The sequence below is a fragment of the Hyperolius riggenbachi genome, chromosome 3 (assembly GCF_040937935.1).
Source record: "Hyperolius riggenbachi isolate aHypRig1 chromosome 3, aHypRig1.pri, whole genome shotgun sequence".
Lineage (NCBI taxonomy): Eukaryota > Metazoa > Chordata > Amphibia > Anura > Hyperoliidae > Hyperolius > Hyperolius riggenbachi.
The window spans coordinates 179,752,688-179,896,866 of NC_090648.1; the positions used below are offsets into that span (position 1 = coordinate 179,752,688).

A 144,179-nucleotide genomic window follows, 5' to 3' on the forward strand; every position below is an offset into this window, starting at 1 on the left:
GGGGGCACCCGGTCGAGAACATTGTTGAAAGAGGTTTCCCCAATCTTCCAGTTGGCAGAGAAAAGCCTCAACAGTCTTTCGGCAGTATACATACCGGGCAAGGACAATGTGACAGCAGACTATTTGAGCAGAACAACCCTCGACAACAACGAGTGGGAACTGAATACAGGAATATTTCAGGAAATATGCAATCAATTAGGGAATCCGCTAGTAGATCTGATGGCGACGGGACTCAACCGCAAATGTCACAGATATATATCCAGATACCACTCATCATCAGCAATTGCCACAGACGCCCTGACGACACCCTGGGAATTCAAAACGGCGTATGTCTTTCCGCCAGTACCAATAATTCACCGGTTACTGCTAAGATTGTGTCAGGAGGAGGTGACTCTCATAGCCGTCATACCTTTCTGGCCCAGGAGACCCTGGTTTCCCCTGCTATGGGATCTGAAAACCCAGGATCCTTTACGTATTCCGGTAATCCCGAATCTATTGACACAAGGACCAATTCGTCATCCCAACCCGGGCAGACTAAACCTCACAGTTTGGAAATTGAGAGGAGGAAATTGGAGAAGCTAGGTTGTTCATCTGAAGTAATAAACACCATAATGACAGCAAGGAAACCATCAACGAAGGCAGCATATCAGAGGGTGTGGTCGAAGTTCCAGGGTTTCGCAGCCGTAGATCAGTTTGACCCGACTAAACCGTCGGTGATCCATATTCTGAAGTTCCTGCAAGCTGGTCTGGACAAAGACTTAAGTTACTACACGCTAAAGACACAAATTTCAGCATTATCAGCTCTCTCAGATCAAAGGTGGGCTTTGAATCCTCTTATTATACAGTTTTTGAGGGGTGTAATGAAGAAAAAACCACCAGTAAAATCATTTTTTCCTCAGTGGGACCTACCGCTAGTTCTGAATATGTTGTCAGAGCCTCCTTATGTTCCAACTAGCGAGTGTACACTCCTCCAACTAACATACAAAACTGTATTCTTAGTTGCCATGTCATCAGCAAGAAGGGTATCAGAACTTCAAGCAATAGGCTGCAGGGAACCAAGCATCACTTTCTATCCGGACAGAGTGGTAATACGCCCAATACAACACTTCATTCCGAAAGTGTCCTCTGAATACCACTTCAACCAACAATGGACATTACCAACTTTTTATGATGAGGGCAACCAAAATCCACATCCATTAGATGTAGGAATGGCTCTTAAAACCTACCTCATTAAAACGGCAGATCTACGTAAGACTGACAGACTGTTTATAATCCCGGCCGGTTATAGGTCAGGTCAGCCAGCCACTACAAGGACGATTGCGCAATGGCTGGTAAAAACCATTCAAGGTGCATACAGGGGGAAAGGTCTTGATCCTCCGCAACAAATAACTGCACACTCGACTAGAGGACTAGCAGCATCTTGGGCTGCCTTTAATAAGGTGCCGGCTGACAAAATTTGTCAAGCGGCCAATTGGTCAACAATTCATACTTTTATGAGACATTACAAAGTTGACCCAGCTGCAAATTCATCACTCAATTTTGGTGTTTCTGTATTAAATGTGAAGTAACATTAAATTTTTGTTCAGCATTGCACCTCATCCCTCCCTGTGTTGTTATTCCTAGTTAACTCCCAACCGTGCTGCCATGGAAACATATGAAAAGCTGAAAATTGTATACTTACCTGTCGGTAATTTTCCTTTCCATGTGTGTCAATGGCAGCACGGGGCTCCCTCCCATAGATTCGGTGATTCCGAGTCCAAATTTAAGACTGGAGGGGGGGAGTCTAGGGAGAAATTTATAGGTAGGGTCCTGTGGGGTCAAGTGGGCGGGGACTTTACCCAACCGTGCTGCCATGGACACACATGGAAAGGAAAATTACCGACAGGTAAGTATACAATTTTCAGCTATATTGCACACCCAGCATACACTGCAGGCAAAGAGAGGGAGGGGAAATTAGTGATTAAGCTGCATCAGTGGGCAGAGCTCCAGAACCTGGACTATATTACACACCCTGCATCACTATAGACCAAGGGGGGTGTTAGCTTCAGTGATAATTAGTGCACTAATTATCACTGAAGCTAACACCCCCCTTGGTCTATAGTGATGCAGGGTGTGTAATATAGTCCAGGTTCTGGAGCTCTGCCCACTGATGCAGCTTAATCACTAATTCCCCCTCCCTCTCTTTGCCTGCAGTGTATGCTGGGTGTGCAATATAGTCCAGTTTCTGGAGCTCTGCTCACCATTGCAGTTAAACCATTCAGGTATGAGGTCTGTTTGAAAGCGCTGCCATATCTCCCACTGTGCAGCTCTTTAACCTGACCACTTAATGAAAACGACTTCCTCAACCTGCTAGCTTTAATTTCCATTGCCCCTCCACTGATTACCACCATACTGCTGTTGTGCCAGCAGCCAATCCATTGCCCTCCACTGATTACCACCATACTGCTGTTGTGCCAGCAGCCAATCCATTGCCCTCCACTGATTACCACCATACTGCTGTGCCAGCACCCAATCCATTGACCCTCCACTGATTACCACCATACTGCTGTTGTGCCAGCAGCCAATCCATTGCCCTCCACTGATTACCACCATACTGCTGATGTGGCAGCACCCAATCCATTGCCCCTCCACTGATTACCATCATACTGCTGCTGTGCCAGCACCCAATCCATTGACCCTCCACTGATTACACCATACTGCTGTGCCAGCACCCAATCCATTGACCCTCCACTGATTACCACCATACTGCTGTGTCAGCACCCAATCCATTGCCCCTCCACTGATTACCACCATACTGCTGGGCCAGCACCCAATTCATTGCCCCTCCACTGATTACCACCATACTGCTGTGTCAGCACCCAATCCATTGCCCCTCCACTGATTACCACTATACTGCTGTGCCACAGCCAATCCATTGCCCCTCCACTGATTACCACCATACTGCTGTGTCAGCACCCAATCCATTGCCCCTCCACTGATTACCACCATACTGCTGTGCCACAGCCAATCCATTGCCCCTCCACTGACTACCACCATACTCCTGTGCCAGCACCCAATCCATTGCCCCTCCACTGATTACCACCATACTGCTGATGTGCCAGCACCCAATCCATTGCCCCTCCACTGATTACCACCATACTGCTGTGCCACAGCCAATCCATTGCCCCTCCACTGATTACCACCATACTGCTGTGCCAGCACCCAATCCATTGCCCCTCCACTGATTACCACCATACTGCTGTGCCAGCACCCAATTCATTGCCCCTCCACTGATTACCACCATACTGCTGATGTGCCAGCACCCAATCCATTGCCCCTCCACTGATTACCACCATACTGCTGTGCCACAGCCAATCCATTGCCCCTCCACTGATTACCACCATACTGCTGTGCCAGCACCCAATCCATTGCCCCTCTACTGATTACCACCATACTGCTGTGCCAACACCCAATCCATTGCCCCTCCACTGATTACCACCATACTGCTGTGCCACAGCCAATCCATTGCCCCTCCACTGATTACCACCATACTGCTGCTGTGCCAGCACCCAATCCATTGCCCCTCCACTAATTACCACCATACTGCTGTGCCAGCACCCAATCCATTGCCCCTCCACTGATTACCTCCATACTGCTGTTGTACCAGCAGCCAATCCATTGCCCTCCACTGATTACCACCATACTGCTGTGCCAGCACCCAATCCATTGCCCCTCCACTGAATACCTCCATACTGCTGTTGTGCCAGCAGCCAATCCATTGCCCTCCACTGATTACCACCATACTGCTGTGCCAGCACCCAATCCATTGCCCCTCCACTGATTACCTCCATACTGCTGTGCCAGCACCCAATCCATTGCCCCTCCACTGATTACCACCATACTGCTGTGCCAGCACCCAATCCATTGACCCTCCACTGATTACCACCATACTGCTGATGTGCCAGCACCCAATCCATTGCCCCTCCACTGATTACCATCATACTGCTGCTGTGCCACCACCCAATCCATGGACCCTCCACTGATTACCACCATACTGCTGATGTGCCAGCACCCAATCCATTGCCCCTCCACTGATTACCACCATACTGCTGTGCCAGCACCCAATCCATTAACCCTCCACTGATTACCACCATACTGCTGGGCCAGCACCAAATTCATTGCCCCTCCACTGATTACCACCATACTGCTGTGTCAGCACCCAATCCATTGCCCCTCCACTGATTACCACTATACTGCTGTGCCACAGCCAATCCATTGCCCCTCCACTGATTACCACCATACTCCTGTGCCAGCACCCAATCCATTGCCCCTCCACTGATTACCACCATACTGCTGTGCCAGCACCCAATCCATTGCCCCTCCACTGATTACCACCATACTGCTGTGCCAGCACCCAATCCATTGCCCCTCCACTGATTACCACCATACTGCTGATGTGCCAGCACCCAATCCATTGCCTCTCAACTGATTACCACCATACTGCTGTGCCACAGCCAATCCATCGCCCCTCCACTGATTACCACCATACTGCTGTGCCAGCACCCAATCCATTGCCCCTCCACTGATTACCACCATACTGCTGTGCCAGCACCCAATCCATTGCCCCTCCACTGATTACCACTATACTGCTGTGCCACAGCCAATCCATTGCCCCTCCACTGATTACCACCATACTCCTGTGCCAGCACCCAATCCATTGCCCCTCCACTGATTACCACCATACTGCTGCTGTGCCAGCACCCAATCAATTGCCCCTCCACTGATTACCACCATACTGCTGTGCCACAGCCAATCCATTGCCCCTCCACTGATTACCACCATACTACTGTGCCACAGCCAATCCATTGCCCCTCCACTGATTACCATCATACTGTTGTGCCAGCACCCAATCCATTGCCCCTCCACTGAATACCACCATACTGCTGATGTGCCACAGCCAATCCATTGCCCCTCCACTGATTACCATCATACTGCTGTGCCAGCACCCAATCCATTGCCCCTCCACTGAATACCACCATACTGCTGATGTGCCAGCACCCAATCCATTGCCCCTCCACTGATTACCACCATACTGCTGTGCCACAGTCAATCCATTGCCCCTCCACTGATTACCACCATACTGCTGTGCCAGCACCCAATCCATTGCCCCTCTACTGATTACCACCATACTGCTGTGCCACAGCCAATCCATTGCCCCTCCACTGATTACCACCATACTGCTGTGCCAGCACCCAATCCATTGCCCCTCTACTGATTACCACCATACTGCTGTGCCAACACCCAATCCATTGCCCCTCCACTGATTACCACCATACTGCTGTGCCACAGCCAATCCATTGCCCCTCCACTGATTACCACCATACTGCTGCTGTGCCAGCACCCAATCCATTGCCCCTCCACTGATTACCACCATACTACTGTGCCAGCACCCAATCCATAGCCCCTCCACTGATTACCACCATACTGCTGATGTGCCAGCACCCAATCCATTGCCCCTCCACTGATAACCACCATACTGCTGTGCCACAGCCAATCCATTGCCCCTCCACTGATTACCACCATACTCCTGTGCCAGCACCCAATCCATTGCCCCTCCACTGATTACCACCATACTGCTGATGTGCCAGCACCCAATCCATTGCCCCTCCACTGATTACCACCATACTGCTGTGCCACAGCCAATCCATTGCCCCTCCACTGATTACCACCATACTGCTGTGCCAGCACCCAATCCATTGCCCCTCCACTGATTACCACCATACTGCTGATGTGCCAGCACCCAATCCATTGACCCTCCACTGATTACCACCATACTGCTGATGTGCCAGCACCCAATCCATTGACCCTCCACTGATTACCACCATACTGCTGTGCCACAGCCAATCCATTGCCCCTCCACTGATTACCACCATACTGCTGTGCCAGCACCCAATCCATTACCCCTCCACTGATTACCACCATACTGCTGGGCCAGCACCCAATCCATTGCCCCTCCACTGATTACCACCATACTGCTGATGTGCCAGCACCCAATCCATTACCCCTCCACTGATTACCACCATACTGCTGTGCCACAGCCAATCCATTGCCCCTCCACTGATTACCACCATACTGCTGATGTGCCAGCACCCAATCCATTGCCCCTCCACTAATTACCACCATACTGCTGTGCCAGCACCCAATCCATTGCCCCTCCACTGATTACCACCATACTGCCGTGCCACAGCCAATCCATTGCCCCTCCACTGATTACCACCATACTGCTGCTGTGCCAGCACCTAATTCATTGACGCTCCACTGATTGCCACCATACTGCTGCTGTGCCAGCACCCAATCCATTGCCCCTCCACTGATTACCACCATACTGCTGATGTGCCAGCACCCAATCCATTTCCCATCCACTGATTACCACCGTACTGCTGTGCCACTGCCAATCCATTGCCCTTCCACTGATTACCACCATACTGCTGTGCCAGCACCCAATCCATTGCCCCTCCACTGATTACCACCATACTGCTATGCCAGCACCCAATCCATTGCCCCTCCACTGATTACCACCATACTGCTGTGCCACAGCCAATCCATTGCCCCTCCACTGATTACCACCATACTCCTGTGCCAGCACCCAATCCATTGCCCCTCCACTGATTACCACCATACTGCTGATGTGCCAGCACCCAATCCATTGCCGCTCCACTGATTACCACCATACTGCTGTGCCAGCACCCAATCCATTGCCCCTCCACTGATTACCACCATACTGCTGTGCCAGCACCCAATCCATTGCCCCTCCACTGATTACCACCATACTGCTGATGTGCCAGCACCCAATCCATTGCCCCTCCACTGATTACCACCATACTGCTGATGTGCCAGCACCCAATCCATTGCCCCTCCACTGATTACCACCATACTGCTGCTGTGCCAGCACCCAATCCATTGCCCCTCCACTGATTACCACCATACTGCTGTGCCACAGTCAATCCATTGCCCCTCCACTGATTACCACCATACTGCTGTGCCAGCACCCAATCCATTGCCCCTCTACTGATTACCACCATACTGCTGTGCCACAGCCAATCCATTGCCCCTCCACTGATTACCACCATACTGCTGTGCCAGCACCCAATCCATTGCCCCTCTACTGATTACCACCATACTGCTGTGCCAACACCCAATCCATTGCCCCTCCACTGATTACCACCATACTGCTGTGCCACAGCCAATCCATTGCCCCTCCACTGATTACCACCATACTGCTGCTGTGCCAGCACCCAATCCATTGCCCCTCCACTGATTACCACCATACTACTGTGCCAGCACCCAATCCATAGCCCCTCCACTGATTACCACCATACTGCTGATGTGCCAGCACCCAATCCATTGCCCCTCCACTGATTACCACCATACTGCTGTGCCACAGCCAATCCATTGCCCCTCCACTGATTACCACCATACTCCTGTGCCAGCACCCAATCTATTGCCCCTCCACTGATTACCACCATACTGCTGTGCCAGCACCCAATCCATTGCCCCTCCACTGATTACCACCATACTGCTGTGTCAGCACCCAATCCATTGCCCCTCCACTGATTACCACTATACTGCTGTGCCACAGCCAATCCATTGCCCCTCCACTGATTACCACCATACTCCTGTGCCAGCACCCAATCCATTGCCCCTCCACTGATTACCACCATACTGCTGTGCCAGCACCCAATCCATTGCCCCTCCACTGATTACCACCATACTGCTGTGCCAGCACCCAATCCATTGCCCCTCCACTGATTACCACTATACTGCTGTGCCACAGCCAATCCATTGCCCCTCCACTGATTACCACCATACTCCTGTGCCAGCACCCAATCCATTGCCCCTCCACTGATTACCACCATACTGCTGCTGTGCCAGCACCCAATCAATTGCCCCTCCACTGATTACCACCATACTGCTGTGCCACAGCCAATCCATTGCCCCTCCACTGATTACCACCATACTACTGTGCCACAGCCAATCCATTGCCCCTCCACTGATTACCATCATACTGCTGTGCCAGCACCCAATCCATTGCCCCTCCACTGAATACCACCATACTGCTGATGTGCCACAGCCAATCCATTGCCCCTCCACTGATTACCATCATACTGCTGTGCCAGCACCCAATCCATTGCCCCTCCACTGAATACCACCATACTGCTGATGTGCCAGCACCCAATCCATTGCCCCTCCACTGATTACCACCATACTGCTGTGCCACAGTCAATCCATTGCCCCTCCACTGATTACCACCATACTGCTGTGCCAGCACCCAATCCATTGCCCCTCTACTGATTACCACCATACTGCTGTGCCACAGCCAATCCATTGCCCCTCCACTGATTACCACCATACTGCTGTGCCAGCACCCAATCCATTGCCCCTCTACTGATTACCACCATACTGCTGTGCCAACACCCAATCCATTGCCCCTCCACTGATTACCACCATACTGCTGTGCCACAGCCAATCCATTGCCCCTCCACTGATTACCACCATACTGCTGCTGTGCCAGCACCCAATCCATTGCCTCTCCACTGATTACCACCATACTACTGTGCCAGCACCCAATCCATAGCCCCTCCACTGATTACCACCATACTGCTGATGTGCCAGCACCCAATCCATTGCCCCTCCACTGATTACCACCATACTGCTGTGCCACAGCCAATCCATTGCCCCTCCACTGATTACCACCATACTCCTGTGCCAGCACCCAATCCATTGCCCCTCCACTGATTACCACCATACTGCTGATGTGCCAGCACCCAATCCATTGCCCCTCCACTGATTACCACCATACTGCTGTGCCACAGCCAATCCATTGCCCCTCCACTGATTACCACCATACTGCTGTGCCAGCACCCAATCCATTGCCCCTCCACTGATTACCACCATACTGCTGATGTGCCAGCACCCAATCCATTGACCCTCCACTGATTACCACCATACTGCTGATGTGCCAGCACCCAATCCATTGACCCTCCACTGATTACCACCATACTGCTGTGCCACAGCCAATCCATTGCCCCTCCACTGATTACCACCATACTGCTGTGCCAGCACGTAATCCATTACCCCTCCACTGATTACCACCATACTGCTGTGCCAGCACCCAATCCATTGCCCCTCCACTGATTACCACCATACTGCTGATGTGCCAGCACCCAATCCATTACCCCTCCACTGATTACCACCATACTGCTGTGCCACAGCCAATCCATTGCCCCTCCACTGATTACCACCATACTGCTGATGTGCCAGCACCCAATCCATTGCCCCTCCACTAATTACCACCATACTGCTGTGCCAGCACCCAATCCATTGCCCCTCCACTGATTACCACCATACTGCCGTGCCACAGCCAATCCATTGCCCCTCCACTGATTACCACCATACTGCTGCTGTGCCAGCACCTAATTCATTGACGCTCCACTGATTGCCACCATACTGCTGCTGTGCCAGCACCCAATCCATTGCCCCTCCACTGATTACCACCATACTGCTGATGTGCCAGCACCCAATCCATTTCCCATCCACTGATTACCACCGTACTGCTGTGCCACTGCCAATCCATTGCCCTTCCACTGATTACCACCATACTGCTGTGCCAGCACCCAATCCATTGCCCCTCCACTGATTACCACCATACTGCTATGCCAGCACCCAATCCATTGCCCCTCCACTGATTACCACCATACTGCTGTGCCACAGCCAATCCATTGCCCCTCCACTGATTACCACCATACTCCTGTGCCAGCACCCAATCCATTGCCCCTCCACTGATTACCACCATACTGCTGATGTGCCAGCACCCAATCCATTGCCGCTCCACTGATTACCACCATACTGCTGTGCCAGCACCCAATCCATTGCCCCTCCACTGATTACCACCATACTGCTGTGCCAGCACCCAATCCATTGCCCCTCCACTGATTACCACCATACTGCTGATGTGCCAGCACCCAATCCATTGCCCCTCCACTGATTACCACCATACTGCTGATGTGCCAGCACCCAATCCATTGCCCCTCCACTGATTACCACCATACTGCTGCTGTGCCAGCACCCAATCCATTGCCCCTCCACTGACTACCACCATACTGCTGTGCCAGCACCCAATCCATTGCCCCTCCACTGATCACCACCATACTGCTGTCCTAGCACCCAATCCATTGCCCCTCCACTGATTACCACCATACTGCTGTGCCAACACCCAATCCATTGCCCCTCCACTGATTATCACCATACTGCTGTGTCAGCACCCAATCCATTGCCCTTCCACTGATTGCCACCATACTGCTGTGCCAACACCCAATCCATTGCCCCTCCACTGATTACCACCATTAGGGATGCTCGCTGCATTCCGCGGAATTCTTAATTCCACAATTCCGGCCAGAATTGGGTCAATTCCCATTCTGGCGATCGGAACGGAATTGCTAAACCTTTAAAATGGAATTCCGCAGAAAATTTTCCACCTCCTTCTCCCTTGTGACACCCATGGAAGCAGCGGCTGCGGGCACGCAGGGTATCTCCGCAGCCGCCTCGCTTGCCTGCTCTGGGACTTCTCCCATTCCTCTGGCGTCTAGTATGCCGAGGACAGGGTTGTATACTCTTCTCACCAATGAGCCCTTGTCACTGGTGATGTGCTCTTGTCTAGTATCCACCAGCTCCTCTGGTGAGGTTTAGCCGAACTATTCAGTTACTGTGTACCAATAGTGCCCACCAGCTCCTCTGGTGAGGTCTAGTTAAACTATTCAGTTACTGTTGCACCAAACACTATACACCTTGCTATCCTGCTAGCTATACTTGTATTATTGGTGATTCTGCAGATCACCACATAATCAGGTATAGCGTCTGTATTATCGGTGATTCTGCAGATCACACATAATCAGACGTCTGTGTTGCTACACCAATCGTTACAGAACAGCAGACCAAAATATAATGGAGACACTGTGCAATCGGGTTAAACTTTTGACCACGACCGTTAACGATCTCATCAAGACGGTTAACATACAGCAGACTCAGATTGACCAGCTGGCTGAGACAGTTAACCGTCTTAAAGGTCCTAATGCACAAATGTCCTCCCCTCCAGTTATTGAGCCCAGGATGCCCCCTCCCGAAAGATTCTCGGGGCATCGCTCCGATTTTCAAAATTTCAAACACCGGTGCTTATCATATTTTGAGTTACGGCCAGTATCTTCAGGTACAGAGAGTCAAAGAGTTACATTTATAAAGACCTTATTAACTGGGGATTCCCAGTCTTGGGCCTATAGTCTCCCCGAGGGTAATGAGGCTTTGGCCTCTGTTCAGGATTTTTTCAAAGTGATGGCAGTTATATATGACGATCCCGATTTGGCTACGACATCAGAGAGGAAACTTAAGACCCTCAGACAGGGGCATAACTCTGTAGAAACTTACGCTGCTGAATTTAGAAGGTGGGCGGTGTCAGCCAGATGGGGGCAGTATGCTCTTCTAGATTGTTTTTTGACGGAATTGTCTGATGCTGTAGCCGATTTAATGTTGGGTCACCCTGAGGCTAAGTCCTTGGATGAGGCTATATCCTTGGCAATCAAGATTGATCGGCGAGTTCGCTATCAAAAGCAGACTTGGGGTAAAGTCCCAGGGAGAATTGCTCCTGGTACTTTCTCGACTCCTGTTCCTTCCCATCCTCCTCTGGATGAGCCTATGCAGATTGGACAGGCCAAACTCACTGAGGTGGAAAAGAACAGGAGACGTACTGAGAGACTCAGTCTTTATTGCGCAGAGAAAGGGCATATAGTGTCAAATTGCCCCAGAAAGGCGGAAAACTCTATCGCCTTGGTGTAGATGGAGGTACTACCCTGGGCGATCCAGTCTTACCTCTAAAAAGCAATCATTTACTTCTCCCGTGTTCTATTGCCTGGGAGGGTCAAGTTCATTCCACCCAGGCCTTTATAGACTCGGGTTCCGCAGTTAATGTGATGGTCTATGATTTTGCCGTTAACTTTGGTTTTCCTCTCCTTTCTGTGGGACGCCAGGTGGTGGTTACTGCAATGGATGATTCACCATTGCAGGGGAAACAACCACTCACTCAGACTCCTGTGTTAGTATGTCAGTTAGGAGTGTTGCATAAAGAACAAATACAGTTCCTGATTCTCAAGATGTCCAACTCCACTGTAATTCTGGGTATGCCGTGGCTAAAGAAACACTCCCCTCAGATCGACTGGAGTTCCAGACAGTTATTAAGTTGGTCCTCCTACTGTAGTCATCATTGACTGGAGAAAGTCACTATAGGCGCTACCGAGATTCAAGAGGGGGTGTCTTCTCAGTCCTCTGACACCTCTGATATTGAGACCTGGAGGGATTGGGCATCGGTTCTGAGCCCCTTTCAGCAGGAGGTTCCCGAAGATAAATCAGACGGGGTTCTCTTTGTGCCACTCCAATTCAGATTCAAGATTCTACATGTTTTTCATGCCCATAAGAATGCAGGTCACCCAGGGGTTGCCCGCACGCAGGAGTTGCTAGACAGATGTGTCTGGTGGCCCTCAATTGTTTCTGACTGTAAAGATTTTGTTGGAACCTGTTCTGTCTGTGCCAGGAGTAAGTCATCTAGTCAAGCTCCTGTGGGTACACTACAGTCACTACCGGTGCCTGAGCAGCCATGGACTCACCTGTCCATGGACTTTGTGGGTGAACTGCCCAGATCAGATGGGAAAACAGTCAAATGGGTGGTAGTCGATAGGTTCAGTAAAATGGCCCATTTCGTTCCCTTAGATGGACTCCCCTCTGCACAGGAACTGGCGGAGCTCTTCATTCACCACATTTTCAGATTGCATGGTATTCCTGAGAATGTGGTGTCAGATAGGGAAGTCCAGTTTGTTTCCCAGTTCTGGAGGGCCTTTTGTCATCATCTGGGTATGAATCTATCATTTTCCTCCGGCTACCACCCACAGACTAATGGGCAGACCAAAAGGATTAACCAGTCCTTGGAACAGTTTCTTAGGTGCTACGTGGCAGATGCTCAGCTGGATTGGGTCAAATTTCTACCCTTTGCAGAATTTGCTCATAATAATCTGAAGAGTGCCTCCTCGGGGTTCTCCCCATTTCAGGTTGTAACGGGGAGATCACCTTAATTTTCCCCACTGCCCGTGGTATCATCTCCTTTCCCGGCTTTGGAAGAGTGGCAGGGAACATTGAAAGAGATCTGGGGTATGGTCAAGAGAAATCTTAAGAAAGCCTTTGCGACCCAAAAGAAGCAGGCAGATAAGAGACGATCTGTAGAGTGGGGCTTTGCACCAGGTGATATGGTGTGGGTGTCTACTCGGCATTTAGCTTTAAAGCAGCCCTCTGCAAAACTGGGTCCCAGATTCATAGGCCCATATCCAGGGTCCAAAAGAATCAATGATGTTACTTATGTTGTTTCACTTCCGCCCACTATGAGAGGTGTTAAATCTTTCCATGTGTCCCTCCTGAAGCCTGCTGTGCATGTGGATTCCTCTCCCCCCTGTGGTAATTGATGGGGAACCCGAGTATGAGATAGAGCAGATATTGGATTCGCGGCTGGTGCATAACTCCATTTAGTACTTAGTTCACTGGAGGGGGTATGGCCCGGAGGAGAGTGCCGGGTTGTCGCATGCATGCAGAGGAACTTAGGGAAGAGTTTCATAGGTTGCATCCTGACAGACCAGGTGGACTGTGTCCGGAGTCCACGCCTCAAGGGGGAAGGGTACTGTGACACCCATGGAAGCAGCGGCTGCGAGCACGCAGGGTGTCTCCGCAGCCGCCTCGCTTGCCTGCTCTGGGACTTCTCCCGTTCCTGTGGCGTCTAGTACGCCGAGGACGGGGTTGTCTATTGCTCATAGAGTTGCTGTATCGCGCCGGCACGCACGGAGACAGGAGCTTTATGCGGGGAGGAGGCGCATCAGCTGACCAGCCGGTCGGCTGACGTCAGAGGAGACTCACGGCGCTCCGGATTGGCTGATTGGTGATGGGCGCGGCCGTGGGGTCTCCTCTGCTTCAAAAGCCTTCAGTCTTCACTCGCAAACCTGTCTGCTGTTGCGAATACTCACGTGTTAGCGCTCAGACCTTAGATAGTATCCGGTGTGCTTTGATCTGGGAGGAAACCAGGGATTTCACACAAGACTAGGATTATTGTATATTTGATATTCTGTGTATGACTCTGGCTATCCTCTGACTCTGGTCTTGCAAATCGATTCTGTACTTCTGCCCATCTGACTCTGTTGCTGAACTCTGCCTGACGTCTAACTACTCTCTTGCCTGTCGATTTTGTACTGTACCTGCCTGCCTGTTACTGATCCTAGCCTGTCTGACCACTCTACTCACCAATGAGCCCTTGTCACTGGTGATGTGCTCTTGTCTAATACCCACCAGCTCCTCTGGTGAGGTTTAGCCAAACTATTCAGTTACTGTGTACCAATGGTGCCCACCAGCTCCTCTGGTGAGGTCTAGTGAAACTATTCAGTTACTGTTGCACCAAACACTATACACCTTGCTATCCTGCTAGCTATACTTGTATTATTGGTGATTCTGCAGATCACCACATAATCAGGTATAGCGTCTGTATTATCGGTTATTCTGCAGATCACACATAATCAGACGTCTGTGTTGCTACACCAATCGTTACAACCTTCTTCTCCTTCCAAAAGCCAGCTTATTTACCATGGCTGGGAATTGAACCCAGGCTGGGACATAATGGTACATGCTAGGCTGGCTTCAGCATGTAGTGTGGTTGGTGGTATAGGGGTTAAGTCAGATACCTACCACACACTGAAACTTGGGTTCAATTCCCAGCCACGGTATGTAAGCTGGCTTTTGAAATTCTACAAATCCTTAAGCATGCTACTTTTTGAGAGAGAGAGAGAGAGAGAGAGAGAGAGAGAGAGAGAGAGAGAGAGAGAGAGAGAGAGAGAGAGAGAGAGATATTTACATTTTTACAAATCCGGCGGAGTTTTCATAGCGACGGAATTTAACACTGACGCAATCCGTGATTTTCGGTGTAACGGAATTTGCTGGTTCTGATCATCCCTAACCACCATACTGCTCTGCCACAGCCAATCCATTGCCCCGCCACTGATTACCACCATACTGCTGTGCCACAGCCAATCCATTGCCCCGCCACTGATTACCACCATACTGCTGTGCCACAGCCAATCCTTTGCCCCGCCACTGATTACCACCATACTGCTGTGCCAACACTCAATCTATTGCCCCTCCACTGTTTTACCACCATACTGCTGCTGTGCCAGCACCCAATCCATTGCCCCTCGATTAATTACTACTGTAGGTCTGATGATTATATAGTAGATGAATACCCATGTCCAAACCAACCGCACCATCAACAATTAATCTGGCAGATATTTGTATTCTCCCCTCCTATTTTCATGGGTTTTCTCCAAGTAGTCCAGTTTCCATCCTGGTCCAACACTGTAAGGAATTTTACATTGGTCCTTACATTGGTCCAACACCCAACACTGTAAGGAATTTTTTTTTCTGTAAAGGGTTTCAGGAACGTGTTAGTAGGAAAGGCGTAAGGTAACTAGTAACAGAGTTTTCCTACTCTTTTGGCTGAGAGATGCATCGCCTTTGTGCATTGTCATAGGCGCATCCACTCTCTTGTCTTGTCTGCAGTATTGGTAGATCAGTGTGATGTGGACTACAGGCGGTGCTACAATCCAAACGACAATAGTTCCTTGAGACAGAAATGTGTTCTGAATGGTGTCTATAAATGTATTTCCCCTACGTGTATTATAGCATACAGTGCTGAATAAAGCTAGTGATGCATTTTAATCTCTTGAAGACCATTTACATCCCCCACGTGGTCTTTGTGCTGCTACCCTTTCATTTCTGATTTCCTTCCTCTTCAGCACAGTCATTGTTCAGGGTGGAATAGTTGCTGTTACAACTAATGGGGCACATTCCCAGCTGGAGACCTTCTCAGATATCCCCTACAAATTTGGAGTTAAAAATTACTGGAGTTATAAATTACCCCTTAATTACAATGCAGGTTTATTTTTTGAGCGAAACGGAACATTCTGTTGCAAGATAAGTATAGAGCGAGTCTTGGCACAGACTGCATAGCACTGCAGGTAGCTGGAGCTGTTAGAACAGAACACATATCAATTATAAGAACGCTAAAGACCCGTAAAGAGAGCAAGTCATGGCAGAAGGAAATTGTACTGCCCAATTTTCTTTTCCTTGTGGACAAGATGTTTAAAGGTGGAAACACTATTTTAAACTCATTATTTCATTACAAAGATGGCAGTTGCTTGAAACGATCTGACCAATGAAAGACCTTTTTTTTCCCCTCTCTCTAGCACTGCTACTGTATACACATCCTCAATCACATTCTATGCATTTTCTTATCACTGGCACCAAACTGTGCACTGGGGCAACAATGATGGCAAGTGGCTTAAAGTGTAACTGTACTTTCACTGAAAATGGCTAGAGACATAACCGTTCTCTGCAGGGCTTTTTGGGGATGATGCATGAAGCAGTGGCACTGGCAATGTTGGTGTGTGGGGACAGCGCACTTCAATATTACCGTTGCTACTGCCAGCAGTGTACCGCAGGTTGCACTATCAGCATAGCAATAGTGGGTGCAGAGGTAGCCACCGCATCAGGGCCCTTGGGCCAGAGGGGACCCGAAGGGCCCTCCCTCTTACTACAGTATATGCTCTCTATTGGTCCTGTGCTCATAATAATCACTACTATAGATACTTTGAATAGTTGAAATCATTAACAAACTGATCCCCATCCCCTTCTTGCACCTCTGACACTGTAGTTGCCATTGGCAGGTTTTGGTGCGCCGTACCAATTGTTATGTATAGAGTGCCTGGGGGGCCCCATTGTAAAACTTGCATCGGGGCCCACAGCTCATTAGCTACGCTACTGGGTCCCAGGGTACTTTAGTAACGGGATCATTGGTACATTAATGTGCCTTACTAATTCACATACCATAGCAATGCTTGTGTTACTGGAGTACCACAGGTCACACTAATAGCATAACTAGCTTTACACTGCTGGTGGTGGTAATGGTAACATTGCCATGTGCTCTCTGCCCATGGCAATATTACAGCTGATTCGTGCATTAACCCCTTTGTCATTAAAGCAGATCCGGGATGAAAAACTAACTTTAACAAGTAACTTTTCTATATATCTTAACTAGTTTAGATAGTTTACACAGCAAATATAGCTGCAAACAGCTTCAACAGTTTATGATTTATTTCTGTGATACGATGAGAACATCCATGTTTTGTTTGTCAGATTACACACAGGCAAGCTGATCTGTATCTCCAGCCCTCAGCCTGCAAAAACTTCACTCCCCTCTCCTCCTACCCTCTGCCTCTGAAATCCCTGGCTAGTAACAACCTCCTCCTCCTGCCCAGACTGAACTCCCATAAGCCCTTGCTACATGGGTCTGAGAGTGCCAAGACACTGGAGAAGCTGTAGGTGAGGCTTGTTTAATTTATAGGGCATTAGAGTATTAAAACAAAAAAAAAAGTATTTGGCTTGAGGAATGCCCTATAAATTATATGAAAGGAACACAATTATGCAATAAGTAAAAGTTGATCTTGGATCTACTTTAAAGGGATACTGTAGGGGGGTCGTGGGAAAATGAGCTGAACTTACCCGGGGCTTCTAATGGTCCCCCGCAGACATCCTGTGTTGGCGCAGCCACTCACCGATGCTCCGGCCCCGCCTCCAGTTCACTTCTGGAATTTCTGACTTTAAAGTCAGAAAACCACTGCACCTGCACGCCCGTGTCCTCGCTCCCGCTGATGTCACCAGGAGTGTACTGCGCAGACACAGACCATACTGGGCCTGCGCTGTGCGCTCTTGATGACATCAGCGAGATCGAGGACACGGCAACGCAGGGGCAGTGGTTTTCAGACTTTAAAGTCTGAAATTCCAGAAATGAACCGGAGGCGGGGCCGGAGCATCGGTGAGTGGCTGCGCGGGCACAGGATGTCTGCGGGGGACCGTTAGATGCCCCGGGTAAGTTCAACTCATTTTCCCCTGACCCCCCTACAGTATCCCTTTAGGGCTCTTTTCCACACATGGCTGAACTGCTTGCTTGTTGCTGTTCTGATGCAACTGCACGCAGCCGAATGGCAGCATTTGGTAACACCATGCGTCATGTTTGACACACAGCGGCATTACCCAGCAACAAAAAATCGCTTCATGACGCATCAGAGCATGGCAACCACTATGCTCAGATGCAATTATGTGGGGGGCCACCTGTCCGCCGTCTGTGCCGAGCGCTAGGAAGCACACAGACAGTGGATGGAAGTAGCTGAAAGGCAGTGTATTCATCGCTTGCAGCTACCTGTGGAAACAGATCTTTAATGTTATAAGAAAAATCTTTCCATTTCACTCTGCAGCCAACTATGGCTTTTTTACAAATTGACGGAAGCAGAGCTTACTCTTCTGTGCAAGCCTGGATTTGTACTCTTTGTGCAGCAAGTACAGACTAGAAACTTCGCAACTTGCTGTGTTGCCTATTTTCCATACCTGGACTAATCCAGCAAACCTGGAGTACTCTTGTAGCGCAGTCTCTTTTAGGAACCCAGTGGAATAACTGTGTTTTACATGCTTACATGTAAATACGCGGATATAAGATTTGTGCCATTAATCCATGCAATGTACAAAGCTGCATTAATTCTATGTACAGTAGTTCATTTATAAATGGTTGGCGACTATGTGCACTATAGTGACCACTGACCAGTGTGTACAAAGCATGCGGTGTTGTAAAGGATGTGTGAATATTGTATGGCCATAGATGCTTGCAATACAGAAAACGCTAGGCACCTGAGAGGGCAGTCCTGTGTCCATTACTTTACTTCCTATGATCTAATACACAATGTGACACCTATCTTTAATGATCAAACAGGAATATAAGCTAGTTAGTGTTAATTGCCCAATCCAGTTTTGTGAGACACCAATTATTGTAATTCAAGGTCTGCCAAGGTGCTCTGTAATCGGTGCTATCAGCAGATGCTCCTTGCGATAGCAACATCCTTATCATGAGATGGCCTGGTCTTATATTGTGTGAAACAAATACATAAATCTGCAATTACATATTTTTTTCTGCACTAAAAGCAGAATATGTGCTGGTAGATATAAAAAAACAAAAAAAAAAGAACCTAAACACCTACAGAATAGAAGTGTAATCACTTGTCTGATAGGCAGCAAACATCATTTAAACCATTATTTTCTATAATTTCTCCCATTCTTGGTCACTCTGAGTCTGGCCATACAATGGTCCGTGTGGCCGAAAGATAGATTCCTCTCTGCGGAGATAATGATATAGAGGGATCTATCTAATTAAATCGGAAAAAGCAGCAAAAATCACAACAAAAGCTCTCAGTAATTTTAATTGCTCCAGCCCTTAAAAGGTTCCTTTTGCTCTCCTGCATCTCAGTCTGTCTTTTGCAGTCTGTCCTTGGGAGGATTTTTCCAAGTCTGTCAGGGGTATCAGACTAGGTTCCCACTTATGCTGGACCTCCAAGGGCCAGCGGGAGCAGACAGTGTGTCTGCTCTGATGGTCCATTGTGGTCCGTTTGTTGCCTTGAGCATATGCATTCCCATCATAGGATTTATGGGAGATGCATCTGCTCTCTTGGAAAAATTGCAGAATACCAATGGATCCATTGCATACTGACAAGTGTGAACAAAAATTTGTGTTACGGTTAATTTTTCTATGAGTATATACTGTAAACAAAAATCATACTCTAAAAGGACACATCTGAGCTGTAGTTAAAAAAAATGAAATCTACTTACCCGGGGCTTCCTCCAGCCCCTAGCAGCTGATCTGTCCCACACCGCAGCTCCGCTCTCTGCTGCTGGCTCTCGGACCCTGACGGCGCCTCGGCAGGCTGTCCTCAATTGCGTGAGTGCTGCTGTCAATCAAATCCACGGAGTGTACTGCGTAGAACTACTGCGCCTGCACAGCACACTCTGGCCACGTGGACTTGATTGACATATACGCACGCACAGGTGCAGTAGAGGACGACCTGGCGAGGTCGTTCTCAGCACCAGGAGAAAACGGCTGAGAGTGGAGCTGCTGCCTGGGACAGATCAAAATTTACCATAAATCCTTTTTATTCACCGTATCATTCCTGACAGGAAATTAAGTTGCTGATGGACTTTGGGAGTAATACATTCAAAATGGGAGAGGCAGAGGTGAGGAACATCAGCGGTTATGCGGTGTGGAAGCAATGTTGGATCATTTCAACATCTGCAGCAGTACCCACAAGAGCGCCTGAGTCTGCAGCAGCCTTTATAATGTGCTAACTTCCCCTGCAGCAGTGTAGCATAAATAGATTACCCCACCAGTGGCGGAGCTAAGGAGCTGTGGGCCCTGATGCAAGTTTTACAATGGGGTCCCCAAGCACTCTATACATAACAATTGATGAGGCACACCAAAACCTGCCAATGGCAACTACAGTGTCAGAGGTGCAAGAAGGGGATGGGGAACAGTTTAATGATTACCACTATTCATAGCATCTATAGAAGTGATTATTATGAGCACAGGACCAATAGAGAGCTAATACTGCAGTTGAGGGAAGGCCCCTCTGGCCCAAGGGCCCCAATGCGGTTGCAACCTCTGCAACCCCTATTGCTACGCCCCTGTCCCCCACAGCAAACTCACATTGATGCTCTGCCTTTAGTGTTCTGCAGCCTCCTTTACTAAAGTTACTTGTGCTGTCACTTTTAAAGTGGTATTGTCCTCAAATTTCATGTATAGCCTAAAGCATTAGACACGGCATAAAATGAAGAGCTAAAACTATCTGACTTGTTTTCAAGGGTCAAAACTCATGCTTTATTTCTGGTACATACCATGTAATTTCCTATCACTGATGCTTTATTTCTGGTACATACCATGTAATTTCCTATCAGATTGACTAGTCAAATCGATCATTTCCGATGGGGCCCATCAGGTTTCCTATTGATTTTCTGATCTATTGTGTGTACATCTGATAATTTGTCCTGCAGCCAGAATAACACATTATTTACCGATTCAAACATCTGGCATGATTCTGGGTATAAAGGACTACATGTGCTTGTAACTTGTGACACTGCTGGTGGTTTAGTAAAACTTATTTTTTTTTTTAATACCCATGGTCAGTGTAGTGATTTAATATCTCTCAGAAAAGCATTCCTTTTAAAACTGCTGGTTGTATCCGTGAAAGAAAAATAAAAAAAACGGTAGGTGTTTGGGTGTTGTGACAGTAAGTGCATCAGAAATGTCACTGCTGACTTCAGCAATGGCTCAGATAAATCCACTTTGTTCACAGTTGTCATGGAAACTCTTCTGTGAAGTAAACTCTCTCTATTCACCACTTTCCAGGAATATGGCTGCTCCTTTCTATACTCTATCTCCTGGAAGCAGGTTCTTGGGTCTCTCCACATCTGCACAGCAGGAATGGAATCCCGTGACCTGTTGAAAGAATACTCAGCAAAAGCAGTCACCTTTTTCCACTTGTAAGTATATCTAGCCAACTTTGAGCCTTCATCCTCTTGTCCCCTAACAACAATTCTACCTATGAAAAGTGTGCAACTTACTGCAGCCTTTTCCCCACCTTCCCCTGTGGGTTTTTTAAGTACATATTTATAGGCAGAAGAATTATAAACACTTTGCAGGATAGTGACATTTTACAACATTCTCAACAGCATGGCAATATGGGCAGGCAAATTATATTTGATGTAGATAAATGTAAGGTCATGCACCTTGGATGCTCCATTGTAGAGCAGTATATAAGATAAATGGCTTACAGCTTGGCAATTCAGACTTAGGCTAGGTTTCCACTGCTGCAATTATGGTCAGATTCCCCACCCATGAATTAGGATGTGTTTTGGCAGTCCATTGAAGTCAACATGGAGCATCCAAATTCATGGGTGGGGAAAAATCTGATGGCATGCAGCATAATCTCACGTCATTTGCTCGTATCCCATAGCCTTGCATAGCACAGCTAGAGGGAACCGGCTGAGAGATGCTTCACAGCTCTGTCAGCATTGCATCTCGCAGGACGCATGCCGAGCAAAATGGAAAATTGAGAAGGACTTGGGAATACTGGTTGATAATGATTACCTATATTCAATGCCAAGCAGCAGCAGCTACAGCAAATAAAGTTCTGGGATGCATAAAAGGAGAAATAAAATGATGAGATACTAGTATACTACTCCCTCTGTAGAAATCACGTGTAAGGCCACGTTTCACTAAGAAAGGTTGGACAAACGGGGTTTATTTAGCTTGGAAAAAAGACAGTGAGGGGTGACCTAATTAACATGTATAAATATATCAGCAATACAAAAGCTTGGCAGATAAGCTTTTTGGTCGCATTCACAGTGGGATGTTATTGTCCTGCATTACAGTCATCATAACGCAGGTTGACGCACTGTAATGTTAAGCCTATGTGACATTCACAGTGCGACATTAACGTCACGTTGTAAATGTTGCATTATGGTAACGCACTGCAAGCAGTGCGTTACCTCTAAACCCAGACGTTAAACAGATACAGAGGCACACTTTTCATTGCCTGTATGCTCCACTGTATCTATTGTATGCCATCTATTTAGGAAGGGGTTCTTTTATAGTAAGAGTTAAAATGTAGAATATTTTACCATAGGAAGTAGTTATGACAAATTCTATAGCTGCATTTAAAAGAGGTTTGGATACTTTCTTTGCATTGAAGGACAGCAGCAGCTATAATTACTACAGGTAGTTAATTTCCAGGAAAGTTGATCCAGGGATTTTATCTGACTGCCAACTGGAGTTGGGAAGGAATGTTTTTCCCCATAAAGGTTAATTGGCCCAAGGCTTGTAAAGTTTTTTTTTTTTTTGTTGCCTTCCCCTGGATCAACTGTGATATGTGTGAGTGCAGGAGAGAAAGGTACCTAATGCTTACTTATTTTTTCTGGTTGGACTTGGACATTTTATATTTCAACCAAACTATGTAACTTCCAACTTTGATTGGACCTATGTGCCAGGCTGAAGACTATGATGAACGTATGACTATGGTAGGGATTTGAATATGAGCTCCTTTGAGGGACTGTTAGAGAAATGATAATACATTCTTTAAAGCAGAGTTCCCCAACCCTGTCCTCAAGGCCCACCAACAGTTTAGGTTTTTCAGAAAACCACAAACATGCACAGGTGGGGTAGTTAGTGTCTCAGCAGAGCTGATTAACGACCTCTGTGGATTTCCACAAAACATGCACTGTTGGTGGGCCTTCAGGACAGGGTTGGAGAACACTGCTTTGCAGAAGCTGTCGGTGCTAGGAATAGACAATATACAAGTAATTCCAAGTTCCACCTTGAAAATGGACTAGTGGAATCAAACCTTGGTTTTATCTGAGTGTCCAATCTTCAAGCTGTATAACTTTGCATAACTCAATTATTTGCAGCTCATTGACCATCTCCAGTCAGCATTCTACACAGTCCATAAAACTTTTTTTTTTATTTAAAGGATCAAATTTCAAATGTTGCACTTTAGACAAGCTCACACTGGGGTGTTGTATACCCTCTAAAAACAGGATCACATTTTGTGATACGCAGTATCAAGCATGAAAAGTTTGCTTCACTGCAAGCAGGCCTGGATTTACATCATAGGAGCCTATAGGCACAGATGTCCTGGCACCTTAGACTTCACCCTCTATGAATCTACAAACCCACTCCAAACCCCACCACAAGTGTGCTGGTAGTCCCACTTCTCCCTAACTTCCCGTGCCCGTCCTAGGTAGCTACAGGTATCCCTTAGCATTAGGTAGCCAGAGATACACTCAGTAGTAAGTAGCTAGTGGTGCCACAGACTGAAGGGAGATCTGGTGAGTGGAAAGCCGAGAGCTGGTTGAGTAACCTCTGATTTACACTCATCAGGACCCTGCATAGGAAAGGAGGAAGCCGCCTCTCCATCATCAGGTTTCTGTAGGCACATGCCTTATGGTAAATCCAGCCCTGATTGCAAGTGTAAAGGTGTGCTGTCAGGTGCCAAACTGCATACCACTTGTTATTCCAATTTATCACATCACACTGTGAATAAAGGCATAGAGTTAACAATATATTTTTTTTTTTTTACACTTTATTAATTTTTTTTTCCCCACTCGTGTGTATCCTGGCCTTTGCATCTGTTTAAGAAAAATCGCACACAATCCAAACAGCTGTAAAGTACTTATCTCACAGGGAGAGCCTACAAACTCCAGGCAGATAGTAATTAATATGTTTTTAATAAAAAAAATAAATCTCTGGTGTGTGCGATTTAACTTTTCACCACTAGAAGGCGCTAGAAACTCTCCCTGGTTTACCAGGAAGTTTTTTTTTTTTTACATTCATTCATGTTTTTTCTTATGAATGGATATGGCCCCTGATCAGGGTCATGTCCATTCATCACAGGGACTGCAGTTGGTACGGGGAAGCCTTGCTTTCCTTCCCCAACACGGAAATATTGCCGCTACAGTTAGCTTTGAGCAGCACCTATCTGGACTAGAATACTTGTCCAGATAGGCTTAAGTGGTTAAAGGGGGTTTTGAAGACAATATTGCTGTTTAACAACAATTTTAGAGGTTTGTTTTTGGCTCCTTTTGTTCCTGGTTACCTTGAAAACATCTAGAATTGTGAAATGCTTCATAAAAGGAGGGCCACAGAAGTCAATAGTGACCCTCCAGCACATTGCTCATTCAAGGAGGAGAGTCAGTTATACAGCTGACATGTCTCATGAAATCTTTGTAGGACACTAAACACATCCCAGCATTTTCTTAAAGCATTAATGGTACCGGTTTCAATAATGTATGCCAGGTAATACTTTAAATAAGAGCTGCCTTACATTATTTAATGTTGTCCCAGTTAGCTTGATCATTTCATTGGATTTCCAGGAAAGAGACAGCAGGTTTGAAGTTTTCTTTATTAGTGTTCATGAAATGCTGTGCAGTGTTCCAGTGGACTGCACAAGACCCTGATGACAGCTATCTTTGGCAATGCAGACATTTCACTTGCAGTTATGTTTAATTACACATTCACTGATCAACTTTAAAGCAAATATAAGTTATTAAATCAAAAGAGCAGTGATCCATTATTTATATAAAACCAGCCTGAGGAAAAACTATGGTAAATCCTGGAATTAATGGGGCTTCCTACAGATGAGTGATAATACACATTTCTTTCTACACAGTCCAGCGTCTCTTGGCTTATAAGTCCTGCAGTAAAATGACCTGCTCCTAGTACCTCTCACCATTTATCTCTGCCTACAGAAGCTTTCTAAGCAGATGGAGAGGTCACTGGAGGAGACTCTTGTAGCTTTCACTCAGTATTACATATATTCATCTGCTTAAAGGGGAACTTCAGCCTAAACAAACATACTGTCATCAAGTTACATTAGTTATGTTAATTAAAATAGATAGGTAATAAAATCTCTTACTCGCCCTGTTTTAAAAGAACAGGCAAATGTGTTTGATTCATGGGGGCTGCCATCTTTGTTATGGGGAAGCCATCTTTTTGGTTGAAAGTAGGTGACAGGGAGCATGAGACACAGTTCCAACTGTCCTGTGTCCTGATTACCCCTCCCAGCTGCACACGCTAGGCTTCAAATGTCAAATTCAAAATGTAAAAAAAAAAAAAAAATTGCACCAAAACAGCAGAACAAAAACAACAAAATCAGAAATCCCATCATGCTTTGCACAGCATCAGGGGAAAAAAGCCCGGGCAGTTTTCTTCTGTGCAGCTAAAAATGAGGCTTGTATAAGAGAAACAAAGTTCTGATGCTGTGAAACGGTTAAAGAAACACCAGGCCTTTTCAGTGCTGCTGAGTCAATATTTAGTTCGGAGGTTCACTTTAAGGCTGGTTTAGATGGGCGTCTGAACTGGCAGCCTGGTGCCTTGTTCAAATGCTTTTCTGCAAGCATGCAGAAATGCATCTGGCGTTCTTCACCTGCATGAGGGGAGGGGGGGGGGGGGGCAGGGAGAGAACATGGAAAAATGGCACTTAACAACCCTGGAAGAAACCTGTTGCCTCCAGTATTGCCTCAAACAACGGGAAAAAATAGGGATCTCAACACAGCGTTTGTGCAAATGGTACCAGCAGTGACAGGTACCACAGCCGTAATGTCGTACAAGAGGCTCTGTAAACCAGCCCTGAACTTTAACTTCTATAAAGTTCAAAGCAAACAAATACATATTCATTTTGTATAATAACATTAGAAAGCTGATGAACATAAAAGTCATAGCATCCATACACACTGCATGCAGTTCAACTAAATAATTGAGGCACATGTGTTTTAACAGCAGTGAATAAATAAAGTGCAAGAAAAGGTACAATTAATATTAAATAAACCAAACAATTCATATGTGAAAAAAAGAAGACTGCTGCATGATCAGGGAACATGAGAGTTAAAGGAGAACTGTAGTGAAAGGTATATGGAGGCTACCATATTGATTTCCTTTTAAGCAATACCAGTTACCTGGCTATCCTGCAGATCCTCTGCCTCCAATACTTTTAGCCCTAGACCCTGAACAAGCATGCAGCAGATCTGGTGTTTGACATTTTTGTAAGATCTGACAAGATTAGCTGCATGCTTGTTTCTGGTGTGATTCACACTACTGCAGCCAAATAGATCACCAGGGCTGCCAGGCTGCCAGGCAACTGGTATAGCTTAAAAGGAAATATGTGGCAGCCTCCATATACCTCTCACTACAGTTCTCCTTTAAGTGCATAGTGAAGGAGTACATAACCCAGGATACAAGGTGTGGTTGCAGAAGGGGAACAGAGACTCCCCTACAGACCCCACTTGTATCGCAGGTGTCATCCTGTTTTCTCAAGAGAAGAAGGCCAACCGTGACAGCTGCTCCTCTCCTCTTCAGGAAGCACTTTATTCATTCATGGTTTGATCTAGGCACAAGCACTTTAGCATTGTTTTCAGACCCAGATTTATATACCTTTTGTATATTATTGAACCTGGGTTCATTCATTTATGAATTCTGGGTGATACATTATTGCAGTATACAGATTTCTGGGCGCATTAACTGATTTGTAATTACTAGAATCATGAAAGTAAGTTATAACATGGGGATTTTTACTTTTTGTTTTTTTTATGAATTTAATAATGGTGTTATTGATTCTTGTCGAATGTGATATAATATAAATTGAGTGGTGCTTTTTCTTCATGTGCATCTTTTTTCTAACTATACAACCTGAAAAAAAAAAATCTTTCTTAACCATTACCAGGGTGGGGAAAAAAGCAAAGTGCTTTGGTTAAAACTGGGATTTGTGTGTCTATTCATAGAGGATATATGCTGGTATAAAGAGCTTTATGTGCTACTAGCAATATATTAAAGTGCACTTCAGCAGTATGGTACCCCATAAGGGCCTAGTTTCACCAATGCAGCCCCACTTCAATGAGAAAATGCTCCAGTTTGTATGCAGAGACTGGAGGATATTACAGTGAAAGCCTGCATGGTCACAACAGCCACTGGCAGTGCTCAACTTTATTTTTTTAAACCAAAATTGGGGACTGGGCGGGTAAGGATGTGTAGATGGGTCCTTTTAACATTACATCAATTGCTGTCAATTATAACTGAATGGACAACTGATGTGCAAGGTAATGTCTATGTTTCCCTGTGACTCAGTTCACATTGTATGTATTTTAACTAAAAGGTTTTTTTTTTGATTTTTTTTTTTTTTTTTTTTTACAATGCACTGCTTTGACACATCACTTCTACTTCTCTCTTATTTTACTGAGACTCAATTGAGACTTCTTAAACAATGGAACCAGGAACTGGAAATAACTGTAGCTAATAACCGATACTTTTTACCTGTTGCGTTTTCATTTGCTTTTATATGTATTGGGTCCACAATGGATAAAAAAAAAAAAGTGCATGCAGCAATACATTGTGAAAAATATTTGTTAAAATGCATAGATATAAACTGACCCCTAGGGTAACATGCAAAATTCCTACCTATGCACTGTGCGTCAGTTATCTGTTGCATTGCAAGTCCCTTACCTTACAAGTTGGTTTTCTGTGTACAAATTCACGTACATGTTAAATCCCTCTTCAAAAGCTAAATGCCTCCTAGAGCTACAGCAAATATTATCTGTGTCCAAGTGGACAAAAGAGTAGGAAGAATCCAGGCATCAACCACAGAAGTTGCATTCAGTTCGTCACCTTTATTACATCCTCATCATTCCTGACACAAATTGCAGTGTAAATGGCCTACCAGCCGTTTAATGCATCTATTGTTTGGAGGCACAGCTACCACACCTGGTACCCCACTAACTGCCATGCAATCTAGTGCCGATCTGCTCTTATTTCAATTCAATTATCTGTGTCCAAACTAACTGTCAGTCTGGTTCACTACTTATAATGTACTTATACTGTAAAATGTTATTCTACCTATCCTCTTCTAATATTGTTATAATTACCTGACACATCTTCAGAATCCCTCCATGTGTCCTCCACTGGCTTTCCGGCACATAGCCCCACCCCCTTGCTGAAAAGTGCCACGGCGCTTTCCCTACTCAAGATAGAGAAAGTGCCGAGGACCTTTTTCTGCAAGAAGGTGGTGATATGCATTAGAAGCCAGTGGACATGTGGCTCAAGGAGGCATCCTGAAGACGACGCAGAAGGTATTTATAACTTTATATTAGTAGAGAATAGGCAGAATGTAACATTAACACTAAATTTGCTCTTCAAAGCTCTGCAAATGATTTCTGTACTCGGCACCACTAGCAGCTTGATACTGCAGGAGGAAGGGGGGGGGGGGGGGGGGGGCAGAGGCAATGGTAATGCATAGTTGAGATGATCCTGGCTGCTTATGTATGTGTGGAAAAAAAAAATGCATGTCAGACAGGATACTAAGGTCTGGCTGGTAATTAGGGAATGTCAATGAGATACAAATAATTCTGAGCTCATACACGATTCTGCAAGTTTTGGATGAAAGTTTTTTGCAGCTTGAAAACAAGCCAATCTAATCTCACCAAAGTGAAATAGAATTTGATTGGTCCATTTCAAGCTGTATGAATTTGCATAATCCTGCACCATCAGAATTATTTGCATCTCAATGGTCATCCTTAGTAGATCACCAAAGCCATTAGTTTCCACTAACAGATCATCACGTTAGGTCAATGTAAAAAAAAAACACCATTTTAAGATTACCATACATAAAAATATGACAATCCAACTTTTATTTTATGCTGTTGATCGCTGCTTTCATCACCTAATTACCCAATAGTGGAAACGAAGCTGCTGATCCCATGTGGTGAATAGTGCGTGTGCAACAAAAAAAAAAAAAACCACACCTTCCATTTACTTATACTGGGACTAGGGATTGCCACTTCACCAGTGGCACAGAACGGGCTTGAAACAAACAACCCTGTTCCCCAATGAAACTGGCAGATGTTGGCATTCTTCAGTTTCTAAAGCGGCAAACACTATCCAGCCATATGGAAAGTAGATAACTGGCTTATGGCACCTCAATAAATATGGTTATTGTCACTTTATTCCACACAGTTAAAGCCCTACTTCACCCTACCAGGCCTTTTCTGTTAGAGATGGTAGAGGACTAAGCCATTAATCACACAATCTTTCAGCCTTTCCATAGCGGTTCCTAAAAGTCAGTGACATAACCCAGTGGCCTCTGCACAAAGCATAGAGCTGTCCACACAGTGTTTCTCACTCTGCACAGAGCCATCACCTTACCATGTCCAACCCACCAGCAGAGGAGTCAACTGTGTACACAGGGAAGGACTCTTTCTCAGCTCCTCCCTGACTGCCTCCTATGGGTTGTGAAGGTACAGGGGAGGAGTTTAGACAGCTCATACACTTGGGTTTACAATGCTGAGTTTCTGTGCTAATGTCAGATGCTGTGATTAGCAGACAGGTAAAAAATACATTTTTCATGATATGAAAAAAATTACAGATACTAAACTAAAGCTTTAATGGCAATAGTGCCAATCATGTAATCACACTTTCATAAGTATGGCAATCTGCAGACCACCTGCAATTTTAAGGGCAACTGAAGCAAGAGGGCTATATAGGCTTTCATATTGATTTCCTTTAAAGCAGGTATAGCAAACCGGTCCTACAAGGGTCGAGATCCTCACACATTTTTTTGATACAGCTCAAATGAATTGATGGGTCTGAATCAGGAAAGGTGTGGTCCATCAGATAGAACACATTCCTCTCTTTCTCAGTCCATCCTAAACACTGGCATGGATCCGGCCCTCCAGGCCTGGAGTTCAACACATGTGCTTTAACCTCCCTGGCGGTAAGCCCGAGCTGAGCTCGGGCTATGCCGCGCAGGGGGAGATCTCAGCCCCTGGTGGGGCGATTTTTATGCTGTAAATTGCTGTGCGCGCAGCCAGCACTTTGCTAGCCACGCGCACAGCTTGATCGCCGCCGCTCTGCCGCACGCAGCGGCGAAAGAGCCCCCCCCCCCCCCCCCCAGCGCTATGGGCTGGATCGGAGGTGTCTGACGTCAGGACGTCGGCTGACGTCATCCCGATCGTCGCCATGGCGACAGGAGAAGCCAAACAGGGGAACGCGTTATATACGCGTTCCCCTGTTTGCTATAGATGCCGGCGACGATCGCACTAGAGGGACACATGCGCCCTCTAGTGGTGTTTCATGTAGCTACCACTCTGGTAGCTTTACATGAAACAAAAAAAAAAAAATAAAAAAAAAAAAAGGATTTTTGCCAATTTGGCAAAAAAAAAATTAACCGCCAGGGAGGTTAAAGCAATACCAGTTGCCTGGCAGCCCTGCTGATCCTCTGCCTCTAATACTTTTAGCCATAGACCCTGAACAAGCATGCAGCAGATCACATGATTCTGAGACTATTGTCAGATCTGACAAGATTAGCTGCATGCTTGTTTCACTACCGCAGCCAAATAGATCAGCAGGGCTGCCGGGCAACTGGTATTGTGTAAAAAAAATAAAAAAAAAATAAAAAAAATATGGCAGTCTCCATATTCCTCCTTTCAGGTGTCCTTTAAGCACTTTCCTAACCATTTGCAGATTACCACCTTTATAAATAGGTCCCAAAGTGTTTGAGATCCACCCAATACTAGTAATGTTCTTGTTGCTTACTATGGGAACAACTGGCCATGTTCCAGTGCTTTAAAATTAAAAATATACTATAAAATAAAACCAGTGCAGACAGTTAATCACTAAGGGATTTACTATGCTTCCCATTCACCACTTGCATATTCACTTTTCTCATCGTCAGAGTCAGCCGACGCTTTCTTCATCCTTTGCATGGCTGCCTTAATACTCCGCTCCAGTTCATTCTCTGGCTCCTTGTTCACAGTATCTTTGTGTACTTTCCTGAGCTTCACTCCTTGCCTGATTGCACTCAGTATATTGTCTCTTACATCCCCAATGGGTGTCTGCGGCTGCTCCACTTTTCGTAAGAGATTTTCACCTCTTTTCAATGAAGCCAATACTTCTTCCATGGAACCTACAAAAGACATTGGTGTTATTAGGCCTCCCAATCTGTCCTGCCAAAAATGTAGTCCTTGAACTATAGCACATCTGGCGTGAATATATATATATATATATATACATACATACATATACACACATATACACACATATACACAGCGGCACCTTGGAGGGCAGTGGAACTGCAGCTCTAAACGAGATAGACTTCTACGGCCTGAAAGAAGCCCAAGGTAAGGGCTGGTTCAGACGGACGTTTTTGCTGCGTTTAACGCGGCATTTCAAACGCGGCGTTTTTTGGGATCTACCGCCCTCCCATGCAAGTGAATGGGAGCGTTTATGGCAAGCTTTTGCAAGCTTTTATAAACGCCTGGCGGTAGATCCCCGCGTCGCGTCTAGACTTGAAAGCTACATGCTGCTTCTGGCAGGCGGTTGCGTCTGGTCGCGTCGCGTTCGAACGCGTACGAAAGCGCGCAAAAGCCAGTGAAAGTCTGTGAAGGCGTCTGGAGGAGGGGCCAGGGAGGCTAAAAGGAGGCTGGGAAGAAGGAACCAGAATGCACAGCGACAGGAACTGTCACATGGCAGCAATGGCGGCAGCAGCAGAGCACAGGATTGAGCTTGGGGAACTCGTGGATCAAATCCATGCCCATCCAGCGATTTGGGACTGCAGCAGCGCGGACTATAGTAATAATGTCCGCAAAGCTCGAGCATGGGACGCTGTCTGCACTCATTTTTTTGAAGAGTACGCTCAGTTCAGGGCATCCACTAGAGACAACATTTGTAAGTACACTGTGGATCTCTGTATGCTCTGATTGTATGGTTTCTACATGTGCCCCACTGCATGTGCATTGTACCACACCTCAGGCCTCCATGTGCCCCACTGCATGTGCATTGTACCACACCTCAGGCCTCCATGTGCCTCACTGCATGTGCATTGTACCACACCTCAGGCCTCCATGTTCCTCACTGCATGTGCATTGTACCACACCTCAGGCCTCCATGTTCCTCACTGCATGTGCATTGTACCACACCTCAGGCCTCCATGTTCCTCACTGCATGTGCATTGTACCACACCTCAGGCCTCCATGTTCCTCACTGCATGTGCATTGTACCACACCTCAGGCCTCCATGTTCCTCACTGCATGTGCATTGTACCACACCTCAGGCCTCCATGTTCCTCACTGCATGTGCATTGTACCACACCTCAGGCCTCCATGTTCCTCACTGCATGTGCATTGTACCACACCTCAGGCCTCCATGTTCCTCACTGCATGTGCATTGTACCACACCTCAGGCCTCCATGTTCCTCACTGCATGTGCATTGTACCACACCTCAGGCCTCCATGTTCCTCACTGCATGTGCATTGTACCACACCTCAGGCCTCCATGTTCCTCACTGCATGTGCATTGTACCACACCTCAGGCCTCCATGTTCCTCACTGCATGTGCATTGTACCACACCTCAGGCCTCCATGTTCCTCACTGCATGTGCATTGTACCACACCTCAGGCCTCCATGTTCCTCACTGCATGTGCATTGTACCACACCTCAGGCCTCCATGTGCCCCACTGCATGTGCATTGTACCACACCTCAGGCACAGTGAAAGCATTGTAATCCCTCATGTCCACTCAATATATTGTACCGCCTATGTAGCTATGTATGATAGCTCATTTGTAATTTTTTTTTCTTTTTTTTTGTATTTCAGTAAAAATGGTGAAAAAAAAATGGAAATCAATCCGTGATCGCTATTCAAAGGATCTACGAGAGAGCAGACAAAGCAGAAGTGGACAGGCTCCGAGTACTTATAAGTACCATCCACTGTTCGCTGAATTGAGTTTCCTGAGGAGCACCATGGAGAGCAGAAGGTAATATAAAAAGAAAAATATGACCTGTCACATTAAATAGTTCTGATTAAAGCGAGCAATCAAACTTTCCATTAAAAAAAAAAAAATTTGTATCTGAGGAATGAAAACAAAGTGCTAAAAATTAAACTCCCAAATAATTATGTTCATTTAAATTCAATACTTGCTTTGTAGTTCACAAAGTTCTACAATCGGTCCTTCTGCCCATTTTTCAAAAGACTCCGGTCATGTATTGTCATTGTACAGCATTTCTTTCAAACTTTCCCCTTCCCACTGAGGTGCCTTGATACAGCACTCTGGGAACAGCCTATTCGTAAATAAATGTCTTTGTGTGCCCTTCTGGACAGCAGTCAAGTTGGCAGTTTGCGGGGTTGAGTACAATTACCTGGCTAGTAGTTCTTAACATCCTAATGATTATTTTTCAGAAGTTTACAGTTGTTTACAGAACCTTACATGATATGGCAATTGTTGGAGTAGAGCATGTTTTTATGATAATTTATTAAACTATATTCTTTTTTGTTATGTTGCCCTTGCAGAACCACTACAAATGTCCAACGCAGTGAGGCACAGGAGGAACATGAGGAGGAAGAAGGCTTAAGTGTTCCATCTGCCAACACTTCTGTGAGATCCTCCACTGAGACCCAGGATACTGAGGAGGACTCCCTGGAAGACACCGGAAATAATACACAGAGCACAGTGGCCACATCATGCAGTGGTCAAAGGCCAAGATCACCGGTAGTATCCACCTCCAGAAGAAACAGGTCCAGAAATATCAGACAACCAGAGGCAAATGCGGATGTGTTGGCTATGATCAAGACTGTTGAAAGTAATGTTGCGCAACTGATTCAACCGGCGGACAGTCTCGGCACTTTTTTTAGGGCATTAGAAAAGGAAGCACGGGAGGTTCCCAGAGATAAATGGGACGAGCTGAAGCAACGACTGTTTAATTTAGTCATGAACATGAAGACTTCTAGTGTCCCTCCTAGGGAGAGTTGGGCTACAAACGTATTGCAGGAACCGGTGCCACCATATTATGCAACAGGGGGTTACAGCCACATGGTACCTCCACAACAAAGCTGGTACCCCTACTCCCAAATGCCACAAACTTGCAACACGCAGGGTCAAGGAATGAGACAGGCCAGTTCCTCATCTGTCACCGTCGCAAGCTTAGAGCGCAGCACAGCAGAGGCTGTATCTGCCTCGTTACAACTACAATCAAGAAGTTCAACACCTCTCATAGATGATATATGACTCTTTACAGCATGTGTGGCTGAGGTGGAGATGGTCCATCCCCCCATGGTAGGACCATCTGTCTGTGTCTTGTGGTGAGGCTCGGTCTTCCCCAGGCCACAGGCAGAGGGTCCCCCATGAGGTGATGGACTTTCTCTACCTCAGTCACAATTCTATCTGGCCTCTCCGTTTAAACTCCTGTTTCTGAAATGTATGTAGAATGTAGTTTTTGGGTGCTATGTGCCCTCTGGGCCTATCCGCCACTAGCCTCCTTAGAGGCTCTCCTCCTAGGCCTCACTTTAACTTTTCAGCATGTGTGGCTGAGGTGGAGATGGTCCATCCCCCCATGGTAGGACCATCTGTCTGTGTCTTGTGGTGAGGCTCGGTCTTCCCCAGGCCACAGGCAGAGGGTCCCCCATGAGGTGATGGACTTTCTCTACCTCAGTCACAATTCTATCTGGCCTCTCCGTTTAAACTCCTGTTTCTGAAATGTATCTAGAATGTAGTATTTGGGTGCTATGTGCCCTCTGGGCCTATCCGCCACTAGCCTCCTCAGAGGCTCTCCGCCTGTGCCTCACTGTCCACTTTAAGTAGAATGTAGTATTTGGGTGCTATGTGCCACTAGCCTCCTTAGAGGCTCTCCTCCTGTGCCTCACTGTCCACTTTAAGTAGAATGTAGTATTTGGGTGCTATGTGCCCTCTGGGCCTATCCGCCACTAGCCTCCATAGAGGCTCTCCTCCTGTGCCTCACTGTCCACTTTAAGTAGAATGTAGTATTTGGGTGCTATGTGCCACTAGCCTCCATAGAGGCTCTCCTCCTGTGCCTCACTGTCCACTTTAAGTAGAATGTAGTATTTGGGTGCTATGTGCCCTCTGGGCCTATCCGCCACTAGCCTCCTCAGAGGCTCTCCGCCTGTGCCTCACTGTCCACTTTAAGTAGAATGTAGTATTTGGGTGCTATGTGCCCTCTGGGCCTATCCGCCACTAGCCTCCTCAGAGGCTCTACGCCTGTGCCTCACTGTCCACTTTAAGTAGAATGTAGTATTTGGGTGCTATGTGCCACTAGCCTCCATAGAGGCTCTCCTCCTGTGCCTCACTGTCCACTTTAAGTAGAATGTAGTATTTGGGTGCTATGTGCCCTCTGGGCCTATCCACCACTAGCCTCCTCAGAGGCTCTCCGCCTGTGCCTCACTGTCCACTTTAAGTAGAATGTAGTATTTGGGTGCTATGTGCCACTAGCCTCCTTAGAGGCTCTCCTCCTGTGCCTCACTGTCCACTTTAAGTAGAATGTAGTATTTGGGTGCTATGTGCCACTAGCCTCCTTAGAGGCTCTCCTCCTGTGCCTCACTGTCCAATGTAAGTAGAATGTAGTATTTGGGTGCTATGTGCCCTCTGGGCCTATCCGCCACTTGCCTGCTCAGAGGCTCTCCTCCTGTGCCTCACTTTAAAAATATGTACATTTTCTTTTTTTTTAGAGTTTGTTAGTGGGTCTGCATCTGCACTTTTGGATTTTTGAAATGTACATTTGTACGGTTAACGTTTACATATTTTAATATTCTATTTTGTTACGTTTGTAATAAAAAACTTTTTTTCTCAAAGAACAATGTGTTTGTTTGCTTCCTGAAGGTCACAAACACCCATTTCCTCTAAACAAGTCCTTTCCCTTTAAATACCCCCCAAGCCCTTTCCCTTTAAAAAACCAATTTCCCTTTAAAAAAAAAACCATTTCCTCTCCATAATCACTTTCCCTATGTAAACAAGTCCTTTACCCTTAAATATCCCCCAATTAAAGCCATTGCCCTGTAAAAAAAAAAAAAAACAATTTCCCTTTAAAAAACCCCCCATTTCCTCTAAATAAGCACTTTCCATATGTAAACAAGCACTTTCCCTTTAAAAACGCCCACTTCCTTTCCCAAACCCCACCTTCCTGTCAAAGCCAGCAAAAGCCCAGAAAACGCAACGCACACAAAACGCTTCTGGCTGAAAGCTATTAAACGCCTTCAAAAGCCATTGAAAGCTGAACGCTTAAACGCTAGCGTTCTTGGAACAAAAAACGCGGGCGTTTAAACGCGGCGTTTAAAAACGCTGCACAGACGTCCGTCTGAACCAGCCCTTAGAAAAGCTAAGCTTTTTTTTGTTTGTTTTTTTAAGCTTGGATGTACTTTAAAGTGTACCCAAGAAAGAGTTAATAAAAATAAATAAAAAATGTATACATACCTGTGGCTCCCTCCAGCTCCAGCATCACTCCCTCGCCATCGTCATCCTGTGCCTGGATCAGAGGTCGGTGGAGGAGCAGTACGGCCGCACGCGCACTCCCGTCGCTGAGAGCATTCTGCATCTGCGCAGTAGTATCGTGCAGAACACTTTCAGCGACGGGGGTGCACAGATTTTTAAATCCCCCCCCCTCGGTCTCAGGTTTACCTTAATGGGGAACTTCAGCCTAAATAAACATACTGTCAATGTAACTAACATTAGTTATGTTCATTAAAATAGGCAAGGGGTTCCGGCGCCTACATGGCAGGGTGAGCGAAGCGGAGCTCCTCTGAACCCTTCATCACGCAGCAGCCAAATCTGCAAACAGACACCTGGTATCTACCACCCCAGGTGCCGACAACCTTTCCCAAGTCACAGAGATCCCGGATGGATCGTTACTTGACACGTGGAGCGGCAAAAAAGGGAGAACGAGAGCGGGGCTCTGAACAACAAGCGCGAGGCAAGATGGCGCCTCATCCGGACACATACGCCACGGAGGAATCCTCGCAGCAGGAATGGGACGAGGAACCGGAGCGAGAGAGGCAGAACAAGAGAACTCCTGCAGCACAAAGGTACAAGCACATGGCCAAAGAGGTGGCGAAATACCTAATGCCAAACCTACACGCCATTATTTAATCAGCCGTTACACAGTCGCTGACCGCCATTACTAAAGAACTGCAGGCACATACAAAACAAATAACGGAGGCGCAAAAGCGCATCTCACAATGCGAAGATGATCTCTATGAGGCTTCACAACAGCTAAAAGAGTCTCGCAGACAAAATGCCATCTTTCATGAGCGTATCGAGGATCTAGAAAATAGATCTAGACGTAGTAATCTACGCATAGTAGGCCTCCCGGAGTCAGTCAAGCCAGAGGAGCTCAAGGAGTTCTGCGAGGTCACGCTGCCCAATCTCTCCATTTCTGACCAATGTAAGACAGAAAGAGCTCATAGAGTGGGTCTGCAGAAGCGAAGCAAGGGAGAACCTCTACCGCGTATGGTCATGGTAAAATACCTAGACTTTACAGATAAATCCACAATCCTTAGAGCGTTCAAATCCGCCGAGAATCCACTAGAATATCAGGGGGTGAAACTACGCATCTTCAATGATTACTCCTTGGAGGTTTCGCAAAAGAGACAGGCCTTCATCCCTATCTGCTCAGCTCTTGTCAAAAGAAACGTTAAATTTGCTTTACTCTATCCAGCCACACTCAGAATAACTGACGCGGACGGCCGCTTTACTATCTTTAAACACCCGCAAGAAGAGGAAAAATATCTGCGCTCTACAGTATTCACGCCGCCGCGAAGAGATACCAGATCCCCCAACCATTCACAGGAAAAGAGAACAGACGGGAGGCCCTCACCCCCGGAATCACCTTCACGGGCACCTCCGCCCAACCCTGATCTTGCCTGATCTAAAATTCCAGCAATGCCAACAAATCTAAAGTCCCTTTCTCGTCCTCCTATACAACCACATGCTAAACTATGTCTGACATGTTTTGCTGCGTGCACTTAGGGGAATAAGGGAGTGAGGAAGCTACGTAGCCAACAGTGTGGGGAAGAAGAGAAGTCCACACACCATGTGGTGATCTCAGGAGAAATGTTCCAATTCTCACTGTTTTTGTTCTTGCTTATTTAGCTAGTTTTCTACAGCTGATAGCTTCTAGACTTAAGTTAATGTTATATGTTTTTTACCTGGTTATGGGAAACAACAGCTCATCTCTCTCCTATGTATATATAAATAGTGTCGCAGTACTCCTGCTCTATAGTATGCCTAAGAGTGTCTGGAAGATGTACGACTCACCAGCATACACAGCCTACCATGTTTGATCCATGACAGTTAAGATTTGTTCCTGGAACGTCAAGGGTTTAAGGTCTCCCATTAAAAGAGGTAAAGTCTTGCGACATCTTAGTAAACTTAAAGTAGACATAGCACTACTACAGGAAACCCATCTTCGGGCTGAGGAGTTCAAATTTATGCGAAAAGGGTGGGTAGCTCACACATTGGGTTCAGAAGCAGTAAACAAAAAAGCTGGAGTTCTGATTTTAACCAGCAAAGCTATTAAAGGGAAAGTGGAATTAATCCACTCAGATAAGCTGGGACGCTGTGTGGCTGTGAGAGTACATCTCCCAGGAGAATGTCTTACCATATATAATGTCTATGGCCCTAATGAGGGCAAAGCAAAATTCTACAAATCCCTAACGACAAAACGAATGCGAGAAAAGACAGATAAATTAATATTGGGAGGAGACTGGAACGAAGTGATGGATATCAGAGAAGATACGAAATCTGAAACCAAAGATGGTAGAAGGAGGAGTGGAGGGGCATCGAATCTAACCAACTTTGCTCAAACGCTCTAACTGATACTTGGAGATTTCTCCACCCTTGTGACAAGGAATATACATTCTATTCCCCCCCCCCCCACTCCTCCTCCTCTCGCATCGATTGTCTCTTTATGGGCCATTCTTTAGTCCCAAAGTTACAAAATGCAGAAATCCATGACATATTGATTTCTGACCACGCTCCCATCACAATGCAGATGTTGACCCAGCTGCCACGTGGGTCTGATATTTTATGGAGATTCCCCTCCTATATCTATGGAGATGATGAATTCCACATCCTGATGCAAAATTGGTGTGGAGAATACAGCTATGATAATACAGCTCATACTGGTGACCCCTTCCTGTTTTGGGACACTGCTAAAGCGGTGCTCAGGGGGAAAATATTAGCCCACATTTCCCACAAGAAAAAGCAGGTTAATATGGCCTATGCAGAGGCAGTGTCTCGGGTACGCGAGGCGTACCAGTCCTATCTGGTGTCCCCAACCTCCCTTACTAAGGCAAATTGGCTTCAAAAGCAGACAGAAATGAATAAATGGTGCACGCTTAGAGAAATGCAAACCTTATCAAACAAACAGCATTTTTTCTTTAAATATGGTAACAAATCAGGAAAACTGATTGCTGCAATCGCTAGAGGCTCCGTAGATTATGACCATATCCTACAAATCCGAGATAAAACCGGATCCATGGTACATCACCCGAAAGAAATCGTAAACGCGTTTCCAGACTACTATGAATCACTATACGCAAAACCTCAGGATTGCAGCAGTCAACAATCCACCAAATGGCTAGATGAAGCTAAGGTAAACACGATTAGTTCTCAAGATCTAGAGACATTAAATGCAACTATAACCCCGAATGAGGTCACTACCACCATAAAATCACTATCCAATCATAAAACGCCCGGCCCTGACGGACTCCCCGCAGAATTTTTTTAAAATCTTAAAAGTGGAGGCAGCTCCTGTCCTTGCCCGCCTATATAATAAAATCCTGCAAGGAGGAGACTTTTTGAAAACTGCCAACGAAGCCTATATCAAACTTCTCCTTAAAAAGGGCAAAGACCCACTGCTCCCGGAATCGTACAGACCAATATCTCTAATTAATCAAGATATAAAAATTTTAACTAAACTAATAGCCACCAGAATATCTAATATAGTCCCCAAAATAATACATCCCAATCAAGTGGGCTTTATAAAGGGGCGATCTGCAGTCGCAAACATCAGAAAGGTCCTTACAGTATTGGAACACGTCAAGGCCTACCCACAAACATATAAAAATGCCGCGCTGCTCACCTTAGACGCCGAAAAGGCATTTGACGCGGTACACTGGAAGTGGATGACCCTGACGTTGACCAAAATGGGATTTAAATTTGATAAACCAAATGTATTCTGAGCCTGAAGCAAGAATCCATTTGCCGGGCTTTATATCCAACCCCCTTAATATCTATAGAGGAACCCGCCAGGGGTGCCCCCTCTCTCCCCTACTATTTGACATCGCATTAGAACCCCTAGCCAGACTACTCAGTAAAGTTAATACAGGTATAACTATCAGCGGTAAGCGGGTTACACAGGCGCTTTTTCAACGACATCATTCTCTTTTTAAATGAACCTTCCCAGCAAGTCCCGATCCTGCTAGACCTAATCCGACAGGTGGGATCCGTGTCGGGATATAAAATAAATGTAACCAAAAGTGAACTAATGCCACTTACGAGAATGGGATCATTAATACATAATAGCAACCTGGAAGTCCAGATCACAAAGGGCCCCATCCACTACTTAGGCATAAAAATAGAACCAGACCCCCACTCACTTTATCAATTAAACCTCTCCCCGCTAATCACAAAAATTATACGTCAGATCAAAGGGTGGTCTAACTTACCTCTCAACCTGGTGGGCCGCGCTGCCCTCCTAAAAATGGTAAGCTTCGGTAGATTGCTTTACCCTATGCAAGTCCTCCCCTTACTACTCAAACACCACGATATACAACAACTCAATAAAACTTTCTCCCAGTTCCTATGGAAAGGGAAGAAAGCTAGAATACGCCTGAGTAAACTCTGCCTTCCTAAAGATGTTGAGGGATTGGGGATACCAGATATCAGACGCTATAATATCGCCTGCCTCACCAGACACGTCCGTGATTGGATTTCGGCCACCTCTATGTTTTCTAACTACTCTCTAGAAAATGCCATAGCGGAACCATAGACTCTGGTGGGCCTCTTGCATGCCTCGTGGCCACAACTGCCCCCCCCCGTATTAGATATAGTATCATATTTCGCGATACAATACTCACCTGGAGGGAACTACGCAAAATGCACCACCTACCATGGAAAATTTCTAAATATATCACTCTATGGGGCTCCCCGGGGTTTACAGCAGGTATGCAGCATGGGATGTTCCTCAAATGGGAGGAGAAAGGCTTAATGAGGTTGGGACAAATGCTAAATCTGGAAACTCATACCTGGAGGTCCTTTTCAGAAATTAAAAACATGTATCAGATCCCCCACACAAACTTCTTGATGTATGCTCAGATCCGATCCTATGTCTCATCTCAAATTAACGAGATCTCCAGCATAGCTAAGATTTCTCCTTTTGATATCTTTATCAAGCCAAAGAGTGGGGACGTCTCGCTTTCAGCCACACAGCGAACAATTCTACTGCTGCAAACCAAGAACCACATCAAGCAAAACCTGCAATTCTGGAATAGGCATTTTCCCGGATCTCAAACAGAAGAGAACATTACCGAGGGCAACAATAAACACAGGAGTCTCATAACTAATGAAACTTGGAGAGAATCCCACCTACTCTTTATCCATCGCGCCAAATATGCCTTCGACATCAAATATAAAATTCCCCCAGCTGGCTATCTATTGCCCGAAATGCAAACTTCCTCAAGCAAACCTGATACACTGCATCTGGATGTGCCCCAAAATACAGAAATTTTGGTCCTCAGTTATAAAGTTCATCAATCTCATGTGCCACAAGAAACTAACATTAGACCCAATGCTCTGCCTCTTCAACTACTCTGCAACAGCTCCTGATACCATAGATAGATCTAAAATCCCATCGGACCTAGTACATGTCTGCATGGCAGCTGCACGGAAATCTATACTTAATCGCTGGATCTACCCTTCTGCACCTACCATCTGGGACCTTAAAGCGGAACTTGCTGAACTTTTTGCCATGGCCAAGATAGATACTCTGATACATAAGGAAAAATGCTCTAAGAAGTTCTTTAAAAGATGGAAACCCTACATCTCATACATCTTTACTAGGCCGGAAATCATCGCCTTGATGGAACCCTTTAAATACACAACATGGTACGCCACTGAGGATCTTCTAGGCACCTTGGGCAGGCTGGCGCTGCCTACTAGACCTGAGCAGGCCACAGCGCACTGAGGTTCTCTGCAAACCCATGCCGGGGACATGGGACATAATCACTGGGGGAGAAGGATGAGCTTATATAAGTTAGTAGAGGGGGGTTGTTTGAAGTTAGGTGGGGAGGGGGGAGGGGTTAAATAAGGGGAAGGAAGCGCTATCTTTAGTCATGATGTTATCTTAAATATACAACCGCAGCCTGAACATTACCGGACAGTAGAATAGGTATTTAGGTCTGTGATGGTACCCTTATCTGATATGTTGTTCAGCCTTGAAGCCTAATAAGGCAGCCTCATACTGTCACCCATTCGTCCTGCTCTTGTACTGTTGTAAAATATAAAAATGCTTCAATAAAATATATTGGAAAAAAAAAAATAGATAGGCAATATAATCCCTTACCCACCCTGTTTTAAAAGAACAGGCAAAGGTTTGTGATTTCATGTGCGCAACCATCTTTTTGGTTGAGAGGAGGTGACAGGGAGCATGAGACACAGTTCTAACTGTCCTGATCATCCCTCCCAGCTGCACCTGCTAGGCTTCAAATCTCAAATTCAAAAAAAAAAAAAAAAAAAAGTGACAAAACAAAAGAAGAACAACAAAATTGGAAATCCCATCATGCTTTGCACAGCATCAGGGAAAGAATGCCCAGGCAGTTTTCTTCTTTGCAGCTAAAAATGAGGCTTGGGTAAGAAAAACAAGGTTCTGATGCTGTGAAACTGTTAAAGAAACACCAAGCCTTTTCAGTTCTGCTGAGTAGATTTTTAGTCTGGAGATTCACTTTAATGCCTTTTGCTATATTTGTTTATCTACTTACTGCATGCTGATTTATCAAAAGAAATTATATTTTCCAAACATTTTTTTTATTGAGCTATATTTTTTGCTTTAAAGGATGCATGAGGCAAATTATTTAAAAAAAACAGATTTACTTACCTGGTGCTTCCTCCAGCCCTTAGATGCCTATGTGTCCGTCGCTGTAGCTCCGCTCTCCAGCAGTCTCCCTTCACAGCTGGCAGCTTCAGCACATGTGCACCGCTCAAGGTCCTGTCGCCCACTACAGAGAGGACCCTGTGAGAATGGTAGAGAGCGGAGCTGCGGCGAGGCTTCTAGGAGCTGAAGGAAGCCTTAGGTAAGTAAATCTGATTTTAAATTTTTTTTTTTATCATTTGCCTCATGCATCCTTTAACCTCCCTGGCGGTAAAGCCCGTGTTGAGCACGGGCTATGCCGCGCAGGAGGATTTCTCAGGCCCTGCTGGGCCGATTTGCACACTTTTTTTTTTGCAACACACAGCTAGCACTTTGCTAGCTGCATGTGCACTCTGATCAACGCCGCTCCGCGCCAATTAGCCGCCGCCGCCACTCGCCGCGCCCGCCCCAAGACCCGTGCGCTGCCTGGCCAATCAGTGCCAGGCAGCGCTGAGGGGTTGATCGGGACTCCCAATGACGTCACGACGTCGATGACGTCATGCCGCCCGTCGCCATGGCGACGGGGGAAGCTTCCCGGGAAATCCTGTTCTTTGAACGGGATTTCCTGATCGGAGATCGCCGGAGGCGATCGAAGAGGGCGGGGGGATGCTGCTGCACAGCGGCTATCATGTAGCGAGCCCTGGGCTCGCTACATGATTTAAAAAAACAAACAAACAAAAAAAAACTGCTCTGCTGCCCCCTGGCGGTTTTTAAAAGACCGCCAGGGGGTTAAGAAGTATGAAGTGAGAATAAATCACAGTATATGTAGAGAAGACCGGTTACTTATTTCTTAAAAGCAGACACTCTCATTCAGCATTGGGAGACAACTAAAGACTTTCTTATTAACCAATACTTAATCATGCAGATTGTCTTACCTGGAAACTGGTTCATATTGTTTTTATGTGAATTGGTTGATTTATCTTCCAAATTATCAGCTATTAGCGTTCCAGGTGAGCTAGGATCCATAGTCTGTGCTGAGCGAGGTAGCGGAACTGGCACTGACAAAAGAGCACTTGTGGGGGGTAGGGGTGGTGGCGGAGGAGGCACCATGGGAGGAAGTGGTGGAGGGGGTGGTGGTGGTGGAGGAGGAGGAACAGTAGGCGGAGGTGGAAAATGATTGGCTGGCCTAATGATTTCATTAATATGACCTCCCTGTCGATCATGGCCTTCCTGCACAAAGATCTGAACTGGGATGTCTGCTGGAGATGGTTTTAAGCTCTCAAGAGGTCTCCTGGGTATTCGAGGTTGTATACGTAATACAACGTGAGATTCCTTCTTCTACAGAGAGAGACACAAAATGAGAAATGTTCCATTAACAAATACTGCGATTGCATCTTTCACTTCATTCTGTTTCAAGAGAAATGACGGTGCACAACCTAAACACAGCAATTTAACACTCACATCTTTAAAGGATTTTAATCGCTGTAGTGTTTTTTGACGTTCCTGATCGACCCATTCTTTTTTCTTCCTGTTGTCTTCTTTTTTTTTGTCTCTTTTCTGTGGTGACACAAAGAAAGCTGTTACAGTGTCTCCCACACACGGTTTTAAATGGTACAGAAGCCGCCACTAGTGCTATGAGTTGGCATGGAATCAGACAAGTAAAAATAAACTATTCATAGAAAGGGCGCTCACCATCTGTATGGAATGGTGCTGCTGGAGCCGTTTCTGTGCCTCCTGGTACTGCTTCAGCTTAAGCTCCTGTGTTTCTATGCACTGATCCTGAAAGCATTAACAAAGTACACACAATAATTAGCATGCTTCTGGCAAAATAATAATTCATTCCTTTTGAAAATGGCAGGCAAATCCCCTCAATAGGGTTTAGTTTGCTGTGGAATGAGAGGAAATTCCCCACCTCACTAGAGTTTCACTTGTGTTTGGGACCCCTTCATGGAGATCTCCCCTATACTCCTTTGCATCAGGGCTGTGGAGTCGGTGCATCAAGGCTGTGGAGTCGGTACAAAAATCATCCGACTCCAACTTCTCAGTTTTTGAAATCACCAACTCCAGGTACCTAAAATGGCTCAGACTCCTCGACTCCGACTCCTTAGTCTAATACTTACCAGACCTAAGGATTTGGTACAAAAATCATCCGACTCCTCAGTTTATAAAACCAACTCAGACTCCTCGACTCCAACTCCACAGCCCTGCTTTGCATTTTTTTCAATACAAGAAACATGGCAGAAAGGCAGGGCAATTCTGTATCATGGTTGTCCTAGTGGATCCATACAGGGAACACATTATACTACGGTAAGTTTCTTGGCCATGCTGGCGGTGAAAAGCATTAAAGCATAACGGTCAGGCATAAAATAAAAATAAAAAAATCTATTTTGGTAAACAAGTAATAGGGATGCTAACCAGGCAATCGAAAAGTTAAAAATCACTCTTATGGTGGCCATACATGGTACAATTTTTTCATCCAATCTTACTAATTCTGTGTAGTATAAGGGAACTGCCTACATTATCATTTCAGTATATTCCTTTAATTTACCCTTATACTACATAGAAATGGTAAGATTGTATGAAAAAATTGTACCATGTATGGCCACCATTACGTTTCTTCTCCATAAAACATCATTCCCCAGGTTGCCTGGCTCTTATTTGGTGCATCTACCGCACAATGGAAGTTGCAGGGCATGCTGGGTTTTCTTTTTCTCTTCTTTACATTCCCCTCAAAACATAACTAATGCAGCCTGATTGGCTGAAGCCTCTTTCCCTTCCGTTTTCCCCTCCCACACCTCTGTTCCTTTCTGAGTGGCCAATATTTCTTATGCTGAGACAATGCACTTTCTATTGCAGAGCTGAATGGGAGTGTCTGAAATCTGGGAGGTGGTCGGGCAATGATACACAGCCAGAGTAAGGGAGGAAATTATGTCAGGATTGGCTTCAAGATCCCAAAAATCCCAAGAAAAATTCTCATTTTTTTTACTGTAGAAAAATCAGTAAAATCAAAATGTGGACAGTTCAATACATATGTTATTTAAGTAGAGCAAGAAGGTCGCAGCTTAGCTTCCGATAGGAGGAAGCTCATGGAGGTGGGCAGCGAGGGGACAGAGTTTGGGAAGCCCTGCAATCGAGGCGGGGGAGGAGAAGCTGAGTGACAGGCTGCAGGTAAATAGAAGGCTAGCGACAAGCAGATTGTCGCTAGCCTGGCATTAATTTGCCGTGGGGTACAGCCTAGCCTGGTGGGGACACTAACGGAAGCAATAGGAGGACAAGGTGGCATGTAATTGTGCACAGAACATGCCTCTGAGTCCAATTTAGATTTGAAAAAAAAAAAAAAACCACAATCGGTTGTCCAGGAAAATCGAAGCTTTTTTTTATTCATTCGAGAAATCTGATTGAATTATCCATTTTTATTTGATGAAAGAAGAAGATTGGGACTGTTGATTTTTCAGATCAACGTTTATGTAAATTGAATGGTGTGTGGCAGATTGTCAATTGCTTTATGCACAGACCCAAGCAACTTTTTCTGAGTCAAACTTTTTTTTTTTCTTAATTGGGGAAACATTTCTTACAATCAGTCAGAAAAAATGATTGCAATTCTTGAATTGAAAAGATATTTAAAAAATTGTATGGTGTGTGGCCACCTTTACATGGAGAGAGGGAACCTATTTGTGTCGATCCATTCTGAGATACACACCTAGAACAAGCATGCAGCGTAAGTGCAGAACACCTACACTACTGATTCCTCCTGGATCAGTAAGACAGCCAGGAAACGAGACTTCTTTACAGGTAGAGCAATATCTCCGGGCACTGGACCCATGGCTGACGGTCTTTGCAGATGATTGTGCTCGACACTGGTACAGTGCAAATTAGAAGAGGACCACTGGTAGGTGCCCAGATGTAAAGACCAAATTCTGGGTAAATGTATAGTGCAGCCTATATCATGTCACCTTATCAAACTCTGCTCTATTGCTATGGTGACCCAGTACTTTGTATGCCAGCACTGAAAGAGCTGTGTGGGAGAAAACATCAGCAACATAAATACTGCATTGTACTGTGTAACAATATACATATTTATAGCCTGAGCTTCATTAACTTAATTGCGTACTGAAGAAGTGCTATTTATTAAAATGAAGGAGGTAAAAAAGCTTGCCTGTGTGGAATGTGACAAACAGAACATGGCTGCCCTCATTGTATCACAGGAATAAATAATCATAAACTGTTGAAGCTGTTTGCAGCTAGATTTGCGGAGTAAACTATCTAAACTTTAGATAAGATATATAGACAAGTTACTTGTTATAGTACATTTTTCATCTCGGATCCGCTTTAACAGAAACCAGCTGTGGTGGGATATATTGGTGCTAATCCTCCGCTTTTGGTGCTTTTAGTATGCAGACTAGGCAATATGACTCCACAGCACTGCAAGACCACATGGCTAGACTCCCTCCAATGATAATGCTATACGAAAGGGAACCCAGAAAATGCTGTCTTCTTAATGGTTATGACCAAATTGTAATGCCTTTCGTTGAGAAAAGCTCAGGGTTTTGAATTTGGGCTGTATTTTGCAAAGATTAATGACAAACATTTGCTCAGCTTGATTACTTTGTTTCTGTGTGCATATAAAACAAGCATTTCTCAGTGATGCTAGCAAACTATTAGGAATGCCAAAATGTGCAACTAGTCAATGGATTGGTCCAGGCATTGGAAATGAAGCCTCTCACCCTGTATGTCTAAAGGTGGCCATACACTGGTCGATTTGCCATCAGATTGAACAACAGATAGATCCCTCTCTGATCCAATCTGATCAGAGAGGGATCGTATGGCTGCCTTTACTGCAAACAGATTGTGAATCGATTTCAGCCTGAAACTGATCACAATCTGTGGAGCTGCCGCTGCCCCCCGCCAGCTATACATTACCTGCTCCGGACGGGGCGAGTCCCCCTCTGTCCCCGCTGCTCCTTCTCCTGCTGGGCTCCGGCTGGCTTCACTTCTTTCTGCCTGGGTAAGTTTAAACAGTAGAGGGCGCTCTACTGTTTAAACTTCCTGTCGGGACAGGAAGTAAGTGAAGCCAGCCGGAACCCAGCGGAGGAGCAGCGGGGACAGAGGGGATACGCGCCGGCAGAGCAGGTAATGTATTGCTGGTAGCATCGGTTGTCAAGCATTCGAACGCCGCTATCGACGCACTCCTGGCCCGCCGGCGATTGAGCGAAAACTTACGCACGGACCGGTCGATGGGAACGATTGATTTCGGACGGAAATCGATCGTTCTGTCAGCGTTTGCGCAACGATTTTACAGCAGATTTGGTCACAGTGATCGAATCTGCTGTATATCGGCAGGAAAGTCGTTAACTGTATGGGCCCCTTAATACCTGAAACAAGTTTGGAATTCCTGGACAGACATATAGCAACAGACAGTCACATAGCTATAGTACTCCTAAAAGAGTACACAGAGTTGCTAAAGCTGCAAAGAATCACAGTGTGTGCTTACTGACAGCTAAGCTGGCTGTAGACTGAAATGGAAATATTTTAACATTAAATTGCACAGACACTTGTACAGCCCTGATCTGTCATGATAGGAATTTGCATTTATATAAAAAGAAAGTATTTGGAAAACAAATTTCCTTTTACTGTGAAGAAGGCCAAAATCAAGCATATGTTTAATTTGCGGCAGATTGCGCGCGCAAAAGTCCGCGAACGGCACTTCACGTGCTAACTGTTTAACACACCTGTGCTAAACAGTTAGCACGGCTTTGGAAATCTAGCCCATTGTGTGGAACTTGCTTCTTTGCGCTTGATTTCTGATATACAGCTGGAATTTGTTAACCAATTAGTTGACAATGACCAGAAATGCATTAGCATTAGTGGTAGTCACTGGCTCTGACATTAGCAGTCTGGATCAGAGTTTCTCTGTATGAAAGAGGATCTTTGCCAGAGGACCCCCTGATTTGAACAACATTATCTCAAGTACTCCTTCACACATATTTGTGGGTTTTACTGAATATTTATGTATAAATGTTTTTTCAAAAATCCTTTTTGCATTTAATTAACCAAATATAGTTACTCATGCTTACTTAGATAAATCACTTTTTAACATGAACGATACCAGTTTTTAGCACATATTGTAGAGTCACAAAATAACCTTCCTCTATTTTGTCCCCTGTGCCCCCCCCCCCCCCCCCCTTCACCCAGCAGTCAACTTTTTACTAAAACTCCAAAACTCACGAGGTGCTTAGGGAGTCCTGACGTTGGGCCATGCAATACCAGCCGGCATATTTGAAGTGTTCCATGAAGTCAGTTTTCTCTTTTGTGCTAAAAGAGGCTAGCATGAATGGCTTCCAGGTTGAGTTAAAGCATTCAATCTGTGTAAGTTAAACAAGAGGGTTAAGCTCTTCTTTAACATCCCACACAGTGGGTATTGACTGGTAGATCCATTTATTAAAAATAACCTTCCTGGAAGCAATAATAATAAAATTAATAATAATAGTAAGAGGTAAGGGTCCAAGGTCACAACCTGAGTGGTAAGGTTCCTTATTAGAAATTGGGGCTGTGTCATAAGAGTTAAATAGCAACAGTATACGGTCAAGTTCCAGCCTTATCCTACACAAATTATTTGTAATCCAGCACTTTGAAACTGTTATTGTACTTAAAACACATACTAACTCAAAGTTGTGTTAAATAAAATGTAGTTTTCAATTTCTGCCACGCCATATTTCCCCACTCTTCAGCATGACCGAAATCATGCAGTTTTTCACATGCGTTTTTTTTTTTTCAGCATAAAAAATTCACATTCACGTGCACATTTTTTGCATTTAGCTTTCCAGAGCATTTGAAAACTTGCATATGAATGCAAAATTTTAATGCGAAAAACTCATGCGAAAAAAAACGGAACCCTGCTTTTGACTGCTGGACGAGCCCGCCTCGTACATACCATTTTCAGCAATTTTTCCGTGGAGAAGTCAGGCTCGTTCATAACGTCAGGGAAGTTAAATATCAAGACTCATTGTAATAGATTTAGCATGACATTTTCAAGTACACTCTGAAATCAACCCAAGTACTCTCAGGGGTATCCATACCACCTGTTGAGAATCTAGGGTCTAGATTATTTCATATAATTGTACAAAGACTATGTGAGGTTGGCAGATAACAATGAAGGGACAAAAAAAAAAAAAATCACTGCACTGGATCTAAAATATCATAAATATTAAATTACTGTAATGTAAGATATAACTTTTCCATATACTGTATATACTCGCGTATAAGCCTAATTTTTAGGCACAAAAAAATTTGCTGAAAAGTTACCCCCTCGGCTTATATGCGGTTCAGTGGAGCAGAACAGATGGTGAAGCAGGTTTTGTTACTGGCAGAGGAGCGTAAGGATTGTGCCCTAGTAATCCTGCTCTTGCCAGCTGGCTCCCTGCTGTGTCTGTGCCCCCATCCCCTGCAACATGGGGTGCAGAGTGCACTGCTCAAGACTACCTGTGTCCCCTGGCTTGTTAAGCGGAGCGTGCAAGCATCATGTCAGTGGTGCAATGATCGAGGATTCTTACTGTGTGGCAATCGCTGTCTTTCATATCTATGATGCCATCTAGTGGCGTCTTAAGACACAGCTGTATAATCCTTAGGGCACATCTGGCTATGGGAAGGGGGGCTGACTTGTACTGGGGGCACATCTGGCTACTGTGGAGGGAGCTATACAGGGTAGGGGGCTTATACATGAGTCAATCACTTTTGCCTGGTTTCTGAGGAAAAAGTGGGTACTTCGGCTTATTTGTGGGTCGGCTTATGAGCGAGTATATATGGTATGTGCAGTCAGAGTCATCAGAAGATCCCCAGTGCTTTGCATTCCATGGGAACAAATACTTGATCTTATTTATTGGGCGGTTGCTTGCATAACTTTGTTCAGTGCCTGCTCCCCCCCCCCCCCCCCCCATATCTCATACTTTCAGAGACAAGCAACTCAACTCCGCTCACATTGGGCATGATTCACACAGCTTTTTCGCCTGTTTTTCTCAGTTTTCACCTTATCTATGTCACCTTTTTTAAGCTCCCAAAGAACAAAAAATATAATATAATTAAGGCAAGAAAAGTAATATTGAAATGAAGTTAATCAGGAACAACTTACTTTGAGTGATTATTTTGCTTGTAAATGTGTTGAAAGGTTATTTTTATCAATTATTCAATCAAGGTGATAAATAAGTCATTTATGAGAAGTGTTGTGAATACAGCCCATTGTGGCTAACAGATCTGGACTAAGCAGACAAGTGTAACCTACAGGAGCTCAGATTTCTATTAGTGAAAAGTGGTGGCTTACTTTTTTGTTTCTCAGCAATGCTCGCCTTGCACAGATCTTCCCTCGCTTAGACTCCAGCTGCTGTATCTTTCCTTTGATTTTCAGGTATACAGATCTGGGATTATTATGGGACTGTACAGTGTCTTGTAGTTCCAGTGGGTCTTCACATGTATCATAGTAGACAACCTCTTCCTCTTTCTCTGGAATCAAAGGAAATCTGTCAGTACTTTGTCAGTGTCTTCTGAAGTGAAAACAAATTAATGAAATATACAATTGTGTATCTATAGACGTAATCCTAACAAGGTCTTTGCAGGAATCTCCTGGTCTTTGAGGGTCAAAATTATGTTTAAAGTGGTATTGTCACAATAAAATTCAAATTTCAACAGCAACTGGTCTGATTGTATTAAAGAGACACTGAAGCGGGAAAAAAATATGATATAGTGAATTGGTTGTGTACTATGAATAATTACTAGAAGATTAGCAGCAAAGAAAATATTCTCATACTTTTATTTTCAGGTATATAGTGTTTTTTCTAACATTGCATCATTCTATAATATGTGCAGATTACACAACACTCAGCATTCAAAATGAGTCTTTTAGAGCAGTCTGTGAAGTAATGACCTCTCCTCTAGCAGAGAAAAAGTAAACAGTTCACTTACAGTTGAGATAATAAAAAGTCAGATAACAGCCCTCTCCAGGACTAACTTAGTCGGAGAGCTTAATGGCTTGTTTGCATAGAGATAACAACTGGAGTTTCTCAACTCTTCCTGTACTGGAAACAATTAGACTGATGTATCTGATCTTAATGTTTTATTTCTTAGCTGTACTACACATACAAATCATAATATCATTTTTTTTTTCGCTTCAGTGTCTCTTTAAGTGATAAAGATGCTAATCCTGCATTCAAAACTTGCAAAACTTTTTCTGCTGTTATGGTTTGTAGTTATCACATACTTTAGGAGCACTGGCCCTAGTGCCAAACAGTGCCAAAGAGTTGAATGCTGGGAGTTCTTTTTATCTATAATATATTCCTCCTCTTCCATTTATTTCCCTGCCTAGCTCCTTATCAGAAAAAACATCTGATTACTTGTGTTTACAAGCAAGGCTGAGGTGACTCAGTGATTGGATGTGTAAATTAAAAAAAAAAAAAAAGACAGTGTAGTTAAGGTAGCCATACACTGGTCGATTTGCCATCAGATTCGACCAACAGATAGATCCCTCTCTAATCGAATCTGATCAGAGAGGGATCGTATGGCTACCTTTACTGCAAACAGATTGTGAACCGATTTCAGCCTGAAACCGTTCACAATCTGTGGTGGTGGTGGTGCTGCCGCCGCCGCTCCCCTCCCCCGCATACATTACCTGCTCCGCCGGCGCGACTGTCCCCGGTCACCGCTGCTTCGTCTCCGCTCTAGTCTCCGGCATGCTTCACTTCTTCCTGCCCGGCAGGAAGTTTAAACAGTAGAGGGCGCTCTACTGTTTAAACTTCCTGCCGGGCAGGAAGAAGTGAAGCATGCCGGAGACCAGAGCGGAGACGAAGCAGCGGTGACTGGGGAAAGTCGCGCTGGCGGAGCAGGTAATGTATTGCTGTTCTATTGCGTCGGTCGTCGGGCACTCGAACGCCACTAGCGACGTGCTCCCTACCCACGGGCAATCGACGGTAATTTTCCGCATGGAACGATCGGACGAAATAGATTGAAATTCGGCGTGTAGCGTGAACGATGTGACAGCAGATTCGATCCCAGTGATCGAATCTGCTGTCGATCTGGCGGGAATCGGCCTAGTGTATGGCCAGCTTTAGTATACGCCTCAGTGGAACTGTCTGAAGACTCTGGGAGGATGGCAGCTAATGAATACACAATGAGCAAGAGAAGGTAGGGGGAATAAACAAGAGCCACTGCCTAGAATAAGATTTTATGCTTTTCCTTTATAAAATTCACAGGAATCATTACGTGGATAGCACAATACATCTGTTATGTAAGTAGAAGTAGTATTTATCTACTTACAGTGGAGGAAATAATTATTTGACCGCTCACTGATTTTGTAAGTTTGTCCAATGACAAAGAAATGAAAAGTCTCAGAACAGTATCATTTCAATGGTAGGTTTATTTTAACAGTGGCAGATAGCACATCAAAAGGAAAATCGAAAAAATAACCTTAAATAAAAGATAGCAACTGATTTGCATTTCATTGAGTGAAATAAGTTTTTGAACCCTCTAACAATAAAAGACTTAATACTTAGTGGAAAAACCCTTGTTTGCAAGCACAGAGGTCAAACGTTTCTTGTAATTGATGACCAAGTTTGCACACATTTTAGGAGGAATGTTGGTCCACTCCTCTTTGCAGATCATCTCTAAATCCCTAAGGTTTTGAGGCTGTCTCTGTGCAACTCTGAGCTTGAGCTCCCTCCATAGGTTTTCTATTGGATTAAGGTCCGGAGACTGACTAGGCCACTCCATGACCTTAATGTGCTTCTTCTTGAGCCACTCCTTTGTTGCCTTTGCTGTATGTTTTGGGCCATTGTCGTGCTGGAACACCCATCCACGACCCATTTTCAGTTTCCTGGCAGAGGGATGGAGGTGGTCGTTCAGGATTTCACGATACATGGCTCCGTCCATTTTCCCGTTAATGCGATTAAGTTGCCCTGTGCCCTTAGCAGAAAAACACCCCCAAAGGAAAATGTTTCCACCCCCATGCTTGACGGTGGGGACGGTGTTTTGGGGGTCATAGGCAGCATTTTTCTTCCTCCAAACACAGCGAGTTGAGTTAATGCCAAAGAGCTCTATTTTGGTCTCATCAGACCACAGCACCTTCTCCCAGTCACTCACAGAATGATTCAGGTGTTCATTGGCAAACTTCAGACGGGCCTGCACATGTGCCTTCTTGAGCAGCGGGCCCTTGCGAGCCCTGCAGGATTTTAATCCATTGCGGTGTAATGTGTTTCCAATGGTTTTCTTGGTGACTGGTCCCTGCTAATTTGAGGTCATTCACTAACTCCTCCCGTGTAGTTCTAGTATGCTTTTTCACCTTTCTCAGAACCATTGACACCCCACGAGGTGAGATCTTGCGTGGAGCCCCAGAACGAGGTCGATTGATGGTCATTTTGTGCTCCTTCCATTTTCGAACAATCGCACCAACAGTTGTCACCTTCTCTCCCAGCTTCTTGCTAATGGTTTTGTAGCCCATTCCAGCCTTGTGCAGGTCTACAATTTTCTCTCTGACATCCGTGGACAGCTCTTTGGTCTTTCCCATGTTGGAGAGTTTGGAGTCTGCTTGATTGATTGATTCTGTGGACAGGTGTCTTTTATACAGGTGACTAGTTAAGACAGGTGTCCTTAATGAGGGTGACTAATTGAGTAGAAGTGTCTAACCACTCTGTGGGAGCCAGAACTCTTAATGGTTGGTAGGGGTTCAAAAACTTATTTCACTCAATGAAATGCAAATCAGTTGCTATCTTTTATTTAAGGTTATTTTTTCGATTTTCCTTTTGATGTGCTATCTGGCACTGTTAAAATAAACCTACCATTGAAATGATACTGTTCTGAGACTTTTCATTTCTTTGTCATTGGACAAACTTACAAAATCAGTGAGGGGTCAAATAATTATTTCCTCCACTGTATATATTTGTTTTTAATTCTTAGGTTAGCATGGACGTCGCTTGTTCTTTAAAAGGGACTCCGAGCAGCGCAGAAACTATGGAAAGTTGCATACCATTTTGAAGCTCTCTTTCTCCTCTTTCCAACGATATATAAACCGTCGCCCTACGCCTTTTAGTTTTCGCTATTTTCGCGATCAAAGTCGCGGCAAACGCGATTTCGATCGTGAAAATAACGAAAACTAAAAGGCCTAGGGCGGCAGTTTAGATGTCGTTGGAAAGAGGAGAAAGAGAGCTTCAAAATGGTATGCATCTATCCATAGTTACTTGTATTACACAGGACGACTTTTCCCCAAAGTCGGCAGCTGAATGGAGCTGCTGACACTGGGGAAAGTGTCGTCCTGTGTAATACAAGCAACTATGGAAAGATGCATACCATTTTGAAGCTCTCTTTCTCCTCTTTCCAACAATATATAAACTGCTACCCTACGCATTTTAGTTTGTTATTTTTAGGATCGAAATCGCATTTGCTGCGACTTCGATCGTGAAAATAGCGAAAACTAAAAGGCGTAGGGCGACGGTTTATATATTGTTGGAAAGAGGAGAAAGAGCTTCAAAATGATATGCATCTTTCCATAGTTTCTGCACTGCTCGGAGTCCCTTTAACCACTTCATGCCATGGGGTGAAGGGAACAAATGCATGCGCGCATTTGGAGGGTCACTTAAAGAGAATCTGTATTGTTAAAATCGCTCAAAAGTAAATATACCAGTGTGTTAGGGGACATCTCCTATTACCCTCTGTCACAATTTCGCCGCTCCTCACCGCATTAAAAGTGGTTAAAAACAGTTTTAAAAAGTTTGTTGGTAAACAAACAAAATGGCCACCAAAACAGGAAGTAGGTTGATGTACAGTATGTCCACACATAGAAAAATACATCCATACACAAGCAGGCTGTATACAGCCTTCCTTTTGAATCTCAAGAGATCATTTGTGTGTTTCTTTCCCCATGCATCTCTCATGCACTGAAGTTTCAGGCTGCTCGTTTCTTCCTGCAAACAGCTTTGCCCTTGTTTGTAATTCCTCAGTATGTGAAAGCCCAGCCAGCTCAGAGGACGATTGTAAAAGATAAGAGAGAAGAGAGAAGCTGCTCTAATCTAAATAATACACAGGCAGTGTGCATAGAGGGGCCTGGAAGGGGAGTTCAGAACCACAACACTGAAGAACTTGGCAGCCTTCCAGACACAGGCCGACAAGTCTGACAGGGGAAAGATACATTGATTTATTACAGAGACAGTGATAGTATAAAGTGCTGCAGTAAGCCAGAGCACATTAGAATAGCTTTTGGAACTCGTAGGATGATAACAAACAGGATGCAATTTTTGTTACGGAGTCTCTTTAAGTACAGCAGGAGAAAGTCCAAAACGCTCAAACCCCCTAGAGCACTCGCCGGTGCAGGAGTAGGTCAGCCAAGCCCAAGGACAGCTGCACAAAAAAAGGGGTCCACAGAGCTTGGATAGGTGTTAAAAGCCAATTACTTATTTCATCCAACAGACATAGAGAAACGAAAAACATTCACAGAAACAACTAACGCATGTCGGGCTTACAATCCGCCCTTAGTCATAGTTGCAAGTAAGGGTCGACTGTAAACGCACACGCAATTAGTTATTTCTGTGAATGTTTGTTTCTCAACGTCTGTTGGATGAAATAAGTAATTCGCTTTTAGCACCAGAGTTCTGGGGACTCTCTTTTTGGTCACAAGAGTACACTTTGGCTAAAGGGAAGAGGGAGAAAAAAAAAAAAAAGGATAGGCTAATAAACACAAGCCCATATAAATGAAAGCTCAGGACTTGTACAGAAATTAAAGGGAAACTGCGGTGAACTGACTGAGTCACAACCCTGAAACAGGCATGGTGGCTAATCCAGACACTACTGATGCCAGGAGATCAACAGGAATGCCAGGAAACTGGTATTGCTTAAGAGGAAATATGGCAGTCTGCCTATCACTCTCACCTTAGGTTCATTTTAACAGCCATTTAGTTTTTATGGCTACTTCCTGTTTACACAAATTATCCGGATAAATGTTGCATATGCATATATGAAGAAGACAGACATATTAACTGTTTTAACTGATAGACTGAGCTGGCTAAAAACGCTGTGAATTATTCCTCGCCAGTGCATAGTGCAGACATCAGCAACAACACAGCCGCTCCCACGCAACCACAGAAAGACCAGAAATCAGCCATTTGTAATAAGTAACAGCATGCTGTGGTGAGCAGTTTTTTGCAAGATGCTGATCATGTCATGATCTATTGCAAGTCTGTGGTAAAAGGTGTGTTTTACAGTAAAACATAATTTGAGATTTGTCATTAGAAAAGTACCTAGTAGCTTCTAATCTTAAAGAGTAACTGTCGGGCATAAAATCAAAAATCAATTCTTTATTTTTTATCTGGTAAACAAGTAATAAGGATGCTAATCAGGCAATCCAAAAGTTAAATTCACTATTACTTTTCTTGCTGATAAATTATCATTCCCCAGTTTACATGACTTATTTGGTACACAAAAGAGAAGTTGCAGGGCATGCTGGCTTGTCTTTTTGCTTCTCTACTTCCCCTCAGACTTGACTAATGCAGCCTGATTGGCTGAAGCCTCTTTCCCTCCTGTTTTCCCCTCCCACACCTCTGTTCCTCTCTGATTGGCCAAAATTTCTCAGACTGAAACGATGCACTTTCTATAGTGAAGGGCGGGCAAATCAGGCAGAGGAGACTAAGGGCGGATATCACATCACGACTGGCTTCAAAATAGCCACAGTAAATATGGAAACTGTCTAGAGTAGGATTCTCTACTTTTCCTTTATAAAATTCACAGGAATCATAACGTGGACAGTGCAATACATATGTTATGCAAGTAAGAGCAAGTATTTATCTACGTATATATATATTTTTTCCGAGATAGTATGGCTGACAGCTTCTCTTTAAGTACGACTTAAAGAGAACCCGAGGTGGGATTTACTTATGCTAGTGGGGCACAGAGGCTGGTTGTGCACACTAACACCAGCCTCTGTTGCCCCATGGTGTGCCTCCCAAGACCCCCCTGCGCGCTGCTATACCCCCCGCAGTGCTGGCGACACGCAGCGTGTAGCCAGCACAATGTTTACCTCTCTCCTGTCTGTTAGCGCCGCTCCCCCGCATCTTCCGTATCGGCGCTACCCGCCCGCGTCACTTCCCTCCAATCAGCGGGAAGGAAGGGACACGGGCGGGTAGCAGCGATGCGGAGGAGGCGGGGGAGCGGTGCTGACAGACAGTGCTAGGGTAAACATTGTGCTGGCTACACGCTGCGTGTCGCCAGCACTGCGGGGGGTATAGCGGCGTGCAGGGGGGTCTTGGGAGGCACACCATGGGGCAACAGAGGCTGGTGTTAGTGTGCACAACCAGCCTCTGTGCCCTACTAGCATAAGTAAATCCCACCTCGGGTTCTCTTTAATGAGAGGAAAATGGAAAACTACATTTTCTCTTGACTAAAGTGCTAGGTGCCTGGATGTGAAAAATGGTTCTTTAACAAATACTTTCTAGGATGTATACAGAAGAGAAAAACCAAAACACATGACAGTGTTCATCTTAATGTGTTTACATCCATTGCACAATTGCTGCAGCTGATCAAATTTTCCAAGACGATGCATGTAGCTTCTACTTCTAACGCTGGTTGCATTTATGGTTTCATATCCCCCTAGGGCACAGGTAGGGAACCTATGGCTCGGGAGCCAGATGTGGCTCACATACAAATCAGTAGGGGTTGATTCACTAAGCTACACTACTCAAGCAGCGCAGCTTAGTGTGGCACCGCAAGTAAAATTTTCAAAGTAGACATGCTACTGCTGTTACTCGTGCTACCCTGAAACTAACAGCTACTCCAATTGCCCCACTCTGGGCCCTATCAAATTCAGTGACATTTGTAGAACAAGATCCCCACACTTTGTTTGGCCCAATAGGCTGCCTGTCACTTGACAGGCAGCCTATTGAGCCAAAGAGCAGGGATCTCGTCCTACAAAGTGTATCAACCCCCAAGTCAGCTAGCTAATTGTACAAGCTATTAGTCAGTATTTATCCTGTATGGCTCTCAGGGAAATTGCTGATGTTGCTGAACCCCCAAGAGAAGCTGAAGATGTGTCTGACACTTCCACTGCCCGGCGGATCAAATGTATATACATCACCATGGCAACAGGGACGTGAGCCCTACTGTCCCAGTTTGAAACATATTGTATGGCTCTCACGGAATTACATTTTAAAATATGTAGCATTTATGGCTCTCAGCCAAAACTGTTCCTGATCCCAACCCTAGGGGCTCAAAACACAATGGAATGACGGGAACTGATGCCAGAAAAAGCAGGTAGCATTGGTGAACTGTGATGCCAGCAACCGGCCACGTAAACTGGCCCTTAGAAATACCATATTACAGTCCAGCAGCTAGCAACTGCAGATTCCATATTTACATTACAATAGGTTGACTTCTGTGCAGAGAGAAGGTTGCTCCACTGATATTTTCACATTCACCAATCATTAACAGAGCCAGTGGCAGAGTAAACTTTTGTTATTTTATTAGTAAACTGCAGTGTTCTCCCCAGGCTCTTTTAGCCGGGTTCTTCACCCGGCTAGTTTTGGTGATCACCCGGCTGTCATCGGCTCACCTCCTCCGATGCTGTAAGCATAATTGCTCATAGAAGCACCGGCCCTGCATTTTCTCCTTTCGCCCCACCCGGCTACTTTTTCATGCCACCCGGCTACAATTTCATGCCACCCAGCTGGAAAAAAATTCTGGGGAGAACACTGAACTGGTATGTACGTTGTTGCAAGTTCTTAACCAGAGAATGCTATAGTGTATATTTAATATAAAGCTTGAGGCTCCACCCTGGGATACAGTATGTGTCTGCCCTGCAGATGTCCCCCAAGGCAGTTTTCTGAACAATGTCTGGTTTTATATAAAGAAAGGAAAAAACAATTTTCTAAGGATATGAAGGTCACATGACTTACAGACTTAGGCCTCGTTCACATCAGGGCCGTTTCTGTGCGTTTTTTACAGCGCACTGCCCTGTGCGATCAGCAAGGTATTTACTTTCCCATGTAACTAAATGTAGCTGGTTCACATCTATGCGCTGCGCTGAGCAGCGTTACAGAAACGTAGGGTTACATGCATTTCTGTGCGTTGAGCTGAAAAGCGCACATCAATGCAAGTGAATGGGTGCGCTTTTTTAGCGCATAGAAGCGCGTACAAGCGCATAGAAGCGCATGCGTTTTTTACCCCTAATTGGAGAAATAAAATACATTTACATACAAAAACAAAGTTTTATTGACAACTGCTGCTAGTACAACAAGCAAAACGTGCTTTAAAGAAGCGCAACGCACAGAAACGCGCACTAAAGCGCATGCGTTTTTTACCACGCGCTTTCACACGTTTTTCAGCGCAGCAGATGTGAACGAGGCCTTAGTTGTGTCATGCACTCAACATGGTTCATGTACTGCAAACCTTTACATTGCATGACTGACGTGGCAATATGACAAGGCAGGCAGTGCACAGGATTCCTTGCACCTTCAAATAAAAAACTGCCATAAATGGGACCAGATACCTGGGGGACAGGAGATCACCCAGGATGGAACACTGCTTTCCACTTTTAATGAGCTCTCAATACAGTAAATGGATTAGTTTCCCTGCCAGCACATAAGGGATATGAATCAAAAATCCACTTACTGTAAATCAGCAAAAAAAAATCAACATAAATCTACTTTTGGCAATTGTGCACCAAACTGGCTAGTCCTGCATATACCACACCTGTAGAAGTTTAAATTTCTTGTTTATATAGTTTGCCCAACTCGGTTTAGCTTTTCTTTTTTAATGAATGAATTAGTAAATATTCATCATTTGGCAGTATACCTTGTATAAATCCACACAGATCCACAATATCCTTAAAAACATAGCTGTATTTTAAATCCTTAAAAAACACAGCTTAAATGTATTAAGTTATAGCGTGCCACTTTTATCATAGCAGCATCCAAAGTAATCTTCTTAAAAAGGAATTTCAAGTCTATGCATAGAAGCCCTTTCTGTTATCTAGGGAGGCTGACTGAACTAGGGCTTCAAACATCACCCTCTGTGGAGAGCCAAGTCACATCCACACAGTTTTCCTCACACCAGCTTATGATGAAATGATTTTCTTGGCACTTGCTAGCATCACAGCTTACATGAACTACAGGCTATCACTTATCCTGTATGAGTGACAGCAGCTTCCAAAACTGATATGTAATTGTCAGCTGTATGCTTCGCTGATCTTTCAAAGTAAGACATGAAATAGTCAGTGTGGTTTATTTGTTATTCACCTAAAAAGCCTGCAAGAAAAAAAATAAAAAAACAAGACAGCACCCAATGTTTCCCTTCCAGTTGTCCTTGCATTGTGCATACTTTACTCTTGGAGATGCCCAAAGAAATGTAAGGAAAATGATTCTATGGCCTTGCTGTATTAGAAGGATGGTACAACAAGAGAATTTGCCCAGCACTAACCTTTGGGTATCCAGAAACATTACACTAAGTAGAGAAAGCAAGGGAGGCTAGTGGGTGCTGAAGTGTATCAACCTGATGGCTGTTTCCTATCCCAGAACAAAGCACAAGTCTCAAACAGCAGCAGATTCAAGATCAAAAAAAGGTCACACACCATACAATTTATATATTTCTTTTCAATTCAAGAATTACCAGGATTTTTTCTGATTACGTGGAACATTTGAAAAATCTGACCACTCTTCTACGAGTGTACAATTTTCTCCATTTATTAAAAAAAATAAAATTTGAAAACTCAAGAAAATTGCTTGGGTCAATAAATTAAGGAATGGACAATCTATTGAACATCATTCAGTTTTCATAAAAACCTGATCAGAACCTCCGCAAAAAAAAAATAAAAAAAAAAATGAGTTATGATCAAAAGTCTCTAACAAATAGGAAAAAAAGAAAAAAAAAAAAAAAACTTAAGATTTTTCTGTATAAACAATTGTTTTTACCAAAATTGCCATCAAATTTGATCTTGAGGACTGCTCTATTTGGTCTGTCCCTTTCCTTATACATCAGGAGGACAGTATCAATTTAGACAGAATGGACAAAAAAATTATAAGCATAGAAAATATGATACACTGTAAAATATACTAATGTTTTAAAGCCATGTATCAGACTCGAGTTAATGCGTGGAATATATTTGCACTCTTCAGTTTTGTGGCCGGGTTTGCAACAACAACTCCCAGGGTAGCACCTTTCACCTCGTGCAGCAGTCTGCAGAGAAGCCCAATTTATATACAGAAGTCACAGGTTTGTTCTGTTACTGCTTCTCCACTCTTATAAACATGCTTTGGTTCATTCTGTTCAGTGTCCCTGCACACATCTATACTCTCCAAGCACAGTCTGCCACACCATTTCTCAGTCTTTGTTGTACACTAAAATGCTTCCTGGTTGGGGAAGAATTATCCGGGTGGTGTACTCGTACCAGGAGAGCACGTCAATGAGTAATTAAAATATTTAAATGTTCCATTTTGGAGTTTAGCAGGAGCGGAGTTATGCAGGGCAGCAGGACGATGGCTGGTGTACAAAAATGAGGACATCTTGTACAGCCTGCTAAATTATAACACCTGAATGTCCTATGGTGGCATATCTCACTGCAGGAGAAAAAAATCAGTGATGCAATATACTTGTATTATGAGAAGGATACTTACAAAAAACAAAAAAAAAAATCTGAAAGCGTGTCATCAGTAATATTACACTTTTAAATTCTGTTTCATAGTACTTGGTGGTGAAACAAAACAAAAACAAAACAAGTCTACATGGGAGATCAGCCTTTTGATTGCCCACCCTTTTTTAGATTGCATATATTTAGTCCTTTGTCTCATGGAGTCAAGCTGGTATTTGTTGTATAGCAAGAACAAAACAGACATTCACTCATATATCTGCTAACTAAAAATTTAAATTTAAAATTTGTGTGTATTATTTTAGGGGCTTGGATGGATGATTCTGCTATTATACATTATTGGTCCCATATTTAGTGCAATAAAGCTAATTTATTTAGCAGGAATGAGTGACTTCAATTTTTATTACTATTTTTTAGTATTTATACAGTGCTGACCTCTTCCACAGTGTACATGGTTTTGTCTCTAAAGCTGGCCATACTTTAGGCCGATTTCTCGCCGATCGACAGCAGATTCGATCACTGGGATAGAATCTGCTGTCACATCGTTCATGCTACACGCTAAATTTCAATCTATTTTGTCCCGAAATAGATCGATTCCGTTGATCGATCCATGCGGGAAATTACCGTCGATCGCCCGCGGGAAGGGAGCGCGTCGCTAGCGGCGTCTGAGTGCCCGAGGACCGACGCAATACAGCTGCAATACATTACCTGCTCCGCCGGCGCGACTCCCCAGGTCTCCGCTGTCTTCTCCGCTTTGGTCTGGTCTCCGGGTCTGGCATGCTTCACTGAGAGGGCGCTCTACTGTTTAAACTTCCCCCAGACAGGAAGAAGTGAAGCATGTCGGAGACCAGACCAGAGCAGAGAAGACAACGGAGACCTGGGGAATCGCGCAGGCGGAGCAGGTAATCGATTCACAATCTGTTTTCAGTAAAGGCAGCCGTACGATCCCTCTCTGATCAGATTCGATCAGAGAGGGATCTATCTGTTGGTCGAATCTGATGGCAAATCGACCAGTGTATGGCTACCTTTACTGTCCCTCAGAGGGACTCACAATCTAATCTCTATCATAGTCCTATGTCAATCATAGTCTAGGGCCAATTTAGGGGGAAGCCAATTAACTTATCTGTATGTTTTTGGGATGTGGGTGGAAACCAGAGTGCCCAGAAGGAACACACTTCCTGCAGAGAGTTTTCTGGCTGAGATTCAAACAGTGCTGCCCATTGTGAATTGGTATGTGATTAGTGCACAAAGGCTGATGTTCCTACTTCCTGCAGTTACCAGGAAGCTAATGGGAGGTGCCCTTATTTGTGTTTGTAAATTAGGTAGCATAGTTTCCTTTATTAGGGCCCAGGACATCTGTAAGGGATTACAACAGTCATTATTAGAAACTAGGGGCAGCGCATTTCCATTCAGAACACATGGCACTAGCAGATTGCTCCGATTACCTTTTATTTGCCTCCGCAGTGAGTTCAGCTCTGCTGTAAGCAGCATTTCCTCATACTTCAAGATCTCAAACTGAACATCATATAGTTCAAGTTGTGTCTCATAGTAGCGCAGCTCCAGCTCATCCACCAATGTCATGTCCTCATCCCATTCACTCAGGTTCCCCATCTACAAAATTCAATAATAAACATATAGACTGGTCAATGAAGATGATCACAGCTTGTGTGCTTAAAGGGAAGATCCATGGTCTATTAAAAAAAATAAAAATACAAATCCACTTACCTGGGGCTTTCTCCAGCCCGTGGCAGGCAGGACGTGCCCTCGGCGCCGCTCCGCAGGCTCCCGGTCTTCTCCGGTGGCTCACCCGACCTGGCCAGAACTACTGCGCCTAGGGTTGCCAGGTCGGCTGATGGAGAAAACCGGACAGGGGGTGGAGTTAGGGGCGGAGTCAGAAGCGCACTTTTATGTAGAGTGGGGCTAAGCAATGGGCTTTTTAAAAAATGTTTTTTACAGTATTTATATCGCACTGACATCTTCTGCAGCACATTACAGAGTACATAGCCATGTCACTAACTGTCCTCACCAGTACATGCACATAAGAGACCACTTTTCACCAGTAAATGCACATAATAAGAGACCGCTTTTCACCAGTAAATGCACATAAAAAGAGACAGAGCAGAAAACTATTACAAAACTGGAAAACTATGCATATAATGCAATGCATTTATGGCGTTTTTGCACAGTGAAGTGGTCGATTTCTTGCGGGAAGTTTTAAAAAAAATTTTTTTTCCCACCAAAATTTTTTATTGAGAACAATAAAGTGGACATACATAGGCATAAAGTTAAAATATAAATCTGCGCATACATGTATGTACACATTTTGAGCAAATATAACAAATATAACAGTATAAATTGCGTTGTACAATAGTATGAATTCAAGTGTAAAGTATAGTAAGCAGCGGGCTCAGGCGAGATTGAATGAGAAAGTCACGCCTGGACTATACGGAGGGGAGATAGAGCGGAGCCAATGCACACAAAGAGCGGAAATACAACCAGAGAATTATGGGTCACTCACTCACCATATCTCCAGACTCCTGACCTTACCTTGCTTCCTTCGCAGATGCAGAATCGCATTGCAAATGACGTGAGTGACGCACGTCATGCGTGCGTTGGCAACGCAGCGTTGGCGTTGCCGTAGCAACGTCGGGAAGCGCGGGCTCGGGGGCGGTACTTAAGCTGGCGTAACTTACGCCGCGTAAGCTGGCTGGCTGTGCCTTTGACTGACAGCCAGGCAGCGAATAAGCGGTCGCGCAGCGCTGGCGGACGGGTGGCGGCAAGTGGCAAAAGGCATAAAACCGGACATCTTAATTGTCCGGTTTAACATGCCTTTTTGGACAGGACACAGCGGCCAAAAGCCGGACTGTCCGGTCTAAAACCGGACACTTGGCAACCCTAACTGCGCCTGCGCAGTACATCCCGGAGGACGTCCGATGACGTCAGCGCGACGGCGTGAGGTGCACGTTGGAGCGTAGAAAAGCCTGACCTGGAAGCCGGCCTGGTCAGGTCGGGCTCACCACCGGAGAAGACCGGGAGCCTGCGGAGCAGCGCCGAGGGCACGTCCTGCCTGCCACGGGCTGGAGGAAGCCCCAGGTAAGTGGATTTGTATTTTTCTATTTGCGTGAACCTTCCCTTTAAAGAAAATTACCTTTTTTTTTTCTCCACGATTTTGTGTTTGAAGCTTTTACTATACTCTAAATGTAAACTAGACCCTTGCTTGGCACATTTTGGTAAGTTACAGGCAAAATGTAATGAAAATTAATTTAACTGCTTTTTGCACAGAAATCCAGCAGAAATTGGATGACAGAGATATTACTAAAACAATTAAACAACTCAACACATCTCAGAGGTTTGTTATTACTCAACAGTCATCTAGAGTAGGTATGAGCTATATTTCATTGTATATCAGTAGGACATTAAAGGACAACAGTAAGGAGGGGGTTATGGAGGCTGCCATATGTATTTCCTTTTAAACAATACCAGTTGCCTGGCTATCCTGCTGATCCTCTGTTTCCAATACTTTTAGCCACAGCCCCTGAACAAGCATGCAGCAGATCAGGTTTTCCTGACATTGTCAGATCTGACAAGATTAGCTTCATGCTTGTTTCTGGTGTGATTCAGACACTACTGCAGCCAAATAGACCAACAGGACAGCCAGGCAACCGGTATTGTTTAAAAGGAAATAAATATGGCAGCCTCCATATCCTTCTCATTACAGTTGTCCTTTAAATAGGATTAATACATAACTATTTATTAAAAGTGGGATGATTAAAGGAATTAAAGGAATTTAGGATTTCTGGCAGTCACTATTTATGTACTGCTTATGTTTGCATTATGTTAATGTTAAAAATGATACACAGAAACATCAATGACGCATTAAACAGAACGGTTTTGGGAATGACACGATTTCAAAGTAAGTGAGCTTGATTTAAATGTAAGTCCCCCATGCCCCAAGACTAAAACGTAAATGGCACTATGTACCCAACAAGCAAGTGTCCAGAGGTCTGGGGCAGCAGCCCAATACCCAAGCAAGCTCTGCTATATCTGCCATCAGCAGCCATCTCCAAAGTAATGGTCAAGTGGGATAGGCGGTCCATGCTGTACTCTTAATTGGTGCAAGCGCACCACCTAGTGGTCCATGGAAAAAGGGGGACCTGGAAGTGAGCAACAATTACACAGTCCTAGTGCCCACACCACTACAGAAGAGGTAGCAGGGAAACTAGTAGGACAGTGCTGAACAAGCAACTGATAGCCCTGTTTTTATTTGTTTAGGGCTGTCCTTTTACATATACAAAGAACATAGCAATGGCCGTATTAGTTGCTATGGTGCCCTGAAGTAGGGTTGGAGGCTACTGGTGATTCTTTAATGTGTCCAGTACTCATTTTCCTCCACCCTTTGACTTAACAACTTAGTGTTCATGTTCTGTATGGACTGTTCATTGCACTGTCTCAGGTTAATAACTCACCCCTCTCGCCCATAATTCATTAATGTCAAAGTTCGCCCTCCCGAAAAGCCGCAGTGCTTTTTATTTTTTCCCTACAGTCTCTTGCAGCTCTGACCACCCCCACTTGCATTACCAAGGCCCGCCCCCAGGTCAGCAGTCGCATCCTAAATGGTGGCCGCCGAGCTGGGGGAAGGCCGTGGCAATGTAGGCGACCAGAGCTTCGGAAGGCATTGGATAAAAACACTGGACCATAATGCTGGTGGAGGAGAGGGAGCTTCACTTGTCTAATGAGTTACGCACCAGATGCGAGCCATTAACCCCGATACCCACTGATCCTGGCAGTTTCAAGACCGAGCCTTACATGACAAGCTCTGTCTTTTCCACTAAAATTGCTCTTTAATTTGTGCTTGAATGGTGTTTGCTCTCAGCCATCCAGTATAAATTACAGTAACTTCAAACACCGGGGAGCAGAACAGGCGGTGTCTGAAGAGACAACGCAAGGTAAACACAAATTTAAAATAGGGCATTCAAACGCAGGTTGCTACCGCTCAGTAAGATCTGAATCAAAATGTAAACTCTGATATTATGATCCTTCCACAGTGCTTCAGAAACCCCCAGATCAAATACATAAAAATAAACCTCTGTGCACACAAGTCCTATGCAGAAACTGCAATTTAATAAATCTGGTAACAGCATGTGGACATGAAGACATACCACATTCACACAGTGTGGCAGATTTATCAAAGCAATTACGTTTTTTTCTTCCCATTTCCTGCCTATTCAATTGAAATTGGAGGATAGCAGTAATGTGCAGGTGTTCTAAAAAGAGTAAATTCCCTATGTACAAAATAAGGGGGGACTGAACTGTCAGCTTGTACTGTATGCATTTTATTCCTTACATCACTGAATTAAAAAGTTTCCTTCCACAGATATCAGTCACATCTCTTCCTTGAAAAGCCCAGTTCATTTGGGCGCGGCTATTCATACAATGTATTTATCGGCTACATTCGTTTTCATGGCGCAGACTGCATGATATGGGCGCAGGTCACGGCTATGCCTGCAATCGGCTATTGCTGAAACTTTTTACAACGCACTGCCAGCCAGCTTCCGCTATGTGTCATTATCTAACTAAAAGTAACAATTTACAATGCGCTTTGGCCAAATGAATCGTAAGTGCTGTAATAGCGGCTTGAAGTTTTAAACTATGGCACACGGCTGCTCTGCACTATGCCGATATTTAAACCCTGCTTCTTCTGCCAGCACTATAGACATTCCCCGATTAATTACCCAGCCAGCCTCTATGCCGATATCTAAACCCCCACTTTGTATGCCACCTCTGCAGTTAAATAATCCCCTCTGCTCCCGCTGTATAAGTGCTGCCCATAATGCTCCAACAATGGTACATTACTGCGCTATGCTGATTTGACTTCTGGACAGCTTGGCCCTTACAATAAATAACGTTTTGGGAAGTTATGCACTGCATCCTTCCTCTATACACTGCTCAGTCCCTCTCCTACCTGGTTTTCTCCCGACTCTGCATTGCCTTTTCTATAAGCACTTCACAATTCATAGTGCAGCTGCAGTTATATGGGGGACACTCGTGACATTTTAGCACAGCCTATAGAAATGCAGCACAGACTTTACAAAGCACTGACTAAACTAATAAATACAGAACTGTATATAAATATACAATTAAAAAAATAGTGCATACTGCATTTTTATTGGCTAAAATGTCAGGAGTGTCCCATATAACATAATTTTACAGTACACAATATCAGCTAGTGTTTTATATCTATTTTATTTCATATATAAGTGACATTTATAGACACCACAATCTTCTCAGCTGTAATCAAATATATCATGATCATCAGTTTTGAACCTATACACGATAAATAGTGTTTTATATGAACTTTATAGGCGTCATTGTGCTCCACTTTTCACTGCACTCATTGCTGTAATGAATATGATCCTGGTTTTAGTAATACCTTATCACTGTAATGATCCTCTGAAAATTGGAGAGAGAGAGAGAGAGAGAGAGAGAGAGAGAGAGAGAGAGAGAGAGAGAGAGAGAGGGAGAGAGGGAGAGAGAGAGAGAGGGGGAGAGAGAGAGGGGAGAGAGAGAGGGGGAGAGAGAGAGGGAGAGAGAGAGAGAGAGAGAGAGGGGGGAGAGAGAGAGAGAGAGAGGGGGGGGAGGGGGAGGGGGAGGGGGAGGGGGAGAGAGAGAGAGAGAGAGAGAGAGAGAGAGAGACGAGAGAGAGAGAGAGAGAGAGAGAGAGAGAGAGAGAGAGAGAGAGAGAGAGAGAGAGAATGAGAATATATTACTACCGATGGGGCTGCTCAAAGTGTCACAACTGTTTTGAAGCTCAGAGAAATCGGCTACAGCTAAATAGCATGTTATTTGTGCACAGTGTGTAAGGCACAGGAGTAAGTGTGGCTATGAGTGGCCACAGCTCACAATAGCTGTCTGTGGCTTTTGTGCAGCAGTTGCTTGCCAGGTTGTAGCCACTGTAACTCTGCCCAGCTGCCTACCAGCTTATAGCCTCTGCCGCTCTCTGCAGCAATTTTTGCTTTCCTATCTTGTAGAGTGTAGACACACAGTTATGTGACGTGCAGTAGTTGATTTGGGTGCATCAGTAATCTGTTCACCTTGCTACCAAGCATTTGCAATCAAAGCTTATCCAATGCCAATGAATTGTGGAACTGAATGAATTACTAAATTGTAGTTGTTTACATGCTAAAGTTGACTGTTTACACTACAAAGATACATTATATATAGTAACAGGTATACACATATTAGCTGGACCAGAATCAATATACACCTGCTATAGCAGCATCGCTGCCTTCCGTACTTCACGTTTCTCTGCTTGCATATGTTATTGGCATTCCTGTATTGAATACATTATCAAAATGTACTTTAAGTAAACTACGGCTACAGTACTGTTACAGTTAATTACTCCATCATCTACATTTGTATCAGCTAAATGTGTCTCTCATCAGCATATTTTTTTCCCTGAAGTGAGAGGTGAACTGCCCTAGTGCATCTAAATTGAACATTACCGATATTTCACATAGGCTATACCTCACCCCCGAATGAACATATGCCCCCTAATACATGTAGGTGCCCATATTACTGCTCCCCTGAACGGAAATACCGATATTTCACATAGGCTATACCTCACCCCCGAATGAACAGATGCCCCCTAATAAATGTAGGTGCCCATATTACTGCTCCCCTGAACGGAAATCCTATGAACAGGTGTGGGCACAAGCAGCCTCTGCTCACTGCTAGCTTATGGGCAGTGATCTGCCCTGCTGGCTCTTTTGCTGTATGGCTCTCTGTACAGCCGCTGCTGACTCCATTTGCTCACCCTCGGAACACTCAATTGCGGATGTATTAGGCGCTGGGATAGAGGTGAGGAAAACTGCATTTTTGGGGTGCTCTGGAATAAGCTGTAGAGTTACATTTTGGCTCCACACACCTTTTGGCAACTGCTTTCTCCCTCAGTTAGCTCCACTACAGCATGAGTTATCGGCTCAAGTGAGCCCATTTTACTCAGGTGCTGCATTCCTCCAGTAAGCCCCTACATCTGGGGCAGAGGAAGACCTGCACATCCGCTGGTCCCCTCGCCGCTCTAGCTATACTGAGTATAGCAGAGCCAAAAGCATCTTTGAATTTTGGTTCAAAGACTCCCCATTGGTCTATTAACAGACTAATGGGGATCCTTCTGATCCCCATTGGTCTGTTAATAGACCGATGGGGAGCCTTGGAGCCATATTCAAAGATGCTTTTGGCTCTGCTATACTCAGTATAGCAGAGCGGCATCTATCTCCTCTCCCTCCTCGGCTTTCCACTGTCCTTCCCGCACACTGTACCTATCTCCCCCACCTACACTTGCACCCTGGAGCACCCATAGCATGCATCAGGGTGCTCCAGGGTGCTAGTGTAAGAGGGAAAGATAGGTACAGTGTGCGGGAACGACAGTGGAAAGCGCTGAGGGGTGCCAACCGTGCAATTATTTTACGGGCGATGCTAGTCGGATCTACCTATTTAGTGTTTATATTTATAGTCCAGCATTCCAGCAGAGGACGGCCAACACAGACAGGGGTTTAATCTGATTAGCGTCACTACGGGAACTCAGATGATGGACATGATCTAATTTGGAAAGTAGCCAGTCAAAATGTGCAAATAAAAGTTATTTGCCCGTTATAATTCGGCTATAGACAAAATAAATGGCTGTCGACTCTTACCGTATTTAAATACTTAAGCCCGAAGGGTTGAAATTTTTTTACATCCGAGCAACTTTCACCCCCCATTCATTTGCCAATAACTTTATCACTACTCATCACAATTAATTGATCTATATCTTGTTTTTTCCGCCACCAATTAGGCTAAGAGCCACTTTACTGTAAATGCATTTTAACAGGAAGAATAAAAAAAAAATGGAAAAAATTCATTATTTCTCAGTTATCAGCCATTATAGTTTTAAAATAATACATGCCTCCATAATTAAAACTCACGTATTGTATTTGCCCATATGCCCCGGGTATTTCACCGTTAAAATTATGTTCCTATCACAATGTATGGCGACAATATTTTATTTGGAAATAAAGGTGCATTTTTTCCGTTTTGCGTCCATCACTGTTTAGAAGCCCATAATTTATTAAATCATATTGATATACTCCTTTGACATGAATATTTAAAAAGTTCAGACCCTTAGGTAACTATTTATGTTTTTTTTTTTTTTTTATTATTGTAATTTTTTTTTTTTTTATTTAAACTTGTATGTGGGTATTTTTTGGTGTGGGAGGTAAACAGGGTTTTTTTTTTAATATATTTATAGGTTAATTCTTAAAACTTTTTTTTTTGTAGGTGTATTTTGCTATTTGGCCACAAGATGGCCAGAATCAAAAAGTCCTGGGAGCGATCGATCTCGCTCCCAGGCAGAAGAAAGGAGACCAGAGCTCAGAAAAGCCGCAGCGTCTGAAGAGACGCTGTCGGCTTTTCTCCGGGGGGGTCCGATCAGCGAAAGGGATTTATAATCCCTTTCACTGATCGGTGGGCTAGCGGCCAGCAGCGGGGGCGCGCACGGGGGGGCCCGCGGGCGCGCGACCCGCGAGAGTGTGCGCAGCCCAACTGGACGAGAAATCTCGTCCAGTTGGGCTTAAGTGGTTAAAACACTTTTTTAAGACACACAGTTTTTTAATAAACTAACTTATTATTTTAAGAAGCAATAAAGCAAACACTCAGTTGATCATTTTAATTCGGCTGCAGAACCGCTGCACGCATCATAGTAAGTGTAAGAATACATCGGCTGCTATTGGAAATGTACCTTGGAAACACATTATTGCAAACACAAACAGCGGCTCAACATAACCGCTAAATAATTGTAACAACGTACATACATATAGCCGCTATATAAAAAGCACGATAATCGCGCCCAATTCAATAAGCGGCTATTTCAAATGTACGCATACTGTGAGATAGGAGAGCCACATTCTTTTATGAAACCAGAAATATCTCCCCCCCCCCCCCCCCCCCCACCCATGTTATAGAAGGAAATTGCACCCTCTTTAGAACTTTGAGACCATTCTGCATGATTTCTAGAAACCTAAGATTTTATTTTAGACACTTTTGATAATTCTGCCCCAAAATATCCAAGTACTGTTAACTTGGTGAATTCCTGCAGCAGCTCTGGCAATATCACTGATCTAGATGACAGGAAACTGCCAAACAATAGCACTTCATATGAAGACGTCAAACATTCCATGCATCAGTATGGACATCTTACTTTTTGTTTAATGTCTTCCCTCTTTTGATTCAGGCACATCTCTTTTGATCTCATATGCTGAAGAGTTTCCTTTGCCAACATAGATTTTATCCTCTCCAGTCTAGGCACTGCAGTGGCCCAGGTGGTTTTTCCAAATCTCTTCGCATCCTGTTCCATTTGTTTCTGCATAGCTGCAGGAGAGATCATGCATAAGTCAGAACTACAGCTTCACATCCACAAACCCATGCTCTATAGCATGTTAGGCACATATCTGCTTTGTTATATCAGTTATTACAATTCATCTTTGAGCACTGCATTTCAGCATCAGTAACAGTTAAGTATTAGGAAAACTGCATTGCTGCTATTAAATGTGCAACATTGAGTGATCTGAAATGGGCTTCCAGAAGCTTTTTTTCCTCTGCCATGTTAATAATAGGCAGCTTTTCTTTGTGTATTAAGCTTGTCCTAATGTTTTTGATTTTTTTTTTTTTTTACAAATAATTGCCACTCCCCTTCTAATAGCTGTTCTCATTAAATCAGTTTTAAAAAACCTAGATACTTTAATTTTACAAAAAAGTGATCACCTTAGCTACACTGCTTCCTGCGCTTCTCTGGCTTATTTCCAAGCTGCGTTGTCTTTTGGAAAGGGAGGTGTAGCTGAACTGCCATGAACTTCCATTCACCATCCATCCCAATCAAGGGCAGGAAGAGGTGTAGTAAAGTTGGCACTTGAGCTGGAGGCATCCACCCATTAAATATTATATGCGGCATCTGTCAACTGCGCAGTAACCACACCATTCACCAAACCGCAGTAAGATTGCTGTGTGCAGGTAGAATGGCTATCTTACCGCAGTTTGGTGAATCAGTGCCATTAACAAGTCAGTGCTTGTTACATGTAGAGTGGAGGTGGATAAGGTTGACAACCAAGGGAGATGGTCTGGTATGGAGAAAGCTATTTAGAGGCAAGCCCTGAGGGCACTAATGGCCAACTCTGGTGGGTGAAGCAAACCCTTCTGATGTCCTTTGCACTGTTTACCACCAAGCTTACTGCTGCTGAGATACTTGATGGTTTTGCAGGTATTTAGGCAAACACAAAAATCTGCCCATCTAAAATGATCAGTCATAATGTTGTTAGAGCATCGGGTATAGCAGAAGAGGGGTGTGCAGCACAACATGCTACTTGTTCTCCATCCAGAAATATCAAAAGAATTCAATGCAAAACTTGAAATATCTACCAAGTTTTGCACTGAACTTGCAAAAGAAAACAAACATTTTTCACACTAACCATAAGATGTCATAATTATGGTTAGTGCGCACGCAGTGTGTGCTTGTCGACTTATGCATTGTGATAAACACACATACTGGGGGTGAAGAGTCAGAGGTGAGTGGAGGGTGCAACTCAGTGGATGCCTGATGGCTGTTTTGCTGAGTGCATATATGTGTGAAATGGCTGTCAGACATCCAGTATGCTGTAGCCACGACTCACCTCTGACTCTCCACCCTCCAGTATGTGCATTTATGCATAAACCTGCAAGCACAAACTGTATGCACTTTATAGTCATGAACAAATACATATTAACAAAGCAGTGCCAGCTTGTTGTCTCCTCAGCTACATAGGGAGGTTGGGGAGGCCCATATCCAAATTTGAACATGTCCCCAGTCTCCGCAACCCTTCCTCCAATGCAGATGTATGGTGCAGGCATTGGCACTTACCAGGGCAGTTTCTAGGCTAAATTTCACTTCACCCAAGGCACACACACACACACACACACACACACACACACACACACACACACACACACACACACACACACACACACACACACACACACACACACACACACACACACACACACACACACACACACACCTCAGTAGCTCTGGCACTCATGCTCAGGCACTTCAGCCATGCCTGCCAAGTAACTGGTTCCCACAACACCATGGACCAGAAGAGTGTCTCTCCTCCCTTAGCTCACTGGGCTAAATGCCACAATCCACCAAACAACAACAAACACAGAACATTTATATCGCGCTTTTCTCCTGGTGCACTCAAAGCGCCAGAGCTGCAGCCACTGGGAAGTGGTGCTCTATAGGCGGCAGCAGCAGTGTTAGGGAGACTTGCCCAAGGTCTCCTACTGAATAGGTGCTGGCTTACTGAACAGGCAGAGCCCAGGTCTCCTGTGTCAGAGGCAGAGCCCTTAACCATTACACTATCCAGCCACCAGTGTTGCGAGGTGGAAGACAGGGATCAATGTAACCACTTCGCATCTAGACCTTGATCCCTCCTATGGGCCAGAGCAGTTTTGATGTTTTAGTTATGTCCCTATTTAATCAGCAATAACGTTATCCCCATTCATGACACCTAAATGATTATTTTTTTTCCAAGAGAAACCAGGCTTTTTTTATTTGGTGGTATTTTTTCCCAAGAACAATTTTGTTTTCTATGCATTTTAATGGGAAAGTATGAAAGTTTTACTAATTTCAGTCTAAAAATAAAAAAAGTTATACTGTAGAGAAAAGACAATTTTCATTTGGCTATGTCTCTTGTTTTTCAAAAGTTCAAATTATGTATGTTCCTGTCACAATTTATGATGATGAGGATGATGATGATGATGATGATGATGATGATGATGATGATCTTTGTTTCTGAAATAAAGGTGGTTTTTTGCCAGTGTGTACTTACAATTGAGAGAACATTAAAAATATTTTAAAAATGGTAAAAATTAGGCAGCCCCCCTCAGTATAAGTAGCCAGATGTTCCCCCTGTATTAACTCCCTATAGGTAGCCAGGTTGTGCACCCAGTATTAGGTTACCTCGAGTATAGATAACCAGATGCCCCCCAGTACAGGTAACCAGATGTGCCCCCAGTATTAGCCCCTTCTCCCCATAGATAGATGTACCCCCAGTATTAGTAGTAGTAAGCCCCCATAATTAGCCCCCCTATAGGTATATAGATGTGTGCCCAGTATTATGTCCCCCCTCCCCCAGTATATACAGTCAGCTGTGCCCTCAGTATTAGGTCCGCCCCCCACATTACAGATAGCGAGATGTGTCACCATTAGGTACTCACCAGTACACCAGATATGCCCCCCCCCCCAGTATTAAGTCCCCCCATACCAGATGTGTCTTCAAGTATTATCAGCCCCCTCCTATTAGGTAGCCCCCATGCCCCGATCAGTAAATAAATCCTGTAAAGAAAAGCAGGACTCGCCTCCCTGGATCTAGCAGCGATCGTGCTGCAGGATCCTCTGCTTACAGCTCTGCAGTCAGCCCTGTACTGATGTGTACACCGTGTCCATGCATAATAACATCATCAAGTCGAGACCCGGTGTACAGGGCAGTATGGGGCTGACTGCAGAGCTATAAGCAGAGGATCCTAAGTAAAGGTAGAAGGCTGCACATCCCTGACCCAATACTGTACAATTGAATGGTTAATCGCTGTGGCGCACACCGCCCCCCCCCCTGGACTGAATTGTACGCCCGCATCCAAACAATGCAATACTGGTCTATGGAGAAATTTTAGCTTCCATCATAGTTTTGCATGCAAAAATATAATATACTGGACATCTGCACCAACGTTGAGGTAAATCTCCAGAGCAGATGTCCTAACACTAACTAACCTAAGTTAAAAGCAAATGTCTTTACCCTGGGAGCAGCTACGCTAAAGTGTGTAACTTACATTCAATACAGACAGCAAAAAGCCTTCTATTCAAAAGGTTCTCCCGTCACACACCTTTCCAGGTCCGATAGACAGACCTCCGTGCCGGTGCCCACCTCCTGCAGGTTCACCACCCCTGCACAGCCGTAGTCAATGTACAAAGTGGAGACGGCACACAAATGGCTTCAGTAGCAAAACTGTATTAAAGCATGTAGAGGCACACACGACATGTTTCGGGAGGAGCCCTTTCTCAGGTGTGCCACACCCAACACCTGTGACCCTTAAATACCCACCCACAAAAAGTCATGAGACCAACATAGTCACATGACCAATTTGACATCACTAACAAACAATACAATTTCCATCTGGGGAACTACACTGACAGTGTCTACCCCAGTTAACTGAGGAAAAGATCACCCAGATACTGTCTTAATACATATCCATACATTTGTATACTTTTTCAACATTAATTCATCATAATCATAGGTATACATCTTTCTTAGCAAGAAACGATACCCCTCCTGATAAAGTCCTGTTTCATACAATCTGTGCAGACAGTTTCACCCTAGGAGAAAAGGACATTATAAGAAACACTTTAGGCTCAGGTATTCATTTAGGCCATTAGGACATACACAGTTGAATTTTCTTATCCATTTCGCCTCACATTGCAAAAGTAATTTTTTCCTATTACCCCCTCTAGTAAGTACTGGCACATCCTCAATCACAAACCACCTCAACTGGCTCGCCCTGTGGCGATACTGCAAAAAATGTCTAGAGACCGAAGTCTCATACTCTTTTTTACCCAATGCGAAGTTAGTAACATCTCTCTTGTGCTCCTGTATCCTCTCTTTCACTGGTCTTTCCGTCTTTCCAATGTATACATACCCACAGGGGCACTTGAGCCCGTATACCACATAGGGACTCAAGCATGAGAGTTAGTGACCTCTCTGCCACCGCTCGTGTATACTACATTGAATGCTGAACATAATACGCAGCTAGCAGCGCTAAAGAAGGACCTGGCAGCAGTGAAACAAACAAAAATCCGCAGAGATATCGAAGACTACAAGCTGGGGAGAGTCTATACCTGGCAGCAGGAGAGACGTGCAGCCCGGGGAGATCCGCAGCAGGTCCCAATAGACCGTGGATTTGGAGGTAGGCCGCCGCGTCATCCGCGACCCGGAAGTGCTCATCCGCGACCCGGAAGTGGTCAGCCGCAACCAGGAAGTGGCCAGCCAGGCCGGCCGAAGCCCGTGAAACACCGCCGGCGTCCCCGTAAAGGCGCTCCACGAGGTGGAGGCCAAGGTGGTGTGCCGACTGGGACCTCTGGAGAATCCCAATTGGAGGAGTCAAGTGTGGGGTCCTCCCAGGATTTTCAGGGGGCAGGCACAGAGTTGGACACCGGAGGCATCGGCGGGGCAGAGGCTCAAGTGAATCCAAAACACAACCCCAGACAGCCACTACCTCGGGACGACTATCCGAAACGAGGAGGGAACCGCTAGAGGGGGTAAGCAACCCTGTTATTAACATTTCACAGTACAATTTGACGAAATCAGAGATGAGTGTACTGGCAAAGGGTCTGGGGTTTGTACCTACAGCGTCCGGTGACCTATTCACATGGGAAGTGGATTTTTATAAATTTGTCCGGTCAATTAAACTGCGAATGCCTTTTGCAGATAAGCCCAGTGTCACCAAGGGACCATTCTTTAAGAAAAGTAATTGGGAGCCGGACATTGCGAACAATTCCATTGATCTTTTTGAAGGAGCAGTGTTACATGAGGTGCGCAGCCTATGGGAACAGTTTGATAAGAAGAATAAGTCATCTCTGTTTAATAACTTGTCTCCTATGGAGAGGGATGCTTTGAGAAGTCTTAAAGAGAATGATGGGATTATTATTTGTAAAGCTGACAAGGGAGGAGCAATTGTGGTTCAGGATAGGTGCCAGTATATTCTTGAAGCACAGCGGCAGTTAGATCAGGAGGGTCACTACAGGTTGTGTGATCGTGACCCTACATGTGAAATTAAAAGAAAGGTGGATATGTTAGTGCAGCTGGGGGTGGAGGATGGCATACTGGATAGGCAGACAGCAGCTTTCTTGGAGGTAGAAAACCCACAAATACCTATATTGTATCTTTTGCCAAAGATCCATAAATGCCTCGATACTCCACCTGGCAGGCCTATCGTGTCAGGTATTGGGTCAGTACTTTACCCACTGGCCAAATATATTGACTCCCACTTGCAGGAATTGGTGAAGAATGTTGATACATGCTTGTTAGATACGAAAGACCTGCTGTGCAGATTGGAGGAGCTAGGTACCATCCCAGAGAACCTTGTGCTTTGTACATTGGATGTACAGAGTTTGTTTACATCAATCCCTCATGAGGAGGGCATGCGACAGATTGAAGAAAAATTATTAGAAACGACGCTTCCAAATACAAAAATATTTTTTATTATGGATGCTTTGGAATTGATTTTACGTTCCAATTACTTTAGATTCCTCGATAACTTCTACATCCAGTGTCAAGGCACAAGTATGGGCTCGCCTGCTGCTCCATCGTTTGCAAATTTATTTCTCACAGATCTTGAGAAGAGCATGTTTATTGATCACAAATTATATGGTAAACATATTTTTCGTTTCTTTCGTTTTGTAGATGATATTTTGCTGTTATGGAATGGCCCCATTGAGTTATTTGAGGAAACGGTGGAGCAGGCCAATTTGGCACACCCCACCATTAAGTTTACAGCTGAGTGGTCCACCAGTTGCATCCACTATTTGGATGTGACGATCAGCAAAAAGGGTGGTAAACTTGTGACCAGCTTATATCAGAAACCTACAGAGCGCAACAATTTGTTGCGCACTGATAGTTTTCATGCGGCCACGGTGAAGAAGGGCATCCCAAAAGGCCAATTTTTAAGGGCCCGGCGCATCTCAACGGAAATTGCGGATTATGATAAGGCAGCGGAAGGCCTGATTGAGAAAATGGCTGAAAAAAGGCTATGATAGACATGCTCTTCAAAAAGTGAGTGATGAGGTGAGATCCCTTACTAGAAAAGAATTACTGTTGCCAAGGGCAAAACGCACTTCTGACCGATTGCCCTTTGTGTGCAATTATGGTTATATGTCCGAGCGGATACGCTCGGTTGTGAGAAAGTTCTGGCCTCTGCTTAGGCAGGACAGGGAGTTTGGCAAATGGTTTGCTGAACCCCCTGTGTTTGCTTACCGCCGGGGCAGGTCAGTAAAAGATTGGGTTTGCAGGTCTGACATTGCTATCAAAAAGAGGGATGTGACCCCGAGCGTTAGAAAAGGCACATTTCCATGTCTAAGTTGTAACTGTTGTGGTGCTATTATAAAAGGTAGCAGTGTTTCCCATCCTTCCACTGGTGCAGGCATACCCATTAGGGGCAGATTTACATGCTTGAGTCCCTATGTGGTATACGGGCTCAAGTGCCCCTGTGGGTATGTATACATTGGAAAGACGGAAAGACCAGTGAAAGAGAGGATACAGGAGCACAAGAGAGATGTTACTAACTTCGCATTGGGTAAAAAAAAAAAAAAAAAAAGTGTATGAGACTTCGGTCTCTAGACATTTTTTGCAGTATCGCCACAGGGCGAGCCAGTTGAGGTGGTTTGTGATTGAGGATGTGCCAGTACTTACTAGAGGGGGTAATAGGAAAAAATTACTTTTGCAATGTGAGGCGAAATGGATAAGAAAATTCAACTGTGTATGTCCTAATGGCCTAAATGAATACCTGAGCCTAAAGTGTTTCTTATAATGTCCTTTTCTCCTAGGGTGAAACTGTCTGCACAGATTGTATGAAACAGAACTTTATCAGGAGGGGTATCGTTTCTTGCTAAGAAAGATGTATACCTATGATTATGATGAATTAATGTTGAAAAAGTATACAAATGTATGGATATGTATTAAGACAGTATCTGGGTGATCTTTTCCTCAGTTAACTGGGGTAGACACTGTCAGTGTAGTTCCCCAGATGGAAATTGTATTGTTTGTTAGTGATGTCAAATTGGTCATGTGACTATGTTGGTCTCATGACTTTTTGTGGGTGGGTATTTAAGGGTCACAGGTGTTGGGTGTGGCACACCTGAGGAAGGGCTCCGCCCGAAACATGTTGTGTGTGCCTCTACATGCTTTAATACAGTTTTGCTACTGAAGCCATTTATGTGCCGTCTCCACTTTGAGCAAAAAGCCTTCTACCTTTACTTTGTTTCCAAAATTCTGAAACTACCAGGCTAGCAGCAGCCATTGTGCTATCCTGTTTTGCATGGTAAGTATTTAGTTATGCATATGTTTTGCATCTGTCTGATTGCTGAGTGTGTATTTGAGCTATATAAGCGGTGCATATGAGGTGATGAGTCATTCATTTGCAGCCCATGTTGGTGAGCGCTTGCTTTGTTTTTTGCTGTCTGTATTGAATGTAAGTTACACATTTTAGCGTAGCTGCTCCCAGGGTAAAGACATTTGCTTTTAACTTAGGTTAGTTAGTGTTAGGACATCTGCTCTGGAGATTTACCTCAACGTTGGTGCAGATGTCCAGTATATTATATTTTTGCATGCAAAACTATGATGGAAGCTAAAATTTCTCCATAGACCAGTATTGCATTGTTTGGATGCGGGCGTACAATTCAGTCCAGGGGGTAGGGGGGGGGGGGGGGCGGTGTGCGCCACAGCGATTAACCATTCAATTGTACAGTATTGGGTCAGGGATGCGCAGCCTTCTACCTTTACTTTGTTTCCAAAATTCTGTAACTACCAGGCTAGCAGCACCCATTGTGCTATCCTGTTTTGCATGGTAAGTATTTAGTTATGCATATGTTTTGCATCTGTCTGATTGCTAAGTGTGTATTTGAGCTATATAAACGGTGCATATGAGGTGATGAGTCATTCAGTTGCAGCCCATGTTTGTGAGCGCTTGCTTTGTTTTTTGCAAGCAGAGGATCCTGCAACATGATCGCCGCAAGATCCAGGGAGGCGAGTCCTGGCTTTATTTACATACCTTTTATTTAATGATCGGGGCATAGAGGAGGGAGGAATGATCAATGCTAATGTCTACATCATTGATCATTCCTCCGTGGGGGGTCTGCTTATAGGTTAAGGGAACTCCTGTTCCCTTCGACCTATTAGTGCAGAAGCAGTCTGTGATGTGAGCGTGCCCGATCGTCCACAGCTCTGCTTCTGCTAAAAATCGTATGTGACTTCATCCAAGCCATGAAGATGTAGATAGAGGACGTAGATATATTGTAGTCAGGGGAAAAGCGATTAATCTCTCTCCAGACCACGACATCCTCTTAAAGGAATCGTCAGGCAAAAAAAAAAAAAAAAAAAAGGGTACGCGTTGCACACTGTGTAAAAATGTAGTATGGGTTACTGTTCCTGCACCAGCGAGAATCCGTAAAAATATACGCACCCAGAGGTCGGCAAAAACAAAACTAGCTGGTGGATGGGGACTGGAGAAGCAGTGAGTGACTACGAGGGCACAGGATGGCTGCATGGGGCTGGTAGAAAGCCCCAGGTAAGTGAAACTCATTTTTTGCCTGACAATTCCTTTAAGTTTCTGTGGGGATTTTAACAGGATATTATCTCAGCAATATGAGAATACATACTAGACAGAGGTTAAATATTTCTGAAAGCTATAATTGGGTAAATCACTAGGAGGCTGTCCTCTGTGCCTGCTTACCCAGTGTAACTAGTGCTCAATCAGGTGAGCAAAGGAACAAAGAGAACCACACTTCTGATTTGGGATGCCACTGGAACCTAGTTACAGGCAAGCAGTTAGGCATGCCTGAAAATGTCCAAACTTCAATGCTAGACGTACTGAGTGATATACTGGCAAAACCAGTTAGTTATGCATTTCCTCTCAGCTACCACACAATACTATTCCTCTGCATGTGTAATCTAGCCGTCCACAATTAATTATACCAACTGATACTGCTGCAAAGCAAACTCTCGCTGTGGTGCCACCCCTTGCTGCTGCTCTGAACTCTCCTCACCAAACAAGCATTCATGTAGCTGTCACCCTCAGCTAGGCGGCAAGAAACAAAGCTGAGGGCTTTTCTGAGGTAAAATAGCCAGCAGAGATCACAGCACTTGTGACATACTAGAATGTCACTCAAAACTGTAATGAATAAATGCTTTCCGGTCAAAAATGCTGTACTAAGACATGTTTGTAAAGGAAGAACCTGACTGGTCAACACAGAAGACGGTTCTCTCAGACATGGCTCATTAGTCCAATGCAATTAATTCCTTTATTTGTAGTATACAGCTACAGAAGGTCTGCCATACAGACATACACATACTGCTATGATGCTGCCTGTATAAAGAATGATCATGCTGTATTCATACCAGCCAGGGCTTTTGAGGTTTCCTTGAAGTAATTCACGGTCACGCTCTGTATTGAGCGTACAGCTTCTTCTGCTCTTGAGTTCCACTGATCAGCTTCTTTCTGCAAAGCCTCAATACGTTTGGGACCGAAATCATCAGTTTCCAGTGACTTCTGTTTATGAAAACAACCAAACTAGAACTTAAAATGGAATTGTATAACTTCAAAGAAAAAACAATTTTGTTGTCTAAACCAAATATATCCATTCACTACAAAGCTTGTTTTATCACTGATACACTCTGTTGCTAAAGTCGCACTTTTGTCGCGAATTTAAAGGGAACTTGAAGTGAGAGGGATATGAAGGCTGCCATTTTTATTTCCTATTAAACACCAGTTGCCTGGCAGTTGTGCTGATCTCTTTGTCAGCAGCGTCTGAATTACACACCTGAAACAAACATGCAGCTATTTTTGTCAGAAAAAAAATCTGATCTGCATGCCTGTTCAGGGTCCATGGCTAAAATTATTAGAGGCAGAGGATCAGCAGGACAGCCAGGAAACCGGTATTGTTTAAGTGTACCTGAGACATTTGAATCAAAAAGTATTTATGCCTACATGGGGCTTCCTCCAGCATCTTTAATCCATGTGCTCCCTTCACCTTCCTCCTGGTCCTCCCCATAGCGCTGCTTCAAGCCCTGGTAAAGTCCCTGACTGAGTCAGGCGGGAACTACAGCACATGCCGGATCCTGGACGTGCATGCCCCCCCCCCCCCCCCCCCATTGCGCACTCCAGTGCCCGGTGCTTACGAAGGCAATGGGGCACACGCACAAATGGGACCATGCATGCAAAGTGGCCCACAACTCGGCTGGATTGCGGACTCCACTGAGGCTCAATGGGAGGGGTCCAGACAGACATGGAGGGAGGCAAAGGCCTGAAGGGGCTGGAGGAAGCCCAGGTAAATATAAATACTTTGGTTTCAAATATCGCAAGTTTACTTCAGATAAATGTCACCTTCCATATCTCTCTCACTTCAGGTTCCCTTAAAAGAAAACCTGAAGCTAGAGGAATATGGAAGGTGTCATTGCTTACTTCCCTGGTACATGTTTGACTTTAGCTCTGACCCCCTGCTGCTAATATCTTGAGATACTGAACCAAAACTAGTATGCAGACGTTTTACGATTCCACCGGTCACACAACCATTTGAGGTGAGTCAAAAGAAGGCATGCATGGGTCAGTGGAAGCCTAATCTGCAAATTACTGATGGCACGTGAAAAGTGAACAATGCAAGGTTGATTAAAAAAAAACAAAAAAAAAAAACTGCCAAGATAGTTCTATAGACCAGTGTTTCTCAACATTTTATTGGTATGTACCCCTTTTAAAACCCTGTACTCACCAAGTACCCCCTAGCATGGTAAACATTATCACACGTACTCCTTGACAAATATATATTTAATCATAGTACATTATAATTGGTTCTAAACCATTTCCAAGCATTTACTATTGCTTTTAATTAGTTAAAATACTAATTTGGTGCTGTTTAAATAAGATTTATCATTTTCTAAAACTCTAAATTTGTTATTTTTGGTTAAGTATAATCAAGCCCGAGTACCCCCTAGAACCCTCAGAAGTACCCCCTGGGGTACGCGCACCACACGTTGAGAACCTATGCTATAGACCTTTAAACAGTACAGACACAACCACTGATCAACAGTTCCCAGCCCACTTCCCATGTTTACTAGACAAAAAAAATAAAAAAAATGTTTACCAACCTTCCAGATTACACTTTTTATTGGTAGATTTTCCAAAATCAAATTTACAGTTCATCACTAAGGCAATGAGAGGCTGATCAAATGGCCTTTTCCAGAGAAAACCTTATTACTCTCACTTCAGGTATGCTTTAGGAAGAAAACCTTCACATAGATCTCCTACACGAGTCATCATATTGTTTGCCAAACTATAAAAATGTACATACTTAATATAGCCAAGAGATAAAATGTGATTTTCCCCTTTTTATAAAAAAAACCTGCATGTATTTATTTGGAAGCAAACACAACCACAGATCCAAGTCAAAATGATGCACAGGCATAAAACATTAAAGTGGATCCGAGATGAACTTTTACTCATTGCATATTTGTGTTCCTTTCCTATTGTTTATAGAGCGTTCCTCAAGCCAAATACTTTTTTTGTTTTTGTTTTAATACTATAATGCCCTATAAATTAAAAAAGCCTCCCCACAGGTTTTCAGAGAGCCAAGGCACTTTCAGACAGTAGCAAGGGCTCATGGGAGCTCAGTCTGGGCAGGAGGAGGGGGAGGTATTACTAGTCAGAGATTTCAAAGGCAGAGGGGAGGAGGAAGGGGGGGGGGAGATTAGGTTTTTTGCTCAAGATGTAGATAAGCTTGCTTCTGTGTAATGTTTACAAACAACATGGCTGCTGTCATTGTATCACAGGAAGAAATAACCATATTCTATTAAAACTGTTTGCAGCTAGATTTGCTGTGTAAATCTAAACTTTAGATAAGATATATAGACAAGTTACTTGTTATAGTTAGTTTTTCATTTTGGATCCAATTTAAGTGTGTGTTGCACATGTTAAATATCATCATGCAGAACAGCTTGCCCCCATCCCCATGATCCACTCAGGTTGCCACACTCCACTCAAGAGTTTATTGAAAGCGAGGTTTTGGAGTCCCTGTCTTGAAAAGGCATGTTATACTTGGCAACTGTTCTTTCCTTCAGCAAAAATCCCCCTTAATGGTTCACACTTTGATGCTATGGAACTTGCATTTACACCTTCCAAATGACTCCCAATATAGAAGACCTAAAAAACCCCTTCAACTTTACTTACCTGGGGCTTCCTGCAGCCCCTAGAAGTCCCGGTGCTCTTCCTCACAGCTCCAATATCACTCAGTCTTCTCCAGTCCCTTCCGTAGAAGCGGTGGCCTCTGCGCATATGCGTGCGCATAGCGCTTACAGTCCCACTCCTGTGTCGGGGAGCATTCTGCACACACAACATCCCGGGCACAAGAGCACGACTGCAAGCAGCAAGTGTGTGCACCTGCATGTGCGCAGAAGCCCCCCGACTCGGCCAGGTCAGCGGCCGCTACGGAAGGGAGAGGAGAAGACTGAGTGACATCGGAGCTGCAGCGAGGGACACAGAGACTTCTGGGGCTGGAGGAAGCCCCAGGTAAATAAAGCTGAAGTTTTTTTAGGTCTCGTGTATCCTTTATTTGGAAATTTTCCACAACCGAGATTTTCCAGCCAGCATAGCACCGCTAAATTTCCTGTGGTGAAATAGCAAAATCACATACTATTAAAAGCTTTTTCTCAGGTAGCAAGTTGCTTTCTATACAGCAAATAATCTAAAATTATACTATCTAGTTGACATAACAGTTAAAGTTGGAACAGATTCAGCACTTATCTTCCTTGTCACCTATTCCCGCAGATGCAAATATTACCCCTTCAGAATCCATCTGTGCTTGTGATTCTCTAAGAAGAGGAGTTTTGTCCCTTTTAAAGGAGTTGTTCCAACTCCCCTCCTGTGGGCCAGAAAACGAAACCCATGCTAGCTTGGGAACAGGACCTTAGCATCTTGTTGACATATCAACAGTGGATGCACTGTGCCTTAGCTAAAGGCAATCTTCAAGCCTCAGAGCTTGAGACCTTCCTTAACACGGACTTCCAATGTGAGAAATACCCTACAGTACGCTCCAGATGATGTAGACACGCCCGCACAGGTGCAGAAGAAACGACCCACTGGCGGGGTCGCGATGTGTACCGGCGACCAATGGGACATCACAAAGGACCGGGGCTGCAGCAAGAGACTGAGATGGCTGCTAGGGGCTGGAAGAAACCCCAGGTGAGTATAATATATTTCTCACATCGGCAGTCCTTTAAGCTATTGCATTGTGCATACCTAGTCCCCCTACGACTGAACAAAATTAACCTAGGTAAATCCCTCTCTGTGCTGGTTGCCAGGCTGTGGCCTCAATGGAGAATATGTAGTGATCCTGCCCAGTAGCATAAAAATTTTGGTATTGGGTGGCTAAATTAATAGCTTTTGTATTTGAGACCAGGTTTAGAAAATACTGTAAGATTTTATCAGGTCTTAAAGAGTCACTGAAGCGAGAATAAATCTCGCTTCTTGTCTCATAGTCAGCAGCGGCATGCGTGCCCCTGCTAAAACCCCGCGGCTAAACGAGGGTCCCTGACCCCCCAACATCCCCCCTGCAAAATCAACGACCAACCTGGTCGTAGATTTTGCTGCTGTTGAGGCAGGGCTAACGGCTGCAGCCCTGCCTCTCAGCGCATCTATCAGCGGCGCATCGCCGCCTCTCCCCCGCCCCTCTCAGCAAAGGAAGACTGAGAGGGGCGGGGGAGATGCGGAGATACGCGCTGACAGACGCGCAAGAGGCAGGGCTGCGGCGGCTAGCCCTGCCTCAATCCGGAAGAGGGGATGCGCTGTTAGGAGGGGATTTCGGGGGGTAAGGGACCCCCGTTTAGCCGCGGGATAGCTGTGTTTTAGCAGGGGCACACATGCCCCTGCCGACTATGAGGTGTGAAGCGAGATTTATTCTCGCTTCAGACTCTCTTTAAGGCCGATAAAACCAAATACAGTGAGCATATAGCGGTTACGGCTTAGGTTTATTTAGCATCTCAATGGTACAAACCTCAACTTAGCATTACACGCCTTTAGTTACCAAAGTTGATAGGAAACAGCTTTCAGAGAAGATAAATTCCACTATTAAGGACAAACTTCCTATACGCTATAAAACCTGGGACCCTTGGCTTGATCGATGTAGTGCTAGATGAGGAGTCCTGGCTGACTACGTGGAGAACACTTATTACTCTCTTGAATAATGTATTTAGGAGATAAATCGACATTATCCATAGCTTTCCTATACCAGTCGGTTTCTACATAATACCAACCTCTTAGCATAGTTTACTGTTCTTATTTTATTCTGTTATGTTTCAAATTTACTGCAGATGGCTTTACCAGTATAGAAACCGGATTATCCACCCCCAACACCACCTCGGGGGAACTTTGTGACTTTACATTGTAATTTTCTATATCCGCTGTACTGATTGTGGATGGCCATTCACTTGATTTTGCACTAAACTAAAAACCCACATGTAGCCTGTGTTTTTATAATGAATCAGTAAATTACCATGGAATATAATAAGAGAAGAGCAGTAGTTCCTGGCAATAATAATTTGATATATGCACTAGGTCAGTGCGGACAAACCCTGAGGCTGGTTTCACAGTAGGACGTTGCGTTTTAGGGGACGTTATGGTCGCATAACGTGCCCCTAACACAACGCCTGGTGCTCTCTGATGTGGACGTCAGAGTGAGCCGCGTTGTGCAGCTCACTCTGGCGTCCGTGATGCCGTGATGCGTACTCTTGGACGCATGCGCCATCACGTGGTTCCGCCCGGCCAATCGGCGCACAGAACGGCCGCTCCAGGAAGTAAACACTGCACGTCACTGAGTGCAGTGAATATTAATTAGCCATGTGCCTGGCCGCTCTCCGCTCCTCCCCAACGTTACTGAGCATGTGCAAGCAGTCTAACGCGGCTCTGCCGCTTATAAAGTACTGCATGCAGTACGTTGTCTTACGGCGCAGCGTTACTAAGTAACGCAACGTGGGCACTGTGAACAGCCCATTGATTTTTCATTGCGGTGCGGTGGGGTCCGTTACAGGCTGCTTTAACTTGCCTAAAAGGTATAAGTACATACAAGTATATAGCTTGTAGTTTGTATCAAAAAGTAAAATGCAATGCATTCAGGAGGTAACATTTCAGTGTATACCCTCAGTGGAGTCCCATTAAGTACCTATAGGATCCTTGTACACACTGTGGCGGTCCTTGTCCCCCAACACTCCCCAAAGATGTTGGGGGTGTGGTTTAGCTATCCCACAGAAGGGTCCATAAAAAAAAAAAAAAAAGACACCCACATTTTAATACAGGTGGAAATGGTATACTTCTGCGATGTTGATAAAATGCCAACTTTCACAGGAGATACCTAGGTTCAGTTATCCAATCTGTATGCACTAACATATATGAGACATACATAGAGGAGACTCCGGCTCCCTGCACAGACTCACAGAGACTCCGGCTCCCTGCACAGACTCACAGAGACTCCGGCTCCCTGCACAGACTCACAGAGACTCCGGCTCCCTGCACAGACTCACAGAGACTCCGGCTCCCTGCACAGACTCACAGAGACTCCGGCTCCCTGCACAGACTCACAGAGACTCCGGCTCCCTGCACAGACTCACAGAGACTCCGGCTCCCTGCACAGACTCACAGAGATTCCGGCTCCCTGCACAATCTACTGACATGTGTTGGAGGTAATTACAGCCAAGCCGGTAATTTACCTCACTACTCGGTAATTTCAGTTTTTCATGAGGTAACAGGCTTTATGAATTGACACTTTGCTAAGTGTTTGGGAAAGTCTGCTGTTTTCAGAATTACCACATGCGGTAATACTTTATGAATTGAGGCCTATAGTGTCCTTATCTTATTCAAACTAGGATACTGTCTGTTTTTGCATGCTGAGATAAGTTTGTTAAAAAAAAAAAAAAAAAAACACTGTCCCTGCAAAGGTACCCAGACCAGGTAAAAAAGGAAACAGAAAATGGGGGACATTTTAGAAGGAAAAAAAAAAAAAACACGGAAAGTTTACCTATATATTTGATCATGAACTGTTTCTTAGCAAGTTTTTATGTTTAGATGTTACAAACACCTTTAAAATCCAAGCCCCAGGAGGAGTATGGCTACCCTCGTGTGTGGGTACGTGGAAGGGGAGAGACACTCTCTTTACCTAAAATAAATAAAATTAAGAATTCTCATTCTTTTCCCAGGTTAGGTAAGACCCGTTCTATTGTTTAACAACATTTTTCTAAAAAAAACAAACATACATAGCATTGCTTAGAAGAGCAACCTCACTTGGTTAATGCCCACCACTACACAGTGTGCTCGTTGTGTCTCCACTCACCTCTACTGGCATGCAGTTTGCATCAACTGAATGAAGTTATCAGGTTTATGGCTCAGATATCCCACTGCAGGACACTTATAAACCTATAGGTTTCTCTTAGCAAAATATTTAATTGACTTAGTGTAAAAGCAATGCACTCCAAATGGGAAATCGCTGCAGTGTATACTTGAATTTCAGAAATAATAGGCCGCCTCTAGACTAATAACAAAACAGTGTGTATAAATCACTTTGACAATAATTGACTCAAATGACTCTCTACATAAAAAGAGCCCAAGAGAATTTCCAACAGAAAAAAGGCTTAAAACAGATAAACAGCAGTTCCTTACCAATATTTCCAGCTTGTATAACATCGCAAGTTCCCGCATATCCCTGAAAGGCTGCAGCAAGTATTGGTAAAACTGGGTTGCCACGGTAACTAATTCCATAAATGCTTCATCTTCTTCCTCATAAACTTTAAGTAATAACATCATCTTATCTGCTTCTTTATGCTGATGAAGAACCTAGAAAATTAAAAATAAGTAAATTATATTGCTTCTTAATTTCTTCTGAACCATTCCAATAACTGAGATAGAAATGACCATAAGTTTAGGAGATTTAATTTCTCCTATATGTTAGAAATAAAACTTTTACAAGTACCAAACATGCCTCAAAAACATTTTTTATGCAATCTGAGGACAAATTCATAAAAAGAATCTGTATTCTAAAAATTCTTACAATAAAAAGCATACCATTCTATTCATTATGTTCTCCTGGGCCCCTCTGTGCTGTTTCTGTCACTCCCTGCTGCTATCCTGGCTTGTAATTGCCAGTTTTAGGCAGTGTTTACAAACAAAAGACATGGCTGCTAACAGCATGTGATAGGCTGAGAGGAGCTCAGTCTATGACTCACACAGAGCCTGCAGGGGGCGTGGAGAGGGTGTGTATAGCTTCTATCCTATCACAAGCAGTGCAGCACATTCCAGCCTGAGCCCAACAAAGCCGTCAGAGGAAAAAAGATTAGATTATATAACAGAGATAGCCACTGTGCAACTAGGAAAGGCTGCAGTAAGACAGACCACATCAGAACAGGTATAGGAACTTATAGAAGAAATCAGGCTGAAAATTTTGTTACAGAGTCTCTTTAAGTCTGAACTGTTTGGTTGAGCAATTATCCTGTTAAGAAAAGGTGGGGGGGAAAGGCTGCGCGTCCCTAAACACATGCTGCAATTGATTGGTTAATTGCACAGGCATACACCGCCTCTGCTAGACTGAAAAATGCATGCCCTGCATCCAAGACAAGTGCTAACATTTATTAAACTAGGAGGAACTTTAGCTTCCAATATGGTTTGCATGCAAAGAATATTATACTAGACACTTGCACCACGGTGAGGCAAACCTCCGGGCAAGTGACCTAACCTAAATTTAAAACCTTGGGAGCAGCTAAGCAAAAAAAATTTGTAACTTACATTTGGTTGAACAGCGAGGAGAACGCCAGCGCATACCACTAAGGCTGCATCCGAAATGACCACCAGCTCAGTGTGCAGCACTTAAATAGATTTTCTGCACACTTTGCATTCAATTCAGATGCAAATCTGCTACTACTTATTATGCAAACATATATAATATACTTTGCATGCAAACCATATTGGAAGCTAAAGTTCCTCCTAGTTTAATAAATCTTAGCACTTTTCAGTCTAGCAGAGGCGGTGTATGCCTTTGCAATTAACCATTCAATTGCTGCATGTGTTTAGGGACGCGCAGCCTTTCCCCCCACCTTTTCTTAACTTTGTAACTATGTAACTGTCAGGCTAGCTGCTCCCAGCCCCTCCTCCCGAGTTTCCTGTTTGCATAATAAGTAGTAGCAGATTTGCATATGATTTGCATCTGAATTGAATGCAAAGTGTGCAGAAAATCTATTTAGGTGCTGCACACTGAGCTGGTGGTCATTTCGGATGCAGCCTTAGTGGTATGCGCTGGCGTTCTCCTCGCTGAGCAATTATCCGATCTGTATTGGAAATCAATGGACAATAAGAACAATCCTTTCTTCAGATCCATTCATAAACAAAGCACAGTTCTGATTAAAAAAGGGAAATTCCATTGTGCCTATCTGCTCACTGCTATTATCACCTATTCAAGATCTGAGGCCTTCTGTCTTTGTGAGGCTACCCCCCAAATAAAAAAAAATACATTTACAATCGATTTAAGCAAACCTGTAGTAGCCAAGATGTTTGGAACAAAGGAAACCATCTCCTGAGGGTCAAAATACACAGTGTATGTATGTCAAGCGCACACGTCCTAAGTATAATTTGCCTTCTTGAAACAAAAGGGTATTTGACATTATTCAGCTTTAAGTGAGCAACTATAGTTTCCCATGATGCATCACTCCTGAATTTGCAAATCATCTCTCTATGCACCTGAAACCAGGCTCACATCCAGAACCACTAGTGTAAAGCAAGCCTATAGCTTACACATTTTACAGCACTACATCAACCCAACCTGTCTCGGACTTTTGGTTCTCATCAGTACATGGCAGGGCTTGAACCAGCATTACAGAGCACCAGATAGCTCATGGTGACCCAGAAAACTAGGAAAGTATAAGGGGCTAAAAAGAGAATGACAAAGTCTCTGACAATGGCTTCAATCATGTCAGTTTTCTAAATAACATTTTATAATTCTAAGGTGCATACACACATCAGACTATAGTCTTTGGAAAATGAAAGATCACAGACCAATATTACCACCCTTCATGTAGTATGAGAGCCATACCTACAGTCTATTCTATGGAGCTGAACTCCACATCAGAAAAAAATCTTTGCAAGATGCTGCACACAAACATGCTGCACGCACTCAAAAGATCTGTAGCTGCAAAAGATCTGTTCCTGCCAAAAATCAATTCCTGCAAATTGCAATGATAGTCTATGAGATCTGCAGATCAGCATACACACGATTTAACTGACATTCATCTGCAGAACAGATCCACCAGGATGGATTTTCAGATCTGCGGATGATTGCTTGATCTGCAGATGAATGTCAGTTAAATCATGTGTGTATGCTGATCTGCAGATCTCATAGACTATCATTGCAATTTACAGGAATGGATTTTTGGCAGGAACAGATCTTTTGCAGATACTGATCTTTTGTGTCTGTACAGAATCTGTGTGTGCAGCATCTTGCAAAGATTTGTTTCTGATGTGGAGTTCAGCTCCATAGAAGACTGTGTAGAGTATGGCTCTTATACTACAGGAAGGGTGGTAAGATTGGTCTGTGATCTTTCATTTTCCAAAGACTATAGTCTGATGTGTGTATGCACCTTAAGGCCCTCTCACAGTGAACACACTTCAATCCGATTTTCTCATCAGATACGTTTTGCTGATCGCAAGGGCACATAGACATAGTAATTGCGTGTGTCGCACATAGCAGCATTTGTCAAGTGAGTGAAATTGTGCCTGGTAGTTCTCATCACTGCCTCTCAATCTTAAACACTTCGCCTCTAGGGGTTTTTCCCCTTAAAAACTAGAGCAATTTTCCGCTTTCAGCGCGCCTTCCATTCATTCACCTATAACTTTATTACTACTTATCACAATTAAATAATCTATACCTTTTTTTTTTTTTTTTTTACCACCAGTTAGGCTTTCTTTGATTTGAGTGGTACTTTTTGCTAAGAAATATTTTATACTAACTGCATTTTAATGGGAACATTAAGAAGAAAAAAAATGGGGAAAAAATGTGCCTATTTATCCCGGTTATTGCAACATTTAAAATATTTCCCTAGTACAATGTATGGCGCCAATATATTATTTGGAAATAAAAGTTCTTTTTTTCCGTTTTGCATCATCACTAAATTACAAGCCCATAAATTAAAACAACTGTAATATACCCTCTTGACATACATATTAAAGATCAGTCCCTAAGGTAACTATTAATGTATTTTTTTTTTCCACTGTCATTGTTTTTTATACAAAACATTTATTTGGACACCATGGAAGAGTGTGGGAGGGAAGGAGTTAAATTGAAAAGTGTGGGTGTTTTTATTCAAATAAATGTATGTCGGTGTAATTTTACTATTTGGCCACAAGATGTCCTCGCGCATTACTACCTATTAGCATACTTTAATGCGTGGAGGTGTTACTTCCAGAAGATACGATGCAGGCATCTCACTGGTGCCGGCGATCATCGACACGGGGACTTATATTAATGAATAGGAACTCCATTCCTATTCATTCATCTTTCGTCTAACAATCTGTGGTGAGAACGAGCGCGCAGCAGCAAGGGACAAGTATCTACGTCCCTCTGAGGTAAAGTGGCGTTTTGCAGGGATGTAGATACTCATCCTGGGGGAGGAGAAGTAGTTAAAGCACTTTTAAGCCGCATCTACACACGTAGATGCGGCCGCGATGTTCCTTATCAATGCTGATGCGGCTCGATTGATAAAATCCAACTGGACGGATCTTGCTTCCGCCGATTCCCTGCTCGCTCCCCGCGAGGGGACAATGGCAGGGAATCGAGCGGAAGATAAGCGGCGCCGGCGGGGACTCGTATGCGGCGCACGCGCGGCAAGTGGGTGCGCGGAAGAGGCGATCCAACGGCTAATCGAGCCGCCGGATCGCAGCCTCATCTACGCGTGTAGATGAGGCTTAAGAGTCACTCCCACTTTGACCAGAAGTAATAAGAGGCCTCTCAGGATTGGAACCCACTAGCAGTGCTTTTCTAAGCATTTATGATTTTAAAAGACCTTGCTAATGTAATGCTATGTGTGTGATCCCACTTGAGCGATGTGATTTTATAAAAATCCCCGATTGCATTACATTAGCAAGAGCTTTTCAAATCACCAGTGCTTAGAAAAGCACTGCTAGTGCGTTCCAGGTCTCAGTCTCCGTTAGCAGTCATAGGTGGCTTCCATTATCCGCCAAGAGTCATAGGTGGCTCCCAACACTTGTCAAGTGTCATAGGTGGCTCTTAACATCTGTTAGCAGTCATAGCTGAATTATTTGGCAGGAGTAATAGGTGGTTTCCCATTATTAGTTAGGAGTCACAGGTAGCCCGATTCTCTGTCAGAAGTGATGCCTGTCAGTGGTTAGCGGAGGAAATACTGTGGGGTAAACTAGGAGACTGTAGCACGTTTTTAATTGAAGTTCAAATGCAATTAAAGCATTGAAAAGCAGGAAATGCACTGCTGTGACAACTGAAAAGCTAGGATACTAGCACATTTTATATTATTACCACCACCCACATTTTTCAGAATTTCTCCTTCCTCATCCCCCCTCCTGCAAAGGGACACTTGGTTGTGTTTTCACCCAGGCCCACCTGGCCCCCTATCTTCCCCTGATAATCTCAGTGCCCTTTTTCCCACTAGTGATTTGATTTTAACACAAAAGCAGTGCCTGCAGCATTTTTCCTGTTTCGCCCGGGTTAACATTTGCGTTTTTTTCACAGAACCGGCCATATGGATACAGCCAGTGTGCTGTAAAATGTCAGTTTTCTATTTGTTCCTATGTAGCTGCAAAACTTTCTGTCTACGGTCCGTTGGGCACAACGCTCCGGGAAATTAGGTTCTGCTGCATTTTTTTGTCCGTTGAGTGGAACGGACAATAGATCCGTACAAGCAGATGGATGTGAACGGATCCATTGGTTTAACATTGGATCCGATCGCATACCGGTCCGTTTGTACAATATACGTTCCACTCCCCGCTAATATGAACCGGGCCTAAGTCTGTTTGTATTTAGTCAATAAGAATGCAAGCAAATTCCCAATGTATTTTTTTTATTTTTTTTTTTTTATATCAGAAATCACAATCGCGCAGTAAAACTTGCCCAATCACATAAGTGCATTCCGTGGTGTAAATCCAGAAAAGTGGTAATCCAGCGAGTTTGCAATCCTGATTTTTGGCGTAACACCACCCTACGGGCTCATTCACATCGCCGGGAAATCGCCTGAAAATGGTGCAGGATACAAATTTGCATTTGGCAATTTGCGTTAATCGCCGGCGATTAACGCATATCGCCTGAATGAGAACGGGCCCATAGGTTGTTATTGCACTAGCGCTTTAAGAAGCGCCAGCACTTGAGCGTTTTGCCAAAATCACTAGCAAAACGCTCAGATGTGCATTTCTGTACATTTCTTTAACTACTTCACCCGATGCATTGAAAGGTTAAAATGGGCATGCATGCAATGCCCCGTGCACGGCCACTTCAGCAGAATGGATGTTTATTAAACGTCCTATTTGCACTGCATAGTGCACACATAGGGCTTTTAGAAACATTAATTTTGCAGGAAGTGGTTAAAACACCATTTTAACTTTGAAATTCTATGTCAGAGATGTAAATTGACATTTCTATGTAAAGCTGCAACACCGAATCACCAATGGACATTATCACCTGCTGCTTAACATTCATTTTACTTGGGTGCATGATTAAAATGATTGTCAAGATTGCATGCGGTTATAATAACGTTTATATTTATCTCTCGGCATTGCTTGCAAATGTATCTTTACTGATTACAGAGCTGTGCTGTAATTGGAATGTGATGCTTAAAGGAGACTGCAAGTAAAGAAAATAGAAACATGCTAGCAAACCTCAAGAGGAACTTTACCGAAAAGGGGAAAAAAAATAAATCAATGCATTACAAAGTGAGAAAGTAAAAAATGGAAGAGAGATCAAGAAATGGATATTCACTGTGCAATTCGCTCATGTTGTTTGAACCACAATCAGCCTGCATGTAAACATCTTTACTACTGTCAGACATGATAAAAAAGAGGTATCAGCTACTGATTGGTATTAAAGCAGAACTGTAGATTCAAATTAAACACATTGTTTCACTTACCTGGGGCTTCTGCAAGCCCCCAGCAGCTGTCCTGTCCCGCGACGACTCTCCGTTCCCCCGCCGCCGCTCCATTCTGTACCTCGACTTGTAAGTCTATGCCAGCGCAGCCCTGCCAAGCGTAGCCTTTCTTCGTGTTCCCCTCTGCAATAACGGGGGAACGCGAAGAAAGGATACGCGTGGCCAGAGCCGCGCAGGAGCAGTGGCCTGGCGGCAAAACCGAAAGTAGCTGGCGGCGGGAGAACGGTGGCTCGTTGAGGAGCGGCGAGGGACAGGACGGCTGCTGGGGGCTTGGGGAAGGCCCAGGTAAGCGAAACAATGTGTTTCATTTGAATCTACAGTTCCGCTTTAAGTTCCATTCTTGTTTACAGTTCCTCTTTAATGCGCGGACATGAATATTTGGATTTTATCCACAAAAGTGTACATTTTTGTAAATACAGGTGGTCCCCTGCATACAAACAGGTTCTGTTCTGGGAGGTAGTTTGTAAGTTGAGCTTGTTTGTAAGTTGAGTCATGTATTACACATAGTAAAACAAGGATAAACTATATTCTTTCGGACAACTTTTTGTTGTTGTTTTCAGTGTGCTGTTAATGTGTTTAAGGCTCCTCGCACAGTGCACGCGATTCCGTTTTTTTACATCAGATTCCAATTTTAATCGTTACTGCATGCTGTGTATTTTTCTGTTGATTGCATTCAGGGAAAATCAGAAACAGAATCGGAATCGTCAAATGGATTTGCAGTGTGCAGGGAGCCTAATACTGTAACATGTAACAACAATGTGCAATAGCAAAACTATTATATTTTTTTTGCATGAAGACAACTTTGTTTGCATGTATGAAACATTGTAACTTTTTATTTGTAAGCAGGGGACTGTCTGTATTTTGTTGTATCTTCGCATGGAAACACTGAAGTTATGACACTTAGCTACAAAGTAAAGTAGTCAGTGTATAGCTCTTATAACAGTGTAAATTTGCTGTCCCAATAAAAAACAAAACACAAAGCCATTAATGTCTAATCAGTACACCCCTAAGTAAAGAGTGTCGGATGTTGAAGGGGGAAGGGGGGAGCCTGTCAGTGCTCAGACCATACGCCGCAAATGGCATCAAATTGGTCTGCATTGCTTTGCTCCCAGAAAAAAAGGGTTCTTCTAAAGGCTGCCATACACTGGTCGATAGCCACCAGATCGACCAGCAGATAGATCCCTCTGTGATCGAATTTGATCAAAGAGGGATCTATTGGCTGCCTACACTTCAAACAGATTTTGAATCGATTTGACTATGAAACCGATTCACAATCTGTGGAGCTGCCACCCCTTCCCCCCTGCATACATTACCTGATCCAGCCGGCTCGAGTCCCCCTGTCTACGCTGTCTCTTCTCCGCTCTGGGCTCCAGCTTCACTTCCTGTCAGGACAGGAAGTAAGTGAAGCCAGCCAGAGCCCAGTGTAAGTGTATGGGCCCCTTAAAGATAATACACAGCAAAAGCCTACAAACAGTTTGCTGAAGACAGGCACACTAAGTACATGATTACTGGAACCACATCCCGTGATCACAGGACCCCAAACACATCAAGACGACCACTGCTTTGCTAAAGAAACTGAGGGTAAAGGTGCTGGATTGGCCAAGTAGGTCTGTGGAGCAATCTCAAATGGAAGGTGAAGTGCAAGGTCTCTAGCATCAACCAGCTTTGTGATGTCACGGAAGAGTGGACAAGAATTCCAGGGGCAACCTTTGAAGCTCTAGTGAACTTCATGTCCAAGAAAGTTAAAGTGAACCTTAACCGTGGGGTAAAGAAAAAAAAATGCCCTTACCTGGGGCTTCCCCAAACCCCCTGCAGCCATCCTAGCTCCTCAAGTACCCTCCAGTCCCCTGCGGCGGCTTAGTTTCGTTTTCCCGGCAACGCGTCTTCTTCGCCTTCCCTGTCAAGCATGTCATGCACAGTCGCAAGCGTACTGCGCCTGTGCATGACGGCAGGGAAGGCGAAGAAGAGGAGGCATTGCTGGGGGCCGACTGTTAGTTGGCCAAAAACAAAACTAAGCTGCGGCGGGGGACCAGAGGGCACAGGATGGCTGCAAGGGGCTTGGGGAAACCCCAGGTAAGTGAAACTTTTTTTTTACCATACAGTTAAGGTTCACTTTAACCACTTGAGGACCTAGGGCTTTCTACCCCTTAAGGACCGGCCACTTTTTTTCCATTCAGACCACTGCAGCTTTCACGGTTTATTGCTCGCTCATACAACCTACCACCTAAATGAATTTTGGCTCCTTTTCTTGTCACTAATAAAGCTTTCTTTTGGTGCTATTTGATTGCTCCTGCGATTTTTACTTTTTATTATATTCATCAAAAAAGACATGAATTTTGGCAAAAAAATGATTTTTTTAACTTTCTGTACTGACATTTTTCAAATAAAGTAAAATTTCTGTATACATGCAGCGCGAAAAATGTGGACAAACATGTTTTGGAAAAAAAAAAACCCATTCAGTGTATATTTATTGGTTTGGGTAAAAGTTATAGCGTTTACAAACTATGGTGCAAAAAGTGAATTTTCCCATTTTCAAGCATCTATGACTTTTCTGACCCCCTGTCATGTTTCATGAGGGGCTAGAATTCCAGGATAGTATAAATACCCACAAATGACCCCATTTTGGAAAGAAGACATCCCAAAGTATTCACTGAAAGGCATAATGAGTTCATAGAAGATATTTTTTGTCACAAGTAAGCGGAAAATGACACTTTGTGACAAAAAAAAAAAAAAAAAAAGTTTCCATTTCTTCTAACTTGCGACAAAAAAAAAAAATGAAATCTGCCACGGACTCACCATGCCCCTCTCTGAATACCTTGAAGGGTCTACTTTCCAAAATGGGTCATTTGTGGGGTGTGTTTACTGTCCTCACATTTTGGGGGGTGCTAAATTGTAAGCACCCCTGTAAAGCCTAAAGGTGCTCATTGAACTTTGGACCCCTTAGCGCAGTTAGGCTGCAAAAAAGTGCCACACATGTGGTATTGCCATACTCAGGAGAAGTAGTATAATGTGTTTTGGGGTGTATTTTTACACATACCCATGCTGGGTGGGAGAAATATCTCTGTAAATGACAATTTTTTAATTTTTTTTACACACAATTGTCCATTTACAGAGATCTTTCTCCCACTCAGCATGGGTATGTGTAAAAATACACCCCAAAACACATTATACTACTTCTCCTGAGTACGGCGATACCACATGTGTGGCACTTTTTTGCACCCTAACTGCACTAAAGGGCCCAAAGTCCAATGAGTACCTTTAGGATTTCACAGGTCATTTTGAGAAATTTCGTTTCAAGACTACTCCTCACGGTTTAGGGCCCCTAAAATGCCAGGGCAGTATAGGAACCCCACAAATGACCCCATTTTAGAAAGAAGACACCCCAAGGTATTCCGTTAGGAGTATGGTGGGTTCATAGAAGATTTTATTTTTTGTCACAAGTTAGCGGAAAATGACACTTTGTGGAAAAAACACAATTAAAATCAATTTCCGCTAACTTGTGACAAAAAATAAAATCTTCTATGAACCCACCATACTCCTAACGGAATACCTTGGGGTGTCTTCTTTCTAAAATGGGGTCATTTGTGGGGTTCCTATACTGCCCTGGCATTTTAGGGGCCCTAAACCGTGAGGAGTAGTCTTGAAACGAAATTTCTCAAAATGACCTGTGAAATCCTAAAGGTACTCATTGGACTTTGGACCCTTTAGCGCAGTTAGGGTGCAAAAAAGTGCCACACACGTGGTATCGCCGTACTCGGGAGAAGTAGTACAATGTGTTTTGGGGTGTATTTTTACACATACCCATGCTGGGTGGGAGAAATACCTCTGTAAATGGACAATTGTGTGTAAAAAAATCAAAAGATTGTCATTTACAGAGGTATTTCTCCCACCCAGCATGGGTATGTGTAAAAATACACCCCAAAACACACTGTACTACTTCTACCGAGTACGGCGATACCACATGTGTGGCACTTTTTTGCACCCTAACTGCACTAAGGGGCCCAAAGTCCAATGAGTACCTTTAGGATTTCACAGGTCATTTTTGTTTCAAGACTACTCCTCACGGTTTAGGGCCCCTAAAATTCCAGGGCAGTATAGGAACCCCACTAATGACCCCATTTTAGAAAGAAGACACCCCAAGGTATTCTGTTAGGAGTATGGTGAGTTCATAGAAGTTTTTATTTTTTTGTCACAAGTTAGCGGAAATTGATTTTAATTGTTTTTTTTTTCCACAAAGTGTCATTTTCCGCTAACTTGTGACAAAAAATAAAATCTTCTATGAACTCACCATACTCCGTACGGAATACCTTTGGGTGTCTTCTTTCTAGAATGGGGTCATTTGTGGGGTTCCTATACTGCCCTGGCATTTTAGGGGCCCTAAACCGTGAGGAGTAGTCTTGAAACCAAATGTCGCAAAATGACCTGTGAAATCCTAAAGGTACTCATTGGACTTTGGGCCCCTTAGCGTACTTAGGGTGTAAAAAAGTGCCACACATGTGGTACCGCCGTACTCAGGAGAAGTAGTATAATGCGTTTTGGGGTGTATTTTTACACATACCCATGCTAAGTGGGAGAAATATCTCTGTAAATGACAATTGTTTGATTTTTTTACACACAATTGTCCATTTACATAGAAATTTCTCCCACCCAGCATGGGTATGTGTAAAAATACACCCCAAAACACATTATACTACTTTTCCTGAGTACGGCGGTACCACATGTGTAACACTTTTTTGCAGCCTAGGTGCGCTAAGGGGCCCAACATCCTATTCACAGGTCATTTTGAGGCATTTGTTTTCTAGACTACTCCTCGCGGTTTAGGGCCCCTAAAATGCCAGGGCAGTATAGGAACCCCACAAGTGACCCCATTTTAGAAAGAAGACACCCCAAGGTATTCCGTTAGGTGTATGGCGAGTTCATAGAAGATTTTATTTTTTGTCACAAGTTAGTGAAAAATGACACTGTGAAAAAAAACAATAAAAATCAATTTCCGCTAACTTTTGACAAAAAATAAAATCTTCTATGAACTCGTCATACACCTAACAGAATACCTTGGGGTGTCTTTTTTCCTAAAATGGGGTCACTTGTGGGGTTCCTATACCGCCCTGGCATTTTACGGGCCCAAAACCGTGAGTAGTCTGGAAACCAAATGTCTCAAAATGACTTTTCAGGGGTATAAGCATCTGCAAATTTTGATGACAGGTGGTCTATGAGGGGGCGAATTTTGTGGAACCGGTCATAAGCAGGGTGGCCTTTTAGATGACAGGTTGTATTGGGCTTGATCTGATGGATAGGAGTGCTAGGGGGTGACAGGAGGTGATTGATGGGTGTCTCAGGGGGTGGTTAGAGGGGAAAATAGATGCAATCAATGCACTGGGGAGGTGATCGGAAGGGGGTCTGAGGGGGATCTGAGGGTTTGGCCGAGTGATCAGGAGCCCACACGGGGCAAATTAGGGCCTGATCTGATGGGTAGGTGTGCTAGGGGGTGACATGAGGTGATTGATGGGTGTCTCAAGGTGTGATTAGAGGGGGGAATAGATGCAAGCAATGCACTGGCGAGGTGATCAGGGCTGGGGTCTGAGGGCATTCTGAGGGTGTGGGCGGGTGATTGAGTGCCCTAGGGGCAGATAGGGGTCTAATCTGATAGGTAGCAGTGACAGGGGGTGATTGATGGGTAATTAGTGGGTGTTTAGGGTAGAGAACAGATGTAAACACTGCACTTGGGAGGTGATCGGACGTCGGATCTGCGGGCGATCTATTGGTGTGGGTGGGTGATCAGATTGCCCGCAAGGGGCAGGTTAGGGGCTGATTGATGGGTGGCAGTAACAGCGGGTGATTGATGGGTGGCAGTGACAGGGGGTGACTGATGGGTGGCAGTGACAGGGGGTGATTGATGGGTGATTGACAGGTAATCAGTGGGTTATTACAGGGGAGAACAGATGTAAATATTGCACTGGCAAATTGATAAGGGGGGGTCTGAGGGCAATCTGAGCGTGTAGGCGGGTGATTGGGTGCCCGCAAGGGGCAGATTAGGGTCTGATCTGATGGGTAACAGTGACAGGTGGTGATAGGGGGTGATTGATGGGTGATTGATGGGTAATTAGTGGGTGTTTAGAGGAGAGAATAGATGTAAACGCTGCGCTTGGGTGGTGATCTGATGTCTGATCTGCGGGCGATCTATTGGTGTGGGTGGGTGATCAGATTGCCCGCAAGGGGCAGGTTAGGGGCTGATTGTTGGGTGGCAGTGACAGGGGGTGATTGATGGGTGATAGGTGATTGGCAGGTGATTGACAGGTGATCAGTGGGTTATTACAGGGAAGGACAGATGTAATTAATGCACTGGCGAATTGATAAGGGGGGGGGGTCAGAGGGCAATCTGAGCGTGTGGGCGGGTGATTGGGTGCCCGCAAGGGGCAGATTAGGGTCTGATCTGATAGGTAAAAGTGACAGGTGGTGATAGGGGGTGATTGATGGGTAATTAGTGGGTGTTTAGAGGAGAGAATAGATGTAAACAATGGATTTGGGAGGTGATCTGATGTCGGATCTGCGGGCGATCTATTGGTGTGGGGGGGTGATCAGATTGCCCGCAAGGGGCAGGTTAGGGGCTGATTGATGGGTGGCAGTGACAGGGGGTGATTGACAGGTGATCAGGGGGGATAGATGCATACAGTACATGGGGGGGGGGGGGGGGGGTCTGGGGAGAATCTGAGGGGTGGGGGGGTGATCAGGAGGGAGCAGGGGGCAGGGGGGGGGGGATAAAAAAAAATAGCGTTGACAGATAGTGACAGGGAGTGATTGATGGGTGATTAGGGGGGGTTGATTGGGTGCAAACAGGGGTCTGGGGGGTGGGCAGGGGGGGGGGTCTGATGGGTGCTGTGGGTGATCTGGGGCAGGGGGGGGGGGGAAAATCAGTGTGCTTGGTGCAGACTAGGGTGGCTGCAGCCTGCCCTGGTGGTCCCTCGGACACTGGGACCACCAGGGCAGGAGGCAGCCTGTATAATACACTTTGTAAACATTACAAAGTGTATTATACACTTTGTATGCGGCGATCGTCGGGTTAACATCCCGCCGGCGCTTCCGTATGGCCGGCAGGATGTTGCGGCGGGTGAGCGGCGCCAGGCGGAGGATCGCGTCACGGATGACGCGATCGCTCCGCCCATGCCCCTACAAGGACCGCCGCCATTTGTCTATACAGCGGTCCTTGCGGGGTCCACTTCCCCGCCGCCTCTGTGCGTTAGGCGGTCGGGAAGTGGTTAAGGCAGAACTATGAAAGATCAGTGTGCACACAAAATATTGATACTTGGGGCACACTTTTGACTTTCTTCAGTGTGTACTCACTTTTAGGCATGAATGGCTGTGTGTTGAGTTATTTTGTTATGCAGCACACGCAGAATATTGGCCATGAGAGCATCACCCATTATGACAGAAAATGCAGGCGACAAGAGGCATCACTTAACCACCCTGGCGTTCTGATTAAATCGCCAGGGTGGCTGCGGGAGGGTTTTTTTTAAATAAAAAAAAAACTATTTCATGCAGCCAACTGAAAGTTGGCTGCATGAAAGCCCACTAGAGGGCGCTCCGGAGGCGATCTTCCGATCGCCTCCGGCGCCCAGAATAAACAAGGAAGGCCGCAATGAGCGGCCTTCCTTGTTTTGCTTATATCGTCGCCATAGCGACGAGCGGAGTGACGTCATCGACGTCAGCCGACGTCAGCCGCCTCCGATCCAGCCCTTAGCGCTGGCCGGAACTTTTTGTTCCGGCTACGCTGGGCTCAGGCGGCTGGGGGGACCCTCTTTCGCCGCTGCTCGCGGCGGATCGCCGCAGAGCGGCGGCGATCAGGCAGCACACGCGGCTGGCAAAGTGCCGGCTGCGTGTGCTGCTTTTTATTTGACTAAAATCGGCCCAGCAGGGCCTGAGCGGCAGCCTCTGGCGGTGTTGGACGAGCTGAGCTCGTCCAGACCGCTCAGCAGGTTAAAAGACAACTATTTATTAACTTTTTTTTTTTTTTTTTAACTGGGATGGGAATAGCTTGCTTTTTGGTGTTCCTAAGTACTGCTGTATATCTCTGCCTGCTTAAAGTGAACCTAAAAGTCTACGCAGCAGCACTGAAAAGGCTTGGTGTTTTTTTTTTTTAACAGTTTCACAGCATCAGAACATTGTTTTTCATACCCAAGCCTCATTTTTAGCTCCACAGAAAAAAACTGCCCAGGCATTTTTCCCCTGATACGGTGTGAAGCATGATGGGATTTCTGATGATGTTCTCGTTCTACTGTTTTAGTGCAATTTTTTATTTATTTTGAATATGAGATTTGAAGCCTAGCATGCACAGCTAGGAGTGATCAGGACATGGGAAAGTTGGAACTGTGTCTCATGCTCCCTGTCACCTCCTTTCATCCAAAAAGACTGCCCTCATGAAATCACAAACATTTGCCTGTTCTTTTAAAAACAGAGTGGGTAAGAGATTATATTACCTATTTTAGATAAGAAGTTTATTAACATAACTAATGTAACTTAATCACAGTATGTTTGTTTATGCTGAAGTTCCTCTTTAACTCTTCTTCATTGACATGTTAGTAGTGTCCAATCAGTGAAAAATATGATATGGGGGGGGAGGGGGGGGGTGATTTGAGGGAATCCCTCTCCCTACATCTGTTAATCCTGTGTGTACTATCTTTTGCAGATGACAGGTATCAATAGCTTAACAACCTTGGCCGGCTGTCGTCATGACGGGTCTGATAAAGCAGTAATCGGACCAATTTGGCTTAAATTACCAATGTGAAACAGGCCTAAAAACCCAAAATACTTGGAAGGCAAAAGCAGGCTGTAACACAAAGAGGAATTGAGCTGTGGATGAGACATCTGGCTCATAGGGCCAAAGTCTGCTTTTTGAAACTGTTCTCTTCCTGGATGGCCTGCTAGAAGGCTATGCCCATTTTACTCTTGCTACACGTCCGCCTACCTGGACATAGCTGTGCCTACCTGGACATAGCTAAAGGCACTCGAGACTTTATGAAGCTCAGGTCTCAAGATCATACCAGCAGACGACACAGGTACATGCTGGTCACTCTGGAGAAGCCTCCTTATTGGATTAAAGCTGGTGTGGTTGAAAAGAAAATCATGTTACCTTTGTGAGGCCTGGAACCCACTACAGTTGTTTTTTTTAGTGTTTTCAATCACTAGCAATTTCCCTAAATGTTCTGCCAATGTAAATAGATGGGACAGATTCCACTAAAGCGTTTACGATTAAAGGACTACTGTAGGTGGGGTAGGGAGAGAGTTGAACTTACCTGTGGCTTCTAACGGTCCCCCACAGACATCCCGTGCCCACTCAGCCACTCAATGATGCTCTGGACCCTGCCGGTTCACTTCCAGAATGTGACTTTAAAAGTTGGAAAACCACTGCGCCTGTGCCCTCGCTCCCTCTGACGTCACCGGGAGAGTACTGCACAGGCACATATCGTACTGGGCCTGCGCCGTACACTGCCAGTGACAACAGGAGTAAGGGCGCAGCCGCGCTGGCGCAGTTTTCTGACTTTAAAGTCGCAAATTCTGGAAGTGAACTGGTGGTGTCCAGAGCATAGGCGAGTGGCTGCGCGGGCACGAGATGTCAGCGAGGGACCGTTAGAAGCCCCAGGTAAGTTCAACTCTTTTTTCCCCTACAGTACTCCTTTAAGGAAATTGCAATCACAGGACAAGCAGCATTTTAGAAGCGTCTCCATTCTAGTGAACTGTATAGGAGCATGGAAATCGCTCCTAAAAATCGCTTGCAAAATGCCATCACAAATCACTAGCAATTGTAATAGCGCTTTCCAGTGGGGTCCAGGCCTGAACGTGTTGAAGTCATGGGAATCTGGGCTGCAGGTGAGTAGCCACTATTTTTAACACAGGTGCACCACAGACACCTGGGATTTGACCGCACACTAACAGGGGTCATGCATGTCACTTTTATTATGTTATTTGCAGTGCATATTAGCAGGCACAAGTAATGCAGTTTTAAAGGATACATGAGCGAAATAAAAGAAAATCAGACTTGCTTACCTTGGGCTTCCTCCAGCCCCTAGAAGCCCATGTGTCTCACCGCAGCTCCGCTCTCTTCCAGTGTCCCTTCTGTAGCAGCTGACAACCTGCTTGTACTCCTGTAGCTGGGTGTGTTCTGTGCAGGCACATTACTTCTGCACCTGCACAAAACGATCCCATGCACAGAAGCACGACCAGTGCTCACACAGAAGCCGCTAACCTGGCTGTCAGTGGTCGCTCAGAGGGGACCCTAGGACACTGGCAGAGAGTAGAACTGCGGAGAGACACACATAGGATTCTAGGGGCTGGAGGAAGACCTAGGTAAGTAAATCTGATTTGCTTTTATTTCACTCATGTATCCTGTAAAGATACCTGAAGCAAACTCCTCCATACAAACAGAGGCTCCAGGCATGTAGTCCTCATGCCCACCTCCATCCCCTTGTAAAAGGACCCATAAGTGTCAAGTCAGCCTGTTTGCGCACTACTGCACAAGCGCTGGCCTGGCCGCATGCATACTTGACCGCGCTTCCGTAGACAGGAGCACTCTGCGCACTACTTAACTACTTGTAATCAAGGAGGTGTGCTGCCCAGGCCAATGCTTACACAGTAGTGAGTCACCTGGCCACGACTCCGAAGTGTGTGCAAGTGTGTGTAGGGAATGGAGGTGCAGATGGGAGCTATGGGTATGAGGGCTCTTTCACATCTACCAATGCGTGCAGAAGCCGAAACACAGCTTCAGGTGTGAAAGGTAAGATTAAAGTCTATGGACTTTCGTTTTACCTTGGTTAAGGCAAAGTTTCAACTTTGCATTAAAAACGCAGAAAATGGGCTCTGGTGTAAAGAGCCCTGAGGACTCCTGCACATACATGCCTGCAGCCTCCATTGTTCAAATGAGTTTGCCTGAGGTATGAATAACGTTAGGGAGAGGCCTGGGCAATGCTCGCACCGTGCGTAGCCGCTCCTTGGCCCAGGTCACTTGCTCCTCCAGACTCTTCTTGCGAACTTCGTGCAGGTTCTGGAAGTAGAGCTCGGCGTCCCCCTGCTCCTCCGAGAACAGCACGTCCAGCACGATCCTCCGGCCACAGTGCTCAACAGCGGCGTCCAGATAGCGCTCCAGAGCCCGGCACACGGCGTCCAGCTCCTCCGGCGCCTCCTGCCAGGACGGCTCCCCGGGGAAGAGCAGCGTCCAGAGGCTCCCGGCGGGGCTGGGGGCGGGCAGGCAGGGGAAGCAGTGCTCCAGCAGGCTGCACACAGAACTGAGCTGGTGGTGGATGTGCGCCACTTCCGTCACAGAGAACACACCGGCCCAGCTGCTCTCCTCCTCGTCGCCCTCCTCCTCCTGCCGCCGCCTCCTCCGCTGCAGCGTCCGGTTGTGGCAAGTAATGGCGAACTTGCTCTCCACCTGGTTCCAGGCCACGATAAAGCCCAGCTTATACTGCTCGGGCTCCTCAAACACATTGGGGCGCACAGCCACCCAGCCGTCCAGGCTGTCCCCCTCCATGACAGTCCCGACTCCTCGGCTGCCTGCCTGTTCCGGGTATGAGCGCTTCACCTGATCCCTACCACGTGATGTGCGCCTCATTTACTCTCCGCACTTTGCCCTTCATCCTTTGCGCTGTCATTTCTCATCGTCACCAGCAGCAGCGAATAGTGCCCATATCTGGCAGCGGAGTGTGAACTTTATTGTACAGCCCAGCTCAGGGACTTTCCCTGCTACTTCCCATTGGTGGACACCGAGCTCAGCTTGTCTTGTGACCGCTCATGTGACTGACCGACTGCCTCTCCTTATATCTGCGGCTGATATAAGGCGTTTTATTGGTTGAGTACAATCACCTGCTAAAAACGCAACTGTATTTATTTTTGTCAAGAAATAGCTTCCTGTAAAACCAAAAGTAAAACAGAGAGAGGCCTGGTTCACACTTGATGGATCAAAAACTAATCCATGTAAAATCAGTTTTCAATAGACATAAATTTTTTGATCTGTAACCCTCTGTTCAGTTAGCATGCGGTCAATGCGAAGTGTCAGTCACTCCTGGATATTGTACAGCTTTCCCATTCCTCTACCCAGCGCATCGATCCATTGATGTTCCCAGTTGTAGCTGTTCCACTGAATAGCTCTTCAGAATTATTTGGGCAATCTTTGGAACTACTGTATTTGCGCATTCCTCAGCTCTTTTAATTCATCCCTGCACCAACATCAATTTTTTAGCAGAACCCTTTCTACCAGGGCCTGCGCTACCATAGAGGCAAAGGGGCAATTGCCCCAGAGCTTGTAGGGGCCACCAGTAGCTACAAGAGGGAAAAAAAAAATTCAAATCGACCTTATAGTTTTTGAGAAAACTGATTTTAAAGTTTCAAAGGAAAAAAATATACATTTAAAAACCCGCCGACTTTAATGGTTAATAGCAAATCCACCTTAAATGCTAGAAACCCTAAATTTGCAGGATGTGTTAAGGAGATCATTGGGAATAAGAGGAAAAAAACATTTTTTCAAAAAGACCTTATAGTTTTTGAGAAAATCTATTTTAAAATTTCGAAGGAAAAAAGTATACTTTTAAAAGCAGTAAATGTCACTTTTAGTAGCAAACCCAACAGTAGTCTAATTTTACATGCATCAAAAGAAAGAGCAATGCATTTCCTGACGGGGGTCCCATACGCAGCCGCAGCGCTTTGGCCAGGGATCGCTATAGTGGGCAGCACGGTGGCGTAGTGGTTAGCTCTCTTGCCTTGCAGCGCTGGATCCCTGGTTCGAATCCCAGCCAGGGCACTATCTGCAAGGAGTTTGTATGTTCTCTCCGTGTCTGCGTGGGTTTCCTCTGTGCACTCCGGTTTCCTCCCACATTCCCCAAAAAAACATACGGATAAGTTAATTGGCTCCCCTTAATAAATTGGCCCTAGACTACAGTACTTACACTACATAATATAGACATATTGCAATGGTAGGGATCAGATTGTGAGCTCCTTTGAGGGACAGTTAGTGACAAGATAGATATATATATATATATATATATATATATATATATAATATATATATATATATATATATATATACTCTGTACAGCGCTGCGTAATATGTCGGCGCTATATAAATACTAAATAATAATAATAATATACAGCCGCAATATGGCTGTATGAAGATCCCTGGCATTTTTTCCTATTTTCTATTTTCCCAATTTTTTTTTATGTTTAGAGCGCGGGAATTTAAAAAAAAAAAAAATGTGGGATCCCCCTGCTGAAACTTTTTAACCCCTTGTCCCCCATGCAGGCTGGGGTAGCCAGAATGTGGAGCTCCGACCGATTGGGGCTTCACACCCTGACTATATCAGCTGCAAAAAAGGTCCCTTAATGCCGATTTTTGTTCCGGGGTATCTGTTGGGGGGGGGGGCCCAGGTTTATTTTGCCCTGGGGCCCCATTGTTGCTTAAACCGGCCCTGCTTTCTACTAGTGTTTTCTCTTCCTCACTCAAAAGGTGTTCTAAAGAAACTGTTCTGCGTACCACAACCTCAACTACTACATACCTCAAATACTGCCTTGCTTCACTTCTTAAAGGGAAGGTTCAGGGAGGGGATTAAAAAAATAAAAATAAATTTCCACTTACCTGGGGCTTCCTCCAGCCCGTGGCAGGCAGGAGGTGCCCTCGCCGCCGCTCCGCAGGCTCCCGGTGGTCTCCGGTGCCCGACCCGACCTGGCCAGGCCGGCTGCCAGGTCGGGCTCTTCTGCGCTCCATTTCCTGGGACTTCTGCGTCCCACGCCGGCGCGCTGACGTCATCGGACGTCCGCCGGGCTGTACTGCGCATGTAGCGAGACCGGGCTATCATGTATCATGTTTTTTTTTTTTTTAAACGTATTTGCTGCCCCCTGGCGGATTTTGACAAACCCCCAGGAGGGTTAAAGGATCACTATTGCAAAACATTGTAAAATGTAAAATACATGTAAACATACAAATAAAAAGTACATTTCTTCCAGATTAAAATGAGCCATCAATTACTTTTCTCCCATTTTGCTGTCACTTACAGTAGGTAGACACAATCTGACAGAACTGACAGGTTTTGGTCTAGTCCATGTCTTTATGGGGGATTCTCAGCATGCATGGCCTTTATTCTTTAAAAAACATTCCTTGAGGGCGCATGCGCGGCGCGCTAATGGAAGGATGCCTTCTGCGTGAGCTCCGTGACTAAGCTAAGCATAATACCTAACATAGGGGCCAGAGCTTACCGCTTCCCGCTTGAACCGATGCCTGAAAAGCACAGGAAAAGGAAGAAGCACTCTTGGTCGCATTCCCAGGCAGCTAAGAAGATTTTACAAGAAGTCTTCAAGAAACCGCATACCAAGATGGCGTCCATGACAGAGAAGGCCTCAACTTCCTCTGACCGCGATCCCAGCCCAGCCAGAAAAGACTCACCCCCGCCCTCGGATTCCAAGAAACGGTCACGCGAGGACGATGAACTTTTTCAATCTATCCAGAAGCTTTTCAGTGCCGAACTATCTGCTGCGGTTGAGAACTTTTCGGCGCAGATCCGTGACATAGGCTCTCGAGTCGAAGTACTGGAAAACAAGTACGATAGCATCTCCGATGCTCTTGCTGACGATAAGAAACAACTCTTGAGCCAGGACGAGCGGATCGAAATACTTGAATCCAGGCTGGAAGACTTCGAGAATAGAGCTCGCAGATCCAACTTAAGGATCTGAGGCCTACCGGAAACTGTATCGGATCTCAAGACGGCGGCACTCAACATCTTCTCCGCCATGCTACCACAACTAGATGCCTCGCAGTTCAGGATGGACCGTATACACAGGGCCCTGGCCAAACCACCTAACCCAGCGCTTCCACGGGACGTGGTTCTCAAAATGCACTACGCAGATGTTTGCGATCAGCTTCTTGCATATCTGGCATATTTAACCTGACTCCAAAGCTAAAGCCAATTTAGGTCCTATTATGCCTAATATCTAACAATGTTCTGCTTTTTATTTTAACCCCCTGCAGCATTTCAGGCCGGAGGCATGCCCTGGAGGCCCGTGGGTCTGACTTGGGGTCTGGGCTCCGTCATGCTGAAAGATCCCCCTCCGTTTTAGGGGGAGGGGCATACAGCATGACGGCCCCCATAAACCCTCACTCTTCTTTGACAGGTGCCCCTGGTTTGCTATTTCGGGCACTACCAAGACAGATTTCCAGATTAACCACTCGGGGCGAATAGAGACAAGTACCGTGAAGGTCCTAGTCTCCATGTTCATTCCATTAAAGGGACTTCTATCTCAGCACACCATCTTGGGTCGATCGGAAGCTGTGTAAGCTGGTGTGCTGATATGGTACTTTCCGCCATTCTTTATATGGCTACAATACATATGGTTTATTCAACCTGACTCCGAAGTTTGAGCTGCTTTAGGTTCTATTGTGCCTAATGTCTAACAACCTGGGATAGATGTTTTGCTTTTATTTTAAACCCCCCGCAGCACTTCATGCCGGAGGCATGCCCTGTTTAACCGCGGGTCAGATTTTGGGTCCGGGCTCCGTCATGCTGAAAGATCCCCCTCCGTTTTAGGTGGAGGCGTACTGCATGGCGGCTCCCGTAAACCCTCACTCCTCTCTGACGGGTGCCCCTAGTCTGCTATTTCTGGCAATACCAAAACAGATTTCTAGACTAAATACTCGGGGTGAATAGAGACAAGTATAATTCTTATCAACATACATTGGGTTCCATGACCAATGTCTTTCAAATAATTGGGGCTCGTTGGGTTCGATACCCCCATTATACTGGGGGTGCCCGACATGACAGTACCCAATAAAAGATCCAACCGCGCAGTTCCCTGCTAGTGCAGTACTCGGAGAAAGGATGACCACTGATCTTAGTTTGTTGGATCTATTGAAAGTCTATGTGCAGGTGATACTATTATTATCATATCCCCTTTTCTTGACTTGTGACATGGGCGGCCGATCTCACACCCCATTGCTTCTGGGTGACCGCGGCTCGCCCCCCCCCCCCCGGGCTGGATCTGCTGGCTTGGGGTGGGGAGGGGCGCCCTGGCGGGAGCCCACCCTAACGATGCGGATCAGAATTACAAAGGCCCAAGTGACTACAAGAGACAGTGCCTCTGTTCAGACGGTAGGCCTGGTCATTATTCCTCTATAGACATGCCCAGCTTGCTCAGTATTACTATGTTGCCTCCCTACTTGCGGAAATGCCTGGACTAAGTTTAGGCAATTTTCTGCATCCCTTTTGCACTAAAGTGCACCATGTTACTGTTCTTTTCCCAACACCTGAGAGTTTTCGTCAAATATATTTTCCCCTTCCCCTATTGAATCGGCAAAGCAAAGGTACTTAAGTAGTAATCGCAATCCTCTTTTTGACATCGCTACTCCCATTTTTTAATCATAGTTAAGCTCCTTTCTTGCAAAGTCAGAGGCTTTAATGCCCCTGCCAAACACAGCAAGGCACTAATAAATATCCTCCAACATCGCCCTGATATCATATGCCTACAAGAAACGCATTTCTCACAAAGTTCTACACCCCGCTATTTCCATAAACACTACACCACTTTTTATACAGCCAAAGCAGAATCCAAGCGGAGAGGGGTTATTACGTTGCTAAAAAATAACTTCCCCTTCCAGGTCAATGACACACATTCTGATCCAACAGGTCACTTCCATATAATTCAGGGAATTATGCACTCCAAACAAATGATATTGATTAATGGATATGCTCCGCCAGACCAGGCCCTCAAGACTTTCCGAGACATTTGCAACTACCTCCTGACAGTCCCAAGCGCCCCCATTATCTGGGCGGGGGATTTCAACCTTACACTAAATGACACCCTTGATAAATCATATCCATCTCCAGATAGATTATCCAAACGCGGCAGGAGTAAACTCCAGACATTACTTTCTGACTTTGCTCTTACGGATTCATGGAGAGAACTATATGGCCCCAAAAGAAGCTACACTTTCTACTCAGCCCCGCATAATACTTACACAAAAATAGACCACATCCTTTTTTCAACTGCCCTTTTACCAGCTCTTCTATACACAAGACACATCCCTGTTAGCTCGACTGATCACGCTATGATAATCACATCATTCGACTGGACCAATCTTCACTTCCCCAAGCCTCCATGGAGACTTAAAGAGACACTGAAGCGAAAAAAAATATATGATATAGTGAATTGGTTGTGTACTATGAATAATTGCTAGAAGATTAGCAGCAAAGAAAATATTCTCATACTTTTATTTTCAGGTATATAGTGTTTTTTCTAACATTGCATCATTCTATAATATGTGCAGATTACACAACACTCAGCATTCAAAATGAGTCTTTCAGAGCAGTCTGTGAAGTAATGACCTCTCCTCTAGCAGAGAAAAAGTAAACAGTTCACTTACAGTTGAGATAATAAAAGTCAGATAACAGACCTCTCCACGACTAAGACTTAGTCGGAGAGCTTAAAGAGACACTGAAGCGGAAAAAAAATGATGATATTATGATTTGTATGTGTAGCACAGCTAAGAAATAAAACATTAAGATGTAATTGTTTCCAGTACAGGAAGAGTTGAGAAACTCCAGTTGTTATCTCTATGCAAACAAGCCATTAAGCTCTCCGACTAAGTTAGTCGTGGAGAGGGCTGTTATCTGACTTTTATTATCTCAACTGTTCCTGGACTATTTACTTTTTCTCTGCTAGAGGAGAGGTCATTACTTCACAGACTGCTCTGAAAGACTCATTTTGAATGCTGAGTGTTGTGTAATGTGGACATATTATAGAATGATGCAATGTTAGAAAAAACACTATATACCTGAAAATAAAATTATGAGAATATTTTCTTTGCTGCTAATCTTCTAGTAATTATTCATAGTACACAACCAATTCACTATATCATATATTTTTTTTCGCTTCAGTGTCTCTTTAATGCCTTGTTTGCATAGAGATAACAACTGGAGTTTCTTAACTTTTCCTGTACTGGAAACAATTAGACTGATGTATCTGATCTTAATGTTTTATTTCTTAGCTGTACTACACATACAAATCATAATATCATAATTTTTTTATCGCTTCAGTGTCTCTTTAATAACTTATTATTAATCAACCCCTCCACAAAGCTCCAAATAGCTGACATGCTACAACAATACTTTGAAACCAATCAGAGCGATGACACCTCCCCTATAACCAACTGGTTAGCACATAAGGCTGTCCTCAGGGGCAAGATCATGCAACTCAGTGCCAAACAAAAGAAAGAAAGATCTAAGAGGCTATCCGGTTTGACTTACAGACTCCACCGACTCACTATTTTAAACCATCAGAACCCCACACGATTTATTGCTAAGCAAATTCAAGATATAAATCTTCAAATTAACCTCATATTAGCCCAGCGAGTTGAGAAAGCAATCATTTGGACTGGGGCAAAATATTACAAGAAAGCCAACAAACCTGACACGTGGCTTGCTCGGAGGCTGAGAGCTAAGGAAAAATCTAATTCAGCATTCGGAATACGCCTGGCCTCCGGGGACGTCACTAGCCACCCTGTCAAAGTACACCAAGCATTCTTTGACTACTATTCCTAGCTATATAAGACTGCCAACGGCTCATCAGCCTCCACTTTAAACGAATTCCTGAGCCCCCTTAAGCTCCCCAAACTCAACGCAGCCTCCATTAAAACCCTTAATTCAGCTATAACTAAAGAAGAAGTCTCCAACTGTATACAAAAATTGAAGATAGGTAAAGCACCAGGACCCGACGAGTTTACAACTCTCTATTATAAGAAATTCCATCATACCCTTGCTCCACATATAACAAAATGCTTCAATCATATTCTTAAAAATCACTGCCCCCCTCCAGAGTTTATGGAATCCCATATTACACTCATACCCAAACCTGCCAGAGATCATACCAATGTTAAGAATTTTCGCCCCATTTCCCTACTAAACTTTGACTACAAACTCCTTACAGCTATCTTGGTAGCTAGACTCAACAAATTTTTGCCCTCCCTAGTTTCCAATGATCAAGTTGGCTTCATTCCCCATCAGCAAGCTTCCGATAATATCAGACGAAATATGCTACTAATTAATCAAGCTAATATCACCAAAACCCCACTAACTATTCTCACTATAGATATAGAAAAAGCATTTAACACACTAAAATGGCCCTATATGCTTAAAGTCATTGAAAATGCGGGTATCACAGGTCCCTTTCTCAACCTCATCAAAAAATCTTTACTCTCATCCCACAGCCTCTCTTAAAATTCCGGGAGCTACCCCTACATCCTTTCCTATCCTTCGAGGGACCCGTCCAGGATGTCCCCTATCCCCCGCTTTATTTGCACTTTCCATAGAACCCCTTGCAGAACACATTCGACGTCACCCCAACATCCATGGTTTTCATATAGGGAAGACTGAACCTAAACTAGCACTCTTTGCAGATGACGTTCTCCTCACACTGACAAACCCCACAGAGTCAATCCCCCACACACTTGCAGTATTGACAAAATTTGGTAACTTATCAGGCCTCAAAGTTAATGTTAATAAAACTGAAGTTATGTTCTGCCAAACTCCTGCAAGTACTGGGAAGGACTTAGCCACCAAATTCAATTTCCAATACAGGGATCACTACGTACAATATTTGGGTATCAAACTTACTAACAATTATCATACGCTTTATAAATGGAATTATATTCCCCTTAACGCTAAGTTGAAGCAAGACTTGACTGAATGGGACGTCCCCTCTATCTCTTGGTCTGGGCGCATCACAGCTGTTAAAATGACCCTGCTCCCACGAATCACATACTACTTTAGGGTCTTACCCATTGCAATCAAAATTCTTGATATACATATGCTCCAAAAAGGGATATTCCAATACGCGTGGAATCATAAAAAACCCTGTATCAAGAAGAGTCTGATGATGAGGCATAAAAGTGATGGTGGACTCTCGGTCCCTAACCTCATGAAATACTTCAAAGCCTCCCAACTCGCCCAACTCCCTCTAATCTATGCAAATTTTCACACCCCCTCTTGGGTAGAGATTGAAAATAACATCCTGGCCCCCTACTCATTGGAAGGCTTGCTCTGGTCGCATAAACCAACCCCACATCAGGTGGTCTCAGGACCTCCAATTACTTTGCACACACTGCAAGTCTGGAGAAAATCTAGATTCAAGTTTAAGCTACAATCTACCATCTCTCCCCTCACCTGTTTTATAGGCAATCCTGATTTCCCAGCAGGTCTGGAGGCGGGGTTTCATTGGTGGAAAGACAAAGACTTATACTACCTAAACATATTTTAGTGCATAATAAAGTTCCTACTTTGGGGGATTTACTTTCTTCCCTCCAACCTCCCACATCTGAACATTTCAGATGCATACAATTACACCACTTTGCACTCTCTTTGATTAATCCTTTAATTGGCATTAAGACCTCCACCTTTGAGAACTTCTGCCTGGCAGACCCTTTAATGAAGGGAATGGTTTCATATCTATACTCAACTATAAATGCTCCGCCCAATGACTGTACCCCCTTTTAGAACATCATGGGAATCTGATTTGGGTATCCAGTTTGATGACGAAGATTGGAAACAGTCCCTCGATGTTTTATCTAAAGGAAGTATGCAATCTTCTACCATGGAAGTATCCATAAGGTTACTTCACAGAACATACTTAGTTCCCTTGAGACTGGCCAGAATATACTCCTCACAATCCTCCCAATGCTTTAGAGGATGCATCCTCACTGGATCTATGTATCATATTTGGTGGGAGTGTCCAGAGGTATCTAGTCTTTGGTCAAAAATTGCTAGGTTAATAGGCAGAATTTTTCAGGACTCTTTCACTAAAGACCCCCAGATATTTTTCTGGGCCACAGACCAGATGCGATGCAACACGCTACCCACAAACTGATTCAGCATATAGTTTCTTCCGTAAAACTCTATATAGCGTCCCAATGAAAAAAAGCCTCTTTTATGCTATCAAGAAATACTAGCACGAATAGACAGAAAAATGATGCATGAAAGAATTAATGCTAGAGTCCAAGATACGATGCAACACTTTGAAAAAGTATGGAGACCATGGGTAGACCACAAAGGGAATATTCCCATGTTTAATATTCTTAATGACTAATCAACTATTAGATCACCAAAGACAAGCTTCTGCATATAATAGTAAGGTTGGACGAGGTCGACTCTACATAACTGCCTGCTGCAGCCATAATTGGCTAAAAAAGTAATACGGTACGAATAACATGCTCTGAAGAATGGGCTTGTGATGCTTTACTGTACCTTATTTGGTTGCTCTTTGTCTCTTTTTCGCCGATTCCCCTGTTTTAAGTAGTTTTATGTACCAATCGCACTCTACTTTGTATTTGTACTGTTTTCGTTTTCTGACTTCCTAGAAGTACTGTTCACTGTCAATTATGATTGTTAAACTTCTGTGTTTTTTTTCAATAAAGCTGTTTTTTGAACACTAAAAAACATTCCTTGAAAAGGATTTATATAAAGATGCTGGCCAACCTCCCTGATCGCTGCACACTTTTTCAGCTGTTGGACGGAGCAACAGCCATTCACTAAGTGCTTTAGAAAGCAAAGAAAACCCTGAGAACCCCCCATGTGGAGATGGGCTAGTCCAAAACTTGTCGGTTCTGTCAGATTTCTACTGTCTACTGAAAGTTACAGCAACATTGGAGAAAAGTAATTGATGGCTCATTTTACTCTGGAAGATATGTACTTCTTATTTGTATGTGTTTACATGCATTTGAAATTTTACAGTTTTTGCGATAGTGGTCACTGGTCGTTTAACACACAAAGTACTGGAATTACATGTCCATGGAGAACTATCAGACTGCCTTTTCTCCAACTCCCTTTGTGATCGCTAGTTTGGCCTTTGCTAAATCCCAATCTGTAAATTAACAACTAACGCAGTAGCATCGCTCCAATCCATACTGAACTCCTAATCCATCTACCTCTTGTGAGAAAATGCGGAAAAGCCGCCGCATGTGCCAAGAGCAGGGCGGCTGACTCCGCGTCTGACGCGGCGGTTTGCACGCATGGACACGCGTCTGGTAGTATGGAGGAATACTGTGTATCCTCTGTGTATTCTCTAGCATAGTTCCAGGGTGTTGAGATCAAGGCCCTCACACCCAAGACTAGGGAATTGTATTGTCTTGCGTTATATTCCAGACTAGTTTCAGGGTGTTGATGATCACGGAACTCACACCCAAGACTAGGGAATTGTATTATCATTTATGTTATGCTCCAGACTAGTTCCGGGGTGTTGTGACTACGGACCTCACACCCAGACTAGGAGTGTGTTATTACTGTATTACGTTAGCCCAGTCCAGGGCAATACCTTTCATATCAGTTGCAGGGCTTCCTGCAACCCAAGCCTCGGTCCCTCGCCCAGGGGTCTACAGGCTACAGGAATATCACCCACGGTCAGGGGTGAATTCCGCAGGAGTCTTAGGCCGCCAGCTCCTCTGGTGGTCTCCACTCAGAGTTGCTACTGTTGCACCAAACACTTACACTCTCTCAGGTGTCTAGAGGTTAGACATATCTGATTATTGACGATTCCGCAGATCCTCAATAAACGGGTATATCTGTATTCTTGGGGATACTGCGGATCGCCAAGGATCAGATTCTCTCTCTGGTTGCTGACACCGATCGTTACAGAATGGCAGACCCAACCCAAATGGGCGCACTGTATAGCCATGTTGAAGTCCTGACCACCGCGGTAATCCAACTTTCCGCTGCAGTTTTGAACCAACAGACCCAGATATGTCAGATATTTGGGGTCATTCAGGAACCTAAATCGGCTATGAACTCAGTGCGATCTCCTCTAATTACGGACATCCGTATGTCCGTGCCTGAAAAATTTTCTGGCGACAGATCTGACTTTCGGAACTTTAGAAACAGAGTGTTATCATACTTTGAGTTAAGGCCTAATTCGTCTGGAACCGAGGCACAGAGAATTACGTTCATTAAGACTCTGTTGTCAGGGGATTCCCAGACCTGGGCATATGGTCTTCCTATTGGGCATCAGGCCCTGACCTCGGTCGATGAATTTTTTAAGGCTATGGCTATGATTTACGATGACCCAGACATCGCCTCGACTTCTGAACGGAAGCTCAGGCTTCTGCGTCAGGGTAAAGGTCCGGTGGAGAATTATGCTGCGGAGTTCAGGAGGTGGGCAGTCTCGGCTAGATGGGACGCATTCGCCCTCCTAGACTGTTTTTTGGCCGGATTGTCAGATACTATTCATGAGGTAATGATAGGTCATCCGGAGCCCGAATCATTGGATGAGGCAATCTCTTTGGCCATACAGATAGATCGCCGTTTGCGCCACCAGAGACAGGTTCGTGGTAGAGTGGCCAGACGGTCTATCTTACACGACTCTTCTCGGTCTCCCTCACCTCCAGGCGAACCTATGCAGATTGGGTACACAAGGTTGAGTCTGGGGGAAAAGAGTCGCAGGAGCCCAAAGAGGAACGCTTTACATGGTTCCACTAGGCCAGACAAATGCTATCGCCTAGGAGTAGTCAAAACCATAGGTGAGCGGGGTTCATCCCTGAACGATGGTCGGCTGATCCTTCCTTGTTCGGTCACGTAGGAAGGTCGGACCAAGTCCGCAGAAGCCATGGTGGACTCGGGTTCGTCAGCGAACCTCATAGATTATGATTTTGCCAAAAGTCTGGGGATACCGTTATCTGCACCCGATCGGCAGATTTCGGTCACTGCAGTGGATGACTCTCCATTGCGCAGTGCCCAGTTTCTTTCCCAGACCCCTCTACTGTCATGTTGTTTAGGGGCATTGCATGAAGAGAGTTTACAGTTCCTGGTCCTGCCGATGAAAGGCTCTGCTGTTGTTCTCGGTATGCCATGGTTACAACTCCACTCTCCATTGATTGACTGGGCTTCAGGACAGCTGCTGAACTGGTCAACCCATTGTCTTGAGCACTGTTTGAAGAAGGGTGAGGTGGATAAAACCAGGATACAGGCCGCAGGAAAGGCAGGACAGTGTACAGTTATTTCTAATGGTTCCTGTTCCTCACGGTTACCTCTCATGCATAAATCTGATAGCAAAAGCCCCAAAGCAGACGCTTTAGACAGGGGTTTTGGGCCCAAAACCTTTCTACCACCGAAAAAACAGGCTGACAAGAAATCATTTTCTGTATCCCTGCCCGCGTCAGCGCTGCATGTGGATTCCACTCCCTCCCTCCCTGGGTTGATTGATGGCCGGCCTGAGTATGAGATTAAGAGGAAATTCTCTAACTTACATCCTGGAAAGCCAGGAAGGAGATGTCTGGAGTCCACTCCTCGGGGGGGGGGGGGTACTGTGAGAAAATGCGAAAAAGCCGCCGCATGTGCCAAGAGCAGGGCGGCTGACTCCGCGTCCGACGCGGCGGTTTGCACGCATGGACACGCATCTGGTAGTATGGAGGAATACTGTGTATCTTCTGTGTATTCTCTAGTAGTGTTGGGCGAACATCTAGATGTTCGGGTTCGGGCCGAACAGGCCGAACATGGCCGCGATGTTCGGGTGTTCGACCCGAACTCCGAACATAATGGAAGTCAATGGGGACCCGAACTTTTGTGCTTTGTAAAGCCTCCTTATATGCTACATACCCCAAATTTACAGGGTATGTGCACCTTGGGAGTGGGTACAAGAGGAAAAAAAAATTTAGCAAAAAGAGCTTATAGTTTTTGAGAAAATCGATTTTAAAGTTTCAAAGGGAAAACTGTCTTTTAAATGCGGGAAATGTCTGTTTTCTTTGCACAGGTAACATGCTTTTTGTCGGCATGCAGTCATAAATGTAATACATATAAGAGGTTCCAGGAAAAGGGACCGGTAATGCTAACCCAGCAGCAGCACACGTGATGGAACAGGAGGAGGGTGGCGCAGGAGGAGAAGGCCACGCTTTGAGACACAACAACCCAGGCCTTGCATGAGGACAAGAAGCGTGCGGATAGCATGCTTTGTACCACCATGCAGTCATAAATGTAATAAAGATAAGTGGTTCAATAAACAGGGACCACGCGGCAACGCTAACCCAGCAGCAGCACACGTGATGGAACAGGAGGAGGCGCAGGAGGAGAAGGCCACGCTTTGTGAGACACAACAACCCAGGCCTTGCATGAGGACAAAAAGCGTGCGGATAGCATGCTTTGTACCGCCATGTAGTCATAAATGTAATAAAGATAAGAGGTTCAATAAACAGGGACCACGCGGCAACGCTAACCCAGCAGCAGCAGCAGCAGCAGCACACGTGATGGAACAGGAGGAGGCGCAGGAGGAGAAGGCCACGCTTTGTGAGACACAACAACCCAGGCCTTGCATGAGGACAAAAAGCGTGCGGATAGCATGCTTTGTACCGCCATGTAGTCATAAATGTAATAAAGATAAGAGGTTCAATAAACAGGGACCACGCGGCAACGGTAACCCAGCAGCAGCAGCAGCACACGTGATGGAACAGGAGGAGGCGCAGGAGGAGAAGGCCACGCTTTGTGAGACACAACAACCCAGGCCTTGCATGAGGACAAAAAGCGTGCGGATATAGCAGCAATGCTTTTTGCCGCCATGCAGTCATAAATGTAATACAGATGAGAGGTTCAATAAACAGGGACCGGAAACGCTAAACCATCCCAGATGTTCATCGGTCATGTTACTTGGTTGGGGTCCAGGAGTGTTGCGTAGTCGTTTCCAATCCAGGATTGATTCATTTTAATTTGAGTCAGACGGTCTGCATTTTCTGTGGAGAGGCGGATACGCCGATCTGTGATGATGCCTCCGGCAGCACTGAAACAGCGTTCCGACATAACGCTGGCTGCCGGGCAAGCCAGCACCTCTATTGCGTACATTGCCAGTTCGTGCCAGGTGTCTAGCTTCATGCCCGGTTTCAGGTCCAGCGGTGCCAGCCACAAATCCGTCTGTTCCTTTATTCCCCTCCAAATTTCCTCCCCTGTGTGCTGCTTATCCCCAAGGCAGATCAGCTTCAGCAACGCTTGCTGACGCATGCCAACAGCTGTGCTGCACTGCTTCCACGATCCTACTGCTGCTGGTGCTGGGTTAGCATTTCCGGATGAGGTACAGCTTTGAGATGCGTTGGAGGAGAAGGAGTCAGAGAGGTAGGTGCTGCTGTTGTTATCCAGCTGTTTGCGGCGTGGGCAACACCCGCGCCGTAGCAGGTGAGGAATCGCTGCCAGGCTCCACAAGGTTCACCCAGTGCGCGGTAAGGGAGATGTATCGACCCTGGCCGAACGCACTCGTCCAGGTGTCAGTGGTGAGGTGAACCTTGCAGGCAACGGCATTCTTCAAGCTTCGGGTTATTTAGCTGACCACGTGCTCATGCAACTCAGGCACTGCAGAGCGCGCAAAGTGGTAGCGGCTGGGAACCACGTAACGTGGGATGGCCACTGACATCATGCCCTTGAAGCTGTTTGTCTCCACCACTCGATATGGCAGCATTTCGCAGGCCAGAAGCTTGGCTATGCTGGCTGGCTGTTACTGCCACGGCCCGGGGGTCATTTGCTGGCAATTTCCTCTTGTGCTCAAACATCTCAGAAACAGACAACTCAACCGTAGCGCTGCACACCGAAGGGCTGTTGGTTGTTGTGTTTGATGAACACTGGGAGACCTCAAGAGCACTAGTCCGGAAAGTGACAGTGTCAGCATCGTCTGATGTTTGTGAATGTTGTGAACCACGCAATGGCTGGGCTACTGCTGCTGCTGAGGCGGGTCTGGTGGTGAGTCTGGTGAACCCAAGGGAGGCAGTGTTGCTGGTGGTACCCTGTCCTGCCGCGTTTGCCCACAGAGTGGGATGTTTGGATAGAATGTGGCGGCTCATGCTGGTGGTGGAGAGGTTGTTAATACTTTTCCCCCTGCTCAGGCGGGTCTTGCACACCTTGCAAATCGCCATGGTAACATCCTCAGTGCAGTCTTCAAAGAAAGCCCAGACTTTAACTGGCTGAGGACTCGGACCTCGTGCGTGATGTGCTGGTGCTGCTTAACCCACTGCTGGACGCTTGAGAGGTCATCCAAGTAATTATCTGGTCCTGTTCTTTTGGATCTGTGAGGGTTGTTGTCCTGGACAACATGGGCAGTATTGAGTGGGTTTTCTTGGGTGCTCCCCTGTGGCCTGTACGTGAACCGTCAGGGGAAACACCTCTTCCCTTGCCCCTCCCTCTTTCACCGGATTTCTTCCTCATTTCACTTATCCTTAAAGTACACGCTGACTGGCAGCAGTACAGTGGCAGTACAGAAATGCTATACAGTGGTGGGTGAGCGGTGTACCACTATTGTCAGCAGTGACACAGAGCACAATGCTATACAGTGGCGGGTGAGCGGTGTACTACTGTTCCCAGCAGACACAGAGTGGAAGTAAACACAATGCTATATAGTGTGGCTGAGCCGTGTACACAGAGTGGCATTAAACACAATGCTATATAGTCTGCTATATAGTCACCCCGAACAGGGTGATGTTCTGCAGAACCCGAACAGTGGCAAACACTGTTCGCCCAACACTACTGGGAGGGAACGCAGATTTTAGTACCTAAACACACGATACAACATGTTTTCCGGGGTCGGACTCTGAGGCACATACAGATGGTCCCGATCATCATCCTCATCATACAACTCTTCTCCTGAGTCTGACCCACCCACCACCTCTGCCACCCCAACATCCCCAGACACAGACCCCTCATCGTCCTCAACATTAACTTGGGATGCTGGCCTGAGCCAGACCTCCTCCTCCACATCAGGCCCCATCATCTCCTCAATGGCAGCCCTCATTAATCGCTCTGGCGACGGACTGATGGACACAACGTTCTCCTCCGGGGAGGGCTGCTGCTGACCACTGGCTGCTGGGGTGGATGTTATAGCTTGCGTGGGGCGTTGGCTGTTGCTGTTGTTGGGAGTGCTGCTCACAGCGGAGGTCTCTGGGGAACTCATGTTGAGCTCATATAGTGGTTGACGGTGAGTGGAGTATTACTGATCCCAGCAATATACACACTGACTGGCAGAGTACGCAATGCTATATAGTGTGGCTGAGCGGTGTACACAGAGTGGCAGTAAACACAATGCTATATAGTCTGGCTGAGCGAGCGGTGTACTACTGTTCCCAGCAGAATCAGAGTGGCAGTAAACAATGGTATATAGTCTGGCTGAGCGGTGTACATAGAGTGTCAGTAAACAATGGTATATAGTCTGGCTGAGCGAGCGGTGTACTACTGTTCCCAGCAGAATCAGAGTGGCAGTAAACAATGGTATATAGTCTGGCTGAGCGGTGTACATAGAGTGTCAGTAAACAATGGTATATAGTCTGGCTGAGCGAGCGGTGTACTACTGTTCCCAGCAGAATCAGAGTGGCAGTAAACAATGGTATATAGTCTGGCTGAGCGGTGTACACAGAGTGTCAGTAAACAATGGTATATAGTGTGGCTGAGTGGTGTACACAGAGTGTCAGTAAACAATGGTATATAGTCTGGCTGAGCGGTGTACACAGAGTGGCAGTAAACACAATGCTATATACTCTGGCTGAGCGAGCGGTGTACTACTGTTCCCAGCAGACACAGAACAGTAAACAGAATGCTATATAGTGTGGCTGAGCGAGCGGTGTACCACTATTCCCAGCAGACACAGAACAGTGAACAGAATGCTATATAGTGTGGCTGAGCGAGCGGTGTACCACTATTCCCAGCAGACACAGAACAGTAAACAGAATGCTATATAGTGTGGCTGAGCGAGCGGTGTACCACTATTCCAAGCAGACACAGAACAGTGAACAGAATGCTATATAGTGTGGCTGAGCGAGCGGTGTACCACTATTCCCAGCAGACACAGAGTGGCAGTAAACAGAATGCTATATAGTGTGGCTGAGCGAGGTACACAGAGTGGCAGTAAACAGAATGCTATATAGTGTGGCTGAGCGAGCGGTGTACCACTATTCCCAGCAGACACAGAACAGTGAACAGAATGCTATATAGTGTGGCTGAGCGAGCGGTGTACTACTGTTCCCAGCAGACACAGAACAGTACACAGAATGCTATATAGTGTGGCTGAACGAGCGGTGTACTACTGTTCCCAGCAGACACAGAACAGTACACAGAATGCTATATAGTGTGGCTGAACGAGCGGTGTACCACTATTCCAAGCAGACACAGAACAGTGAACAGAATGCTATATAGTGTGGCTGAGCGAGCGGTGTACCACTATTCCCAGCAGACACAGAGTGGCAGTAAACAGAATGCTATATAGTGTGGCTGAGCGAGGTACACAGAGTGGCAGTAAACAGAATGCTATATAGTGTGGCTGTGCAAGCGGTGTACTACTATTCCCAGCAGACACAGAGTGGCAGTAAACAGAATGCTATATAGTGTGGCTGAGCGAGGTACACAGAGTGGCAGTAAACAGAATGCTGAGCGAGCGGTGTACTACTATTCCCAGCAGCGACACACAATGACTGGGGGGGACCCTGGCTAGCGTGGCTGGAGCGCGAACTACCCTGCCTGCCTACCCAAAGCTAAACCCACAGACAAATGGCGGAGATATGACGTGGTTCGGGTATTTATTTACCCGAACCACGTGACAGTTCGGCCAATCAGAGCGCGTTCGGGTCCGAACCACGTGACCCGTTCGGCCAATCACAGCGCTAGCCGAACGTTCGGGGAACGTTCGGCCATGCGCTCTTAGTTCGGCCATATGGCCGAACGGTTTGGCCGAGCACCGTCAGGTGTTCGGCCGAACTCGAACATCACCCGAACAGGGTGATGTTCTGCAGAACCCGAACAGTGGCGAACACTGTTCGCCCAACACTATTCTCTAGCATAGTTCCAGGGTTTTGAGATCAAGGCCCTCACACCCAAGACTGGGGAACTGTATTGTCTTGCGTTATATTCCAGACTAGTTCCAGGGTGTTGATGATCACGGAACTCACACCCAAGACTAGGGAATTGTGTTATAATTTATGTTATACTCCAGACTAGTTCCAGGGTGTTGATGATCACGGAAATCACACCCAAGACTAGGGAATTGTATTATCATTTATGTTATGCTCCAGACTAGTTCCGGGGTGTTGTGACTACGGACCTCACACCCAGACTAGGAGTGCGTTATTACTGTATTACGTTAGCCCAGTCCAGGGCAATACCTTTCATATCAGTTGCAGGGCTTCCTGCAACCCAAGCCTCGGTCCCTCGCCCAGGGGTCTACAGGCTACAGGAATATCACCCACGGTCAGGGGTGAATTCCGCAGGAGTCTTAGGCTGCCAGCTCCTCTGGTGGTCTCCACTCAGAGTTGTTACTGTTGCACCAAACACTTACACTCTCTCAGGTGTCTAGAGGTTAGACATATCTGATTATTGACGATTCCGCAGATCCTCAATAATCGGGTATATCTGTATTCTTGGGGATACTGCGGATCGCCAAGGATCAGATTCTCTCTCTGGTTGCTGACACCGATCGTTACACCTCTCTTTTCACACATCAAATTTAGTCCCTCTATGCCAAGCTCTTCACTGCCTGACAGTTATCCAGAAGATCCATTGCAAATACTAATGCTAACTTAAAAAGCTTTCTGCATTGTTTCCTGCATATATTTCCTCACCGGTTTCCATACAGTTTTCTAACCACAACTCTGTACTGCACATAGCTTTCTACTGTCCTTCACTATTGTCCACTAAAATCACCTCCGCACATTGGTGCATACAGGAATTCTCACACTCCCTTTCCCTCTCTGGAATTTCTTTCCAAAATACAATCATCACTCTTAAACTCTTGAGCTTAAAGGGATACTGTAGGGGGGGGGGGGGGGGTCGGGGGAAAATGAGTTGAACTTACCCGGGGTTTCTAACGGTCCCCCGCAGACACAGACTATACTGGGCCTGCGCAGTACGCTCCTGGTGACATCAGCGGGATCGAGGACACGGCAACGCAGGTGCAGTGGTTTTCAGACTTTAAAGTCTGAAATTCCAGAAGTGAACTGGAGGTGGGGCTGGAGCATCGGTGAGTGGCTGAGCGGGCACAGGATGTCTGCGGGGGACCATTAGAAGCCCCTGGTCAGTTCAACTCATTTTCCCCCAACCCCCCTACAGTGTCCCTTTAAAGAGAAATTCCGACCAAGAATTAAACTTTATCCCAATCAGTAGCTGATACCGCCTTTTACATGAGAAATCTATTTCTTTTTTACAAACAGACCATCAGGGGGCGCTGTATGGCTGATATTGTGGTGAAACCCCTCCCATAAAGAAATTCCGAGTATGTACTCTTGGCAGTTTCCTGTCTGTGAACCCTGTTGCATTGTGGGAAATAGCTGTTTGCAGCTGTTTTCAACTGCCAAAACAGCAAGCAGCAGCTACATCACTTGCCAGCAGTAAAAAGGTCACCATGTGATAAATGTCAGAATATAAATCAGGGATTTAAAATATTTTACGACTAAATAATTTATACATAATTATTGTAAAAATGAAGCACTTTTTTATTACATTATTTTCACTGGAGTTCCTCTTTAAGCTCACCAATAATATTTGCTTTTTCAGGCAATCATACAATTTAAGCTAGGTCATTCCCTCCAGCCATTGTATCGGCACCCCATCTGGGCAGCAACTGATGCACTGACGCAGCACATTCACTAAAAAACCAATCCGTAAGCCTCATACACACATAAATGGACTGTTGCCAGAAAGCTGTACAGACATATCTCTAGTCTGGAGGCTAGTTTCTGTTGCCATGTGGGGGGATGGGGAGGAGGGCTGACAAAGCGATACACAAGAAGCATAACAGAGCAGGTGGGGTGAGTGGGAAGAACAATGTCCTCAGGTTGAGTCAATCACCTGGCTAATCACTGGCGGAGGCACCAAGGGATGTTGGGGGACGCTGTATAGGGATGGCCCTGCTTAGGAGAACTCATGGAGAAGCATGTGATCAGTTTGATCAGCTGATAGATTTGTAAGGTTCTGATTTGCTTATCCTGATCATGTGTTAAACCAGGAAGTCATCACTGCAATTCAGGACCTTACAAATCTATCAGCTGATCAAACTGATCACATGATTCTCCATCCCTACCGCTTGTTATAAACTGTTCTTATATCACCTTGCTTCGACACCAGTAACTTCTTACAGTTACGTCTCACAGACTGGGAGATCACTTGACTCTCCACACAGCAAGCAGGAGATAGACTTTCTCAGGCTTCTTCAATGTGTACGTTATTTATTCAGGAAACAGGAATACAGGTGATCTTAACGAGGTAGAACACAAAAATGAGCAGGTGAGTGCCAGTCTGACCTTTTGGACAAAGGTTCCGGTGATGTTCCAGGGACACTCGGACTGGGCCTCTGCAGTTCCAAAGTTTTTTCTACACCCACTGGTCGTCTGGATGGGGATGACAACGTTAGGCATCATTATCCAGGTGAGGTTGCGTGTTAAAATTACGTAAAACAAATTAACCTGGTCCAGAGATTGGTGCCTCATAAACAATCTCCTGAACCAATATTTTCAAATTAAGAGATATACAGGGTTACGGGTATAGGTTTAGTAGTACCTGTGATGGACCGCTGTATACTCTTCTGATTCATCTGAGAATGATCTAGCTGTTTCTTACATTGAACATTGCCATGGGAGGTGGAGGTATATAAATCAATAATCAGGGCCGGCCCGCCCATGAGGCGGGGTGAGGCGGGTTCCTCAGGCGGCAGGAAGTGGAGGGGCGGCACCAGATGAATGGCTGTGACTGAGCGGGGGGGGGGGGGAGCCAGAGCCGCGGTGAGGGCAGCCCGACCTCTCCCTCCCTCTCCCCGGGCCGCCCTCCATGCTCCCCCCTCGGACTTTAGGCAGCAGAGTTAGCGCGCAGGGAAGCGCTGCTGTACAGAGCCTGTTACTCACCTCCCTGGATCCGATCGCCGCTCCCGCCCTGCTGGTCTCCTCTCTGCAATGTAGCCGCTGATACATTACACACGCGGCTGCTTCCTGTTTACACAGGAAGCAGCCGCGTGTGTATCAGCCGGCTAGGCAGAGAGGAGACCAGCAGGGCGGGAGCGGCGATCGGATCCAGGGAGGTGAGTAACAGGCTGTGACTGTGTACAGCAGCGCTTCCCTGCGCGCTAACTCTGCTGCCTAAAGTCCGAGGGGGGAGCATGGAGGGCGGCCCGGGGAGAGGGAGAGAGAGGTCGGGCTGCCCTCACCGCGGCTCCGGCTCCCCCCTCCACCATTATGAGGGGGCACCTACCTGGGCAAGCTACCTATCTATCCTATACTGGGGGGCACCTACCTAATCTAACCTGTTTTGGGGGCAGCTACCTATCTATCCTATACTGGGGGGCACCTACCTAATCTAACCTATACTGGGGGCCAGCTACCTATCTATCCTATACTGGGGGGCAGCTACCTATCTAACCTATACTGGGGGGGGCAGCTACCTATCTATCCTATACTGGGGGGCACCTACCTAATCTAACCTATACTGGGGGCCAGCTACCTATCTATCCTATACTGGGGGGCAGCTACCTATCTAACCTATACTGGGGGGCAGCTACCTATCTATCCTATACTGGGGGGCACCTACCTAATCTAACCTGTTTTGGGGGCAGCTACCTATCTATCCTATACTGGGGGGCACCTACCTAATCTAACCTGTACTAGGGGCAGCTACCTATCTATCCTATACTGGGGGGCACCTACCTAATCTAACCTTTACTGGGGGCCAGCTACCTATCTAACCTATACTGGGGGGCAGCTACCTATCTAACCTATACTGGGGGGCAGCTACCTATCTAACCTATACTGGGGGGCAGCTACCTATCTAACCTATACTGGGGGGCAGCTACCTATCTAACCTATACTGGGGGGCAGCTACCTATCTATCCTATACTGGGGGGCAGCTACCTATCTAACCTACACTGGGGGGCAGCTACCTATCTAACCTACACTGGGGGGCAGCTACCTATCTAACCTATACTGGGGGCAGCTACCTATCTATCCTATACTGGGGGGCACCTACCTAATCTAACCTATACTGGGGGCCAGCTACCTATCTATCCTATACTGGGGGGCAGCTACCTATCTATCCTATACTGGGGGGCAGCTACCTATCTAACCTACACTGGGGGGCAGCTACCTATCTAACCTATACTGGGGGCAGCTACCTATCTATCCTATACTGGGGGGCACCTACCTAATCTAACCTGTACTGGGGGCAGCTACCTATCTATCCTATACTGGGGGGCACCTACCTAATCTAACCTGTACTGGGGGGCAGCTACCTATCTAACCTATACTGGGGGGCAGCTACCTATCTAACCTATACTGGGGGCAGCTACCTATCTATCCTATACTGGGGGGCACCTACCTAATCTAACCTGTACTGGGGGCAGCTACCTATCTATCCTATACTGGGGGGCACCTACCTAATCTAACCTGTACTGGGGGGCAGCTACCTATCTAACCTATGCTGGGGGGCAGCTACCTATCTAACCTATGCTGGGGGGCAGCTACCTGTCTAACCTATGCTGGGGGCAGCTACCTATCTAATCTATACTGGGGGCACCTACCTAATCTAACCTGTACTGGGGGCACCTACCTAATCTAACCTATACTGAAGGGCAGCGACCTAATCTAACCTATACTGGGGGGAAGCTACCTATCTAACCTATACTGGGGGCACTTATCTAACCTGTATTGGGGGCACCTACCTACCTAGCTAGCCTATACAGGTGGCAACTATACTGGCTACCTATACTGGGGGCACCTACCTAACTAACCTATACTGGGGGTACCTACCTATCTAACCTATGCTGGGGGCAACTATACTGGCTACCTATATTGGAGGCACCTACCTAGCTAACCTGTACTGGGGGCACCTACTTATCTAACTTATACCGGGGGGGGGGGTGCCTGCCTATCTAACATACTGGGGGCAACTATACTGGCTACCTATACTGGAGGCAACTACCTGGCTAACCTATACTGGGGGCAACTTTACTGGCTCACCCATGCCTGGCCACCTATACTCTGGGGGGACCTATAGCTGGTTACCTATACCGGGGGGGGGGGCGCAATTTTTACACCCTCGCCCTGGGTGCATTTTAGCCTAGAAACTGCACTGTTGCCGCCGGCCTCCGAGTCCGATGACTCTGAGCTCTGCGGCCTCTCCTGTCTCCTCCAAGGCTGCATGCTGGTGACGCTGCCTAGTGCCTAAGCCTGCTGATTTGATGGCGGCGGCTGCCGCCCGCTCTGCTGCCCTGGCTGCGGCTGATTGTCACGGTCAGTCACTGAGCAGCGAGCGCCGCCGACGTGTCGATAATGATGATAAGGCTGGCTGGCTGCCGCCGGCTGCCGCCGGCCGCCGCTCATGTTTTGTAGAAATATTGGGGGAGGGGGGGGGGCGCCTTTACGATCTTTGCCTCAGGCAGCAGAAAGTCCAGGACCGGCCCTGTCAATAATATTAAACTTTCTGCATGCTCTTCAAACACCAAAACTCTACTAGTTCTGGACCAACGAACAGGAGCCAAACAGAAAGTGCCCCAGCAACACATTTCTCTTATTGAATACGAACATACCGTATTTGGTATTAGTTAATTAAGGAAAACTTTTGTTCTGTTCAGTAAATATGATCATTTACCAATATTTGCAATAGACTTGTGGCATTGTGAAGAATTCATCAGGCAATCTCTTATTTTTAAATCATACTTTATTAAACAGTAAAGCAAAACAACAAAATAAATGTCATTGTTCATATAGCAGTGCATTTTTCACATACAGCAACACAGTACGTCATTAAGGCTTAGGACAAGAATTTTGCAACCAGGTGCAATGCCAAAAGTCGGGAAACAACCCCAGCCAACACTACAGTATCTCAAGGCAATGCATTGCAGAATAAGGAAACCAACCCAATGTCCCTGCACTCCTTGCTCTAGGCAGTGCCCAGTATCCTGTCCCTTATTATGTCAAAATCAGCCAAGCCACCCCCATATTAATTCAAATTTGTGTGGAGCTCCACTATCAGCGTAAATCAGTTTTTCTAGTTTCAGATATGCCTTCATTTTTAATACCCACGTGTCTGCCATAGGCTGTGTAGGGTCTTTCCAGTACATAAGTATATAAGCTTCTGGGCCTGAAACAATCAGAATCGACTTTATTCTCCAAGTACACCGTATGACATACTCTGAATTGCTTATGGTACACATGGCAACGGCAGTAGAACAAGACAGTAGTACAAACACAGTACATAAGACAGATATGCCAATGACAGTATGATAAGTCTGCATGATACAGTCCTAAAAAGTAAGCTTTCAGAGCAGAGTGGACAAGCAAGAATACTAACCACAGCTAGGGAGAGGGACCAAAATCCGCACAGGAGTATTTGAAGTACAGGGTGGGCGTAAGGTTGAGTGATGCTTCCCAATGAACTGGGGTGCTGCAATTTGGCGGGGGGGGGGGGGGGGGGAAGCAACTAGAGTTAAGTAGAAGGACAGTCTGGGGCAAGAACGTGCTCCTGTGCCTGGTGGTCCTAGAGGGGATGGCTCTGAAATGTCATCCTAATGGGAGAAGTTCATAGAAGTGACTGCCTAGACATTGGACCATAATTTGTATAGTCTGCCACGTCCAGTCCTGTCAGTGGACCAGAACACAGGCCTGCAAAGTTCTGTGAATTGACATACCAGCCGCCTTATTCACCATATCTAAAATAGTGCCCCAATATCGATGCAAATCAGACAATCTCTAGTATATTTATACAGGGCCAAACGGGAACCAAAAAAAAAAAAAAAAAACCATGCCAAATACAAATTTTCATTTGTAAAAAACAGAATGTATTTGAAGGTATTCAGCTTTACATGAGCTCTAGGAATAAAAATAAAATATTTCTTAACTGCCAGTAGATAGTAGTTTCTAATCTTGTTAACATATGTTACAGCATGGATATGTAATTCTACTTTTTTTCTTGTTTCCTAATGACTGTCTTTTCACGTCCTTAGGAAAAGCAGAGATCAGCAGCACCAAGTAGATGTATTTAAAGGAATACTGTAGGGGGTCGGGGGAAAATGAGTTGAACTTACCCGGGGCTTCTAATGGACCCCCGCAGACATCCTGTGCCTGTGCAGCCACTCACCGATATTCCGGTCCCGCCTCTGGTTCACTTCTGGAATTTCAGACTTTGAAGTCTGAAAACCACTGCGCCTGCGTTGCTATGTCCTTGCTCCCGCTGATGTCACCAGGAACGTACTGCACAGGTACAGACTGTACTGAGCCTGCGCAATACACTCCTGGTGACATCAGCGGGAGCAATGATACGGCCGCACAGGCGCAGTGGTTTTCAGACTTTAAAGTCTGAAATTCCAGAAGTGAACCGGAGGCGGGGCCGGAGCATCGGTGAGTGGCTGCGCGGGCAAAGGATATCTGTTGGGGACCATTAGAAGCCCCGGGTACGTTCAACTCTTTTTCCTCCTACCACCCTACAGTAGTCCTTTAAAGCTCTTTATTGCATAAAAGAGATAAAGCCCAGGGACAGCAACAGATGCTGTTTCTGTGGTATACTCCTTCCTCAAGCTGTGTAGGCTCACTCAAAAGAGTAACAAACAAACAGGCATTTATATACAACCTCTAAAAGGTCACATGGACCAATCAAACCAATGTGAATACCAGCATCCAATCGAAGAGCTAAGAATAATGAGAGGACCTGATGAGAAACAGGTATATAAATCGCTAGCTGTTAGCTCAGCAAAATTTGAAAAACATCACAACCATCCTGGCCAATCAGCACTCACCAGCCAGAGAGGACCTTTCACGTCCTTAGGAATATTTAGTTTTAATGAAATAAAAGATACTTTGATATAAAAACAATATTGCTAGAAAGAGCTGATTAATAACACTCTAAGATAGAGATAAAATACTGGAATAGACTCATGTTTCTTTAATACATATTGGCCGGGGGGCGCATGCGCGGCGCCAACGGAAGTGGATGCACTCCGTGTGAGCTCCGTGCTTGAGCGGTAGAAAAAGGGTAATATATCCTCATATAGAGGGCCTGACTCCACGCCAAACACTTGCGGACTTACTCCTAACATGTCCAGGAGAGGGAAGAAGAACGAGAAGACCGGAGATCCGGCCACTCAGCCATCTATAGCGGATCTTCTTACCAAGAAGCAAACCAAGGGGAAAGACAAGATGGCCGCGTCCCCCACGCCCAGCCAGGTCTCCGAGCGCAGCTCACCACGTGAGTCACCCCCTGTCTCCCCGTCCACCCAGGGGTCCCCGACAGCCTCCACATCGGAGAAGAAATCTCCCTCCAGCTCCCCACCTCACGAGCGGGCACCACCGCCGCCGCAATCTCCTCCTCCGCCATCTTCTCACGCGGCAGCTTCCCCACCTGAATGCAGACACTCGGCAGCACCACCTAAGGCACGGGGCCCCGCATCAGCCTCTCCCCCTACTCAAACGATGGAAACAGCATCTCCACCTCATAGGGGATCCAATGCTGAACTTCTTGCCGAGTTCCAAATAATGCTGCGCAGTGAGTTAACGACGGCTGTATCAGGCTTCACTGCCCAAATGCAAGAGCTGGGTGGCCGGGTGAATAACTTAGAGCAAAGAGTGGACTCATGTGCTGATGCCTTAAAATATGATGACACCAGAATGGATAACCAAGATGCCAAGATAGCTGCTCTGGAAGCCCGACTGGAGGACTTTGAAAACAGAGCAAGGCGCTCTAATGTTCGCATCAGAGGCCTACCTGAAAGTGTATTCGACATTAAAGAGGCAGCACTCAATCTGTTCTCCACAATGCTTCCACAAACGGATCCATCTGAATTCCGGTTTGACAGAATTCACAGAGCTCTTGGAAGACCACGTAACCCTGACCTCCCAAGGGATGTAGTCTTGAACTTCCACTATTATGAAACAAAAGATAGAATTATGGTGGCTGCACGAGACCTCACAAATCTACCAGGAGTACCGCAGTCAGTACGCCTTTATGCTGATTTGTCGCCTCTTACACTTCAGAAGCGAAGAGCCATGCGACCTATAGTACAAGCCCTCATTAAAGAGAACATCAGGTACAGATGGACCTTCCCCTTTGGATTACAGTTCCAGATAAATGGCGTCTCCCATCATATAAAGACTCCGGAAGAAGGCAGACTACTTCTAGAAGAAGCTAACATCAGGATCGAGACAATCGACTCCCTATCTCAGCAATCTGCCCCACCGCTCCCACAAAGGCCAAATAGACCTGAGAGAGAATGGCACACAGTGAGCAGAAGAAGGCCCCCTGGAACGACCCTCTCGTCCTCTCAAGATTCCGCTATTCGTAGTCCGTGAGTTATATGCCCTCCTGGACAGATGCCCACCCTGGTTCCCTTTTTTATGTCTCTTGTTTTTGACCCCAGGACACTCTAGCTCTATGAATGAGTTAATTAATTCCCAATATTTTGCCCAAAGCCCACACCCACATATCTATTTCTTTGGTATTTATCAATCATTTTTCCTGTTTCCCCATACTGTTATACTCGATCATCTATTGACTACAACTTGATCCTGTAACCTTGCATTATCACTACCCAAAAGGCTGTTTAAGTCATCTTACGCAATTTTTCAAACGAGCACTTCAGACTGAATGTCTTTAATGTGATATAAGGTGCTATTAGCTTATATGTTAACATTTTCTTTGCTCTTCATCCAGCTGGCTACTGATAATGTTCAAAAATATTCTGTTGGGTAGACTGTTAGTCTGACGATAGGAGGGGGTTTGGGTGTGCTCCCCCCGTGGGTCCTGGGCCTAAAAGGAGGAGGCCGGGGGGGGGGTCTCCCCTGGATTTGGGGGGCTGCCGGGCCCGCTCCCCCCCCGGGCCGAGGAACCCTGGCTGGGGGCCTGGGGGGGGGGGGGGGAACGCAACCCCCCCCCCCCCCCACATGAATACAAGACTGAATGATCACTTCTCTATGCACCATGATGATACCTATAATGTTTACTTATGTTTACTATTGATATGTGGGTTTTATAAGAGTATATTACATTTCCATGCCTATTCAGCGCCGAGGTAATCTCTCCATGCTCGGAGCTTTGGATCTAATCCCGCGGCCGGCTTGGTCACTTGGGCCTATGGTGGAGGCCGGGGGGATCCCTTCGGGCCACCAATTTTTCCCCCCATGGAGGGGGTTGGCCCGAACGGATCCCTCGAGCCGAAGAAACCAGCCTGGGGAGCCTCCCGGAGCAGCGGGATGACTCTTGAAGGTAAAGCCTGGATCGCTCCAAATTACTATAGCCTTTACCTCCCCGCTCTTCCCATGATTTTGCACTGGTCATTCCTAGGGCCAACTAATAGCCTGGACCGGGCAGTCCTGAATTTCTATAATGAGTATCCCATTGAAGGGGCTCACCCCCCTTCCTACACTCATAACCAAAATAGCCCTCCATCATAGCAATAAAATCAAACCCTTACCGCTCAGGGTTCTCTTGTTGCCCCCACGACTAGAGGTGTGATAGGGGAAGGAAATAATATGTCCGACCCCCCTCATACCCACCATGCCAGGATTGTTTTTACAATCCTAGGGATTACGTTCCCACATTGCTCTTTGTTTTCACGGTCAGTTCTCCCTGGTTTAATATTCACAGCACAAAGATTAAGCTCTCTATGGTCCCTTCCCCATAATGGCACCTTTGAATAACAGAACCTTCTTAAAAGTATTATCCTTCAACGCGCGGGGTCTCAACTCCCCACAAAAGAGGAGGGAGGTGTTCCACGACTTGAGCAGGCACCATCCTGATATTGTATGTATCCAGGAAACTCACTTTTCTACCACTTCATGCCCGGCCTATTTCCACAAACACTATACTGTGAAATTTGTCTCCACTGCTCCTAAAAAACATAGAGGAGTCCTGGTCTTAATTCATAAAAATTTGCCCCTGGATGTAATAAACTCTCAATTAGACACTGAAGGGAGATATGTAATTTTAACTGGGTCCCTATACTTTTGGCGCCTTCACCTTATTAGCTCATATGCTCCCCCGGATCAGGCCTTTAAGACATTCCAAATGATTCAAAAGAAGCTAAGCGTACAACCTAACACACTCTTCCTGTGGTGTGGTGATTTTAACCTCACCCTGAACGAAAAACTTGATAAATCTAAACCCTCCCCTGATAAACTTTCTAAATCGCAGAGAAAACGTCTCCAAACCTTAATGGAAAATAATTTCCTAGTGGATGCCTGGAGAGAGCTTTACGATGACAAAAAAGGCTACACCCACTACTCTGCAGCAGTGGCGTACCTAGGGCATTTGACACCCGGTGCTGGGTATTAAAAAGACACCCCCCCCCCCCATTAAAAAAAAAAAAAAACAGCAAATGTGGCATGCTAAACGTGACACGGCGGGTAATGCCAGGTGTAGGCTCGCTCCCCCCCCTAAAGTTGTCCTTAGTATAGTATAGTGGCACCAGTATAGCTAACAAAAAATGGGTGCGGTTATAACATGCGGCGCGCATTGCGCGCCGCGGCGAAAAATGGGCGTGGCCATGACCGGATGAGGGCAGAGCTAACTAATTTAAAGTGAACCCGGGATAAGAGTGATATGGAGGCTGCCATATTCATTTTCTTTTAAACAATAGGCAGCCCTGCTGATCTATTTGGCTGCAGTAGTGAACTGAATTACACCAGAAACAAGCATGCAGCTAATCTTGTCAGTTCTGACAATATTGTCAGAAGCCCCTGACCTGCTGCTTGCTTATTCAGGGTCTATGGTTTAAAGAATTAGATGCAGAGGACCAGCACAGCAGCCAGGCAGCTGGTATTGCTTAAAAGGAGATAAATATTGCAGCCCAATATTATTCTCACCTCGGGTTCCCCTTAAAAGTGCAACACAAAGACAGTGGGCCTTTCCCCAGAAAATTCACATAATTGTTCAGGTTTTCTCAAGAAAATACACGTAATGTGAACAGATTTGACCAGAAAATAGTTCAATCATGTCGGCAGATTTGCCCAAAAAACACGTTCAATCATGTCGGCAGATTTGCCCAAAAAACACGTTCAATCATGTCGGCAGATTTGCCCAGAAAATACATGCAATCATGTCGGCAGATTTGCCCAGAAAATACATGCAATCATGTCGGCAGATTTGCCCAGAAAATACATGCAATCATGTCGGCAGATTTGCCCAGAAAATACATGCAATCATGTCGGCAGATTTGCCCAGAAAATACATGCAATCATGTCGGCAGATTTGCCCAGAAAATATATGCAATCATGTCGGCAGATTTGCCCAAAAAACACGTTCAATCATGTCGGCAGATTTGCCCAAAAAACACGTTCAATCATGTCGGCAGATTTGCCCAGAAAATACATGTAATCATGTCGGCAGATTTGCCCAGAAAATACATGCAATCATGTCGGCAGATTTGCCCAGAAAATACATGCAATCATGTCGGCAGATTTGCCCAGAAAATATATGCAATCATGTCGGCAGATTTGCCCAAAAAACACGTTCAATCATGTCGGCAGATTTGCCCAAAAAACACGTTCAATCATGTCGGCAGATTTGCCCAGAAAATACATGTAATCATGTCGGCAGATTTGCCCAGAAAATACATGCAATCATGTCGGCAGATTTGCCCAGAAAATATATGCAATCATGTCGGCAGATTTGCCCAAAAAACACGTTCAATCATGTCGGCAGATTTGCCCAAAAAACACGTTCAATCATGTCGGCAGATTTGCCCAGAAAATACATGTAATCATGTCGGCAGATTTGCCCAGAAAATACATGCAATCATGTCGGCAGATTTGCCCAGAAAATACATGCAATCATGTCGGCAGATTTGCCCAGAAAATATATGCAATCATGTCGGCAGATTTGCCCAAAAAACACGTTCAATCATGTCGGCAGATTTGCCCAAAAAACACGTTCAATCATGTCGGCAGATTTGCCCAGAAAATACATGTAATCATGTCGGCAGATTTGCCCAGAAAATACATGCAATCATGTCGGCAGATTTGCCCAGAAAATACATGCAATCATGTCGGCAGATTTGCCCAGAAAATACATGCAATCATGTCGGCAGATTTGCCCAGAAAATACATGCAATCATGTCGGCAGATTTGCCCAGAAAATATATGCAATCATGTGGCAACCTGGCCAGAAAACACTTCAATCATGTAGCAGACCTGGCCAGAACAGTCGATACACCTGCTAATATAAATTAAATAAAAATTTACTCACCTGAAGCAGCAGCAGACCTCCTGTCCCGGCCTCCGTCCGGCGCGCAGCTCTCACGATCCTCTGCAGCCAGCAACTGAAACTCCCGCGGTGAGAGCAGGGCTACGGGAAAATGGCGCCCGAAGCCCTGCATTGCAGACTCAGTCTCCAGAGCAGGGCTTCGGACGCCATTTTACTGTAGCCCTGCTCTGCCGCTGTTGGAGCTGCGGGCTGCTGCTGTCAGTGAACTGACACAGCGTCTATTAGACGCCGAAAATCAGTTCACGCTGGGGGTGCTTGGACAATATTAGGGGGTGCTTCAGCACCCAAACCACCCCCCTGGCACCGCCACTGCCCCAGTATAGCTAGTATAGTTGCCCCAGTATAGCATAGTGGCCCCAGTATAGTTTAGTGTAGCATAGTGGCCCCAGTGTAGCATAGTGGTCCCAGTGTAGCATAGGTGCCCCCAGTGTAGCATAGTGGCCCCCAGTGTAGCATAGTGGCCCCCAGTGTAGCATAGTGGCCCCCAGTGTAGCATAGTGGCCGCCAGTGTAGCATAGTGGCCCCCAGTGTAGCATAGTGGCCCCCAGTGTAGCATAGTGGCCCCCAGTGTAGCATAGGTGCCCCCAGTGTAGCATAGTGGCCCCCAGTGTAGCATAGTGGCCCCCAGTGTAGCATGGTGGCCCCCAGTGTAGCATGGTGGCCCCCAGTGTAGCATAGTGGCCCCCAGTGTAGCATAGGTGCCCCCAGTGTAGCATAGTGGCCCCCAGTGTAGCATAGTGGCCCCCAGTGTAGCATAGTGGCCCCCAGTGTAGCATAGGTGCCCCCAGTGTAGCATAGTGGCCCCCGGTATGAGGGAAGCTTGGAAGGTGGGGTGGCGGGGTCCCCTCCTTCCGGCGCTTCCCCCTCCTAATTAGCAGCAGCCAGCAGCTTAGCGAAGCGGGCGGGGAGGACTTACTCACCTGCTCCAGGCGATGGCGCATAACGTCATCCTCACGTGACGCTGGTCTCTCTGTCGCTCACTGTGCTTCCGCAAATCAGGAAGCACAGTGGGCGGTGGAGAAGGTGGAGACCAGCGTCAGGTGACGATGACGCTATTTGCCATCGCCTGGAACGCAGGAAGTAGGTGAGTAAGTCTTCTCCGCCCGCTCCTGCCCGCTCATCAAGCTGCTGCTAATTAGGAGGGTGAAGCGCCAGAAGGAGGGGACCCAGGTGAGGGAGGTGGGGGGTCCGGCCCCCCTCCCCGCCGCTTTCCCCGCCACCCCTCCTTTCCGGGTTGCTTTCCCCCTCCTGTCCGGCCGGCACAGGCCAATGTGGGGGCCTTGATGACACCCCCTGGGGCGCCCGACACCCGGTGCGGGGCGCCCCATGCCGCCCTATGGTAGGAACGCCACTGCTCTGCAGCACACCATACGTACGCCAAAATTGATCACATTTTAGTCACTACATCAACAGTACCACACCTAGTCTATGTTAGGCATATGCCATCCCCACTTTCAGACCATGACATGCTTCTTGCCTGTTTTGACCTACATGCTGAAATCGCTAGACCCCGAATTTGGCGTCTAAATGAATCTGTGTTAATTAACACAAAATCAAAATCAGAAATATCCTCTCACCTCCAACAATATTTTTCTGAAAATGACCACCCTGACACTTCCCCTGCTACCCTCTGGATGGCTCACAAAGCCGTTGTCCGTGGTAAATTTATACAAATCGGGGCACAAAGAAAAAGGAAAAACTCTGAGGATATTTCTAATTTATCCTATAAGCTTCAGCGTCTCAGGTCACTACACCAAATCGAGCACTCCCATTATATCTTAAAACAAATCAAAGATGTCGAGTTACAGCTACATATCCTTCTCTCAAATAATGTTGAAAAAGCTTTAACATGGACTAAGGCTAACTACTACAGATTTGCAAATAAACCTGATAGCTGGTTAGCTCTTAGCTGCAAAACTAAGAAACTCTTATAAAACCAACACGATATATAAAATCAGGACCCACCATGGCCAAGTCACAAGCGATCCAAACAAAATTGCACAAACCTTCCACCACTTTTATCAAACACTCTACTCAGACTCTACCCCACCTCAACATCAGAAAGTCTCCAACTTTCTCCACCAAATAAATTTTCCTAGACTGACTGAGGAATCCAAGACACTCCTAAATAATCCAATATCTCTTGAAGAAATATCTAGCAGTATTGGAAAGCTTAAGACCCGAAAAGCTCCTGGCCCTGACGGCCTTACAGCCCTTTATTACAAAAAATTTCAAGGCATACTCTCCCCTCATCTTCAATCTTTTCTTAACACATTAATGAGAAAAGAGCTAACACATTCTGAGTTCTTGGACGCCTTTATCACTTTAATCCCGAAACCTAACAGAGACCCACTCCAACCCAAGAATTATAGGCCGATTTCACTCCTTAATATCGATTATAAAATCTTTACAGCCATCCTAGCCCGAAGGATAAACAAATTACTACCCTCCATCATTAAAAATGATCAGGTAGGTTTTATCCCATTTAGGCAGGCCACAGATAATATTAGGAAGAATGTAGCCATAATTACTCACGCAAATAAAACCAAGAGGCCACTCATGACCTTAACACTAGATATCGAAAAAGCTTTCGATATGATAGCATGGCCCTATATGTTTGATGTATTATCCCACCTAGGCCTACCTGACTTCTACACCCACTGGTTGACCCAAATATACTCTACTCCTCATGCAACCCTCAAACTCCCGGGTTCCCCCAACATCCCAATTAACATACAAAGAGGGACTAGACAAGGCTGCCCTCTTTCCCCAGCGATCTTCGCCATCATTATAGAACCATTAGCCTCTTATCTTAGGCAGAACACTTCTATCCAGGGCTACACGATATCAGGTGAAGAATTCAAACTTAGCCTCTTCGCCGACGATATCTTACTCACCATAACAAATCCCCACATATCAATCCCCAATCTAATGAAGGCCTTAAAATTCTTTAAAGGAATTTCTGGTTTAAGACTCAATTACGACAAATCAGAAGCAATGTACTGTAACTACGAGAAGGCTAAAGCTCTAGCCATTTCCAAACAGCACAATTTTCAACACCGGGACCATTTCACCCAGTATCTGGGAATTAAACTCACCAATGACTACAATCAGTTGTACCATAAAAATTATGTGCCCCTATATCGGGAGCTGGCCACCCTGCTTGAGTCGTGGAACACCTATAACATTTCATGGGCGGGGAGGATCACGAGTGTGAAAATGACTCTTCTTCCTAAAATACTATATTATTTCAGGGTTCTTCCAACCCCAATCAAAAAACATGATATTCTAACTCTCCAGAAAGAAATATTTAATTTCATCTGGGCGGGGAAAAAGCCTCGGATATCCCGCAAAATGCTCTTCTGGCACAAAAAAGAGGGAGGTTTATCGGTCCCCAACCTTACCTTATATTATAAGGCTGCACAACTGGCGATTCTCCCTACCATCTATAGTGATACACATGCTCCTAGATGGGTCTCACTAGAAAACCTCCTCATTTCTCCCCTAACATGGAAGGGTATTCTGTGGTCACATACTACGGATACTGCTTCAATACGGGACAATTCTATTATAACATACTATACCCTAAAAATTTGGAGATCAACTAGATTTGTAGCCTCCCTCCAATCTAAGCCGTCGATCCTAACCGAAATTAAATCTAACCCAGACTTCCCTGAAGGTCTCCAGGCGCCGTCCTTTTCATGGTGGTCGTCAGACGCCCAACCTACAATTAAAGCATATTTAGTCCGAGGGATGATCCCTACATGGAAACAGCTAATAGATATCACAAAGCCCAGGATTTCAGCCTGGCTTAATATAAGGCAATTATACCATTTCCTATCTAAACTAGCCAAACCAGGTACCTTCATCCAACCTTCACGCTTTGAAAGCCTGTGTCTTCACGACCCCATGCAAAAAGGAGTGCTCTCGTTTATCTATTCGATTCTCA

The 144,179-nt window shown here is 45.4% G+C and overlaps 2 protein-coding genes across 2 annotated transcripts; one reads left to right on the plus strand and one right to left on the minus strand.

Annotated features, from left to right (window-relative positions):
- Positions 1–24,924: 24,924 nt before the first annotated feature.
- WHAMM (WASP homolog associated with actin, golgi membranes and microtubules) lies at positions 24,925–108,857 on the minus strand. The gene is made up of 10 exons (XM_068275368.1): positions 108,007–108,857; positions 90,553–90,726; positions 83,256–83,406; positions 73,262–73,431; positions 64,473–64,638; positions 51,742–51,920; positions 45,120–45,206; positions 44,889–44,984; positions 44,363–44,765; positions 24,925–31,484 (listed from the first exon to the last, which is right to left on the minus strand). Exons 1-10 carry the CDS (start codon positions 108,640–108,642, stop codon positions 31,207–31,209), a joined length of 2,340 nt encoding a protein of 779 aa, XP_068131469.1. The 5' UTR covers positions 108,643–108,857; the 3' UTR covers positions 24,925–31,206.
- On the plus strand, positions 32,053–34,579 carry LOC137560748 (uncharacterized). Its single transcript, XM_068271898.1, has 3 exons — positions 32,053–32,245; positions 33,172–33,331; positions 33,865–34,579. Exons 1-3 carry the CDS (start codon positions 32,053–32,055, stop codon positions 34,577–34,579), a joined length of 1,068 nt encoding a protein of 355 aa, XP_068127999.1.
- Positions 108,858–144,179: the final 35,322 nt, after the last annotated feature.

What these genes read in the sequence shown, in the direction of transcription:
- LOC137560748 (XM_068271898.1), top strand. Translation starts at nt 32,053, where the DNA reads ATGGCGGCAGCAGCAGAGCACAGGATTGAGCTTGGGGAACTCGTGGAT. An exon ending in ATCCACTAGAGACAACATTT is followed by an intron (nt 32,246 to 33,171) that starts GTAAGTACACTG and finishes TTTGTATTTCAG; the next exon opens with TAAAAATGGTGAAAAAAAAA. An exon ending in AGCACCATGGAGAGCAGAAG is followed by an intron (nt 33,332 to 33,864) that starts GTAATATAAAAA and finishes TTGCCCTTGCAG; the next exon opens with AACCACTACAAATGTCCAAC.
- WHAMM (XM_068275368.1), bottom strand. Translation starts at nt 108,642, where the DNA reads ATGAGGCGCACATCACGTGGTAGGGATCAGGTGAAGCGCTCATACCCG. An exon ending in CCAAGGAGCGGCTACGCACG is followed by an intron (nt 90,727 to 108,006) that starts GTGCGAGCATTG and finishes TTAATTTTCTAG; the next exon opens with GTTCTTCATCAGCATAAAGA. An exon ending in TATACAAGCTGGAAATATTG is followed by an intron (nt 83,407 to 90,552) that starts GTAAGGAACTGC and finishes TTTCATAAACAG; the next exon opens with AAGTCACTGGAAACTGATGA.